Source organism: Gobio gobio, assembly GCF_949357685.1.
Source record: "Gobio gobio genome assembly, chromosome: 21".
Lineage (NCBI taxonomy): Eukaryota > Metazoa > Chordata > Actinopteri > Cypriniformes > Gobionidae > Gobio > Gobio gobio.
The window spans coordinates 43194532-43338710 of record NC_137117.1 but is presented as its reverse complement, the minus strand read 5'-3'; the positions used below and the strand labels follow the sequence as shown (position 1 = coordinate 43338710).

General features: G+C 38.0%; 6 protein-coding genes across 8 annotated transcripts in view; 1 reads left to right on the top strand and 5 right to left on the bottom strand.

Moving 5' to 3' along the window:
• Window positions 1–33851: 33851 nt before the first annotated feature.
• wnt7ab (wingless-type MMTV integration site family, member 7Ab) lies at window positions 33852–60920 on the bottom strand (the record flags this gene model as incomplete). Its single annotated transcript, XM_079802103.1, has 4 exons — window positions 33852–34334; window positions 52557–52828; window positions 59406–59632; window positions 60850–60920. The coding sequence occupies 4 exons, from the start codon at window positions 60918–60920 to the stop codon at window positions 33852–33854; spliced, it is 1053 nt and encodes a 350-aa protein (XP_079658229.1).
• A 6815-nt stretch (window positions 60921–67735) lies between these two features.
• fbxw12 (F-box and WD repeat domain containing 12) lies at window positions 67736–86550 on the top strand. The gene is made up of 10 exons (XM_079802297.1): window positions 67736–67874; window positions 69104–69141; window positions 70539–70712; window positions 75450–75567; window positions 76757–76963; window positions 77044–77208; window positions 83038–83248; window positions 83396–83574; window positions 83656–83786; window positions 85607–86550. Exons 1-10 carry the CDS (start codon window positions 67779–67781, stop codon window positions 85704–85706), a joined length of 1419 nt encoding a protein of 472 aa, XP_079658423.1. The 5' UTR covers window positions 67736–67778; the 3' UTR covers window positions 85707–86550.
• On the bottom strand, window positions 79324–98779 carry ptpdc1b (protein tyrosine phosphatase domain containing 1b). 2 transcript variants are annotated; one of them, XM_079802296.1, is made up of 11 exons: window positions 98553–98779; window positions 96745–96779; window positions 95348–95522; window positions 91308–91388; window positions 91093–91211; window positions 90800–90937; window positions 88302–89332; window positions 86653–86835; window positions 86470–86580; window positions 86303–86394; window positions 79324–83213 (listed from the first exon to the last, which is right to left on the bottom strand). In XM_079802296.1, exons 2-10 carry the CDS (start codon window positions 96752–96754, stop codon window positions 86308–86310), a joined length of 1935 nt encoding a protein of 644 aa, XP_079658422.1. In that variant the 5' UTR covers window positions 96755–96779; window positions 98553–98779; the 3' UTR covers window positions 79324–83213; window positions 86303–86307. The 2 variants fall into 2 exon arrangements, with proteins under 2 accessions (XP_079658422.1, XP_079658421.1); XM_079802295.1 differs by lacking the exon at window positions 79324–83213 and having other exon boundaries at window positions 85912–86394.
• Window positions 98780–99085: 306 nt separating this feature from the next.
• Window positions 99086–111411, bottom strand: adtrp1 (androgen dependent TFPI regulating protein 1). The gene is made up of 6 exons (XM_079802234.1): window positions 111172–111411; window positions 110933–111082; window positions 104326–104427; window positions 104044–104159; window positions 103805–103965; window positions 99086–100445 (listed from the first exon to the last, which is right to left on the bottom strand). The coding sequence occupies exons 1-6, from the start codon at window positions 111343–111345 to the stop codon at window positions 100420–100422; spliced, it is 729 nt and encodes a 242-aa protein (XP_079658360.1). The 5' UTR covers window positions 111346–111411; the 3' UTR covers window positions 99086–100419.
• A 10127-nt stretch (window positions 111412–121538) lies between these two features.
• On the bottom strand, window positions 121539–133947 carry mybl2a (v-myb avian myeloblastosis viral oncogene homolog-like 2a). Its single transcript, XM_079803119.1, has 7 exons — window positions 133891–133947; window positions 132099–132204; window positions 130941–131012; window positions 128936–129028; window positions 128418–128638; window positions 126923–127070; window positions 121539–124167 (listed from the first exon to the last, which is right to left on the bottom strand). Exons 2-7 carry the CDS (start codon window positions 132198–132200, stop codon window positions 122416–122418), a joined length of 2388 nt encoding a protein of 795 aa, XP_079659245.1. The 5' UTR covers window positions 132201–132204; window positions 133891–133947; the 3' UTR covers window positions 121539–122415.
• Window positions 133948–142000: 8053 nt separating this feature from the next.
• Window positions 142001–144179, bottom strand: part of sgk2a (serum/glucocorticoid regulated kinase 2a) — a 12644-nt gene continuing 10465 nt past the window's right edge. For both annotated transcript variants that reach the window (XM_079803118.1, XM_079803117.1), the window contains exon 13: window positions 142001–142818. In XM_079803118.1, coding sequence (XP_079659244.1) covers window positions 142657–142818 — 162 coding nt within the window. In that variant the 3' untranslated portion in view covers window positions 142001–142656. The remainder of the gene's footprint in view (window positions 142819–144179) is intronic.

Sequence of the window (144179 nt, the reverse complement as noted above, 5' to 3'; positions counted from 1 at the left end):
TATCTCTGAAAACAAAAGAAAGGTCTTTCAAGGGTCATATTTGTTAATGAGAGCTTCATATTGGGAGTGATTATCTGACAGGCTTCGAAGTGGCAGATGATGGAGGCGTGAACCAACCTGTTCATTTCACTCAGATCAATCAACAAAACACATTCAGCGTTTAATGACAAGCACTTGGAAAGTATATTTAAAGAGACCTTTTTCTCAACGTGTGCTGTAAAATCTAGAAATGTACTTTCAAAGATTAAAACATCCAACATAAATATATGAGCACAGTCTATTTCCAAATAGAAAACATATTTAGTTAAACTTTTAAATTCCAAACTCAAATATATGCAAATAAACAGTCAATTTACTATTTTTAAAGGGAATTATTCAGCCAAAAATAAAAATTTTGTCATCATTTACGGTCCGTGTACTTCTTCGTTCATTCGATATTATAGGAATGGTATTAAAAAACAAAAAACGTCTCCTTTTTCGTTTTTTAAACAAAACGAAAAACAAGAATCCAGCTTGATTTTTCGTTCAATAGTCAGCCGAAGATCAAATTGTTCCGTCATCAGTTCTTCCTCAGTACGCACAGCAGAATAATAGTCCTGCGCTGCTACGCATTCTTAACGCGTTTATTGCAGCTACATTTCATCTCTTTCTCATCAAACAACCAGACTAACGAATGGCTCGACGCAACCCGTACCGGGGCAGAACCTAGACAGCGCTTTCTTTTGTGTAGACCAGCGGCTTTAGTCCTGCAAAGTGCCAGGGGGTCCGCGAATTTGCTATATCATACAGTATTTTCCGTCACATTTTTTTATTATCGAGATTTTAGAAGTACAAAACAGAAATAAGACATTGTGGTACAAATCAGAGGCTATGCAATAACAATTAAAATATAGATTATCATGAAACACGCTGTGATTTATTCCAAAGTGACTTAAATAATGCATTTAACGTAAAATAATCTGAACTTTTAAAAGTAGGTTTGTCAAGTATTCGTTGTATTTTGGTTAATGTTGTGGTGTGCGCCAGAAGATGTTCAAGGAGGCCGAGACGTGCACTCAGCGCATCCCGATGTTTTCTTTATTTTTCAAAGGTATGACATATTGTAGTAATTTTGAATGTACACAAATAAAAGTATACATTTTACGATTATGATTATGATTCATCAGTAGCCTATGATGATAAATTAAGTTATTTCCTCTGCTGAGGAAAAAAATTCACGTTGGCGCCGGCGACTCACGTGTACATTATTATCAAAATAAAACTTCAGTAATAATGGTCAATAAAAACATTAAAAAAGATATTCTGCTTGGTCTTTTGTACAATGGTCAATGGTTGCAATTGATCTGTTGGGCAAGTAGAACGCACATAACCTATGTTGTTGTATTTTATTTACCTGTATTTTATACTAATTCTGACTGTAGTCGAATAATAAAATGCATGTTTTAACAACGATGCTCTTTCAACATGACACTCAGATGCGACTTATTTTCTGGCAAATAGCGACGGTCGATTATAAAAATCATAGGATGGAGGCAATGAATGCAATACGGTTTTTTTGTGCACACAGACACACATACAAAAAACATTGTGTTCATTTTAGCCTGAATAACTGTTAAAATATCCAATTAAACTTTACACTGCATTCAAATACTTTTTACAGCTAAAACTTCACTATAATGAGTAAAACAACAGAAATAACAAACTCTAAATTAACTCAGAGAGCTTGCAGCTGATGCGAAGTGTATGTGAATTTATATCTACACAGGAGAAAGCGCTGTCTAGGCTCTGCCCCAGGATGGGTTGTGTTGAGCCATTCGTTAGTCTGATTGTTTTATGAATAAAAGATGAAATGTAGCTGCAATAAACGCATTAAGAATCTGTAGAAGCGCAGGACTATTATTCTGCTGTGCGTACTGAGGAAGAACTGATGACGGAACAATTTGATCTTCGGCTGACCAATCAGCAGAAAGGGGCGAATAATTCCCGCCCACGTATAGAAATCTATTTCTAATATTCTAATATTCAAGCCGTTTATTAATTTTCCACCTCTGAACGAAAAATGAAAAATCAAGCTGAATTCTTGTTTTTCGTTTTGTTTAAAAAAACGAAAACACGAAATGGGAGCCGTTTTTTGTTTTTTAATACCCGTTTCTATAAGGAATATCGAATGAACGAAAAAGTACACGGACCAGGTCACTAACCCTTCAGTTGTTCTGTATGAAGTTCTTTCTTCTGCTGAACACAAAAGAAGATATTTTGAAGGAAGACTTCCATTTCAGACGCATTTCAAAATGGACTGTGAGAGAGAGATGGGAGAACGCGTATCCTGTTTTTTTGTTTTTTGTTTATTTAGTGAAAAGCACAACATTTAGTTTTATTGAGAGTGTACACAAATAAAAGTAGACACAATAAAGGGCACCTATTATGCAAAATCCACTTTTACATGATGTTTGAACATAAATGTTTGTTGACAGTGTGTGTAAACGATACACACACTGTCTCGTTAGACAGTGTGTGTAGCCGTCGAGGTATCGTTATACCTTATAACTATAAAAAAATCCACCCAGTATTTTTTTTTTTAATCCCCAAAAATCATAAGCAGTGTTTCAGAACAAGCTGTTCTCAGATTCTCTCACTGCAAAGGCCCGCCTGCAAGGTTTGACTGACACTGCCATTTTAACATAGACCCGCCCTGTGAGACCTGTATGCAATCGCCATGCACAGGACAGCTGTATATGCTACTCTTCTAAAGACGGGGCGGAGATATGCAGCTCATTTACATTTATAGCGGTACACACCAAAACAGCGCTTTTTATAGACAGGCCTCAAAATGACACATTTTGGGGACACCCAAGACCAATATGACATCTTGCAAAAAGGGGCTTAATAGGTGCTTTTTAATAGGTGCCTTTAAGCTTTGTCTGTACATATCTCTCATGTCTGTGAGACCAAAAATGACAGAGTATTTTAAGTTGTTGAAAAATCCAGCAAAACGCGATTTGGTCCGTTTACACTGAAACGCAACCCCGGAGTGCAGAGTTTTCAAAAGTTTTCGAGGTTCGATACACCAGCGTAGTGTAGACAACATGCGTAAACGTAGCAAAAGTTATGCGTTTTAAAACAAAAACGAACTAGAGTAAACTGGGCCTTATGCCGAGTTCATTTTGAAACTCGTCGGATCACTGCTCTTTTCACACTGCATGCACAGTAAATTCCCCGGTGTTGAATTAACACCGCTCGGTGTTCATATGGGAACCACCCGCAGGGTGTTAAAGTAACACTGAAGCAGTGTTAGAGTTAATAAGACACTTAAGTGATTAATTGAGTGGTGATTGTTTGATTATTGAAGACACCTGATGATAATGAGCAGAATCACTGAAGGAAAGAGAAACACAAGAACTACAACTGACTTCAGCCACAGCCTTAGATGAAATCAACTGAAGACATTAAATCTCTCTTATTACAAACCAGATTGACTTTATTTCTGACATCTACAGAAGTTCTTATTGAGAATTAACAGAGGTTTACAGGTTGATGTTGTATTGAAAATATTTATAATATAATAATATCAGTGTTTCCTTTATATGGGCCATATGCCAGAGTAATGTACCTCGATCTTCAAGCAGAAGGAACTGGATAAAATATTATGAATGATATCAATCCACAATCAGACTTACGCTGCAGCCTGGATCAGAACTGCACTGCAAAACCCAACAAGTTTAGCTAACTAATTTCATTTGAGGACAGCGATTACCTCAAACCATTTAGGTTTATAAAAAACAATAGTTATGAGTACTCTGCACTTATTTTAATCAAGTCCACTAAAAAAGGATATTTCTTAATATACAATTAAACTTTACACTGCATTCAAATACTTGATATAGCTGAACCTTCCCTATATTGAGTAAAACAGCTGAAATTACAAACTTTAAATGAACTCAGAGTGCTTGCAGTTACTGCTAGCTCACAATAGCACACACAAAGTCAAATCTAGTAAATTAAGCTAACTCATTAAATTTGAGGACTCTGATTACCTTAATTATTTTAATTTTAGAAAACAATAGTTATGAGTACTTTTAACTTATTTCAATTGAGTTCACTAAAATAAGACATTGCAATCAAGAAATTAAGTGATTAATTAAGTGATGATTGAGCATTAGTGATGAACACCTGATGGTAATGAGCAGAATTACAGAAGGAAAGAGAAACACTAGAACTACAACTGACTTAACTTAAGCTGAAACAGCTTTAGATGAAATAAGAGAAGATAAAATAAGACATTACATTTCTGAAGATCTCAGCAGAGGAGGATTAAACAGCCTAGAGAAAATTTGATTAGGTGATATTGGTATAATCATCATGTAGTAGCTTAAGTCACTGATCTCACTCAGAGTCTTATGCTCTGGTTATAATGGTATTGTGTTATTATTTTTTGTATTATTCATAATGGTGGCTGCACAATTTAACAATTCAAGTTCCAGCACTGTTGTGGTATTTGAATAATATGCAAGATTTTTAAATCATGTAGTGCTCAAAAGGTTTTAATCTATAGAATTACTTAGACACACACAGACATCAAGAATCTGCGTATGAATCTCAACAATGGTGACAATCAATGAAAAGCTTCATGCTGCAGTGCATGCTGGATACCACCGATCAAAACTCCCTCATGGGTCCACGCATGCATTGCGGCATGAATAAATTATGCATCTGAATTGTGACAAATTTTCTTTGATTCTTACTATTTGCTTTTACTTTTGCTGTGTTTGTGATGTTTTTGTAGCTTGTTTTATGTTCAAAGTTGATCTGTTTATCTGAAATTTTTTTTTGATTGTCACCATTGTTGAGATTCATACTCTGATTCTTGATGTCTGTGTGTGTCCGCAAAGTGTTGTCATTTAAAATATTAAGTGCATTAATTATATTTAAATCCTGCATATTGTTTGATTTCCACAACCATCCTGGATCTTGTGGTGTATGATACCATAGCTTCTATTATGAATAGTAAAAAAATTTAAATAACACAGAACCTCTATAACCAGAGCATTAGACTCTGAATGAGATCTGTGATTCAATCACTATATGACAATAATGTCATCAGAAAAAAACAACTGAAACCAGCTGATCACATTTTCTCTTGGCTTTTACAAATGTGCTTCATTAAAGCAGCCAGAGTAAGGCATGTTTTGTTTAGGGTCAAGATCCAAACAAAAGCAAACACTGAACACCATCATGGTGAATTCAAATGAAACTATTATTTTCAATATAACAGAAATGACAGAAATAAAGTCAGTCTGGTTAGTAATGTGTGAAGCTGGTAATGCTGTTTGTGGAGTTGTTTAATCCTCCTCTGCTGAGATCTTCAGAGATTGAATGTCTTCTTTTATCTTCAATTGATTTAATCTAAAGCTGTGGCTGAAGTCAGTTGTAGTTCTTGTGTTTCTCTTTCCTTCAGTGATTCTGCTCATTATCATCATCAGGTGTCACCATCAATACGCAATTATCACTTAATTAATCACTTAACAATACAAGTATTATCCAATTATCATGCCGGGAACTAGAAATGTTCTATAACTCAATTCAGTTTGAGTTCTGTTTCAGTCATTGTGTCCACACATCATTCTGTAATATTTGAGTGCAGTGAACTCATTTTTATTTAGTACATACAAGGTTTTACACTGTGGTTCGTTGGCCAGAAGAGAATTCTCCCAAGGTTTATTTCTCCATTCTGTCACTTGATGGAGTTTGGGTTCATTGCCACTGTTGCCTTGCTTAATTGAGGACACTTAATATTCACCATACTATTGATCTGGCTGCATTGTCACTATTGGACGAGAACTGAGCTGAGCTGGACGATGACATCGTCCGTAGTTATTGAACCAAATTGAGTCAACAACAGAAATGACCAAAACAAGTTTCTGACCAAGCAGTTTCTGGCCCCAATGACTTCTATAGGATTTTGTTTTTATACTATGGAAGTCAATGGGGACCATCAACTTTTTGGTTACCAATATTCTTCTAAATATTTTTCTTTATGTCCAACAGAAGATTGTCCAACAAATTTCCAATATCGCAGGATTTGGTTTAAGATTCGGCCGAATATTGGGCTTTTTGACGGAGTTTGGTTTCTGCCAAACCTTAGAATTTTTTTCCACCGAATCCGAACCCCTTGCACTACGCTGGTCGAACGTTATAACGCCGCCGTTTATTACGGGAAGGTGTTTACTAGGTGGACCATTCGAATGCAGTCGGCTGTGAGAAAGTGAAAATGGAACTTGTGAACAGAAAACGTGTTGTTTGACGATTCAAGTCGAGCTAAATGTTAAATTTGCAATGCCGATTTGTCCCGTGGTGGCAAGGACCCTAAACAATAGCTGCTGTTAAAACATTTGCATATGAAACATCCGAAAGAATATAAGTTGTGCATGAAGGAATCTACAGACCGCAGCCAAAATGCATCAACTTCAGGTACGGCAAAGGAAGGACAGTCATCCTGGCACAATGTTGCCTATTCTTTTTTCTTCTTTTTTTTAACAGTTAAAATAAAATTAAAAATACACTGCTGTGGACGTTGTTTATTTCATTAATGTGTTTACTGTGATAATGGACTGAGGATGGGAGTACACTGAAAAAACTGGTGTGTTGGATTTACATGATTTAATCATGTACATCGGTTCCACATGAATCAATTAAGTAAAACAAACATAGTTTACAAACAAGTAAATTTTAAGTAACCGTATTGAGTAGTCTCACAATGATTTTTATATGGCTCCCTAACATCAGTGGTGCACACATGGGCTTGAAACCCTATCTCGTTGATCAAAACACACAAGTTTACTTTTGTAAAAAAAAAAATTCTCTTGATTATTCTATAATGTTGTACTTTTATTATATTTGCCAGCATTAGCACATCATATACATGCAAAGTGCGAAGTATGAAATGCCATTTAATTACATGTTTTGAGTCAGTCCAAACCCTAAGCAATCGCTCCGCTCTTCTCCACTATGGTAACCCAGTGTAATTTAAATGTTCTAATAATTCCACCATAATTAAACATTAAACACTAATAAACAATATAAAGTCTCCCCCTTTTCTCATTTTGCCCAAAAACACATAAAATAACACTTAATTTCAACAATTTTTCTCTAGTCGTCAAGTCCCAAGCAAAGCATGCTGGGAACTACTGTTTCAGTAAAAATCATTTTCGAGTACTTAATTGGTTCACATTCACCCCAAATAATTTAATCTAGTAGATTGCAAATTTTAGAGAATTACATAAATCGAAAGCAATGAAATCATGTTTAGAAGATAAACACAAATTTGTTGCGTAGATCACAAATAATACGATTAAGTAAATTGGACAACATGTGTTTTCCTGTTTTTTCAGTGTAGGATTCAGTATTCGGTTTCGGATTCGGCAGAATCTTAACCAGTGGATTCGGTATTCGGCCGAACCCCAAAAATCTGGATTCGATGCATCCCTAATTGGAACATTGTAGAAATAAAAAGTAGCTAAAAAGCATTTATAAAGTATATATAGTTAAAAAAAAAAGTAACCTCAACTGTAGCTATATGAGAACATATTGTTTTAGAAAATAATAAGGAATGTTAAAAATAACCAGAATATTGTCATCGATGTGTAAAATATGGGATATTCCATGTCCTTTTCTGATTTATATGAAATCTTACGCACAAATATATATTCAAAGAAAACAACTTTCTTAACTAAGTGAGTTTTCGGCTGAAAGCTGAATAAGACTATAAAGTTCAATAGTTTGGTGGGTTGCCCAGCCCAACATTAGTGTCTCGTGTCCCTTAGACAATTGCCTGAAAAAGACAATGGTCTGCTGATGTTTCAGATGGTTCCTCTATAGGGGGCACCTGTGGTTAATTAATGTCTTTATGGCACTTCTCCTTTGCAGCATTTCCATTCAGATGCTGTCGGACTCCTCCCTGTCTTCACTGGCTTTCTGGATTCTTCTGTCTTTAATGTAATGGGAGATTCAGTCTTTACAAGGAGGGTTATGACACCAGTTACAGCACAAAATGCCAGTGTGCTACACTCAAAAAAATGATTCTTTAAACTTACTTAATTTAATTATGGACAGTGGTTCCACACAAGCAAATTGCTTTTTATTAACATTAATGGAATTTTTCTAATCTATGTAAACTCCTTGTGTTGGGACAACACGACTGAATGGGGAAGAATCTATGTGAAATAGTAATGTTGAACTAAATCAGTGGAATTGCTTCCCTATAAATAAAATCGGTTAAGTTAAATGAACATGCACACTCAAAAAAATAACTCATTGGACAAGCTCAATTTACCTGAGGGGAGGTTTTCCATCCAATAAATATGTGTAACCCCAACTCATAAAAAACGAATTCATACAATGAAATGTAATTGAGTTGGTTCAACTCAATTTTATCTAATAGTTTAATTGATATTTATATACGTTTAACATTACTTTTTTTTCTTGTCAAACTTAAATTTAAAAAAATAATTGGAAAACCAATTATAAGCAATTTAATTCATCATCATATACAATGTATATAATGAATATATAAGAAAAGAGGTTTGACATTAGCATAGATCACTGGCGCCACTCTTCAGCATAACGGTAACCACAAAATTAAAAAAACATTACAGAAACCTCTCTAAATGTCCAACATAACTGAACATTAAACACTAACATTACTAACAACATCATTCCCTTTACAGAAAAACATATAAAATAACACTTTAATCGCTAAATTTACTCTCCTAATGGAGTCCCTTGCAAAGCATGCTGGGAACTGCCCAGTTAGTTATGTCAACACAAATATTTAATGTAGTTTTAACACAACTGAATTAAGTAAACTTCAGTTTTAAATATATTAGGTTGATTGAACACAATTAAATTAAGTTGTGACAAAATTAGATATGTTTAAGTAAAGTGAACAGAATTTAAATGTGTCACATCTATGAAGGGCTTGAATCATTTTTTTGAGTGTACTTTCTTTTCCCAAGACACCCTCCACAATGGAAGATAGCAGTGCCGGTGTTCACTTTCCCCTCCGAGATGCAGCTTGAAAAGACTCCTTTGACACCTTCCCACATTCAATGACTGGCTAAAACCACTGACAGCTCCCTCAAATGGAAAAGATTGCTTCTGTGAGCCAGGAGAAACCCTGATAGAGCACAACAGAAGACAATACTCTCTACGAGTAAATTCGTCTCTGTCTGTCTCTGCCTTTGGACATTGTCGTCCAGCACAAACATCTCACTAACTTGAGCATTTAAGTTGTTAGTTAGTTAGTGTGAAACCGGTTGTCTGTGAGTTCAGGTTAATATTCATCAGTGCTGTATCACCAGGCTTTCTGTCTTTTTGGTGAGATACAAAGGCTTTTCTCTTTTTCCCATTATGTCTTTTGTCACATCAAATTTGACTCATTAACATTTCTATTCTTCAGAGACACTGAGCAGGACCTTTGACCTTACTCTGAACTCTTGCAAAAAGACGTCATTTATAAAGTCACTGAATAGAGGTTTTGAACGTTTGATCATTTGAACTTTTGATCATCACATTTAAATTTCTCAATTTCATTTTTTGGTCAATCTGTTATTGATCATACTTTATTAGGGTTTTATTCTAAAGTTTGGAACTGAGTTCCAAATCTCGACTGCGTGACTATTATCGCACAGCTCTATATAAAATAATTTACACATACACTATATTGCCAAAAGTATTGGGACACCCCTCCAAATCATTAAATTCAAGTGTTCCAATCACTTCCATGGCCACAGGTGTATAAATCAAGCATTAGGCATGCAGACGCTTCTACAAACATTTGTGAAAGAATGGGTCGCTCTCAGGAGCTCAGTGAACTCATGCATGGTACCGTGATAGGTTGCAATAAGTCCATTTGTGAAATTTCCTCACTACTAAATATTCCACGCTCAACTGTTAGTGGCTTTATAACAAAATGGAAGTAATTGGGAACAACAGCAACTCAGCCACAAAGTGATAGGCCAAAGTGAAAAAAAAAATGCAGGTCTCCAATTAAAAATATTTTTACATATATATATATACATATATATATATATATATATATATATATATATATATATATATATATATATATATATATATATATATATATATATATATATATATATATATATATATATATATATATATATATATATATATATATATATATATATATATATATATATATATATATTAAAAATATTTTTAATTGGAGACCTGCATTTTTTTTTCAGTATATATACATATATATATATATATATATATATATATATATATATATATATATTAGTGCTGTCAGTTAAACGCGTTATTAACGGCGTTAACGCAAACCTATTTTAACGGCGTCAATTTTTTTATCGCGAGATTAACGTTCTTTTTGGTCTAACAAACTTTGTAGTTTTTTCACATGCTGTTGCAACAACTAGTAACGTTAGAAAAACTACAACACCACTCCGGATGTAGCTAGACCGGAAACAAAACATCAGGCACGCTGCGGCTGCCCACACTTGTTTGGGCCATTAAAAGAGTAGACGTGGATGGCAGGCGTGAGACGCCGAAATGAGAAACGTATTAAGCCATGGTTTAACTCAGGGGTCTTCAACTAAAAGTGCTTGTCTTGAGCGCTGCTTTCTGCTCTGATGGTGCGTAGCCTACACACCAGACGCGAATGAAGCGTTTTGCGCGAGTGATTTAAGTCAATGCAAAGACGCAAATAGACATTCTGCGGCGCGGATTAAGCGGTGTGCATGTCGCGTCATTCGCGTCCGGTGTGAGCGCACCATCAGTCTCTTCTTCACTGCATGCTTGACCGCGCGTCTGGGTCTGAACGTAGTAACAGTGAGCATTGCAACGTTAACTGTTTCATTATGTCAAAAGGCTTCGCGGTCCGGATTCGGACCGGAGTCCACTAGTTGGCGACCCCTGGTTTAACTGCACTATAGGCGGAGTCCTAGTTTACCTTGCATGTGCACTTTGTAATTTTATTTTGTATCACCCTGTTTTGATCCCTTAGAAAGGGCTGTTGAAGGGGCTGTTTGTGCAACAAAGTATTTGTTTCACCCTTTTATTGATGGGCAGTGTTACATTGTGTGAGATTATTTGCTCCAAGTGAGAATGTTGGTGTGAAATCGAACACTAAAGTATGCCAATGTTGTTTTCAATAAAACAAACATTTGAACAAAGCAAGCCGATCCACTTTTCTATGTTGATAAGAGCATTAAAATAAGAAAAAATAATGGGACAAAAAGAAATCAAGGGACATTTAGAATAAATAAAAATGTGCGATTAATTGTGATTAATTGTGAGTTAACTATGACATTAATGCGATTAATCGCGATTAAATATTTTAATCGTTTGACAGCACTAATATATATATACTCTGAAAAAAAATGCAGGTCTCCAATTAAAAATATTCTAGTGACTGATCACATTAAATCTACATTTTCAGTTTAATTTATATATATATATATATATATATATATATATATATATATATATATATATATTGGAGTTTATATAGCTTAGTGATAGGCTATAAAGTCAAAAATCATATCCAACTTTATCAGCATACATAAAGGACACTCACATGATGCCTGATTTATCATTGTGAAATGTAAGTATATTATCGCCCAGTTCTTTATATAAAGTTTTATATTAGTACATCAGACTTTATCTGCATACACAGTACAGTACACTCACGCAGGACGATCTGCAAATTAGCAAATCTCAACTTCCTGATTGCATGTATCGTCAAAAAATGTAAACTAGCTCTAATCTGCTAGATGCGACTACATTATAAACATTAACATCATGAATTTATGTAAACCTGCTTTAAAACAATGTGCATTGTGAAAAGCACTATACAAATACATAGTTAATTACAAAACATAATTAATGAATGATTTTCCATAGCAGCTGGCCCTAGTCCTTCATTGAAATTGGTAACTCTTCCTTTCAAGCTCCACCAAACTTGTCATCCAGACGGCTCTGATTTACTAGACTGTAATTTTAACTGATCAGACTTACAACATTTTTAAAAAATCCCCAAAATGGCAAAGCCTTTGATTGGCGTAATGTTCAGAGTCTGACACAGAGCATCTATCAGACTGTAATGCTCTCCATAGCAGTGGAACGCTTTAAAGCATTCGAAGTACACATCAGGCATACAAAACCTTTAAACTTCAATGCAGTTTAAAACTTTTACCTTCAGACAAGCTTTTGTGTAGTAGCTTAATGCATTAAGTGTGCATGATTTAATTAAAATGGGAACGAATTAGTAAGACATGCTGACTTATTACTAAGCCGTGGGAATGCATTTTTAATTAATGGCCATAGTAATACATATTTTTCCTGCATGCATATGGGCCTCGTATGTGGTGAAGGATGCGCCCATGCGTATTTTAATTTTTAAAAAAGTTTTAAAAAATGTAACCTTTTTTTAATCTGTTTAATGAACTTTTACAATAATAACAGGATACAAACACAGGAGAATCATGAACAAATATTTTCCCACCCCCCAAAAAGTGCATTTAAACAAATTAAATAAAAACGAATAAATAATTAAACAAAAAAAAAAACTAAACAAAATAAATATTGACACAACAAAAAAAACACTCAATACATATTGTAATACTAAAAACGTCAAGCATGATGTCTCAAAAAACCATTAGTAAACCATTTTTCTTCATGGTTTCTTTAGATTTGAATAGATTTTGTGTTTTATTAACAATGTAACAAAACCCACAAACTCACATACAAATCTAAGAGTCAAACTGCCCAACTAAATGAAACACTGATCACCACAATGGTGACCAAATATTTTCAATAAAACCAACATCTAAAACTCTGTTAATTCTCATTAAGAGCTTCTATAGATATCTTTCAGGGTTGGAGTCAAACTCTGCAGGACATCGACACACTAGGACCGAACTTGCCTGCCAATGGTTTAATTGTACCCTAAGGACCAATTGTGTACCTTTAAAGGTACAGTTATACGTTTTGTTCTTCAAGGAACAAAATTGTACCACCACTGTACCTTTTTTTCTGAGAGTGTATGAAATGGATCAGACAAAAAACATTTACTGTATAAACAAGCTGTAGTTCACATCGTATCACATCACGCACTGAGAAAGATGCAACATAATGCCATAGGTCATCAATAATGAATTAGGTCCTCCAATTTCAGTACATTAAGCCATAGTATTATAGCCATGATTAACAGCAGTTGGCGCCATTTACTGCTGTGGTTAAAGGTGCAGTGTGTATTAGGGATGGGCATTTTTGTCAAATTCTCATTTCGATCATCGATAGGTCTCAAAACGAGTACTCGAATACTTGGGGGCGGGGCATGTGCAGGGGGCGGGGCATGTCCGTCATTGAGATAATGAAAACTGTTATGAAAATGGTTGTTGACAAATACAAATGTGACATGAAAACAGGTATATGAAAACATGAACATATAAAACAAAAAATAACTGCTAGATTATGATGCATAAAAGAAACATCTTTATAAAATGACCGTCTCAAATAACCAAGTCAATAATATCGAGCATTGCCTTTGAGCTGAAACTGAAATAACACCACCCTGCAGAGCTTGCTAGCTGGTTAATAAACTCAACCAAACGCACCCTATATCAGATTAATATGAAGATTATTATGAACCTATTAAAGGTGCGCACGTGCGCATTCACGTCCGTTTGGTTGATTTAAGTTGTAACTTAAATCAACCAAACGGACGTGAATGCGCACGTGAACTTCAGCGTGCTAGATTTTACAGGCTATGGTTTGAAACGGAACATTTTGAATGCGCTCTTCCCTTAACAACGCTGATACACGGACAACGAAAGCACACAGAAACAACATTTTATTAAAAACGTGTTTTCATTATAATGCTATGACAGATTGACTCTGCACATCATGCATTTAATTTTATTATTCATGATCGAAGACATCGCTGCGCGTTTTCGAACTCATAACGAAAATTATTTAAACTAACTTTAAATAAACTAGGTCTTCTGTTAAAAAATATGAGAACATTATAGCACTGCTGCATTACTAATATCACTGATTCTGAGAAAGAAATAGCCTATCTAAAAATAATATGACGTCTCTAAACCATAATGTCGAGCATTAATGCATTTGAGTAGCCTAGAAATCTAGACGCACAGAAAATTTATTTTTCCGCTAGTGTAGTCTAGCAACTCTCGGTAGACCTCAGAGCTGGAAAAACCAAACTCTGGTCAGGCCAATCACAGCGTGTGTAGCGTCGGTGGGCGGGGCTTAACATAATGACGGAGCGGAGTTGCGGAGGCATGCTACAGGTAAACAAAGAAGCTGACGATCAGCGTCTTTCAAATCGGTTTTGGCCGCTACTCTGGAAGACTTGGAGTTGAGACTTGAGGAAAGAACAAAGAACGGCACTGAAGTAATTCGTAAGAAAGGAAGATGCATTCGGAGTTGAATCTATCAACTAACGTTAACTCTGCGTCGTTTGGTTGTGGCGCAATCCAATCGCGTGCAGAGGGAATTTGACAGACAACCGTTTATTCCGCCCCTCGGATTGAGCCCTGTCAATGGTGAGTTTCCAGACCCAACATCTTGATGTGGGTCTGGCTTGTCAGGCTAGCATTTGCTCAAACAAGCTCAAACAAACACGTTTTGTATTAGATTAATCAGATATAGACAACATGAAAGTAATCTTACAACGTGCATCTGCAGAAAAGGACGCGAATGCGCACATGAACTTCACGCGCTAGTCTGAGTGTTCTCGTTAGTTTCTCTGTGGATTTCCTTTAACAGCTGATACACGGGGAACTAAGCACAGATCATTTACAGCTTTCTATTTCCATCGTGTTCTTATTATAATGCTATGTAGGTTATGACAGATTGGCGCTGCACATCTTGCACTAACCATTCAATGATCAGTGATTCCAGACATCACTGCAGTTCACGCCTCAGTTTCACCTTATTTCGCCGCGGTCTGGAGGCTGTATAACGCTAACCAATCAGACCTCAGGTACCGCGCAAAATGACGCAATAACCAATAAAAAATAGACAATTTTTTTTTTTAAAGTCAGGGCGATCATCGTTCTCATGATCGATGGTCGCTGTCACGTTCGAGTACTCGATTACTCGACCACTGTTGCCCATCCCTAGTGTGTAGTAGCCTATTTATGAGGATATCATAATGCTTAAAACAACCCAATCGCTGGGTTAAAACGACCCAATTGTATTTAACCCAGCATTTTTTAGAGTGTACATCACTGAAAAAATAAAAACCTTGGATCAACTTAAAAAAATTGAAGAAATCAATTACACAAAATATTTGACATTGACTCAAAGTAAATCATTTAAATTAGTTTAACCTGAAAAGTTTAAATCCACGCAACCACTTTGTAAAGGTTGATCGATCTAATTATTTTAGGTTGGAACAAAACAAAATTTTTTTTTGATTGTCACCATTGTTGAGATTCATACACTGATTCTTGATGTCCGTGTAAAGTTTCCATGAAAACGTTTTTTGCACAATTTTTATTTTTTCATCTGCGTGTTTTTTGATTACCCCAACTCTCCTGGATGTCGTGCTGTATAATCACATACTGTATAATCATATGGCTCTAATTATAAATACCATATAATTAATAACACATTACCTCTATAATCAGAGCATTGGACTCTGAATGGGCCCAGTGATTCTTGTCATTACAAATAACTAACAACATCCAAACCATTTTCTTTCCATAACAAAAATGTTTTATAAACACACAGAAAAAGCAGCCAGAGAAATACTAATGTTAATGATTTAAGGGTCAAGAGCCCAACTAAAACAAACACTCATCTCCATCACGGTGACTATTTTCATTAAAACAGATATGACAGAAATTCAGTTTAATGTCCCGCTGCCAATTTATATTGTATCCATGTAAAAAAAAATATTTCAACCATAAATATAAACTAAAACGTTTACTTTAAATGAAAAAACTAATAATTTTTTTTAAACGAGAAAATACACATTAAACGAACAACAGCAAAGTTAGACTTTTTTCAGTGCAGTTCAACTGTGACGGACGTTTTATTTTTAATTCTTCATGTCAGGTCAGAGAGCGGGATCTCCAACTCAAACAATGCGCATGTGCAAATCATGCTTAATCGAATAAAAATGCTCTGATCAAATTAATAAATTCAGTTTAATGTCCCGCTGCCGATTTATATTGCAACAATGAAAAAAAATGGATTCAACCATAAATATAAACTAAAACGTTTACTTTACATGAAAAAACTAATAATTTTAAGCTATTTCAATGAGAAAAAACACATTAAACGAACAACAGCAATGTTAGACTTTTTTCAGTGATGTTTTCAGTGGTGTATAAAGGCCTTACATAATGAAGCGTTATGTTTTTTATTGCCTTATAATGAGCCATTTCTATCTACACACACCACAGGTCCTCTTACAGGGAAGTCGCCATTTTGTGCCGCCATGTTTCTACGGTAGCCCTAAATGGACAAACTTCTCTACAGAGCTCTAGTCACTCTCTGCAGTCTCAGACGACCACATCTTTGTCCTGTGCTGGCCACCGTAGCTTCTCTATGGTCTTCGAAAGGGAGGGGTGAGCCGTGGGTGGAAGCAATTCACAACCTCACTGCTAGATGATGCTAAAATGTACACACTGCACCTTTAAAATTTTCTAAGCGCGATTTGATTTGACGGGAGTCACAAGACCTCCCTATTACTCTACCACATCTCAACATCCAACCAACAACCGATGCACAGAACCAAGTCCTCGCCCTACATTTTTATCTTTTTGTTGCACTAGGTTGTACGTCACAAAAGAAAAAAATCTGTCACCACTTCTGTTTCACTGCGACTTTAAACGTAATACAAAGGAAACTATGAGCGTATTATCATACCTGTAGAGCAAATTCCAAATTCAATTCAATGCACTTGAAAATGAGTTCCAGCAGGAATCATATCCATCTATCTCTGCAGATGTTTCTTACAGTGAGCTCCTCGTGGAAACACAGACGTGAGTGAGCCATGTCCTCCAGGCACTGTAACATACAGCCTCTCTCAGCTTTCACTCGTATACCTCTGCTCCTGTCTGGACCTGTCCTGAATGTATCATTGCAGAAAGCCATGAAATAATTTGAGATGATACTGCCAGTTTAAATGACTAAAGCATGCCATCATAGTCATTATGACATCAATCTTTCCTCTAACTCGCATTTACATCAAACAAAAAAGAGAGAGGCAGAAAAACTGGGGAGGGAATCAGTAAACATTCAGTTTATGGTGAAAACTAACATGACATACAGTAAGAACAAAAAAATACTGTTATGTAAATATGCATTTCACACTGATCTGTGGATGTTTTTCCACATGTTCTGCTAATTTGTCATAGCAGGACTAATACTTACATGGTGTCATGGATGATGGATTGAAATTGTAATCTACAAATGTGTATTCCTTAATGTACAATGTTTAATATTAACTAATAACACATATTTACTTTTTTCCAGAACTGCATAGTTTTTCAAAGTTATGTTGTATAGGACAGGGATCTTCAAGAAGAATATATCATTCCAACCCAGCTGATTTTCACAAGAATTAGTTTGTAATAATTGCACAATTGCAAATTATATAAAATTCAAAATGAAGCATGCACTGTAATCCCTGAAATTGTTTATTTAGGTACAATAAACATAAACTCCAACAGATTTGTTCAATTACTCCATGTTTTTCGTTTGTTGAACGATTTGCTTTTTTTCATTCTATTTAATTGTTTAAATTAAATGTACTTAACAGAGCCTATTTTAGTCTGTTGTCAATGCAACACAATACAAGGAAGATGCTGATTGGCTTTTTGAACTGAAGTCAGGCATGGATGCAGCTGCGCGCATTTTTATCAACGTTTGCTGGTGAGTAGGCCTTGTCACTTTACATTTTTGTCTCAAACAGCTAACACATTATTAATCCCTAATAAATTAGATGTATAACAGTTAGCCAGTAAAACTAGATGTAGGTTTAGGCTGTGTTTACACTCAAAATAATTTATTTCATGATACTGTTGACTTTATTTAAACAATTTCTTTTAATTCAACACTATTATATCAGGTTTCTGTTTCAAATTACATTTACGCATTTGGCAGAGGCTTTTATCCTAAGCAACTTACATTGCATTCAAGGTACACATTTGACATTTTGTCAATTCTTGCTTTTAGGAATCGAACCCATGACCTTGGCGTTCTTTTGCTAACGCCATGCTCTACGGTTTGAGCTATACACTGTAAAACCTAACAGTTGTATGTACTAAATAAAAATGAGTTCACTGCACTCAAACATTACCGAAAGTTGTGTGGACACAATGACTGAAACAGAACTCAAAATGAATGAGTTATAGAACATTTCTAGTTCCCAGCATGATAATTGGATAATAATTGTATTGTTAAGTGATTAATTAAGTGATGATTGAGCATTAATGATGAACACCTGATGATAATGAGCAGAATCACTGAAGGAAATAGAAACACAAGAACTACAACTGACTACAGCTTTAGATGAAATCAACTGAAGATAAAATAAGACATTAAATCTCTGAAGATCTCAGCAGAGGAGGATTAAACAACTCCACAAACAGCATTACCAGCTTCACACATTACTAACCAGACTAACTTTATTTGTCATTTCTGTTATATTGAAAATATTAGTTTTGTTTGAATTCACCATGATGGTGTTCAGTGTTTGCTTTAGTTGGGATTGACCCTTGACATAACATGTCTTGCTCTAGCTTATTTGACTGTGTTTACAAAGCACATTTGTTATGGTAATAAAAGCCAAAAGAAAATGTGATCAGCTGGTGTTGGTTGCTAATGATCTTATCGTCATGTAGTGACTAAATCACTGACCTCATTCAGAGTCTAATGCTCTGGGTATAGAGGTTTTGTTATATTATTGTATGTTATATTTATTATAATATTTTTGTATTATCCATAATAGAATCTATGTGATTTTACAGTACAAAATCCAGGATGGTTATGTGGTTATGAACAATATGCTGGATTGAAATAAATAAAATGAATGCACAAAAGGCTTTTAATCTACAACTATACTTAGACATCAAGAATCAGATTATGAATCTCAACAATGGTGACAATCAAAAAAAATATTCAGATAAAGATCAACTTTGAACATAAAACAAGCTACAAAAACATCACAAACAGCAAAAGTAAAAGCAAATAGTAAGAATCAAAGAAAATGTATAACAATTCAGATGCATAATTTAATCATGCCGCAATGCATGCTGGGACCCATGAGGGAGTTTTGATCAGTGGTACCCAGCATGCACTGCAGCATGAAGCTGTTCATTGATTGTCACCATTGTTGAGATGCATACGCAGATTCTTGATGTCTGTGTGTGTCTAAGTAATGCAATAGATTAAAACTTTTTGAGCACTACATGGTTTTGAAATCTTACATAATATTAAATTACCACAACAGTGCTGGATGTTGTGCTGTTTCATCATGTAGCCATTATTAATGATACAAAAATTAACAACACAATACCGCCATAACCAGAGCATACAACGTCATTATATAGCTAACATCACCTAATCATATTTTCTCTTCGTTTTCCTTATCATAACAAATGTGCTTTCTAAACACACATTTAAAGCAGCCAGGGTTAAAAACTAATGTTAAAGATTTAAGGGTCAAGAGCTCAACTAAAGCAAACACTCATCTCCATCATGGTAACTTTAATTAAACTATTATTTTCATTAAAACAGGAATGACAGAAATAAAGTCAGTCTAGTTAGTAATGTGTGAAGCTGGTAATGCTGTTTGTGGAGTTGTTTAATCCTCCTCTGCTGAGATCTTCAGAGATGTAATGTCTTCTTTTATCTTCTGTTATTTCATCTAAAGCTGTGGCTTAAGTCAGTTGTAGTTCTTGTGTTTCTCTTTTCCTTCTGTGATTCTGCTCATTATCATCAGGTGTTCATAATTAATGCCCAATCATCACTTAATTAATCACTTAATTACTCAACTGCAACATATATTAAGAATCATTTAAAAAAATGTATATTAGTGAACTCAACTTAAATGAGCTTAGAGTACTCATAACTGTTGGTTTTTAAACTCAAATTATTTGAGGTAATAAGTTTCCTCAAATGTAATGAGTTTGCTTAACTCATTGGGTTTTACTTTGTGTGTGCTATTGTGAGCTAGCAGTAACTAGCAAGCGCTCTGAGTTCATTTAAAGTTTGTAATTTCTGTTGTTTTACTCATTATAGGGAAGTTTTAGCTGTAAAAAGTATTTGAATGCAGTGTAAAGTTTAATTGGATATTAAGAAGTATCCTTGGTTTAGTCGACTCAATTAAAATAAGTTCAGAGTACTCATAACTACAGTTTTTCTTTACTTCAATTAAGTTTGTTAAACTCAATTTAATTGAGGTAATCAGTTTCCTCAAATTAAATCAGTTTGCTTAACTTGTTGGGTTTTACAGTGTAGGAAAGCCTGTGGCTTCCATCAAATTTGATTGCTTCATGTTTAATTGACTTGAAAGAGTTACTCTTTGACTTCACTTGAGATTTTCATTTTGAAATAACATGTTTAATCAAGTAACCCTCAAAATCCACACAACCACCTTATTTTTTTAGTAGCTTTAAAGGTTTATTTTTAATCTATGCAAAATCCTTGTGTTGTGACAACACAACTGCCGAGGAAGAATCTATGTAAAATAGTTACGTCCAACCAACTCAATTCAATAACTTTGCTGTAACTTAAACTTTACGTTTTCTGAGCAAGTTTTAGTGTAGTAAAAAATCTCCAAATATTTACCACTGAAGCAACATATGGACTCAATCAAACAGGACGTTTGCTTCCCATCATGCTTTGCAAAGGGGCTGAATTGGGAGTGTACACATAAACATAAATGAAACAGGTAAGATTTATGTAATTGCAGTAATAAACTGAATGTGATTCATATATGCCAGTCATAGGTAAATGGAACAGGTAAGATTTATGTAATAGCGCACAGAAAAACGCCAATGTTAAATGAACACTGCCTAATGTTCATGTGTGTGCTCACTACTGAGTTAAAGTACCATTGAAGCAGTGTTGAAGTTAATGAGAGAATGAAGTGATGATTGGGCATTAATGATGAACACCTGATGATAATGAGCAGAATCACTGAAGGAAAGAGAAACACAAGAACTACTGACTTCAGACACAGCCTTGAAATCAACTCTACAGCATGAGGTCCGGTACTGTTATGGTAATTGAAAAATATTCAAGATTTTAAAGTCTTATAGTACTTAAAAGGTTTAAATCTATGGCATTACTTGTACACACGCAGACATCAAGATCAGTGTATGAATCTCAACAATGGTGACAATGAAAAGCTTAATGCTGCAGTGCATGCTGGGTACCACCAATCAAAACTCCCCCATTGGTCCCAGCATGCATTGTGTCATGAATCAATTATGCATCTGAATTGTGACTAATTCTCTTTTATTCTTACAATTTGCTTTTAACTTTATGTTTAGAGTTGATCTGTTTATCTTAGTATTTCATTGATTGTCACCATGGTTGAGATTCATATGCTGATTTTTGATTCTAGATAGACATTTAAGGCACTAGATGATTACAATATCTTGCATATAATTTCATTACTACAACTATACTGGATCTCATGCGTTAGAATTCCATAGCTTCTAGTATGAATATAAAATTAATATCACATAATCTATATAACCAGAATATTATACTATGAGTGAGATCAGTGATTTGGGTTAATTACAAAATTAAATGCCAATATCACCTGAATATATTTTCTCTTTGACCATAATAAATGTGCTTCATAAACACTTAATTAATGAGTCAAGGGCCAAGAGCCCAACAAAAACGAATACTTATCTCCATCATGGTGACCTAAAATTTCAATACCACTGAATTAAAAACTGTTATTTCAATTAACTAAAAGTTTTTAATTAAATGCTGTTGAAATCTCAAATACATTAAACTGGAAATGTTTTGTTTTTTCATCAAGACAAAATTAACTTTTTTAGGGCAACAAGTTTCCATAATTTTTTAAAGTTCAATAAACCTGGGCTTACAGTGTGGGTAAAACACTCTTGTAAATAATATTTACCATCAGAGCATTGCCTGATGCCTGAAGCTTTTAATCATGTGATCATATATGCAACATGAATGAATCAAATGATCCAAAATGATCTATAATACCTTGATATATTCAAATCAGATATTTATTATCAACTCATGGAATACAGAGTCAGCCTCAATCATTTGCATACAGTATGATTTCTTTCTATGAACAGTGTATCTGATAAACAGTCATTGTTGAAGGAGAGAAATGAGCGTGTAGTGCCATAAATCCTACCTGATGAAGCCGAAGCCAAATGCGACTTCTGTGTATTGATATTTATGATCCTGAAGAGAATATACTGGAGCTAAACTGTCACAGGCCAGGGCCAATTTTTTTTTTTAATTCCTTACAGATTAGAGAATTATTATTTGTTCCTTTAGGATTCTTTTTTCATTTGTTTATGCCTTTAGCAGTACAGTATGTAGTATGAAGTAATCTGTGAGTTTTCCGCCCTTGTAGTTCAGAGTAGAAATTATTAAAATTAGTATTTATATTTAACCATAGTAGCTATAAATGCTACCAAATTTCATTTGTGAGCAAAAAGGCAAACAAGCCCTGTTTTTCTGTATATTAAAGCACGGTTGACACAGTAAACATGTCTTTAATTCAACAACAGTAATCTGGACTAGACGTCGTGCTGTTGTCACAACATTGTTGATCTGCACATGTGGTCATTAAGCCAGAGGACATGAAAGACATACAGCAGGTTCAAAGAGAAATATTCATCACCATTTGCCAGCACTAATAGCTTTGCTTCATAAGGATATCTATTCACAAAGATATCTAAAAGATATGGAGAACAGTGTGTGTTTATTGACTGATCACACAAGCTATTCAGCTTTTATACACTTTAATAAGTGGACATTTTATACTCTGTATTTATGCACATTTAGAGATTGTAAAAAGGGAAATGTGCTGTTGTTTTATCTGATGGACCCTTAAAGATTTTGTTGGCGTAGCAGATCATGCTAGATAAAATTTGTACTCTTCCCTTTCAGTCGGTCCTATTCGTCGTTACGTCAGAGTCATTCTGACGAATGGGGTCTCCCCTGAGAGCCCCAATCACCTTTGAGGTTACAAACCTTGGTTTGCGTAATTGGCATTGCGAGCTCCGCCCCGCTCTGTGGGTATGTAAGGAACAACACGAGAAATCTTGCATTTAAAGCTTTCGCTTCAGAGACGAGCATTTCGTTTGCTTGCAGTCAACAGAGTGTTTCTGAGAACGAGTCTTCAGAGTGTTGATTCAGTGGACATAGGTTCGAGCATCCTGCCATCAAGCCAGCGATTCCCCTGTGCGCTACAGCTCTCTGAAATAACTTCACCTTCAAAAAGAGTAAACACAGGTGTTTTGTGTCTTTTCAAGATGTCATTTCACCTGTGTGCTTCTGGGTGTGATCGGTATATACACTCTCAGAAAAAAAGGTACAGTGGAGGTACAATTTTGTTCCTTGGGGAACAAAACATATAACTGTACCTTTAAAGGTTCACAATTGGTCCTTAGGGTACAATTTCCCCTACGATTAACCATTAGCAGGCAAGTTCAGTCCTAGTGAGCCGATGTCCTGCAGAGTTTGGCTCCAACCCTGAAAGACATCTATAGAAGCTCTTATTGAGAATTAACAGAGGTTTAGATGTTGGTTTTATTTAAAATGTTTGGTCACCGTTATGATGATCGGTGTTTCATTTAGTTGGGCAGTGTAACTCTTGGCTTTTTTATTCGAATTTGTGGTCTTTATTACAGTGTTAACAAAACACATAATCTGTTCAAAAAAAAAAAAGCATAAATAAAAATTGTCATGAAGAAAAAAGCATTGAACTCATCACTGACTATAACTATTAATAAATTATATTCACCAACAATACTTTCTTGCCACAGATCAGGCATTCTGAATTTTGATTATTATATACATTCCAGGGGCAATAAAGTTGAGATGCACACAGATATCAAGAATCAGCATATCAATCTCAACAATGGTGACATACTTAATGCTGCAATGCATGCTGGGAGCAATGCGTTTTATACTGTGGTGGCTTAGTAGGGTTGGAGCTAAACTCTGCAGGACATCAGCTCTCTAGGACCGAACTTGCCTACCCCTGACTTAGAGGTACAAATATGTACCCTAAAGCAGGGTTCCTCAAATCTTACCCTGGAGGGCCAATGCACTGCAGAGTTTAGCTCCAACCCTAATCAAACACACCTGAACATGATAATCAATGTCTTCAGGTTCATTACAAAACTACAGGTAGGTGAGTTTGATTAGGGTTGGAGCAAAACTCTGCAGCGCATTGGCCCTCCAGGGTAAGATTTGAGGAACCCTGCCCTAAAGGGTACCACCCCAGTGACAAGCCATTGTACCTTAAAAGGCACTCTCTTTTTTTTGAGAGTGTACACAGTAAATTCCCCGGTGTTGAATTAACACCGCTCGGTGTTCATATGGGAACCACCCGCAGGGTGTTAAAGTAACACTGAAGCAGTGTTAGAGTTAATAAGATACTTAAGTGATTAATTGAGTGGTGATTGTTTGATTATTAAATACACCTGATGATAATGAGCAGAATCACTGAAGGAAAGAGAAACACAAGAACTACAACTGACTTCAGCCACAGCCTTAGATGAAATCAACTGAAGACATTAAATCTCTCTTATTACAAACCAGACTGACTTTATTTCTGACATCTACAGAAGTTCTTATTGAGAATTAACAGAGGTTTAGAGGTTGATGTTGTATTGAAAATATTTGGTCACCATTATGGTAATAAGTGTTTCCTTTTGTTGGGCAGTTTGACTCTTGGCTTTTGATGTCAGTTTGTGGTCTTTGTAACAGTGTTAACTCAAACACAAACATATAATTTGTTGCAAAAGAAGCCGTAAACAAAGATGGTGATATGATATATCTTTCAACATCATAGAGGAGATGGATTAGTAACACATAAAAAATAAACTTGTCAAATTGTTATTAGTAGATTTTCACCAGCAATCTTTGTTTGCCAGATATCAAATATTCTGAATTTTGTTATTCAAATACATTGTGAAGAAAAGCACTTCAGGCACACCCACACAAATATCAATAATCTGCATATTAATCTCAATGACGGTGACATGCTTCATGCTGCAATGCATGCTGGGATATATAATCATTGTAGTATAACACTCATGACTCCCAACATGCATTGCAGAATGTCACCATTGTTGAGATTCATATGATGATTCTTGATGTCTGTGTGCGCAAACAATCTATCTAGATCTACTTAGGCTGGTGGCCAGGGTGATCTGAGGGTGGCGGTATCAACCTCCTCAGGCCACACAACTCTTGCAGACGCTGTAAGCTGTGGAGCTTCCGGTTGAGATCGCTGGTCCCTCTCATCACATCACAGTATCTCATTCGGGGCTCCTTTAATATCTTCAATAATCTTGGCTTACCAGGTTCAAGGCCTGCCATGCCTCTTATTGGCACACACAACCAGTAGTGTGGCCTCCTCCTGAGAGCAGGCGCATGACGCCTCACTAACAGACATTTGTAGAGATCAGGGCTGGGCGACACCTAACACATTTGCGAGATTCTACAATCTCTGCATTGAGCCCGTGTCCTCCTGTATACTCGCCCCTTCGGGCCAGTAAGTTGGACCTGCTCTGTGTCATTCGCTTGCTGCGCCATTGCACTCCACGGACTGGATGCATGCGCTATTTTGCTCAGGTTTGTTCCCCAGATTCTTAACCCTGCACAGCAAAATCCTCAGTGTTAATTGAACACTGCTGGTGTTCATATGAGTCCACTATGAGTCCACACTCATAGTGGTAATGTGTGAAGCTGGTAATGCTGTTTGTGAAGTTGTTTAATCCTCCTCTGCTGAGAGCTTCAGAGATTTAATGTCTTCTTTTATCTTCAGTTGATTTCATCTAAGCCTGTGGCTGAAGTCAGTTGTAGTTCTTGTGTTTCTCTGTCCTTCAGTGATTTTTCTCATTATCATCAGGTGTTCATCACTAATGCTCAATCATCACTTAATTAATCACTTAGTTATCTCATTAACTTCAACACTGATGCAGTGTTACCTTTTAACACTCTGAGTGTGGACTCATAGTGGACTCATATGAACACCAGCAGTGTTCATTTAACACTGAGGATTTTGCTGTGTGGGTTCCTCCAGCACTGTTGATGTGTGCATGCCCTGTTGGTCAGCCCCTGTGTCAGGCTCGGTGCCTCCATGTGTTGTGATTTCCCCTCTGGGCAATCCCACGTGTGTATTTCCACAGTAAGCCTACCTCTGTAGCACGTGTCCTTCCCTTGGCAAGAATGGCACTCAGCGTACTCAATGGTACATCATTGGCTCGTTTTGTAACCACTCGAAGGTGATTGGGGCTCTCGGGCGGGACCACATTCGTCAGAAGGACTCTGACGTAACATGTCCTTTCCCCAGGGAATGAGGGTTACATACGTAACCTAGACATTTTATTTCATTTAGATCATCATTCACAAATGTCATTTAAATATAAACAAATATGAAAAGTAGTCATGTGCCTGATTTATGCATGGCATTCTCAATGTTAGCGTGGGGTTTGAAACACCCCCAAAGCATCAGAAGAGAAAATGGCATAATTCCTGAATATCTCTCGTGTGTTTTCCACATGCCGATTCATCAGACACACGAAGTTCACAGCAATCATTTCTCAGGTGGAGGGGTATATGAGGGACCACCATGCTCCACACAGCAAAAGAAAAAGTATATGGGACCGTACGATTAGTATGAATCCCAGAACATTTATGCATAATCTTCAAAGGCAATTGTTACTTAGGCTCACTCACAAATCCATTTCCCCATATCTCAAACAGTCTTGCGAAATACAGACCTGAAGGGAAGATTCTTTTTTTCTTTTTCTTTCTTTTTTTTTTTTTTTACAATATCAGCTTTGCTTGCCTGAGAGCTGCAACTTTACAAGTCTAATCTAAGCGTCTAGTAATGTTCCCTGTGGGGTTTATGAAGCTTTGAACCTTTTGGAAAGGTTACAGGCAAAGAAAAGCTGTCAAAAACAACCGTCCATATCGCATAACATAATATAGAGGTGAACCGCAGAGGTGCTGCTGGTGAAAACAGCTCCTCTGAAATCGCACTGGAGAAGTCAAACTCACACTTGTTCTTTGCACATGTATGAAAACCAGAGAAAGACTGCCTTGCAATTTGCAGAGCTCTTCTTAGGTGCATGTGCATGTCTCAACCAGATGAAAAACAAACGTATGACTGATGGAATTATGTGTTGGGTGATTTATAGACAGGCAGTGGGTGCAAAACACACGTTTCTCCAACCTCTTCACTACATGCTATTACTGCTGTTATTATTATCTTTAGACTACTGATAGTTTGTGGTTTTTACCCTCAATTTGAGTGAAAAATGGTGAGGTTAACATTGTCTGTATATAATCAACACGGATTGATCAAGCATTGCGGAAAAGCATATCTGTTTAAAAATTCAACTCTGTTTCTGTCCCTGCTAAAAAAACGGGTATGTTTTGAATGGGACGTTGGTTGCTGGTTTACATGGGAAGCGGGTAGACAAGCTAGAACCAGCTCAAACCATCGTAAACCAGCCTGGACCAATTCATGCTGGTTTACGCTGGATTTCAGCAGGGGTCCATGCGGTCCAATGATCAGAGCGTGATACCAAATAAACCTCACAGAACATTCTAGAATTTTTTGCTAGTTTCAGCCCGACATACTTATCATTTTCACGTCCTGTGCCACGTTGTTTAAATAGCAAATGCATTTGTGCCCATGCACAACACACGTACACTCTGCTTATTACACACACACAGGGACACACACATTTTTAAATATTACAAATAAAAGGATTACTCTCTGGAGAAGCGTTCAGTCTTTCCGCTCGCAAACACAAACATAAATAGTGAATCCGCCATGGTGCGAGTGCAACTGGCTTTTAAAGGGAATGGGGGATGAGACCAATGTCTCCATGTGTCAACATCCTAAGAGGTGACAAGATACCAGTCTACAGTCTGAGATTTCCCATTTCACATTTGATCAATGAGATTTGAACTATGCTATTCACATTCAGTTTATATTTCTATACTCTGATTGTACTGGATATTGACTTCTGAACCTTTTTTTGTGCATTAAAACAGCTTCCAATAAGACTGCCCTTCTGAAAATAAAATAGGCTATAAAATATAAAACAAAAAAAAGCCTTACTAATGCATATCCTACATCATACGGATTCAGCTCTGGCAGTGAAATGGAGATGTTTATGTACAAACACAGATGAGAATTTCATTGCATAAATTATAATTTACTACTCTTTGGCAAATGCATACCATAAAATAACAAACAGAAGCGAGTGTTTCAATTACACTATCTGTCTCTCTCTCTCTCTCTCTCTCTCTCTCTCTCTCTCTCTCTCTCTCTCTCTCTCTCTCTCTCTCTCTCTCTCTCCGTCTGTCTGTCTGTCTGTCTATCTATCTATCTGTCTGTCTGTCTGTCTCTGTCTGTCTGTTTGACTCTCTCTCTCTGTCTCTCTCTCTCTGTCTGTCTGTCTATCTATCTGTCTGTCTGTCTCTCTCTCTCTCTCTCTCTCTCTGTCTGTCTGTCTGTCTGTCTGACTCTTTCTGTCTGTCTGTCTGTCTCTCTCTCTGTCTCTCTCTGTCTGTCCGTCTGTCTGTCTGTCTGTCTGTCTCTCTCTGTCTATCTGTCTGTCTGTCTGTCTCTCTCTGTCTGTCTGACTCTCTCTCTTTGTCTCTCTCTCTCTGTCTGTCTGTCTGTCTGTCTCTCTCTGTCTGTCTGACTCTCTCTGTCTCTCTGTCTGTCTGTCTGTCTGTCTGTCTCTCTCTCTCTCTGTCTGTCTGTCTGTCTGTCTGTCTGTCTATCTATCTATCTATCTTAAAGTAATGCTGTGTACTGTCCTTCCTTCCTCTGTGTGTCTACATTTGTCTGTCTGTCTGTCTCTCTCTGTCTGTCTGACTCTCTCTCTCTGTCTGTCTGTCTCTCTCTGTCTGTCTGACTCTCTCTCTCTCTGTCTGTCTGTCTCTCTCTCTGTCTGTCTCTCTGTCTGTCTGTCTGTCTGTCTGTCTCTCTCTGTCTGTCTGACTCTCTCTCTCTCTGTCTGTCTGTCTGTCTCTCTCTGTCTGTCTGACTCTCTCTCTCTCTGTCTGTCTGTCTGTCTGTCTGTCTGTCTGTCTCTCTCTGTCTGACTCTCTCTCTCTCTGTCTCTCTGTCTGTCTGTCTGTCTGTCTGTCTGTCTGTCTGTCTGTCTGTCTCTCTGTCTGTCTGTCTGTCTGTCTGTCTGTCTGTCTGTCTGTCTGTCTATCTATCTATCTATCTATCTATCTATCTATCTATCTATCTATCTATCTATCTATCTTAAAGTAATGCTGTGTACTGTCCTTCCTTCCTCTGTGTGTCTACATTTGTCTGAATCTGAATTCTCTCAGCACTAATGGGCAAGCTGACTTACCCTGAGTGACTGGCTGACATTTTGCAGCAGGCAATGGAGTTGTTTAGCAACTAGTAGCAAAGGTCTGAATGAAAGAAATGTCAGAGTCATCAATCACCTGACAGCTCCAGCTCCAGCTCCGCCCACTTAAGCAAGTCATCACCATAACTCTCACTGCGCTCATCAATTACACGCGGAGCCCGGGATAACTGTCCAAAACTGAGCATTTGTGCATATCACTGTTGCGTAATGTTTATTTAGAGTGAATTCCTTAACAAGATGTTTCACACATGCTAAGACACATGAGGCACACTAACATTTTTACATATTCTCAAGGAAATGTGAGTGGTGTATGCCTTGCAGTCACTGAGGTTGTTGAGGGATACTTACCGGCCCAGATCAAAAGAGCTTAAACCCAATACTCTGAGTTTCTGTCTGTAATATTTATTACTCTATGGATCATGTCCTAATTTCTTTGCCCATTTTAACATCCATCATCACTTGAAAAGTAACAGCACACCTCTCTTTAACACACTAATGTCCAATACTATGGTTTTGTTCAAATCACTAAGCCTAAATAAGAGCAATCGTAACAGTGAGGCTTGCCTTTCAACACAATTAATAATATCACCATGTTTGCATGATTCGATCTAAGTTTGATTTTAATAATTATCATCCACATTCCAACATTGTCACTCACAAATTAAAAATGACTGCATAATGTGACTGGAATGCATTGATATTTCAGAAATTACAAAGTATAAATAAAACATTCATATAAAAATAGTATTTCACAAAATATACTCTCTTACCGATTTTTCAGTGTAAATTCTATGTCTGGATTTATCACTATACCAGTTACAAAAAAGCTTGTGGTCAGTAGTTTCTTAATATTACAGCAAATGTGATTATTCCAGACTAGCAGCATACAGGAAAACATTTCTCTAAGAAAAAAAAAATATTGCTTGTTGTCAAATAACAATGCATTATGTAAACTAAAAAAACTATTCTTTCAGATGAAAGCTCATTGTGTTTCTGAATAAATGCAACATTCATAAACATGCTGAGCTGCATTTAACCTCTATTTCTGCTCAAGAATTATAGTTATCAACATTTTTTAATAAATAAATAAAATCAGTTGTTTGGAAGAATTTAACAACAGAGCACAAAAATTATTGCTCACATTTTCAGCAACCTGGGTTCCAGAAGTAGTTTTCCCATTCATTTTCTTCAGTAAGGCATTCAGACTTATGAACCAAACCAACAGCTTCACAACATCACAAATCTTGATTCAAAGTAATGGGTATATTATATATATCTTACTTGCCTGCAAACCCGGAGGCTGCATTTTCAGGACCACATTTCTAGGACATTCCAAGCAAGGATTTAGTTGTTTAATTGATTAAGTTTAATTGATATATTGTCCTAACCGACCCCTAGCCCTAAACCTACCTGTTGGTAACCCTGTTGAAATATTTAAACTAATTTAAGTAATTAAGTTTAAAATGGCCATGCCTGCTGTTTTGATAAAAATAAGGTGGAAAAAGCTTGAATCTGGTCTCCTCTGTTGGAGTACAGTTGGCTAGATGGTGCTGTCACAAAAAACGAGGGTCCTAGAAATGCAGTCCTGAAACGGCTGCGGCCCTAAAAGTGCCGTTCTCAGAACGTCCCCACTGGTGTCAAAGATGTCGCCTAGACGGGCTTGATGTGGAGTTCTTTAAAGGTCCCGTTTTTCCTGATTTTTTGAAGCTTTGATTGTGTTTACAGTGTGCAATATAACATGTGGAGGTACAATTTTGTTCCTTGGGGAACAAAGCGTATAACTGCACCTTTAAAGGTTCACAATTGGCCCTTAGGGTACAATTTCCCCTACAATTAACCATTAGCAGGCAAGTTCGGTCCTAGTGAGCCGATGTCCTGCAGAGTTTGTCTCCAACCCTGAAAGACATCTATAGAAGCTCTTATTGAGAATTAACAGAGGTTTAGATGTTGGTTTTATTGAAAATATTTGGTCACCATTATGGTGATCAGTGTTTCTTTTAGTTGGGCAGTCTAACTCTTGGCTTTTTTTATTCGAGTATGTTACAGTGTTAACATAACACATAAGCTTTTCAAATCAAAAGAAGCCATAAATAAAAATTGTCATGAAGAAAATTGTACTGAATTCATCACTGACTATAACTATTAATATATTATATTCACCAACAATACTTTCTTGCCACAGATCAGGCATTCTGAATTTTGATTTTTAAATACATTCTAGGGGCAAAACAGTTTAGGTGCACACAGATATCAAGAATCAGCATATGAATCTCAACAATGGTGACATACTTAATGCTGCAATGCATGCTGGGAGCCATGAATTTTATATTGTGGTGGCTTAGTAGGGTTGGAGCTAAACTCTGCAGGACATCAGCTCTCTAGGACCGAACTTGCCTACCCCTGACTTATAGGTACAAATATGTACCCTTAAGGGTACCACCCCAGTGACAAGCCATTGTACCTTAAAAGTTACAATTTTGTACTCTTTTTTTTGAGAGTGTATCTGTATACCGCTGTTTTCACTGTCCTAAAAAACGGCTTGACGATTTCCTTATTCTAAGAAGTCCCTCCTTCAGAAATACGTAACGAGTTCTGATTGTGCCAGCGGTTCCCGTGTTGTGATTGGACAGCAGCTTAGCGTTACCGGAAAGGTCACGCCTCTTACCATAACGGGGAGATGCATGCGCTCTATGTTATTGTAAACATGTCTATATTACCGTAACAATTTGAGCCACAAAGGTGATTTGACTCCGGGATGAAAATAACAGCGTCTCTACTAATGCAACACTTCCTCTTCTCCACGTGGGAGAGCAACAAGACCACGCCCTCTTTGCTTCTCAAAGATGGATCAATACCAACTGGTTTGTCCAACTTCATATCCAGAACACGCAAGTACCGCAGTTTATAATGTGTGTTTGCAAATCGCCTTTCTGAACGGTCTAATGTGGCTAAAGCAACCATTGTCTCTTACTGCATTTACAGAGACCAGAGCTTGTTATTTTTATCCTGAAAATGCTAAGCCTGTACAATTCAGAAAATCACTTTTATTACTTCTTAAAAATAAAACTAATGACATAGCTCTGATCTCTGTGAATACAGTCAGAGACAATGGTAACTTTAGCCACATTAGCCGTGCTAACAAGCACATTCACAAAGGCAATTTGCGTACATTCACAATATATAACACGCATGCGTTACTTACATGTTCTGAATATGAAGTTGGACAAATAGTTGGTATTGATCCATCTTTGAGATGCAACTTTTGTGCAAATCCTGGGTTTTACTGACCCTCATTTGCAAAGCATCCCCATAGATTCACACAAACATGTTCTGTAGATGTGATGGAAGGACCTAAATAGGAGCAAAAAATATAATTTTATAGGTTATATAGGTTGGTCCTCTGAAAGTCCGGCTAACTTTATGGGAATGTAGAGAGACTGAGCACTGAACAAGATATGTTGCAGCACAGTCCCAAATGAAACGTCCCCATCTGATCAACAGGGAATCGTATGAGAATGTACTGTTGCGTCCCAAATGTCCTCTTTGTACCGTTGCTGTGTGACAATAGAATAACCAAAATGGAACGTCCCCCTAAATTCATATAAGGAACCTTGAACTGCAGCGCTTTCATAACCAAAAGAGGATGCCTCAATTTAGGAATATCCCAAATATTGTATAAAGGAACATTGTGAAAGGTTGTGAGAACGTCCCCTCCTACGTGGGACATCAACACTCATGGTAGGTCTGTCTTGAAACCTCATAAATTATCAGAGATGATGAATAGGAATTACTTCTGGAACCCTGCAGTTGTGCTCAATTGGAGTATTTGCTCCATAATTTTCACCGCATGCCTGCAAGACGTCCATGTCCCAGTAACTCCATTTGTAAAATCAATGTGCAGGTAGTTATCAGTTTTACAGCAAGAGAGCCTTATTTGAATCCAGATAGCAGGTAAAACTGCGTGGCATCAGAAGTAGAGCAACATACACTTTTCGGTTCCTTCTCACAACGAATTCTCCAGAGTTAAGGTTTGACAATCTTGATGATCATCTATTAAAGTGAAGGAAGCATGTCTAAAGGAAGGTCTTGTGCAAAAGAACAAATGCCACCTGATTGAGTCAATCTTTTAAGGTCAGGGTAAAAGAGCCTATAGGCAGAAGGTCAAACAGTCATTGCTCATTTACACGTGTACACCTCTGTCCTCTCACTGCAAGTGTTGCATTTGACGTAACAGCACCAAAAAAACTTGCAGTTGCACTGCCACACGCGTGAATACTGATGCGTGTTGTATCCTCGGCCGCAGCACATGAGGTCGCAGCCGTTGTGATGGTGCATCAGCGTCTTATTGCACACGCGCCCCTGGGTCCCAATGCTGCCGGTCACGGGATCCGCTTCGCAGTAGTTGGGCGATTTCTCGATGTACACCAGATCTGTGTCCATAGGTTTGCGGTACGAGTAGGGTTTTTTGATTTTGAGAAAAGTGGGTCGTTTGTGGCGCGTGGCTTTCACTGGCTCCACGTGGATAGCTTTGGTGTATTTCTCTTTGAGGATGTAGCCGAGCTCACGGAACTTGGGGAGGGTCATCCAGCAGGTCCTGGTGGTGCACGATCCAGACACACCATGACATTTACACTCCAGACGCATGTTCCGTTCTAGGACCTGGGGCGGGCACAGCATCAAGAGTATGAAAAATGAGTGCTTTAAATGCCTCATTACTCAATATGAATACACCACATATGTGACCCTGGACCACAAAGCCAGTCATAAGGGTACATTTTTTGAAATTGAGATTTATACATAAATTTTTGGTTTATACAACTATTTGAAAATCTGGAATCTGAGGGTGCAAAAAATCTAAATATTGTGAAAATCGCCTTTCCAAATTAAGTCCTTAGCAACTCATATTTCTAATAATAATACATTTTTTATATATTTACAGTAGGAAATTTACAAAATATCTTCATGGAACATGATCTTAATATCCTAATGATTTTTGGCATGAAAGAAAAATGGATAATTTTGACCCATACAATGTATTGTTGGCCATTGCCACAAATATACACAGCAAAGTCCCCAGTGTTAAATCAACACTGCTCAGAGTGTATTTGATCCCACTCTACAGAGTATTAAAGTAACACTGAAGCAGTGTTGAAGTTAATGAGATAATTAAGATATTAATTAAGTGATGATGGGTAATTAGTGATGAACACCTGATGATAATGAGCAGAATCATTGATGAAAAGAGAAACACAACAACTACAACTGAGTTCAGAGTTCACTGAGTTCACAACTGTCTTTGTAATAGTGTAATAACACATGCTTTGTTACGAAGGAAGTCAGACACAAAGCTGATTGGATGATGTAGTTTTCGTTGTAAAATAGGGTGATTCACTAACCTCATCATTAATCGGAACACGTAATTAATTATTAAAAAGTTAATGCCGCGGATCAGACATTCAGTATTGAAATTTTAAAAACATTACAGCAAATATATTTTAGACACAAACAGATATCAAGAATCAGCCTATGATTCTCAACAATGGTGACATAATTCATGTTAAATGAATTCATGCATAATTCATTAATTAATTTTATACTATGGTGGCTCCCTGAATGTGTTGCGACATAAAGCATGTCACCATTGTTGTAATTCATAGGCTGATTCTTGATGTCTGTGTATGATTAATACTTGTAGACCGAGTAAAACCGTGCTGAATCTTTTCTAGATTATAGACAATAAAACAAAGTTAATAGTATATTGCTCATACTTAGTTTTAAGATCAATTAAGCCACTACTCAAAGATCATATTCTTATCATCAAGCAGCCGACAGCATCTGATTGTGTTTCCTAGTGCTTTTCTTGCCATTGTAAACTCAGTTACAACAGCCAGAGAAAGATTAACATTAAAAAGTTGTCAAACTGCACAACTAAAGAAATCACTGATCACCATGATGGTGACATAAAAACCAAAACATTTTCAACACAAAATCAACAAAAAAACAACTCTGATAATTCTCAATTAGAGCTTCTGTAGATGTCTGACAGATGTAAAGTCAGTCTGGTTAGTAATGCGTGATGCTGGTAATGCTGTTTGTGGAGTTGTTTAATCCTCCTCTGCTGAGATCTTCAGAAATGTAATGTCTTTTTTATCTTCATTTGATTTCATCTAAGGCTGTGCCTGAAGTCAGTTGTAGTTCTTGTGTTTCTCTTTTCTTCAGTGATTCTGCTCATTATCATCAGGTGTTCATCACTAATGGCCAATCATTGCTTAATGAATCTCTTAATTATCTCATTAACTTTAACACTGCTTCAGTGTTATTTTACAGTTTTTCTCAGTCGCTTTGGTACATTTCTCAGATCAGAATTGAAATTCTCAAAACTACCTGTTCAATTCTCACATCATTGTGTCACTTGTGCACATCAAAAAAGCAGTTTCTCATTTCTTTGAACAAGTTGCAAATGCTTGTGTACATCCATGCAAATGATTACGTAAAATTTTCTGCTGTTTCCTACATTATCAGTTGCTTATGTCATGTTGATCAAAATGTATTATATTGGGTCTCTGTTGAATAGTCTCACCCCCCACAACATTTAGGCATTAGTTCATAGCATAAGTCTTTACATGCAAAATGGTTGAACAAGTTGTTGTAATATGTCAAGCATATTTCTATGCATTTCCGTTAGACGTTATTTCTACTTTTGTTTTTCAGTTTTTTTTCCTTTGTGCTATGCGGTGCTGTCTTTTTCTTGTTGCATCGCAATGACATGGTCTGTCAACAAATTACAGTACAAACAGTAAATGTGAATCTTGTCCAGTCTCTTACAATCAAACTCACACATACACTAAGGTGTAACCAACAATTTACAATAATTGTCATAAAAACTTTAGCCATAGTTTACATCCCTCCAGAGTACACTATTATATTGACAACATGACTAAGCAATTTGACTGTCTTATCCGTACACAATGATACAAGGACTTGTCATTCTGATGGCACTGACATGTTCATTGACACAGATATTTACTTTTGAGAGATGAACTAAGGATTTTGAGCAAGAGACTGGCTTTTGCAGGTAATCCATGGTGTTTTGCTATTTGTACGAATTGTTTTGAGAAATGCGCTTACTGTTTTGCAAATGTCGAGGATGATTCGAGAAATGTACCAAAGCGACTGAGAAAAACTGTAACTCTCTGTGGAGTGGGACCAAATACACTCTGAGCAGTGTTAATTTAACACTGGGGATTTTGCTGTGTACCCATGAGACGCATGACTGGTTTTGTGGTCCAGGATAACATATTATCAACACACTCAAATGATGTGTAATAAGTCATGAGTCATACAAATACAACATTGTATAAATTGCACAAAGTTGTAAGTAAGGGAAATTTGCGTGCTTGCAATATAATTTCACGTTGATGTTTTGTTTGAACTTCAGTATTCAGACAAGGTTTGCTTAAGCAGCTGACAAATCCTCAATATGAAAACATAAAGCTGTTCACAGTAAAATCCCCAGAGTTAAATTAACACTGCTCAGAGAACATTTGGTCCCACTCTACAGAGTGTTAAAGTAACACTGAATCAGTGTTAAAGTTAATGAGATAATTGAGAGATTAATTAAGTGATGATTGGCCATTAGTGATGAACACCTGATGATAATGAGTAGAATCACTGAAGGAAAGAGAAAAAGAAAAACACAAGAACTACGACTGACTATAAAAAAGACATTAAATCTCTGAAGATCTCAGCAGAGGAGGATTAAACAACTCCACAAACAGCATTACCAGCTTCACACATTACTAACCAGACTGACTTTATTTCTGTCAGACGTCTCTTATTGAGAATTAACAAATGTTTTGTTTGATTTTGTTGTGAAAATTGTTAGTTTTTAATGTGACCATCATGGTGATCAGTGTTTTCTTTAGTTGGGCAGTTTGATGACTTTTTAACATTAGTGTTTCTCTGGCTGCTGTAACTGAGTTTGCTATAGCAAGAGTAAACACAATCAGATGTTGTCGGCTGCTCGATGATGAGAATATGATCATTGTATAATGATTTAATTCATTGATTTTATGACTGAGTATGAGCAATATACTATTAAATTTTTTTATTGTGATTTTAGAAAAGATCCAACACTGTTTTAATCAGAAAAGCTGAATAAGTTTTGCAACCGATTGTACACTAATCACTTCTAACTCCTGCGAGATGAACTCACACACAGACATCAAGAATCTGCCTATGAATCTCAACAATGGTGACATGCTTCATGCCACAATGCATTCTGGGAGCCATAGATGAGTTTTGCGTGATGCACCCAGAATGCATTGTGGCATGAAGCATGTCACCATTGTTGAGATTCATAGGCAGATTCTTGATCTCTGTGTGTGAGTAAAACTTGCAGGAGTTAGAAGTGCTTATTGTGTGATGTGTTATTAAACCGCAGTACAAATCTTACGTAAAAATGTTTTGATAATTGTTTAGTTTCTCTGATGATAACATTGCTGGATCTTCTGCCCTAGAATCACAATGCTCCTATAATCAATGACTTTCAGGGGATCAGCAAATAAGGCACTATATGATGATAACAACTGTATCATAAACAACAAGCGTCAAGATTTTCTTGCCATTTTCACCGTAACGAACAGTTACAGCAGCCAGAGAAAAACTTATGTTGGCAAGTCAAGGGTCAAGAGCCCAATTAAAGCAAACACTAATCACAATAATGGTAACTTCAAACAACTTTAATTTTCAATAAAACATCAACATCTAAACCTCAATAAGAGCTTCTGTAGTCATCTGATAGAAATAAAGTCTGTCTGGTTAGTAATGTGTGAAGCTGGTAATGCTGTTTGTGGAGTTGTTTAATCCTCCTCTGCTGAGATCTTCAGAGATTTAATGTCTTTTTAATAGTCAGTCGTAGTTCTTGTGTTTTTCTTTTTCTCTTTCCTTCAGTGATTCTACTCATTATCATCAGGTGTTCACCACTAATGGTCAATTATCACTTAATTAATCTCTTAATTATCTCATTAACTTTAACACTGATTCAGTGTTACTTTAACACTCTGTAGAGTGGGACCAAATGTTCTCTGAGCAGTGTTAATTTAACTCTGGGGATTTTACTGTGTTGGTACACTTACACAAAACAAAGAACAAGAATTTGTTGCTCATGCAAACGTGTCCTGATTGTTTTTACCCCTTTACCATGTTGCTAGGGCTATGTAAAGAAAGCTGTGTGACCATTGAGTCCAAAATACCACATGTCGTTTTTTTTTATTAAATGAGTGCATCATCATTGGTATTTAAAGTGCACTTCTTCTGGTAACACTTATAATCCACTTTAGACATTCTACTAACTATAAGTAACATTGCAACTACATGTCACTAGCAGTCAAACTAGCGTAAACTCCACACTATAGAGACCTAGCTAGTTTGTAACTAAGTCTGTACTTTATTCAGTTGCACCATTTGTTCTTAAGGCAGAACGTAGCTAGAAGGTTGTAAAGTAATGCGTAGTCGCATAATGACGTTTACTCTCAATGATCCAATAGCAGCCTTCAGCACGTGAGAAGTTGTGTTGAAATGCTTTGAAGTTTATTCTTGATAATAACTTATTTTGCTTCACTTAATTACCAGAAAAATATGTTTCCATTTAAATATGATACTACTTAATCAGTAACATAATAGGTAGCAGCGAGCAATTTTGCGTTTTAAAAGACGTCTAATAGCCGTCCAAACACAGCCCTGACGTCTGGTCTAAAACAAGGCAAAATTAGAGCTGTGAAAATATAATAGATGTCTAACCATAGCCCAAGAATGAATGAATGAGGCATTTGAACGAATTACCGGTAACCTCATGCTTAACCTGTTGACTTTTTGACTTGACTTTCGCAGTTATTTTGGCAAAAACGACATGTAACCAAATTCAAGGTTATTTTGGCTGGTTATTTACTCATAGCCGGACTATCGGGTCTATAGTTACCCATGACTTGCTGGGTATAACATTCAACTGTATTTGAAATGAATAAGGATCAATAAATACTGATTACAAAAACAAACAAAAAATCATTTGACATACACAACATGGACAAGTTAGTGTTGAAGAGCGCCAACACAGTAATTGGATACACTTTATTTTGATAGTCCACTTTGGACATTCAACTAACTATAAGTAACTTTGCAACTACAATACATGTCAACTAACTCTCATTAATTTGCAACTACATGTCAACTAACTTTCTTTGTATTAGTAGACTGTTAGGTTAGGGTTATGGTTAGTTGTATACACAGATCAGGCATAACATTATGTCCGTCAAGGCATGGACTCCACTAGACTCCTGGAGGTGTGCTGTGGTATCTGGCAACAAATTTAAAGCAGCAGATCCTTTAAGTCCTGTAAGTTGTGAGGTGGGGCCTTCATGGATCGGACTTGTTTGTTCAGCACATCCCACACTGTAAAAAAATGAAGTTGAGCTAACTTAAAAAATAAGGCAACTTATCGCACTCAACTTTTAAAGTTATCTCAACTAATCCATTCCAGTTAAAATTAACTTAAACAATTTTGTTTATATAAAGAGTGCAAGGTAGTCTTTTGAACTTAAAACTTCTTGTAAAGGCAACTAAACAATATTTAGCAATGCACACAAGCCTTGTGTTTTCATCTTCATGTTTGTTTTTTTAAAGTTAACTTCACAATATGAACAACATTTGCCTTTTAAAAGCACACAGTTTACCCATTTCACTTAAGAAAATAAGTCGCAAAAGTTGCAATGCGAAGTCTAGATAGCTCAACACCTCAACACATCTCATGTCAACACAAATCTCAAACATGGTGATGATCAACATGTAGTTCAATAAAAATATGAACTCTGAACTATATGACTATGAAGCCCCATACGCAACAAACTGCAATGCACTGTATTCTGACACCAGCATTAACTTCTTGAGCAATTTGAGCTACAGTAGCTTGTCTGGTTGATCAGACCACACAATGAGCCTCGGCCGCCCATGACCCTGTCGCCAGTTCACCACTGTTCCTTCCTTGGAGCACTTTTGATAGATACTGACCACTGCAGACTGGGAACACAAGAGCTGCAGTTTTGGAGATGCTCTGACCTGGTCACAAATCACAATTTGGCTCTTGTCAAACTTGCTCAAATCCTTACGCTTGCTCATTTTTCCTGCTTCTAACACATCAACTTTGAGGACAAAATGTTCACTTGCTGCCTAATATATCCCACACACTAACAGGTGCCGTAATGAAGGGATAATCAGTGTTATTCACTTCACAGCGGTCATAATGTTATGCCTGATCGGTGTAATTTGACGTACTTCATATAGTCAGTAGAATGTCTTTTGAGGACCATCACAATAAAGTGTTATCAGATACTAAGCAGAAAGTCTACTAATACTCTAATGAGAGTTAGTTGACATGTAGTTGCAAAGTTACTTATCGTTAATAGAATACCTAAAGTGGACTATTGAAATAAAGCGCTAAGTATTTTTTTCGAATAATGTTCTTTCTCTTAAAATGTAAATGAATGTGACTGTCAACATTATCAGATATGTCTAAAGGATTGAAGTCTGTCAAGAAAAAAACGTATTGATGCAATTGAGTCGGTCTAAAACCATTACTCCTGGTCGGAGGCTTCCGTTAATACTTTGTTTATACATAGGGTTACATTTCAACCACTTTTAATGGTGCAACAGAAAAATATTTAATATTACGCAAGTAATTTAGTGCCCCTTTATGTCAAAACTAGGCTGAGTTGTAAGCTATACACAGCTGGTGCAACCGGCGCCTAACCTTGAGTCTCTACTAAAATGAGCTGATGACTTGAATCAGGTGTGTTTGATTAAGAAGAGTTTGTTGCCTCCATGGTTGGGAAACATAGGGGCTTTCGCATATATTACTGTTTTCCATGTTCGTAGAGTTAGTTTGTGGAGTAAGTATATAGGGCCAGATTTACTAAACAGCTAATTAGCATCAGAGTGCAATTCATTAAAAGCGCCGATGGGAGTGAACAATTCTGTGTGTGATCTACTGACCACGAGCAAATTAAAGCACACAGACGCCACCGGATCATTTCCATAATGACCAACACAATCTACCCATTAGCGTCTGGTTTAAGACGTGCTTTTTTGGGGCAGTAAATAAAGGCGCAAACACCAGTAAATTGAAACAACAGTTCCCGTTGGGGGAACTAAAATCCTAGAACTAAAATCGTTCCCAGTTCCTGCAGTGCAAACATGCCAAAATCCAGGTATACTTGCACCAATAGTTCTAGGAACTATGAAAAGATTCCTCCAGTGCGAAAGCCCCTACTGTCCTTTGGTCTTCTGTATGCTTGCACTGTACAAAAAATCCCTGTAAAATTTACGGTAAAAAAACGGCAGCTGTGGTTGCCAGAACTTTACCGTAAAAAATGCGGCAGTAACGTTTTAGGTTTTTAGGGACAGCACCATATAATTTAAAGGTTTATAATGTAATAATTACATTTAAAAAATGTTTTATTTAACAGTTCAAAATCGTATAATTTGATGGTTTATAATGTAATAATAACAGTTTAAAAAAAGTTATTTTACAGTTCAAAACCGTATAATTTTAAGATTTATAATTGTTTACACTGTAAACTATTTACGGTAAAAAAAATATAATTCATTAACTGATAAAATGTTAAATTACCAACCTATTGAAATACTAATATCTGTTATATATACGGACAACCACCAATCACAGTGGAGATGAGAATCACGTGATGAATCAAAGCTCATCACAAGCAGCTTTAAGAGAACAATACTAATATATAGAAGGTGCTCAGTGTCATTCACACAAACACTAAACACCATCATAGTAACACACATGAAATTTAAAAAATGCAATAAATATTAATTCAACAATGTACATAACTGAGTAGAAAAAACAAAGAAGAAACATAGTTATTGCAATGAAAATACATCAAATGCAAAGTGTCACGCAGGGAATTCTAGGAATGTCAATTTACGGGTTTTCACTGTAAATTACACAATGACTTGTTCTTTTTCACTTCCAAAAACTGTAAATTTAACGGTATTTTACTGTAAAATTAAATTAAATGTAAGGTTAGATCTATTACAGTTATTCACCGTATATAGTAAGGAAACTTTCTGTGTATAGTAAGGAAACCATTTAACTGTGTTTCACCGTAGCATTTTTACAGTAAAATACCGTTAAAATCACAATAATTTTTTACAGTGTGCAAAGGCATGTTTGCTATGGGTGTTCTTTGATGGCTGCTCAAAGAGTCCATTCTCAAATCATTCTGTTCTCAAAAACAGCTTGGGATCTTTCTTCAATGTCTAAGGGATTATTTTGCCCATTTTATCATGTAATTAATAGGTAAAAAGTATAAGGATTCTTTCATGTTCACAGGACAAATGTTAGTTTTAGTAGTAATATTTAAGGTTACTTGTTGAAATTACAAACCCTGTATGAGCAATAGCAAAAGTGAGGTAATCAGATATCTTCTCTATCCATGACTTCACATTCAACAAACGAATGCACAATAACTGTACTGTCATTGCACATAATGTTATTGTTCTCCACAACATACCAGGAATAACACCAGTCAAAATGGCCGTACTTATCGCACATCCTCTCAGCGACTAATGCCAAGACCTTTTGCTGTTCTTCAGAGATGGGCACCATGAGCCAATATCATTACATTAGCTGGCATAAATTAAGAATGGGAGGGGGGCATTCAAACAGAGCACTCTTTTAGTTTGCTCAAGACAAAACCTGCAGCTAGAATGATCCTGTAAGGCTAGTCAGTTCACTAAGAGGCAATTTAGCTTCTCAGATAAGACCGTATGAACGCAGCACTACAGAAAAGGCTGCTTCAACTAGATGCACAAAAGGGAATGAGGAGAAGTGTTGGTGCCATGAATTAGCTCTCTGTGACCAAAGGTGGAACAAGCTAGACAAGATGGAAGCTTCTTTACCCCTCATTAAACTTGACTGATTAGTCTCTCTTTGCCCGACAGAGCAAAGAAATAGGTCACCTAAAAAACGAAAATGCACTGTAAAACCCAACAAGTTAAGCTAACTCATTTAATTTGAGGAAACTGATTACCTCAATTAAATTGAGTTTAACAAACTTAATTGAAGTAAAGAAAACTGTAGTTATGAGTACTCTGAACTTATTTTAATTGAGTCCACTAAACCAAGGATATTTCTTAATATCCTATTAAAATGTACACTGCATTCAAATACTTTTTACAGCTAAAACTTCACTATAATGAGTAAAACAACAGACATAACGAACTCTAAATTAACTCAGAGAGCTTGCTAGTTACTTCTAGCTCACAATAGCACACACAAAGTCAAACCCAATGAGTTAAGCAAACTCATTACATTTGAGGAAACTTATTAAGTTTAAAAACCAACAGTTATGAGTACTCTAAGCTCATTCCAGTTAAGTACACTAATATAATTTTTTTTTAAATGATTCATAATATATGTTGCAGTTGAGTAATTAAGTGATTAATTAAGTGATGATTGATCATTAATTATGAACACCTGATGATAATGAGCAGAATCCCTGAAGGAAAGAGAAACACAAGAACTACAACTTTCCTAAGCCACAGCTTTAGATTAAATAACAGAAGATAAAAGAAGACATTAAATCTCTGAAGATCTCAGCAGAGGAGGATTAAACAACTCCACAAACAGCATTACCAGCTTCACACATTATTAACCAGACTAACTTTATTTCTGTCATTTCTGTTTTAATGAAAATAATAGTTTAATTGATGTCACCATGATGGAGATGAGTCTTTTCTTTAGTTGGGCTCTTGACCCTTAAACATTTATCTTAAAAAAAATTCTTTCCTCTGGCTGCTGCAACTTTGTGTTTAGAAAGCACATTTGTAATGGTAAGAAATGCCTAGAGAAAATGTGATTAAGTGATGTTGGTACAATCATGTGGTGGCTTAAGTCACTGACCTCACTCAGAGTCTTATGCTCTGGTTATAGCAGTATTGTGTTCTTAATATTTGTACGTGATTCAGCAGCACAATATATTTGAGTGCAGTGAACTCATTTTTTTTAGTACATACAACTGTTAGGTTTTACAGTGTATGATAAATGCAATTCTGTCGAACTGTATTTAACAGCATTGTCATTATTGATGTTTGGTCATGAGACATGCGAGAACCACTGATGTTTGATTTCACTGACGTCCGAACTGTGCCATATGCTTCAGAAGGCTTGTAATATATAGTGCATGCATCATAATGACTACTTCTGTGGTGCTTTATGGTCATTCTGGAGTTTTTTTGGTGAATAAAAGGGTATTTTAATAAAATTGCAAAACAAGATGCATGGTTATGACATGGGATTCAGCTATCAGCCCTTGTGAAAAAGAACATGTTTTCAGGCACTTAATTGTATGATATTTTGAGTTATTTATAGACTTTAGAGAGCAATTTAGTACATATATACAATATATACAAAATATGTTGGTAACACTTCACAATACGGGTGCACTAAAATGCATTAATGCATGCTTAACTAATGCACAGATAATCATGAGTTAATGTATGACTCATGAAGAACTAAACCATTTATTAATGATTACTGCATCAGCAACTAATGAATATTCTATATGATTCTTATATTAAGTAATATATTAATTGCTATTAATTAAATGTGTCCTCATTTATTAATTCCCTAATAATATTATATACTAATCATGTAAATTCATATGTTAATTACCACAATGGGTCAAAGCCATGCATTTCAACGTTCAGTTGTCTGCTTTGATAAATCATTAGCTAATGATTAATGCTGCCTTCAGGTGCCATCAGATTTATCATAATTACGAGTTTCCTAGGTAAAAATTTCACATGAACGCCCTCTGATGTCATGTTTACCACTGGGAAGTTCGGAAATAATTTTGATATCCGAATTCTCGGGATGGGTGTGCCTTAAACTTTAAACATGGTGGCGGGGAGATCTCTGCTGTGGCAGGTGTGGTTTCATTAGTTTTTCCCCCAAAACAGCTAGGTTGTCTTGTCTTGACATTAATCTAGTGCATATTTAGCTACATGTACGAGTAATCATTTGAAGCGTATTGTATGTTTGATACACAGCTAAAATAGCCTGCATTTGACTGAAATTACAGAATCGGCAGAAAGCGGACTATCTGGAATGTTTATATAGTTGCATGGGATACTACATATGATGTTGGTTTTAATAAGATTTTCACAATAAATAGGCAAGAATAACCTGAAGTCCACCATGATTCCTGTTCATTCAGACAACAAAGCACTTGAATGCAACCAGATAGCACGTGAAGGCAGCAAGCAGACAACTGGAAGTTGAAATGCATGGCTTTGACCCATTGTAATTAACATATGAATTTACATAATTAGTTAATATAATGTTATTAGGGAATTAATACATTATGACACATTTAATTAATAGCAATTCATATGTTACTTAATCTGTTAATCATATTGAATGTTCATTAGTTGCTGATGCAGTAATCACTAATAAATGGTTTAGTTCTTCATGAGTCATACATTAACTCATGATTATCTGTGCATTAGTTAAGCATGAATTAATGCATATCAGTGGGTTTTGTGAAGTGTTACCGATATATTTAACATTAAATATAACATAAAATAACTAGTGCTGGGCAAATTAACTCCTTAACACGGGTGATTAATTTTTTCGCTTTAACGCATTAAAAATATTTAACACAATTATCGTTTTTATATACATTTTTGCCTACACTGTAATGCTGTAAAAAAACGGCGAAATTTTGACAGTAAAATGCTGTGTTCCATTAAAACAGTAATATACCGTAGAAAACAATGCATTCTGGGTAATATTTGTAATTTTCGAGAAAATAGCCAACAGGAATATACCGTGAATTAACAGTGCTCAAAGTCGACACTCAGAGGCTGTGCTCCAAATCACACCCTATAACCTCATTCACTATTCCCTACACTAGTTTACTGATAGTGAGCGAAAATAAGTCAGTGAATTCAAACACCTGATGAACACCTGCTGTTATCAACGAAGGAAAGAGATACATGAACAGAAAAAAGTTGCTTTCATCAACTGAAGATAAAAGAAGACATTAAATCTCTGAAGATCTCAGCAGAGGAGGATTAAACAACTCCACAAACAGCATTACCAGCTTCACACATTACTAACCAGACTGACTTTATTTCTGTCAGACGTCTACAGAACTTATTTTGACGTTACCATTATGCTGATTAGTGTTTGCTTTAGTTGTGCTCTTGAACCATGACATAATAACATTAGTTTTCTTCTATAGCTGCTCAAACTGTGTGTTTTAAATACATTTGTTATAGCATGCAAAGCCAAAAGAAAATGTAAACAGATGATGTTGATTATTTATAAATGGTCTGATTCACTGAGCTCCTTCACAATCTAATCTATATAGATTAAGTTTTATTTTATGGTAACCCAATAATTTACAGCATAAGTTCCATTAGTGTTGCAACAACTAGATAATTTTAAGGACAGGAAAAAAGCTTGTGGTCTAAACATTTTGAATATCAGAGTCATTCAGACTCAAATAGACATCAAGAATCGGCGTATGAATCTCAACAATGGTAACAATCAAAAGCTTCATTCTGCAATGCATGCTGGGTACAGGCATTGTGCAAAAATCATCCATGACTCCCAGCATGCATTGCGGCATGAATAAATTATGCTGATGAATAGCCTGGTTATTTTCTTTAATTCTTAATATTTACCTTTATTTTTGGTGTTGTTTTTGTGTTGACTTTTGGTAGTGTTTTGTGATGTTCAGAGTTGATCTGTTCATCTTTTTTTTTGACTGTCACCATTGTTGAGATTCATATGCGGATTCTTCATGTCTATGTGAGTCTAAACGGCACTATAGTACAAACCATTTATGTATTTCATGAGTTAAAAATCCTCCATAACTGATTCTTAATAACAGTTTGATATTATCTATAACTGTCGCAGTTTTGGTAATGAAAAATAAGGGTAACATGAGATGTATATATTATAAAAAAGGTTTTGTTTAGGGAATAGACACTGAATGAGATGAACGAACCAAACATTTCATTATGTTTATGTCACAATCAATAACACCTGATCACAAGTGTTTTGCTACAACAAATGTGTATAAGAAACACACAGTTATAGAAGCCTAAGAAAAACTATTGTTACATAGTCAAGGGTCAAGAGCCCAACTGAAGCAAACACTAATCACCATAATGGTGACCAAACATTTTCAATTAAACATCAAAAGTTAATTTGATCTGTTAATTTTCTATAAGAGCTTCTGTAGATGTCTGACAGAAATAAATTAAATCTGGTTAGTAATAAGTGAAGCTGGTAATGCTGTTTGTGGAGTTGTTTAATCCTCCTCTGCTTTAATGTCTTCTTTTATTTTCAGTTGATTTCATCTAAGGCTGTGGCTGAAGTCAGTTGTACTTCTCTTTCCTTGAGTGGTTCTGCTTGTTAACAGCAGGTGCTCATCACTAATCTCGATTATCACTTAATTAATATCTTAATTATCTCATTAACTTCAACAATGCTTCAATTACTCTAACACTCTTTAGTGTGGACACATAAGTGTTCATTTAAAACTGAAGATTTTGCTGTGGGGTTTAAAGGGTTAAAGGAATTAGATGAAAATTAACGGTAAACAACTGTAAATTAATTTACGGAAAAGTACTGTAAAAAAACAGCAGTTTACTGGCAACCAGAGCTGCCAGTAGATTACCGTAAAATCAAAGAAAAAACAGTAATATACTGTAAAACGTAACAGTCAGATTTACCAGATGAATCAAGATATTTTCACTGAAATAGTAGTGAAAGTTAATAGAAAAAAGTTGTGCAAAGTCTGTAACTGATAAGGAGAGTAAATATTAAAATGAACTGTTTCTATGTGTTGTTGCACAAGATGATATAGAAGAGATCTTTTAGTTTAATTAATTCGTTTTGTGGGTCACCATTGTGCTGGAGAGTATAGCCTGTGCTTCAGTCCAGGATGAGCAGAGAAACACTAAATAAAGCATCAGGCAGCATTTCATCAAAGTCAGTGACTGTGTCTGCTAATGCAGTTATGAGCTGTTTGTTGAGTAATTTATCACATACATGTGTGCTATTGCTAGCGATGAACTGTAAAAATTGAAGTTAAAGTCATCTACTTTCACTACTACACATTACGTGTTTGCAGTTTATATTAAGAAATGTTCCTTTTCAGTGGACTCAAATCAAATGTTTACAGTACAAACACCATATGAATGCTAGTTTTAAAATGAGAACTGTTTGAAGCAATCAGTTTTTCAAATGAAAAGAGTTACCTTTCATGGTATTATTACGGTAACATACTGTAAAAAAGGAGAGCTGTAAATTAACAGTATATTGCTGGCAACCACAGCTGCCAGTAGATTACCGTTATTTTACAGCACAATTTTTTACAGTGTAGCGTTACATTATATGATCACATTCTTATTCATGTAAATGCTTTTAAACCATCTAAGCGCGATAAAACGTGCTGTATGTCAGTGTCCTGTCTGTGTGTCTGCGTCTCAATCAGATCCCTATAGTTCACCAGTCTCGTGCACACATCGAGTTCTCTTTCGCTCTTGAACAAACAATAACAACAACAGAGAATGTTGCCAAAATGCCAGTTTTGTTGAGTATTCTCATAATAGGAGTCTTAAATGAGTTAAATAACGTCATAAATGAACGTGAGAAAATGAGATGCGAGTCACAGTGCGTCAGATCCGCGTCATGTTCGGCAGCGGCCGATCTTAAAGTGATAATGTCTGTAATTAATGTTCATCAAAGAACAAAGATTACAGAGAAAATATGATATTTAATGTATTATTTATGCAGTTAAGAATGGTGTTTGATAACCTTCCACAGGCCTGTATATAAATATAACATTTATTATAATGATTTTATTTAAAGATTATTTTAAGTTCACTTAAATTAAAAGTTGTTTTTCAAAGCCTAATAAATAATAAATAGCTTTCATTTATACTGTAATGTAATGTCATTAATGTTTCATAGAGACATTAGTATCAGTGATACTGGCCTTCATTCATAAAAAGATGCCATTACAACACATTTTTAAAATATGCTGAAATCTACATTCATCTGGATAGTAACTGAAATTATTACAATATCAAAATATTAAAAACTTACAAAATATTAAAAACTTGCAATTAATTACAGATTAATTACAGAAAACAATGCGATTAATTCGTTAATTTTGTTTTATCGATTCGCAGCCCTAAAAATAACACTTTACAGTTAAAATTATAATCAAGCACAATACCTGTGCTTTAGTATGTCAGTCAACAACACATCACACAAGTGTACTTTGTTAAAGAAATACAAAAGATTATTAAAACATAATGGTTTAAATGTCCTTTAAGTCAAGTCAAGACAACTTTATTTATATAATGCTTTTTACAATGCAGATTGTTTCAAAGCAGTTTCACAGTGTTAAACAGGAAAATAATGCAAGAGAATTTGATTCGGAGGTACAGCCAGGTACATATTAGTACCTAAAAAGAACAAAAGTTTACCTTTTGAAAAGGTACCACCCCAGTGACAGCTTTTGTACCTTTTTCTCTGAGAGTGTACATGTACAGTTTTTATAAATATACTCTAAGATTTGAAAAGTGCACATTCAATACAATTAAGCACACTTTACCCCTCAAGGGACTGTATCCCTTATTCCACATCAAAGACAACCTACAAATGTCTGAACACTATATGTGGAAAAAAGCACAGCCTCTAAATGCAGGTGAAAGTGAAAAAGCCTTTTAGGAACTTCTGAGCATTGAAAGTTGAGACAAAAACACACCATCAAAGATGAAGCGTTCCCATCAAAGGTAGAGATAGGGGATACTGGTGTACGCCAATGTCTATTTAACTGAGCAGAAAATGGGAGTGGTTTTGTACAGAGCTCGGTGTGTTGGAGCTCATCTGATTTGTAATCAAACTCTAGCACTTATACTGCTCTTACCCCTAAAAGCTTCCTATTATCGCTGTGCCAGTTGAGTCTTGGCTTTGCTGCCGGATTGTTGACGGCTGCAAACCGCAGTGCCATAGTTACTGAATCCTTCCCTGTACTTGACTTTCACTTGATCCATTCAGTGTAACCAAAACATCACTTCTCTGATAGATAATACCTCTTAAAGGAATAATTCACCCAAAAATGAAAATTCGGTCATTTACTCACCCTCATGCCATTCAAAACCCGTATGTAGCTCTCGCATGTCTGTCACATATCCTCTTTTTCAAACTTGACACGACAAGGCATGACCAAACGTCATGCGTCTCGTAGATGAACATGCCACATCAAGATTAAATATGAATAAACGATGAGATTTGAGCTGCAGTGGATCCAAATCTTTTTTTAAATTTTGGTCTGCACAAGCCGTATATACAACTTTTATGATACTTTACGATTGTGTTTTCATCAACATCTTAACCTCAAACATCTTAACCTTGACATTAACACTGATTTAACATTATTTCGATGGTGGCTTGCTATCTGCTGTATGCTTTTGGTGAATGGAAAAGAACGGTGTGAACTCCTTTTGTGCTCCACTGCAAAACACAAGCGTGAGTGAATGATGGCAAACTGGTGAACTGGTGGCTAATTTGTACAATCTGAATTCGCCCCAAAGACGGTTCCTACTTTTTAATCTAAAAATCCTACCTTTTCATCAAATTCACATCATACGAATCATACCAAATTGCCACCTACACAGTAAAATCCCCAGTGTTAAATGAACACTGCTCAGAGCACATATGGTCCCACTCTACAGTGTTAAAGTAACACTGAATCAGTGTTAAAGTTAATGAGATAATTAAAAGATTAATTAAGTGATTATTGACCATTAGTGATAACACCTGATGATAATGATCAGAATCACAGAAGAAAAGAGAAAAAAGAAAAACACAAGAACTACGACTGACTATTAAAAAGACATTAAATATCTGAAGATCTCAGCAGAGGAGGATTAAACAACTCCACAAACAGGCACTTAAAACGTCGTTACAAAGTCCATCTCACCACAGTGACTCTACAATAATTTTACGAAGCGCCGACAATAGTTTTTGTGCACAAAAAAAATCTAAATAACACCTTTATCCAACTTGTTCTTGTCTTCCGTGTGTGTCTCCACGACGCATGCGCGAGAATATGACGTAGATCCGGCGTTCGGACACATGACCCAGAAGAGATTTGTTGACAAGCAGAGGAAGACGCGGGTATCTCAGCTGCTCTACATTGATCGTGCTTTAGGTCTCGGCGTAGTTCTCAAAATGGGACTAAAGTGTGCATTTCATGGATTCCCGAACCCCGGCGCTACGTCATATTCTCGCGCATGCGTCGTGGAGGCACACACGGAAGACAAGAACAAGTTGGATAAAGGTGTTATTTTGATTTTTTTTTGCACACAAAAACTATTGTCGTCGCATCGTAAAATTATTGTAGCGTCACTGTGGTGAGATGGACTTTGTAACGACGTTTTAAGAGCCTTTTATGGGTCTTGTGAGTGTGAATGTACTGAATGCCAATGGAGGCCTATCTGAAGCCTTTCTCAGCATCAGCTTTACACTAAAATATCTTCATTTGTGTCTGAATATGAACGGAGGTCTGACGGGTGTCGAACGACATGAGGGTGAGTAATTAATGACAGAATTTTCATTTTTGGGTGAACTAACCCTTTAAGCTTGGTTTATTATGGTTTCCCCATTCAAAGTAATAGGAGCTGTACTGGCATGACTGAAACAGCTGCCTAAGAGGCATTTCAAAGATGGCCGCCGAGTGAAATGACGCCTTAAAGGGACTTTGAAATACATACCTTTCTTCCTACTTCGTTGTTATGCAGATTCATAAGCGTCCTGGCACTGTGTTTTATCTCTCTAGCATCCATAAAAACTTTGGAGAATCCCAGGCCGTAGTGGATGTCCGCCGAGCAGCCGCCCCATTTCCAGCCGTTGGCGTGGCCGTGGAAGCCCTGTTTGTCCTTATCGCAGCTGCAGGCGCTGAGGTTTCCCCGTGTGCAGGCGGCTGTGATGGCATGGGCCACGCCTGCCGCGATGATGGCGTACGTGAACGCAGCCTCTTTACTGCCTGTCCACAGAGGAGAGAGACACAACACAGACTTTATGACATTATATTTACTGCACTCAAAAAAATAGCACATTGGTTGAACATGATTTAAAGGGTTAGTTCACCCAAAAATGAAAATTCTGTCATTAATTACTCACCCTCATGTCGTTCGACACCCGTCAGACCTCCGTTCATCTTCAGACACAAATGAAGATATTTTAGTGTAAAGCTGAGGCTGAGAAAGGCCTCCATTGGCTCAATGCACGGCTCACTCTCAAAACCCTTAAAAGGCACTAAAGACGTCGTTACAAAGTCCATCTCACTACAGTGGTTCTACAATAACTTTATGAAGCGATGAGAATAGTTTTTGTGCGCAAAAAAACCCTAAATAACGACTTATATAGTGATGACGATTTCAAAAAACGGCCTCATGAAGCTTCGAAGCGTTATGAATCAGTGAGTCGAATCATGATTCGGATCGCGTGTCAAACCGCCAAACTGCTGAATCGACTCACTGATTCATAATGCTTCGAAGCTTCATGATGCCGTGTTTTGAAATCGTCATCACTACATAAGTCGTTATTTAGGGTTTTTTTGCGCATAAAAACTATTCTCGCCGATTCATAAAGTTATTGTAGAACCACTGTAGTGAGATGGACTTTGTAACGACGTCTTTAGTGCCTTTTAAGGGTCTTGAGAGTGAACCGTGCCATTGTGTCAATGGAGGCCTTTCAGAGCCATCAGATTAACACTAAAATATCTTAATTTCTGTTCCGAAGATGAACGGAGGTCTGACGGGTGTCGAACGACATGAGGGTGAGGAATTAATGACAGAATTTTAATTTTTGGGTGAACTAACCCTTTAATCGTGGACAGTGGTTCCACGTGATTACACCACATTATCTTAACAACAATAGATGATGTTCAACCAGCTTGAAATATTTGTGTTCATTTAACATGAACAGATAACATTCACTAAACATGATTTAAATACTTATTTTTAACTTGAATTAATGTTTTTTATTGAACTTCAATTAATCATGCTAACTTATATTGAATTCTTGATGTTAAACCGATATGTTTACATCACTTCCAATGAATCCCATTTAGTCAAGTTAGTACTATGTTATAAATGAATGATTATCACCCATTTTCCCCATAATTCAATGATGACTACAGTGTCAGCAAATACACTCAAAACAATTACTCTTTGAATGAACATAATAAAATCATGGAAAGTATTTCCACATGATTAACTTACTTTATATTGTAAACATGAGTTTAATATATTTAGCAGGTCCTCACCCCAAGCACACGCTCTACACTTCACCACAATGGTAACCTCCAAAAACACTATCATAACACAAACTTTTAAACACCAACATAACAAAACATTACGCATTAAAAAGTCTCTCCGTTTTCTCATCTTGTTAAAAATGCATCAAATTGCACTTTATTTAAACATTTACTCTCCGAATTCAGCCCCTTTGCAAAGCATGATGGGAAGTGAAAGTCTTATTTCTTTGGGTTACTTGATTAAAACATGTTATTTCAAAATGAAAACTTTATGTTTAACCAACGAGTGACAGTTTTAAGTCAGTTTAACATGACATAATCATGTTGAAATGAAAAATAGCCAAAATGGCATTAATTCAACATGAATTGTTCAGGTAAAGTGAACAAAACTGAAAAATGTTTTTTTTGAGTGTGTACATTACAACAATCACAGTTTTCTTTATAGATAAGCGTTGAACAGTTGGCTATACTATACTACAGACTGGCCAGGAATCAAATATCGGCAATGATGTCTAATTTAATGTGGTTAAAAGCTTAAAAACTATTGATTTTGAATAAGTGAAGGGGTGACTTTCAGATTTATCAAACCATGTGCACAGTGCATAGGTATGTGTAAAACAGTTTGGTTATGTGCAGACAATTAAGTAGTGAGTGTAATAAGTGTGAGTGTGTGTGTTTTTTTTGAAAAATACTCTTATATAGGTAGTATTTTGATTGTATCACAGACAGAGAACATTAAATACATTTAATTAGGCAAAATACGAATGAGCTCAAAAGGGGAAAAAACGAATGATCGACTTCAAGAAAGGAATGAACTTCCGAACATCTATTTCCTGAGGTTATCACTCATCTCTTCTCCATAAATCATTGACAAACACTGCAGTATTTGCATAATCGGCAGATGTATAACCATTAACTCGAATTGTAAATTAGAGCTGTCATCCAAGATAATGTGATAAATGAATGAATGTATAGTCAAAAATGTAAAAATGTATTGTTTTTATTCATGTTTTACACTGATCAGGTAAAGTGAATAACACTGATGATCTCTTCATCACCTGTTAGTGTGTGGGATATATTAGACAGCAAGTGAACATTTTGTCCTCAAAGTTGATGTGTTAGAAGCCGGAAAAATGGGCAAGCATAAGGATTTGAGTGAGTTTGACAAGGGCCAAATTGTGACGGCTAGAAGACTGGGTCAGAGCATCTCCAAAACTGCAGCTCTTATAGGGTGTTCCCGGTCTGAAGTGGTCAGTCTCTATCAAAAGTGCTTCAAGGAACAGTGGAGAACCGGCCACAGGGTCATGGGCGGCCGAGGCTCATTGATGCACATAGGGAGTGAAGGCTGGCCCGTGAGGTCCGATCAAACAGACGAGCTGTCGATTAAATTGCTCAAAAAATTGCACATGCTAAATTTGCACTGGTCATAATGTTGTGCCTGGTCGGTGTATATCTGAGCTCTCACAGACCCCATACAGAAATAATGTAACTTTTTCATCTGTGACTTTTGAAGCTACTTAAGTTATAACTGCAAACTTATATATTTTTGTCCATGTCATTATTACATACACTTAATATTCAACAATATTATTGATCTGACAGAACTGAACTGAGCTGGACAATGACATCAGTGTTTTCTCCAGAGCTGCTGTAGATACATGAACTAATTTAATAATTGATGATCTTTACAACGGAACTGAATCAACACTGAACTGACTTCAGCTGAACAATGACACTATTTTCTATCAGAGCTGCTGTGCAACCGAAATGAACTCACCAGTGAATCATTTTCCTGTTGTCACTGTAAAGCTGCTTTGAAACAAACTCTATTTTATGAACCACAATATAAATAAAGGTGACTTGACTTGATTTCGTTCACAGGGTCTTTAAATGGAAGTGCTCATGAACTATTATAACTGATCCAGTAGTTGTGCCATATTATTAAGCAGGTTGGATTGGCAAAGTAAGAGTCCATTTGTCTCAGGTGACATCTTTTCATGCTCTGTAATTTACACCTGTGGAAAAACTCTTCAGGCTGCAAATACCAACCCAAACACTGATACATGCAGAAAAAATGTAAATACCAATCTCACAAGGCAGCTTTCAGTTTGGAAAAGGGGCTCAGAGGCTGTTACTGTTTTCTAAACCTCCTTGGACCCACGAATAGACTTTTGTCCACTGTAGTGGACGTTATATTTTAGGGAATTTCTCTGACATCATACATGTCACATGTCTCAGTCTGGATGTCCTGTACAGAGCACATTCGGGGCTTTGCAGAGATACCAAATGTTTGGAGGTTTCACCAGGACAACAACAACTTCTTGGTCTTTAAAAATGGCTGACATTAATGTTTAGCACTCTTGTGGAAATATGATCATTATTAATTACAATTTAAATCGGATTAATTTTCAAATTGTTTGTTATAAATCAACATCTCAGGAAAATGTTATGGGGTTTCTGATCAAAATATGACTTTCTTTTACAAAACAGGTCTTTGATAAAATCATAAATGACCACTGTAGTGGACGCCAGGACTTAAATCATGTTTATCATGAATTGTGGAGACATAACAAGTGAATAGGGAAAGAAATTACATATCAATATTCCTATGAAATATTAGATATGATTATGAAAATGTTGCCAATTATTACTCCCATTATTACACATCTATTTTCATTACAAGTTGCACCAAGAACACATTAATATGCAAATTAGATGCAGTGTATACACAGTAAAATCCCCAGAGTTAAATTAACACTGCTCAGAGCACATATAGTCCCACTCTACAGAGTGTTAAAGTAACACTGAATCAGTGTTAAAGTTAATGAGATAATTAAGAGATTAATTAAGTGATAATTGACCATTAGTGGTGAACACCTGATGATAATGAGTAGAATCACTGAAGGAAAGAGAAAAAGAAAAACACAAGAACTACGACTGACTATTAAAAAGACATTGAATCTCTGAAGATCTCAGCAGAGGAGGATTAAACAACTCCACAAACAGCATTACCAGCTTCACACATTACTAACCAGACAGACTTTATTTCTATCAGACGACTACAGAAGCTCTTATTGAGGTTTAGATGTTGATGTTTTATTGAAAATTAAAGTTGTTTGAAGTTACCATTATTGTGATTAGTGTTTGCTTTAATTGGGCTCTTGACCCTTGACTTGCTAACATAAGTTTTTCTCTGGCTGCTGTAACTGTTTGTTACGGTGAAAATGGCAAGAAAATCTTGACACTTGTTGTTTATGATACAGTTGTTATCATCATATAGTGCCTTATTTGCTGATCCCCTGAAAGTCATTGATTATAGGAGCATTGTGATTCTAGGGTAGAAAATCCAGCAATGTTATCATCAGAGAAACTAAACAATTATCAAAATTTTTTTACATAAGATTTGTACTGCGGTTTACTAACACATCACACAATAAGCACTTCTAACTCCTGCGAGTTTTACTCACACATAGACATCAAGAATCAGCCTATGAATCTCAACAATGGTGACATGCCACAATGCATTCTGGGTGCATCACGCAAAACTCATCTATGGCTCCCAGAATGCATTGTGGCATGAAGCATGTCACCATTGTTGAGATTCATAGGCAGATTCTTGATGTCTGTGTGTGAGTTCATCTCGCAGGAGTTAGAAGTGATTAGTGTACAATCGGTTGCAAAACTTATTCAGCTTTTCTGATTAAAACAGTGTTGGCTCTTCTCTAAAATCACAATAAAAAAAGTTAATAGGATATTGCTCATACTCAGTCGTAAAATCAATGAATTAAATCATTATACAATGATCATATTCTCGACATCGAGCAGCCGACAGCATCTGATTGTGTTTACTCTTGCTTTTCTTGCCATAACAAACTCAGTTACAGCAGCCAGAGAAACACTAACGTTAAAACGTCATCAAACTGCCCAACTAAAGAAAACACTGATCACCATGATCACATTAAAAACTAACAATTTTCACAACAGAATCAAACAAAAAATCTGTTAATTCTCAATAAGAGACGTCTGACAGAAATAAAGTCAGTCTGGTTAGTAATGTGTGAAGCTGGTAATGCTGTTTGTGGAGTTGTTTAATCCTCCTCTGCTGAGATCTTCAGAGATTTAATGTCTTTTTTATAGTCAGTCGTAGTTCTTGTGTTTTTCTTTTTCTCTTTCATTCAGTGATTCTACTCATTATCATCAGGTGTTCATCACTAATGGCCAATCATCACTTAATTAATCTCTCAATTATCTCATTAACTTTAACACTGATTCAGTGTTACTTTAACACTCTGTAGAGTGGGACCAAATGTTCTCTGAGCAGTGTTAATTTAACTCTGGGGATTTTACTGTGTAGATAGATGCATTGTATTGAATGGGAAAATCCAAGGCCAGTTTACTCTCATATTGCATAAAGTAAAATGGTATATCAATGCATTCCGTTATATCTTTCATAACATAGTTCAGAATCATATTTAAACAAAGTTTGTTTAAAAAAAATCCTGAAACCTAAAAATGTATTGGTGAATTAAAAATAAATCCCATTGTTTTTGCCTATACATGCAATTTCATGTCATTTTATTTTTTAAACAACTTAGTCCTGGTGTCAACAGAGGACATATCATAACATATGAATAAAATATCATTTTTCAAAAACGTTTTTTTTTTTCCATTTGTTTCTTATCCTCTAAACAATGTAATGACAATGAAAAATACTAAATTCAAAACACTTTTTTTTTCTGGGTCCCAGGAGGATATATATAAAGGTCCTGACAAGAAGCAAGTCGCCCTTCTGTCCAAGGAGAACCACATAACTTCTAGTTCTTTACAAAACCATCTGTGCTGGTGCTTCAGAGTGCCCAGGAATTGTTTTAATCTACAAAAAAGGTACAATAAATAAAAAAAGCCCCTCCAAGAATACCCCTCCAAAAAGGTTCTCTATTAGAAGAGCCATTTATGTGATTGGATCTTTATTGAAGCATTATAGCCTATTCCCATCTTTAATGATTGATGCGTTGCAGCGCATGAATATGACCGCAGGTAAGAAACATGAATGCGCGGATATAGCCTATATCTCATCTGCCAGACATTTCAGGCATGTGGAGGGAAATCTTAACTTCAACCGGTCGATCTTTATAACGTAGCCAATGAACTGTGACTAGTAAAGGAGGTAACTGTTTTACCCCAAATTAAACAACCTGTATAATCCGTAACCACATTGGTAAACACTTCCCTGCCCTCCTATCTTTAGCGGCTCTATGCGCGACATTTCCCTCAAAGACACATGAGAAGAGTTCCGACATACCCACTTTCAACTCTTTTCCGAAGACGGTCCTCTCGCCGAGCGCGGAGCAGTTCCAGCGGCCGTGTTTGAACTGAAACTGGCACTCGTTGATGCCCATCTGGGCACCTTCTCCGATCACGATGATCGCGTCCGGCCGACTCTGACAGATGATCCGCTGCCTGGGCGCCAATCCGGGGATCTTGTTGCATATGATGCTCGCTCCCAGTGCCAGTACGGTGGAGAATCCCCTATAAATGATCAGAGAAGAGCGCCAATCAAACATATTTAAATGCATGCCCAATATAGGATGCAAAACGGGGCGAGCAGTAGGCTAGGTACACTCTAAAATCCAACAGTGATTCTGACTAACACTTTAGTCTTAACTCAATTGAAAAAATCTAGTGATCTACTATTCACATATTCCTTGTTTATTCAGAAAAAACAAGTTAAGATTAATTGATTGGTTTGAGTGCCAAAAAAAAAAACTTACCATTATGGTGATAAGTGTTCACTTTGGTTGAGCACTTGGAACATTTACATCATTAAAAATCTCTTTCGGATGTAACAAGAAATCAGTTATTTGGTTTCAAAGGAAGAGAAGTAATAAATAGGCTGCTTTTAAAATTTGACATAGCTTCTAACTATAGTTAATGAGTCAGAAATTAAGATCATCTTTTGAAATGAACTTATGTAATATTTCCCTTTGTCATATAACGAGCATTTACAATTGTATTGCTAAGACTTACGTCATAAACACCTGTGGAACTTTTAAATGAGTTGATATATATATATTTGTAACAATATCTTGCAGCTGATCATGCTTGAGTCACACACACACTTCAACATTCAGCATCAAAACACAACAATGGTAACATCTATGGTAGTTAAACTAAGTCAAGAGTAAGCCTATATTAAAAGATCAAGTTCTCTCTACAGTTTTTAGCCACTAGAACTCTTGTGTAAGTGAACTATACAAATTCAGCATTTGTTAGCACAACATAGCCTACTATTCCTATTTCACTTTACTTGGTTTTTTTTAAGGCAATCGGTTTGCATGCTTTTTTCAAGTAAGTCTAACTAATTGGATTTTACAGTGAAATTGCAGTTGTGCAGAACTACAGTTGTTATATAGGATACAAAAACTGCGCCTGCACGAGCACTGGACACCTCACGCGCAAGCGCGCGCATCGAAGGCGTCCGGTGGTGGTCCATTGGAGCTTCCCAAAGAGCCATGCGAAATGCGCAAAATATCCTGTAATGTCTTTGGAAAGCATCATTATTTAAATGGTTTAAATTCCAAAAAAAGTGAATTTTCCACTGAATAAAAACTTTAAAATATCCCGATGAGACTTAAAATTCACTTCGGATGGAACTGGAAAAGTAGAACTTAAAGATAGACACCAAACAGAATTGCCTATTCTAGCAACATTATGGTATGATATGCTGTCATATTGCATCAGCTCACCCCATTTTCAAGTAGATTATTCCGAGACAAAGGAGACAGTGAAATATCCAACGCCGTGTTTTTCTGCTCATGGTGGTCCTGTTCTCGTTTTCGCTCAAAAGCAACGAGAAACTGGAATAGCCAGTCTATTAGCAAATCAAGTCAGTTTGCAATAATTTTCCAACAAGGATACTTTTGCCCGCGCGTGTAGATTCACCTTCAAGGTGTCTCCAGGTTGTGTTGAGCGCGCATAGCGGCACAGGGCGAGCAGATGTGGGCGATCTGAGCCCTTCATCCTCCTACTGTACCTTATATATCTGGGCGTGTTCTCACGGGCCTTTGAGCCCACCCATGCACTCTCATATGCATTACAGATAGCTATATGCTCTTATTCAGTTCCATAAATCCTATCGTTAATGAAACAAACCACTTGACACATAGCAAATAATCAATAAACACAAAATACATTTTTAGCATTACTCAACATGCACACATCTTCTGATCTTACTGTATAGGCCTATTGCTTTATTTTTTAATTCATTTCGTTTTTTTATCTTACTTATTTAAATGTTATTTACATGTTATAAACTGATCACGCATAACATTATGACCTATAATGTGTTGGTCCCCCTTTTGCATCCAAAACAGCCCTGACCCATCGGCATGGCCTCCACTAGACCCCTGAATGTGTGCTGTGGAATGTGGCACCAAGATGTTAGCAGCAGATCCTTTAAGTCCTGTAAGTTGCGAGGTGGGGCCTCCATGGATCGGACTTGTTTGTTCAGCACATCCCACAGATGCTCGATTGGATTGAGATCTGGGGAATTTGGAGGCCGAGTCAACGCCTCAAACTCGTGCTCCTCAAACCATTCCTGAAGCATTTGTGCTTTGTTTGTGGCAGGAGCATTATCTGCTGAAAGAGCCACAGCCACCAGGGAATACCGTTTCAACTTTGAGGACAAAATGTTCACTTGCTGCCTAATATATCCCACCCACTAACAGGTGATGAAGAGATAATCAGTGTTATTCACTTCACCTGTCAGTGTGTTATGCCTGATCTGTGTATATAAACCCAGAGCTCCTGGAGTTAAAACTGGCAGTTGTCAGATGTGTTTTGATGTGGTTTATGAGTGTTGAAGTCACACTAGACTGCAGGTGCTTCAGTAATGGCTGCAGACTTCAGAAAAGGCATTAATGTCTGTCCGCCCATTCTCTACACACTCGAGCAAGGCAAATGATCCCAAAATTTTAAATGTGCAGCATTTTGCTTAGCAGTATTGTTCATCAATTCAAGAAAACATTAACATCTTTTGCAATCACTCCCCCTACAGGCATCATCAGTTCATTGACAGTTCAGTTCATTGAAGGCAATACATCTGAAGTGCGAGTAGATTTGAACTTATCTATGTTTTAAGAAGGTTTATTTTCTTAAATGTGGTAAATTCAACTCATTTGACTATATCTTGCTTCAGTTCATGTCAGATCAAAAACTCAGTGCCCTATTCATACGAGCTTTAAAACTTTATTATGATCAAATAGTTTAGTTAAAAAAACACTCATCGCACATGTGATAAATGTTTGTCAAAGGAAAACTTTCTTCCTATATTTTCCCAATCCTCTCAGGCTGGTTCCTCACCTCAGATTCAGAGTTTCTTTCCGGATGGGCATATCAAGACAAGATGCCTGTTCATTACTGGACTCTGTTCAAGCGCATGACTGACTTGAAGGTCACTACAGTAATGGTGTGATGATGGAAACCTTTTTTTTTTTTAACTGAACAAAGATTACAGGGGATACATATATCACAAAAAACACAGGATGAGCACTGGAGGAGCAAGGCAATAAAGTACATTTGCAAACAAGATACAGTAAACAGAGATAGAAGAAAAAGCTATTCACAAACCATCTAAAGCAGAAGAAATTGAACATACAATAAATAAATAAAAAACATAGAAATCATGAAACTTAAAAATAGTTAGAAAATAGTCACCTTCAGGAAATCTTAAGGTAACTCTTATAATGAAACTATAATTTTTTTTTAATCATCAGAGCAGTTTTAGCGGCTTTGTGGTGATGGAAACCTGCAAACCGTGGTCAAAGATTTCTCTAATATTGACACTCTTCTAAAATATTACATTTTACTCTGCATTCAGAAAGTACTATTAAATAAAAGTACAAGAAAATAACTAATAGCCTTCTTTCTGAAGGCATGGTATTCACATGCTCACTCAGTTGGTATCTTTATTATTTGCCAACTTATAAAGGTTCAGTTGTGTCATACAGGTATAACTTTGATGTACAATTCTGACTGTAGACCATTTTTTTTGCGTTCTCTTTTTTTAAATTTTTTTTTAATTTTTATTCAGTTTTCAAAGAAACAAATATACAATGACATTTAACATCAAACAAAAAACAAACAGAAATTGAAATTGGGGGAGGATACGCACAACAGATCTTACATTGTACAAGGTAAAACATTACATTTTGCAAATTACTTTTTCCAGTATGAGAGATGTTTTAATACATTTCTTATTTCTAGTAATTAAATTCAGTGAGTCATGCATTTTTTAAATATCTTTACAGAAAAACTTAAATGCAGGTTTTATAGACATTACTTTAGCTTTATGAATATGAAACTTCCCAAGAAGAATAATTAACTTCAATGTGTTATCAATAACATCAGATCCAGTATTACAGTCTAAGAAATTCTGACTGTAGACCTATTTTAATATATCTAATTAACTAATTACATTTTAAATCTGAAGAAATGCATTACTCTCATCATAATTACAACACCGTCAAATACTTGTCACGAGACAACCTGATATGTTGAGAAGGAAAAGGGTCTAGCAGAGGATGGTTTCGATCCATCGACCTCTGGGTTATGGGCCCAGCACGCTTCCGCTGCGCCACTCTGCTGTCTCACAGCCAAGGGGGATTCTGTTGAATATAATGTCAGTCTAAACATCCTGCTTAGCCGCTTTAATGCTTTGAGCACGGCACATATTAGTGGCATTTCACCTCTCAAATTAAACGGGCTTTATGACTTTTCCTCTGCAATCTGTCCGTGGTGGATTGGCGCATTCTACTTCATCCAGCGCACTGTCGACTCGAGCCGCAACACCTGCTCACGCCGGTAGGTGGAGCTGTTGTCAGACAATTACATTTTTCAATTTAAAGTACTTGGCATGATTGTTTACACAATATTGCCAAAGCATACACAGGTAATGACAAGAAAACTAAATATACCACTGATTCTTGAGATAAGACAAAACATGTCCCACACTCAAAAGCCCTATTTATGTTAAAAAGTAAGAATGTCAACACAATACAAATACTTAAAAAGTTACATCTAAGGAGAATTTGTATACTCATGACATCTATTGCTTATACTTTTAAATAATTTATTTAGTATTATTTTAAAAGCACACTCTATACTTGGAAACGTGTGTAATTTAACGTGTCCTCAGCATGAGGTCACAATGTAAAACTGCCAAGGTGTTTAAAATTAGGCTACATTAAAAGGCGGAGATCTTTCAGATATCAAACAATATAACAAGTAAATATTGAATTATATTTTCCATTAAAAAATTGCTATAAAAGTTGTGTCCTCACTTTGCATCAACTCGATTTTTTATAATTCTGAACAAATCAAGCAGTGTCATGGGCAGCTTTAACTCCGAGGAGCATTTGCTAACACATAGTCCTGGAAGTTAAAGATTTTTAAATATTTTGAACAAACAATATTGAAGTCTCTGCGGTCACAGCCTTAACATGTGAACTCCGTCATCGCAGTGTAATAGTTTCTGTAAATAGTTGTGGGATAAATCTTGCCATTTTGATATGTTTATTAAGGCAGCTACAACTGAGGAAAAACACTAAATTACTCCACTACAACACGTGGTTAAGGTGGAAAAACATTCAATTTTGTCAACTCCGCCAGGTTTTATATCTGATGGTTGACATAAGTGCTCTCAAAAAGTCTGTTTAATGTGATTTAATAAGGTTTTTGCATTTGTGGAATTCTTCTAATGCTGTTTCATGATTCAATTTACATATACATTTGGCCTCAGCTCAACCTTTGTCAACTCCGTCAGTATTTTACAACGTCAGGTGAAGGTTTTTGTTAATTTTGAAAGAAATGTCTTATTCTTTGTTTCAATGTATTGTGTAAAAATGTTACAACATCAATGGAACTACATGATGATAAGTCTTAATTACCTAAGAACATTGTGGTGATATGTGTTTAATATTAAAAGGAGGGAGGAGAATTAAGGAATTTAAAAACTGGGTTGCTCATAATAGAGCAAAAACAAAAACAAAATAAACAGAGAATGTATTTTATTTAGATCCTTTACTGAAAACCAGTATTACATAATTTAAGATTTTACATTGTTTTTGGATAGATTAAATTAAATTAGCATGCTTTAAAGTGTGTCTGACGGAGTTGACACAAATTAAATTATGGACTGAATAAGAAAAAAAACTTTTCCCTTACATGCTTCATTATCTGAGACCTTTGTCTACAAAAAACACTTTTTTTTTATGTTTTGTCCCTTATCTCAAGAATCAGTGATACAATATTGCAATAACAACGATAAACAGTATTAACATAACGTGCTAGGTAGGCTAATGAATACAAATAAAACAAATAAAATAATCATAAGATTATTTATTATAAGACTTTTATCTAGACCAGGGGTTTTCAAACTGGGGTCCTCCAGAAGGTCAAGACAAAACAAAAATGGATAAAGTCAACCAAACATTCGAACTGTTTCATTTCTAAACGTTTCTCTCCTTTCTTGCCGTATACATACTTGTCCAGAATTGTATGCTTTGTATCTTTCCAGTGAGTTTTTTCTCACTATAGTCCCCTTTATCTTGCTCACTGGGACGTGAGCTGCTTACACACATTACTGTTTTTCTCGATTGTTTACACACATTTTCTGAAAGCATGCCTCATATTCTCAGAACTCTACACACAAATCCAAAAACACACATACAATGGGCAAAACCCCTCAATACTCCTGCAAAATGAAACTTTACATTCAAAACAATGTTATTTCTTTTCAAAATGGAAATTTGTTTTCAAATGACACACACAAACCATCATATGAATAGACATTTATAAGAACCAGTTGAACACTGATGTGCTCAATGTAAAACACTAATGAATGGAAAACACTTCTTCTCCTTTCATCATAATGACTTAGGTCTTTTTTGGTTGAGTGTTACACTTACAACAGACAGTACATACATACGTGTGTTGTAAAATATTTGAGAATATTGTTTTCATACTCAGAACACACAAATACACGGTAACAAATATATTTAATTTTTCCCACAAAAACAATGTACACAGTGTAAACCCCAACCATCACAAAGTTGAACAAACAGTGGTCAAACATACACAACAACAGAAGAATTTACTGTACAGTTACAGTAAAAAAAAAAAAAGATTTAACTATGCTGCATCTCTTCGGTTTCTCACCTGTTGCCCTTTTATGCTAAAGCTCTGATTGCTAATTGTAAAACTGTGTGACGGGTGTTTGCCCTTGTGAAGAGTCAGTGTGTGTGTGTGTTTGAATGGCAGTGTTTTCCTTGTGAAAACAAGAGATTTTCTGCATGAAAACTGTGCCAAATGCAGAGAATTGTGTGTAGTGTTTTGACAAAAGTGTGTTTTAGAACTGCAATTTGAGTGTAAAGCAGGAATTGTGCTTGTAGTTTAGCAGAATTGGTTCAGGGGGTTTGTGCATGAGTTACATGTTGTGGTCATTGTGTCTCAAGGACCATTATTTGTGTGTAAATAATTGTGAAAAACTGTACCATTTGTAAATTGCTTATACAAATAATTTTTAATTGAAAATGTTCCTCTTCAGGATTATACATCCAACATTAAGTAGCCTAGAGACAATTTAAATTTGGATTTTTTTTCATACGTAAAATATAGATGGATTTTAGGAAAGTCCCTTATAAAAGATTCATTATATTTGGAGGTCCTTTGGCATCATAAAGTTTGGAAACCTTCTAGCTTCACAATCAGTGACTAAATACGTTTATAGTTTTATGGGACATTGAATAATACAATTAGGACCGGGGGATCCGTCGTACATTAAAGACACACGTTTGAGAAGTTAAAACAGACACTAGCAGAGGATGGTTTCGATCCATCGACCTCTGGGTTATGGGCCCAGCACGCTTCCGCTGCGCCACTCTGCTCCGGAGACGCGCGAGGCATGATGGCAACTCACTCGCTTTATTATTATTATTATTATTTATTTATTTATTTTATTGACAAAAAACAGCAAAATACAAAACTCTCGTAGGGGAAAGAGAATATACACATACATGTAATTACAAATGTTGTCAAAATACAAAAGTTAATAACTAAACAGAAAACAACCACAAAACAAAGGGGCTATTTAAAAACACAAATCAATGGCAAAAGGCTAAATATAATAACGTTAACATTTGGAGCGGCACACACAAAGGGAGATTATTCACAACAATAGTTTCCTCTCACTCGGTTTATTCTCATTCAAAGGCGTTGTTCTGCTGCTTCTGTGCAGAAATTAAGAACGACTGAATTGGCTGATACAATTACGCTGATGTGATACATCCATATCTCATTTAACACAGCCTTTTAAAGCCATTTTAAGAAGCGAGGAAATAAAATGCCGGCCGATTTATCATATTACACAAACTATGCATAGTTTTGAAAATGTGAACTGACTATTGCAATTAATGCTTAACATTGAAACTGCATTATCTCTTCGAAATAATTCATGAAACAGGTTGCGATTTGAGGAGCGTGCACTATTTTCAGCTCCATTCGTTTGCGCTTATCTCAAGGCCACGCCCACAACAAGGGACATATCATGAATATTCATGTGACTCCACCCACTGGAACAGTCTTTAACAGGAACACAACACAGGCTGCGGCTGTAGAAATGGAGATGTGTCAAAGTTTACCGCTGGACTGTCTGATCAGTGTTTTCTCTCTTCTTCAAGAGGAAGATTTAATCAGAGCATCCACAATCTGTAAGGTGAGCGACACAGAAAACGACATCCATGTGTAAAGCGACACCAGCGAGAGGCTTTATTATTCTGGACACTCCTTACTTTTGTTTTCATCAGAAAGAGATCGATTATTATCCCTTGCTATTGAGACTGGACGCTCTTTTGTCATTTCATATATGTAGCCTATATATATTTCACACACATACATGAACTGTCGCCTGAATATAGTGATGGGCAGACCGAAGCTTCGTGAAACTGAAAGTTGATGAAGCAAATGTGTTGTGACCGAAGCGTCGAAACAATCCGACACCGTCTCCATGGCGACCCCTGCTGGTCAGAATAGTGTAAATGCAACAAACTCAGGCCAAACATGCATAAAAACAAATGCATTTTTACAAATCTAGTTTTATTGACAGTACAATTTTGCAAATGCAATTAACTAATCATCTAATACAATTAAATATTAAGTGTCTCTATGTTTTTTTATCAATTGTCACGGTTTGTTTTGTTTGTTCCATGGCTCAGATTATCAGGCCAATACGAGACTATACTTATTCCGGTAACACTTTACAATAAGGTTCGTTAGTTAACATTAGTTAATTACATTAGTTAACATAAACGGATAATTAACTGCAATTTTAAAGCATAATATCTTTGTTAATGTAAATTTCAACATTTACTAATGCGTTATTAAAATCTTGTTAACATTAGTTGTGAACTAACATGAACAAACCATGAACAGCTGGATTTGTATTAACTAACGTTAACAAATATTAACTAATGCTAAACAGAGGTGTTGTTCAAGGTTAGTCCATGTTAACTAATACAACCTTATTATAAAGTGGTATACCATTATTCCTTTTAATTAGACTAATGTCTAATTAAAACGTCTACAAATGTATAAAACTGATCAGAGATCAAGCACACAATGAATAGTACAATATGATAATTATTTATAAGTAAAAAATATTTCCCTACCCCCCAGGTAACTAATCAAATAAGCAAATGTGTGAGCAAATGATCTCATTGAAACACAAAACATGCAATTTAAAAAATTCTGTTTTTAATCATAAGAAGAAGACATAGCCTACCAAATACTGTGAATGTACACATTTCAATTTTGCACTGAAATTGTGATGCTGGTTAAATACTTTGTGAAATTATAATGACATTAAAATAAAAAAAGAGCTAAATAGAAGCAATTTCACTTGTTGCCAGACCTTATGGACCTCCCTGTGTATAACCGTTTCTGTAGGAATGGAACTATGCTGCGGAGACACCATGGTTGTGGAGGTAAGTCACTAAAAGTGTTGTTAAACATTGCTTAAACCCAAAAAATTACAATAATTATCTGTACTGTACTATATAAGGGTCATTCCTGGGATTCTGTGCCTTTTGTGTCCCCAGTAAAGGTCATGATCTTACTGCCTCATATTGATCAATATCCATTTTAAAGCTGCCTTAGTCAAAAATAACACCATTTGAACTCTAAACATATTGAAGTTGATTAAAAAATTATTTAAAATATATTAAATGTTGACCATACAGTCAAACCAAAAATGATTCAGACACCAGATCACTAGTGTGTGCAGGACACTATAGTTCATTTCTATAAGCAACAATAAAGTAAACTGAGACATATTATACCCAAACGTTCTTCATACAGTGACTACCAGTAAAATTGATAAACATTTGGGCCCAAAATGATGTAGACACTTTGACCTGAGCATGTTCTGCTGAAGTGTTTTTTCTTTAATTGCTAATGCGACCTTTGACACAACAGACTGAACAAAATGAAGCATTGCTTGGTCATTGGTTGACCTAAATTTGTATTATCTAATTGTGTAGTTAAATTTAACAGCTGATTGTAACCCATTGCATCCCTTTCTATCAAAGTTATCAAGATGAATTTGTTCTGACACAGTTTAACTCTGAGTTCTTGTCATATTTTATTACAATTTTTCTAAACTATAGCGAATAAACTGATAATGTGAGAAAATGTTGAAGGTGTCTGAATAAATTTTGGTTTGACTGTACCATTTGTCCCATGTCCCCAGGCTTGTGTATCCCATTTTATGATAAATACAACAAAGAAAAACAATATTTTTTTACATTGTTTGGTATATCAGTAATGATTCTCTCTAATGCATCTATTTCAGTTATTACATTTATTTTAACAATTACAATAAAGGTTTTTAACATGTCCCTCAAGTTATTGTCCACTGTTGTTATCTTGACCAAAAATGAATGCAGTGCTTGAAAAATGTGATGTTGTTTCCATCAAGAGGTGCATCAATTTTTGGTCAAGATCTTGTATGCAAGAGTCCAGCACTCTGTAAAGTCTCCTCCAGCACATCCCGAAAGACTTTCAATGTATTTAAGGTCCAATTCATGTGTGAAAATGATTGACATTGAATATCTTGAGCGACTTTTTGGCAGGGCAGTGTATTTTTTGGTCCCTGACAGGGTGGACATTTTTGACCATTGATTTTGTTTAATAAATGATTAGATTTATGTATCCGAGCTTGACCAAAAATGTTAAAATGTTTTACAGTTTGATTTTCTAAATTTGATGATGTCCAGAAGGCACCGAATACCTGGAATTACCCATAAAAAGCGTTTATCTTAGGAAGTTTATATCTTGTGGTTTAAACCACATTTAAGACACTTAAGAAGAAATCCTTGTGCAGGAGACTGTGTCTGCGGAGATGGAGTTTCTGCAATGTTTCCCAGCTTCTCTCAGACACGGGGACACACTCATGGAAAGCCTATTACCTGCGTCGTTCTCACCTAGAGATGAAAATGAAAACCGGCAGGTCATATGCAGACTACACGTGCAACAGCCTACGAGGCCATAAAGGCAAGTGATCTCATCCAAGCAAACATATAGCTGTAATAATGCCAATGCAAATCACATCAAGGTCTATTTTAAATGTAAATGAAATGAATTGATTTTTTCTAGAATGTACATTTCCTGAAGAAAATGTGAGTGGTGCTTGCCGTGGCAAAAAAATCCACTCGGATGCTACTGTGATGCAAAAAAGCCAAGCAACATGTCTGTATGATGTTCTGGGGCTGAGATATAGGTCTTGGTAAACGGTTGCTAGGGTACTCTGTTTGGTTGCTATGGAGTGGCTTGACAGCATCCAGTGATGATACTCCAAAGGCTGCTTGTCAGTATGAATGACATAAACCAACCCCCATGTCTCTATGATGTTCTGATGCAGAGAGATAGGTCTTGGTAAACGGTTGCTAGGGTACTCTGTTTGGTTGCTATGGAGTGGCTTGGCAGCATCCGATGTTGATACTGCTTGTCAGTATGAATGATATAAACCAACCCCCATGTCTCTATGATGTTCTGATGCAGAGAGATAGGTCTTGGTAAACGGTTGCTAGGGTACTCTATTTGGTTGCTATGGAGTGGCTTGGCAGCATCCAAAAAATTTAAAATGAAATTTAAATGTAAATTTTAAATGCCCTTCAGGGGATTTTATCAGCAACATTGGCTATATTTACACGCAACCAACAAATCTGTTAGTAAAGTAAATCAGATAGGAAGGGGTGGTGTAGAAATAATAACTGTAAATGCTTGAATCCAGCTGTTTTCTCAATTGTGCACATGCACAGTTGTGTATGTTTACATAAATTTGACAGCTCACAAACATTTCTTTCTATCTTCTGTCTTAGGAACTGTTCAGTGGAGGAGACTAAATATTTGCTCAAATCTGACATATATGTCGGCTGTCGTTTTAGATATGTCATCAATGCAAGAACAATTACACTCACTGTAGCTCCGGCGACATTCTGCTGACTGGGCAGTTTTTTGTTTTTCAGAATACATGTAATGCACATGTAGATGAATATGTGAATCGGATTGGGTTCATTTGGATTGACGAAAATCAGTGCATGTTAGATTAGATTCAACTTTATTGTCATTACACAAGTACAAGTACAAGGCAACGAAATGCAGTTTAGGTCTAACCAGAAGTGCAATAGCAGCAAGTGCAGGATATACAACGTTTGCATAAGTGCAGGACATGGATATGTACTGAGTATATATAAATATGTCTATAAATAGAGAGATGGTTATTACTATAAACAGAATTTACAGGTGAATATGTACAGTGAATAATATACAGATGGTTAATACTATAAACAGAATTTACAGGTGGATATGTACTATGAATATAATATAATATACAGATGGCTATTACTATAAACAGAATTTTACAGATAGAGGTATACAATGATATGTTAGGCTAAAATTAGGAATATGGCAGTGGATTAAGGTAGTGCAATAAATTATGGACAGAAGCTATCCGAAAAAAAGTGTAAAGTGCAGTGGAAGTGATTGCATATTACAGTTAGAAGTACGGTGCAAAATACAAATGTAAACAGTAGGTACTGTAAATAACAGTCGGCAGTGCAAATGAGCATAATCCAGTTACGGTGTGGTAGTGCAAGATGAATAAGTAAACAGTTGTTACTGTAATAAAGAGTCGGTAGTGCAAATAACAAAGTGAAGGTGGATGTGAGGTAGGAGAGTTATCAGTATATGAGGGGAGTGGATCAGCGGGGGTTTGAGTTCAATAAAGAGACAGCTCTGGGGAAAAAACTGTTCTTAAGTCTGCTGGTCCTGGTCCGGTGGATCCTGAAACGCCTGCCGGAGGGCAGGAGAGAAAACAGTCTGTGGGCTGGGTGAGAGGAGTCCTTGAGGATGCTGCGAGCTCGATGCAGACAGCGTTTCCTCTGGATGTGCTCGATGGCAGGCAGTGGAGTCCCTGTGATGCGCTGGGCAGTTTTCACCACCCGCTGCAGTGCCTTGCGCTCCGCAACAGAGCAGCTCCCATACCACACTGCAACACAGTTGGTCAGGATGCTTTCTATTGCGCAGCGATAGAAGTTCACCAGGATGGCCGAGGAGAGCTGATTCTTCCTCAGTGTCCTCAGGAAGAAGAGGCGCTGGTGAGCCTTCTTGACCAGGCTGGAGGTGTTGGTCGTCCACGACATGTCCGCTGAGATGTGGATCCCCAGGAACTTGAAACTGGAGACACGTTCAACAGCCATTCCATTGATGTGGATGGTGTCGTGTGTGCCTCTTGGCTCCTTCCTGAAGTCCACGATGAGCTCCTTCGTTTTGGTGGTGTTGAGGAGCAGGTTATTTTCGGTGCACCATGTGGCCAGGTGCTGGATCTCCTCCCTGTAGGCAGTCTCATCGTTGTTGCTGATGAGCCCAATCACCGTTGTGTCGTCCGCAAACTTGACGATAGAATTAGATCCATACACAGGCTTGCAGTCGGAGGTGAAGAGGGAGTAGAGAAACGGACTTAGCACACAGCCCTGTGGTACACCAGTGTTGAGTGTGATGGATGTGGAGCAGGTGGATCCTGAACGAACATTCTGGGGTCTGTCAGTTAGGAAGTCCAAAATCCAGTTGCACATTGAGGTATTGATGCCCAGGTCTCCAAGTTTGGCTATTAACTTGGTTGGGATGACAGTGTTGAATGCTGAGCTGAAGTCAACAAACAGCATGCGTGCATAAGTGTTCTTATTGTCCAGGTGAGTGAGCACAGAGTGCAGTGCCATGGAAACGGCATCCTCTGTGCTCCTATTGCTGCGGTAGGCAAACTGGTGTGAGTCCAATGTGGATGGTATAGAGTCTTTTAGGTGTTCCAGGACCAGCCGCTCAAAGCACTTCATGACGATGGGTGTGAGTGCTACAGGGCGGTAGTCGTTAGGGCACCTCGGGTTAGAGTGTTTTGGCACTGGCACAATGGACGTGCGTTTGAAGCATGAAGGTACAGCTGCTTGGGCAAGAGACAGGTTGAAAATGTCTGTAAAAACCTCAGCGAGCTGCTCCGCACATGCCCTGAGAACACGACCAGGGATGTTGTCTGGTCCAGCAGCCTTGTGCGCGCTGATCCGGCTCAGTGACTTGCAGACATCTGTGGAGGAGAGTGTGATTGGTGGGTCAGCTGAGGGTTTGAGCTTGGTGGCAGTTTCTCTGTTGTCTCTTTCAAAGCGAGCATAAAAGTGATTTAGCTCGTTCAGGAAGTTGACATCAGTGGCTGCGGGGGTGGAGTGGGGGGGTTTGTAATCACTGATGGCCTGGATGCCCTGCCACATGCGTCGAGGGTCAGAGTTGGAAAAGTGACCCTCTATCTTTAGCTTGTAGCAGTGCTTGGCCTTTTTGATGCCCCTCTTCAGGTTAGCTCTGGATGCGCTGTAGGCTTGTGCATCTCCTGATCTGAAGGCAGAATTGCGTGACTTCAGCAGGAGTCGCACTTCCCTGTTCATCCATGGCTTCTGATTTGGGTATGTGGTGATCTGTTTCTGGGTTGTAACACTGTCAATGGTGGTATTGATATGATCCAATACAGAGGAGGTGTAGGAGTCAATGTCCGTGTGAGCGCCACTGGTGGCTTGAGAAGCAAACACACTCCAGTCTGTGTGTAGAAACCTTTCCTGGAGTGTGGAATCAACCCCCGCAGGCCACACCTTGATGGTCTTTACTGATGGCTTCACACGGTTGATGAGGGGTGAATATTTGGGGATGAGGAACAAAGAGATGTGGTCTGACTGTCCCAGGTGGGGGAGGGGTGTCGCAACGTAAGCACCAGCCATGTTTGTGTAAACATGGTCTAAGGTTTTGTTTCCTCTGGTGTGGCAGGAAACATGCTGGTGAAACTTGGGTAGCACTGACTTTAAGTTTGAATGATTAAAGTCACCTGCAACAATAAAAGCAGCTTCCGGGTGATCAGTCTGTTGTTTACTGATGGCTGCATGAAGTTCTTTCATAGCAAGCTTGGCATCAGCATCCGGGGGAATATAGGCTGCAGTTATAATGGTGGAAGTGAACTCTCGCGGCAGATAAAACGGTCTACATTTAACCATGAGAAACTCGAGGTTAGCTGAACAATGACTCCCAACAATAGCAGAGTTTGTGCACCAGGCTTTGTTAATGTAAATGCACAATCCACCACCTCTGGTCTTACCGGAGCCATCTAATGTTCTATCCGCCCGGAGTGTGTGGCATCCCGCTAGCTCAATAGCGGTGTCCGGTATTCCGCCGTTTAGCCAGGTTTCCGTGAAGATTAGGACGTTACAGTTCAAAAGTTTCTTACTGTGTGTGATGCTGAGTCGAATCTCCTCCATTTTGTTCACTAGCGACCGTACATTGGCAAGGAAAATACTGGGTAAAGAGAGCCGATGTGGGGTAAGCTTTAGCTTTAGCCTTAGCTTAGCTCTCAGACCACCGCGTATTCCCCGCCTTTGTTTACGATCTCGGCGCCGCCTGCGAGCACTTCCGCCCGGCCGGGCAGAGTGCATAGCCTCGGGTGTTCTAGCGATCTCAGGAAGGAGTCGAAGATTGTCCATAAAACTGTCGGAAATTCGCAAACCAATATCCAAAATCTCACCACGGGTGTACGATGTTAAGGCACAACTATTCTGAACGAACAGACCCGAGATGAGCAGGAAAAATACCGCAAAATTGCAGAATCTGGAGAGACCCAGAGCCTCGCGAACTACTCGCGCCGCCATCTTGGATCAAACGTGAACGTACTTGAAGAGTTATTTGGTCATTCTGATTCCGTAGGCAGGATTGTTGGTTTTGCATACCTGACGGGAAACGATGGCTGCTCAGATGTGTGGAAGAGCACACCAGTTGTTTGCAGTGCATCGACAGATGGCACAGTCAAAGCGTGGGACATTCACAAGGTATTACAGGCTTTCTCATTCATGTGGTGGATACATAATTAAAGTTTACTGGTGTGTATCAATGGCACTGGCATATTTTAAGATGCGTGCACGTTTCTTTCAGTTAAAACAGCTCAAACATGCATTTTAGTCTGGGACTATCTTAAAGGGTTAGTTCACCCAAAAATGAAAATTCTGTCATTAATTCCTCACCCTCATGTCGTTGGACACCCGTCAGACCTCCGTTCATCTTCAGACACAAATGAAGATATTTTAGTGTTAATCTGATGGCTCTGAAAGGCCATTCCATTGGCTCAATGCACGGTTCACTCTCAAGACCCTTAAAAGGCACTAAAGACGTCGTTACAAAGTCCATCTCACTACAGTGGTTCTACAATAACTTTATGAATCGGCGAGAATAGTTTTTGTGCGCAAAAAAACCCTAAATAACGACTTATATAGTGATGACGATTTCAAAACACGGCATCATGAAGCTTCGAAGCGTTATGAATCAGTGAGTCGATTCAGCAGTTTGGCTGATTCATGAATCATGATTCGACTCGCTGATTCATAACGCTTCGAAGCTTCATGAGGCCGTGTTTTGAAATCGTCATCACTATATAAGTCGTTATTTAGGCTTTTTTTTCGCACAAAAACTATTCTCGCTGATTCATAAAGTTATTGTAGAGCCACTGTAGTGAGATGGACTTTGTAATGACGTCTTTAGTGCCTTTTAAGGGTCTTGAGAGTGAACCGTGCATTGAGCCAATGGAGGCCTTTCAGAGCCATCAGATTTACACTAAAATATCTTCATTTGTGTCTGAAGATGAACGGAGGTCTGACGGGTGTCCAACGACATGAGGGTGAGGAATTAATGACAGAATTTTCATTTTTGGGTGAACTAACCCTTTAAGCCTTGTCTGTGAAACCAGGGGTAAATTTACCCAACCAAGCAAGACTCAAACTCCATCATGTGACAGAAAATGAAGAAAAAACCTAATTCTGATTGGAATATTATTTAATTAAAAAAAATATATATTTTTATACATTTCACCATTTTACATGGCAGGGTGACTGTACGTTATCTCTTATTTATAATGCATAAAGAAACTGAAGACATTTTGTGCTATGACAATTTTTTATGATAATTAAGCACATCCAAAATCAAGTTTGACAGATTTTGATTCACGTATAATGTAATTTGATGCAGGGTGTTAATTTATGGTCAAGTCCTGCCCAAAGCCCCATGAAGGACATCACAGTTGATCCGGTGCAGTCTGTGGTCATCACGTCTGACAGCACAGGAACCATCAAAACCTGGAAGGGTGCATCCGGAGAGGAGGTGTCCTCCTTCCTGTCTGGGTTCTCTGAGACCACACTACTGTCATTCAACCACAAAGACAGCTCTTTTCTCATGGTAGGCTATCATTTATAGACTTCTGAATGTGTAGCTAAAATGAATATGTAGTATTTCAAGTGAAAAACTTTCATTTTTAGGTGGGAACTATTCTAGGGTCTCTGCTCGTCCTGACTTGCCCTGCACTGTGTGAAGTGTCGAGGCACATGGTGTGCGATTCCTTCAGGCTAAACCTCCTCCTCTCATCACCAGATAAAAAATGGATACTCGCTGCCTCCAAAGAGAATTTTAACTCGAGCCCTAAGGTAAGCCAAATCCAAAATTCAGTTCAGATTAGAAAGGGTTCCAGAAATAAAACCCCAAAATCTCCATATATATATATATACACCGATCAGGCATAACATTATGACTTAATATTGTGTTGGTCCCCCTTTTGCTGCCGAAACAGCCCTAACCGGTCGAGGCATAGACTCCACTAGACCCCTTATATCCCACTTATATCATATGTGAGCATTTCTTTATAAAGACAACTTAGGTACTCTTACCTAAAGGATTATTAGGAACACCTGTTCAATTACTCATTAATGCAATTATCTAATCAACCAATCACATGGCAGTTGCTTCAATGCATTTAGGGGTGTGGTCCTGGTCAAGACAATCTCCTGAACTCCACACTGAATGTCAGAATGGGAAAGAAAGGTGATTTAAGCCATTTTGAGCGTGGCATGGTTGTTGGTGCCAGACGGGCCGGTCTGAGTATTTCACAATCTGCTCAGTTACTGGGATTTTCACGCACAACCATTTCTAGTGTTTACAAAGAATGGTGTGAAAAGGGAAAATCATCCAGAATGCGGCAGTCCTGTGTAGGGCTGTCACTTTTTATTCGATATTCGAATATGCATTCGAACATGACGTGAAATATCCGTAATCGAACTATAAATAAACTATCCGGTTTTTAAAGTGCCATGCAGAGTCCTGCACGGGTGCAGGTACCCGCGAATATTGCTGAAAAACGGGTGAAAAACATCCCAACTGTGTCGGATACGGGAGCAGGTCGGACAAGGGAGAACACGGGTCTTAAAGGGTTAGTTCACCCAAAAATGAAAATTCTTTCATTAATTACTTACCCTCATGTCGTTCGACACCCGTCAGACCTCCGTTCATCTTCAGACACAAATGAAGATATTTTAGTGTAAATCTGATGGCTCTGAAAGGCCTCCATTGGCTCAATGCACGGTTCACTCTCAAGACCCTTAAAAGGCACTAAAGACATCGTTACAAAGTCCATCTCACTACAGTGGATCTACAATAACTTTATGAATCGGAGAGAATAGTTTTTGTGTGCAAAAAAACCCCTAAATAACGACTTATATAGTGATGACGATTTCAAAACACGGCCTCATGAAGCTTCGAAGCGTTATGAATCAGTGAGTCGAATCATGATTCGGATCGCGTCTCAAACTGCTGAAATTTGGCGATTCAAACTGCTGAGTCGACTCACTGATTCATAACGCTTCGAAGCTTCATGAGGCCGTGTTTTGAAATCGTCATCACTATATAAGTCGTTATTTACGTTTTTTTTGCGCACAAAAACTATTCTCGCCGATTCATAAAGTTATTGTAGAGCCACTGTAGTGAGATGGACTTTGTAACGACGTCTTTAGTACCTTTTAAGGGTCTTGAGAGTGAACCGTGCATTGAGCCAATGGAGGCCTTTCAGAGCCATCAGATTTACACTAAAATATCTTCATTTGTGTTCTGAAGATGAACGGAGGTCTGACGGGTGTCGAACGACATGAGGGTGAGGAATTAATGACAGAATTTTCATTTTTGGGTGAACTAACCCTTTAACACGGGTTTTAAACAGTCACGTGCAAACGAATAAATATAAAAAATATATGCATGTACAGTGCCGCCGCTCCCATTACGCGCATCATGCGCTGCGCGTCGGGCACCAAGTGCTGAGGGGGGCTCCACAAGAAAATGCTCTCTCCACCTGTATTTCAAGATGATAAAGTAATTTCAAATCCATATTAGTTTATTTGTGCCTGCGCAGCGCGCGCGCGCCCTCCCAGGAGAATCACAACAGCACCAAGTGCTGTTGTGCTTGTTGCGCGCGATCTGCCTGCACTCGTCGAGATGGATCCTGAGGAGTTGAAGAAAAAAATAGCCGCAAATGTGGAAGTTCATCGCTGAGGAAGCATACACATAACTGTGGTAACAAACCAAGCACTCGCAGTTCTATCGAACAGTATTTTTGTTATGTTTCCTGAGTTTGGTCTCTTAATAACACTGTCTTAGTACATTAAGCCACGTTAAGCCTTTTCTTATAACCTAATGGTTTTCTATGGGAGAAAAACGCTTAACGTGGAATTAAACGCGTTGCGTTCATATTCTGGGCTCATCTTTTTTTTTTTATACATAGTATACGTTATTAGGGGCCAAGCACCGAAGGTGCAGGCACCTATTGTAATCGTTAGATTTCTTATTATTATTATTATTCCGCCACGAAGTCTATGGCAGCCCATAGAACCGCTTGCGGGAAAGTTGTGAAATTTGGCACACAGATAGAGGACAGTCCCAGCATTAACCACACCAATTTTGGAATCTCTAAAACAATCCCTCTAGCGCCACCACCTGTCCAAAATTTGACTAATGTTTTTGCTAATAACTTTTGAACCATAAGGGCTAGAAACAAAATTCTTTTTTCCTCTGATTCCTTGGCTCAAGCCAATTCGATTGCACCATATGACGTCATTTTCCGTCATAATAATTTTCCCGCCATGTTTAATTAACCGAAAAACCTACTTTTGCGAACTCCTCCTAGGCCGTTGCTCCGATTTGCACGAAAATTGAACCAGGTCATCTTCAGACTCTGCTGACAAAAGCGTATTAGACTCAAGATGATTAGTCAAACTGTTATTGAACAACGCTCGAATTAAATCGACATAGTGCACGCAAAAATGAAAGTCAGGCTTTATCTCCGAAACACTTTAGCATATTCTAACCAAACTTGGTGTGTGTTATGCCAACCATGACCCGAGGCTGCCTGCAGCGTTTCGGCGCAGTGCCACCTAGTGGTCCAGAGATACAGAAATTTGATATTTTTGATTATAACTTAAGAACGCTTTAGCCAAATATCACAAAACTGGTCTCTTTACAGTCGGGGCATCACGCCGAGTCAAACCATACCCAATTTTCCCATATCAACCATTTTGGGCGTCGGCCATTTTGAATTTTGTCAGAAAGTGCTATGTTTTACAAACGCATTGGCGTATCATTACGAAACTTGGTGTGTGTCTTCGTCACCAAGCCTTGAAAGTACACAAAAAGTTTCAAGGCAGCGCCACCTTGTGGACAAAAGTTACAGTGAATTTTCCAATAATGCTATTAACTTTTGATTAAATTTGACTATTGTCATAAAAATGGTTTTACTAGATTCCTTGGGTCATGCCAAAAACATAGATTCCAATTTTGCCATATTTGGCCAAACATTCTGTTCGCCATTTTGATTTCCTTCAGAAACCTACTTTTTCGAACTCCTCCTAGACTATTTGCCTGATTTTCACCAAAATCGAATCGTAACATCTTCAGACTATTACAGCAAAAAGTTATTAATTTCGTGTCAACAGACAAAACCGTTTTCATATACTGCAGCGACAAAGTTGAGCCATGATGCCAAAATGACTCTTGAGGCTGTATCTCTGCAATGCTTTGATATAATGACACCAAACTTTGCCGTTGTCATCGTCATCTCACTCTGACCACACCACATCAATTTCGTTACTGCGCCACCTATTGGTCAAAAGTGACAAACCATTAAATCATATTATTAGTGACTGTATATATGATTTTTCAGCCATTAATGCCTAAAATCATCTTAAAATGCCTTTAATTGCTCATTGTTGCAGTTGGTCTCACCCTCCCAGCCGTGTTGGCATGTTATATTGGCTTATTTGCGCTTGGCCCCGTTAATGGCTGCTCGCAGCTATATTTAGTATTATGTTTACTGAGTTTGGTCTCTTAATAACAGTGTCTTAGTACATTAAGCCACGTTAAGCGTTTTAGAATGTCCCGACTGAAGTTGTCCTTGTGTTAATGGTCGTGTAATAACTTCTGTATGCTGGCAATAAACATTTTTGTAAGTGTTTCTGTAATGTGATATGCTAAACTGATTTTATTGCGCTCGTAGATATTCAAATACATTGCTTGATATTTGATATTCGTTCGAATTAGATTTTTCTAAAAAATGACAGCCCTAGTCCTGTGGGCGAAAATGCCTTGTTGATGCTAGAGGTCAGAGGAGAATGGGCCGACTGATTCAAGCTGATAGAAGAGCAACTTTGACTGAAATAACCACTCGTTACAACCGAGGTCTGCAGCAAAGCATTTGTGAAGCCACAACCTTGAGGCGGATGGGCTACAACAGCAGAAGACCCCACCGGGTACCACTCATCTCCACTACAAATAGGAAAAAGAGGCTACAATTTGCACAAGCTCACCAAAATTGGACAGTTGAAGACTGGAAAAATGTTGCCTGGTCTGATGAGTCTGGATTTCTGTTGAGACATTCAGATTGTAGAGTCAGAATTTGGCGTAAACAGAATGAGAACATGGATCCATCATGCCTTGTTACCACTGTGCAGGCTGGTGGTGGTGGTGTAATGGTGTGGGGGATGTTTTCTTGGCACACTTTAGGCCCCTTAGTGCCAATTGGGCATCGTTTAAATGCCACGGCCTACCTGAGCATTGTTTCTGACCATGTCCATCCCTTTATGACCACCATGTCCCCATCCTCTGATGGCTACTTCCAGCAGGATAATGCACCGTCACAAAGCTCCAATCATTTCAAATTGGTTTCTTGAACATGACAAAGAGTTCACTGAACTAAAATGGCCCCCACAGTCACCAGATCTCCATCAACTGCAAGATGCTCTCCTATCAATATGGGCCAACATTTCTAAATGTTGTCTTTCAGCACCTTGTTGAATCAATGCCACGTAGAATTAAGGCAGTTCTGAAGGAGAAAGGGGGTCAAACACAGTATTAGTGTGTGTTCCTAATAATCCTTTAGGTGAGTGTATCTATATATATACTATACTTTCTGAATAATTACTGAATAATTAAATTACTGAATAATTAAAATGGTTTAAATGGGTAAATCTTCTACAAATATCTATTTATTTTTCATTTTCTTTTCTGACACACTTCAGTTCTTGTTAAAACACACTACATGTGCATCTTGTGTGCATTTTGAGCACCTTTTGTGTGAAATCATATTTATTTTGTCCATTAAAAGTGTGCTTTTACTTTAATTGAGCGTCAGCAGCGCAGCAAAAATAGGCTCGGCGCCGAAAGCCCCGCTTCACTGCTGCTCACGCGCTGCTCCTGCTCCCGGTGTGAATGCACTCATTGATTAACGCGCTGCTCACGCGCATTTTTCCAGCTTCTAAATCATCAACTTTGAGGACAAAATGTGCCTAATATATCCCACCAACTAACAGGAGCCATGATAAAGAGATAATCAGTGTAATTCACTTCACCTATGAAGTTATGCCTGATCGATGTATATATCGGAAGTGCTTAAATGCAACTCATTTCCAGGTTTAGGCTGTAAAAAAGATGGATGACGCCCCTTCACTATCTTCCATTGAAGAAAAGTGAAGCCGGCAAAGCCTTTATATGGCACTGACATCTTGCGCTGATTTGGGACCTAAGTCTGCGCAGTAGGAAGTAGAGCCGCGATATCAAGGCCCACACTCCCGCAGAATCTGTTAGTACAGTTTACTGCAGAACAACTCATTGTGTTGGTGTGAAATAAAAAGTAATGGAAATGTAGAAATTAAAGCTAAAGCTCCAATCTCCTCCCGAAAATCATGAAAAAAGTCTGTTGGTGCCTCATTGACAACTTTGCTCATAGAAGATGTCAATCATGACGCCACATCCCCGTTTTTATAGCATCAAATAACTAACAAAAAAACGTTTGGCTTCACTTTTCAGGACGTGTGCGGCACGCTTGGTTTTAGCCTACAAAAATACATCATCCCTGCAGCACAACAGCATTATAAACACCCCATTTGAAAAGCATGTTTAAATTTGTTTGGAAACTAATGACATCTGGTGTGTTTGGGGAGGTTTTCTACAGTGAGAGCGCGTGTTATCCTGCTGAAGATGAGGACAGTCTGTGTCATAGTCTGCCAGTCACTGGCTGCTTTGCCGCTGTCTTCCTCCCGTCTCATCCGGCACGGCTCGCACTGATCCAATCTGACGGCCTCTTCAGAAACAAAACACTCACAGTCTTTGACCTGACCTTAAAGGAATCCAAATACAAAAAAGAACCACAAGGTCAGCCATAGAAATCTAGCTGGAGGTTTAATTAATTCTATATTTTTATTTGCAATCTTCATGTACCTCCAAATTACAATTGTATTACTTTGTAAAAAAAGTGCAATAATATTGACTGATATAGTATGTCTTGCCATCCCAATTTAGCTCAGGAAGTTGCATCTTTTGGGGTTGAACTGAGCCATAGCTCAGACGTCATTCTTGAGGCGAGAGGGAGCAGCGCTCTTCTAGTTGCAGACGGAAACCATCTGAAGGTCTACACATTTAAAGGAGATCTTGTAGCTAGTTTTGAAGACCATTTACAGCCAATCACTGGTCTTTGTGTGGTAAGCTCTTTAAAAATTCTTATCAAAACTTTCCCTGTGAATAGTCTCACTTATAAAGCATGAATTGTGCTGATCTTGCAGGACAGTTTTAGGGTGGTGACAGCATCTCGTGACCTATCTCTCAGAGTACTGACCTGGAGAAATGATCCTGAACATGGGCTTACCCTTGAGAGCCAGTATCACTTGCTCGGAGGCTCCTTGACAAGGTCCAGGTACAGCATTATCGCCCATATGGGCGAGTGATGTTTTGACAGGTACACTATATTGCCAAAAGTATTGGGACATCCCTCCAAATCATTGAATTCAGGTGATCACTTTCATGGCCACAGGTGTATAAAATCAAGCATTAGGCCTGCAGATGCTTCTACACACATTTGTGAAAGAATGGGTCGCTCTCAGGAGCTCAGAGAACTCAAGCATGGTACCGTGATAGGTTGCCATTTGTGCAATAAGTCCATTCGTGAAATTTCCTCACTACTAAATATTCCACAGTCAACTGTTAGTGGCTTTATAACAAAGTGGAAGCAATTGGGAACAACAGCAACTCAGCCTTGAAGGCCACGGAAAATCACAGAGCGGGGTCAGCGCATGCTGAGGGTCACAGTGCACAGAAGTCGCCAACTTTCTGCAGAATCAATAGCCTGACACCTGACCTTTACCTAAGTGGACTAAGTGGACCCAACTTTGTGGGAACAGTTTGGAGATGGCCCCATCCTGTTCCAACATGACTGCGCACCAGTGTTCAAACCAAGGTCCATAAAGACTCCTAAACCTTGTGGAAAGCCTTCCCAGAAGAGTTGAAGCGTTATAGCTGCTAAGGATGGGCCAACTCCACATTAAACCCTAAGGTTTAATGGTGCGTTCACACCGGATGCGATTCGCGCGAGTGATTTACATGTTAAGTCGATGCAGAGACGTGAAATGGCATTCTGCGGCGCGATTCGCACGATTGAGGCGGCGAGATTCGCGCGATTGAGGCGAAGGACGCGAATTGAGCGTTTTGAATGCGCGAATCGCTCAAGTTGAAAAATCTAAACTTTGGCGGATATTTCGCGCCGCGTTAACCAATCAGGAGCTTGCTCTAGTAGTGACAACAATGAGGAGAAAATCTGTATATTAATATCTGGTTCAGACAATACGATTATCACTGTGATAACATTAAATGACATGAAACACAACCCAGTCTCTTTTTGTTAAATTTCAAGTTTATGTATGATCAATAATACAAAAGTATAAGTAATGTATAACAAGCTATACATGAAATAAAGCAAACAATTCAGTCAAACATTCAAAGTCAGTGCTAGTAGGCTAACGTTACAACTGCAACATACAGTTATAGCCTAAAAATATAAAGTAATGAAACTTCACCTCAGCCTAATGCCATCAGCCTAAACGATTTGCCAGGGAACAAATTATAGATCCATCAGACCAAAGATCGGCCGTTACAAGACGAATTATAGCTCGAGACGCCACAGAGACATCAGAGCCAGCGGCAGACGGCAGAAGGACTGGCTGAGGAAAGGTTGCCCTCGCCGGGGTTAATGAGCGCTGAGCGCCGCTGGAGCTCACAGCTCCGACAACGGCAGATAAAATGTTCAAATAGGCACTCTTTATATAAATAAACCACAGATTTGAGCTTTAAACAACTACATTATCGACTGAAAAAGTCTTAAAACTACGTTTTGTCACACATTAACAGTAGATTTTAACAAAAAAAGACATGTAAACACAGCCCATGTCAGCCATTTCTCAACGAGACGAGCCGCTGGCGGAAGCCCCGCCCATGAGGCGAATTCGCGTCTGTTGTGCAGTGAATGTCACGCGCGATTCACGCGAGTAAACTCAAAATGTACAAGCGTCCACCTTCGCGCGATTAGCGTGAATTATTCGCACGAATCGCGTCCGGTGTGAACGCCACATAAGAATGAGATGTCATTAAAGTTCATGTGCATGTAGAGGCAGGTGTCCCAAAACTTGGCAATATAGTGTATTTTGTAAATGGACTTTTATTCTTCTTTTTTTCTATTTCCAGAGGATTCACCAACGTCGCCTGTGATTATTCGAGTATTGTGGCCTCTGTGGAGTCATTGGATGGGAAGGATGTTTTGAAGGCTTACACCTTTGATTTCTGAAACCACCTAATGTATTCAGATCTTTTGCACTCACTGACCAGATCCATGTTTAGCATGATAGTGCCAAAGATGCTCTTACATTAAATGAGACAATAAAAACTAATATATCAAAACTGTTAAAAGGGGTTAATTGTTTGTCTTTGCAATAAGGTAATATTCACACCTTCGCCTTTACATTCAGGTAAAATGAAGACAGTTTTCATTTCTAGTTCAGTCTACTTATTTTATTACAAATAACTGTACAAACATGGTACAAAAATGAGAGGTTTCAGTTGCAATGCTTTTCAAGTATTAACACCATGGCACATAATATACAGAGTGTAATTTTCTACATATAAGATGCATTTTTCAGCTTTAACAAATGGGAACAGTATAATTTAGTCTGTGAATTACAGTGTGCATGACCTCATGTATTCTTCATCTGAACTGAGACCCGAGGAACAAGCAAAGACTTTAATAATGACTCTCCCATGACACTGCTTTTCAGTCCTGTTCCAAGCTTCACTGATTAATGAGAACTGATGTGAGGAGCTTTTCCTCAAAGATATAAATTAATATTCTCTTTGTAGTTAAGGTGTTCAGTTGGGTATTGTTACCTTTGTTACACCTCAAACTCGCTCATGGCAGCCGACCTCAAATGATGCAGAGCAAGCTTCAAGACACTCTTCCCGCCATCTGTGTTATTCATCTGAAGAAAGAACCAAGGTCAATACAAGTATGCATGCAAGCATTTAGGGCATATCTTTAGAATGACAGACAGTACCTTTGTGAAAGCTTTTGCTGCTCGCTCCAGAAAAGCGCTCTCCACTTCCTCGGGTATTGTAAATAAATGAGCAAAACAGTCCAGAATACACGTCACTGTTTCTCTTGAAGCCTGAAGTTGGAAACAAGAATGGATTTAGTTCATGGAGTTCCACTTAGAGTTATGCATCTCTTGTTATCGTACCCTATCTAGGCTGCTGAGGACAGTCGCGGGGTCCTGACTGCTCTCTTCTAGCGTGTGAACATCATGAGCTGAGATGATTGGTTCTTTGAGCTGCTCCAGCCAGGACCACAAGATTCCAGACAGAATAAACGGGTCTTTTTCCAAACACAGTCGCTCCCATGCACCCTGGCGATTGAGATCGGTCTGCAGAAAAGATTGAACATATGTACTAATCTTGCATTCAGAAAACTAAGGTTTGCTATATGATGCGAATAGATTGTTGTTTAGCCAGATAAGGCAACAGATAAAGAAAGCTGCCTTTCTTCAGCAGGACACTGAGGATGGATGGGGGGATGCAGGCAGACTAAGGGCGTTTTCACCTTGTTTGGTCCGGATTTTCGGACTTTTCAGTTTGGTCCGAATCAAAATTGCAGGTGTGAAACCTCCCCCGTACCACGGTCCGGACCAAACAGACGAAATTTGCTCCGACGAAAAGAGGTCGTCTCGGTCCGGATCAAACTGGACAAAGGTTCGGTTCGTTTCTAGTGTGAAAGCATTTTCTGTATGGTTCGGACTTTCAGACCATTTACAGGAAGTTTATGTTTAAATATTATAATGGTATTTTTAAATTCAATCTAGGCCTCATTGATTATGAAAAGTGAAAATATGCGCATTATGTCAGAAGACAGAAAGTCAGAAATAATTTTGAACGAAAATTTGTATGATTTTGCTTAGCCTGTTAACTGTCACTGGGCCACCGGTGGGCCCATTTGCCACTGCATGTTTAAAACAATTATATCCTATATTTATCCTGAGTTAATGTTGACAAACTATGTATCATTCGAAAGATTACGAACTCAAGATTCATCCTGTGAAAAAAGTTTTGAAATCGGCTTTTGCGTTACCATGGAAACAGTACTCTAAATTCTTCTAGCGGCTCCTCCCCTAGTGGGCGTCGTCATGTTTCATTTTACAACATTTATTTTAAAAAACTTTATTATAAAAACCTTTTCTAATCTTGACAAAACACATTGTCGGAAAGGTCTGAGTCTCACGGTTCTATATCCGCCCACTTTTTGTGATATTTGGACAAAAATATATACATTTGTTACAGGAGATTGTGTAAAAAAAATCTATGGAATTTCAATGACACCCGGTGGCTATTTGTGGTACAGCACCTAAACAAAATCTCATGGGAACTTCAATTTTTGTGATATCAACTTCAAATTTGGAACACAGACATTTGTCTTTTATGTGATAGTAATTTTAGAGTACAAATTATTTTGTAACATATATATTTTACATAAAATATTTAGTACAGTACATTTGCTTTACAGTAAATTTAAACTTCCATAACTTTTTCATACTTTTTCAACTCGGGCGTCAGACGCGAATTCGCTTCAAACGCGTGAATGCACAAAAGCACTATTTGCGTGTAACGCGCGTGTCGCGCAAGACGCTCAATTCGCGCCATTCGCACCAACTGGACGCGCGATTGAGGCGGATTCGCGTCCTTCGCACCGCGCGAAACGCGCCTTCCGCGCCGCGAGACCTCCAGACGCGCGTCAACGCACCTTTCAATTGACTTAATATTGAAATCACTCGCGCCAGACACTCTATTCGCGTTTGGTGTGAACGCAGCATTAGTTCATCAGTACAAGCACCTATACCTGCCAAGTAGCCACTTTCTGAATGTGTTCCTTCTCTCCGTCCTTCTCAAGGTCCACCGCAAGGGACTGAGCCACCAGGAGGCGACGCGACTCCAGAGACAACTCGGACTGGACTGTGATCACAGGCACCTCCGAATGGTCTTTTTCATTCAAAGTTTTAGTCTCGTCAAGGTCAGAACTTTGCTTGTGGTCTTTCTTCCAGAATGACAGTATTTTTGTGATGTTTGTGGAGTTTCTCTCTTCTGAAACGCCCATAGATTGGCTTCGCTGCAAGACAGACTGCCTCCTGTTTCTGAGCAGTTGAGATCCTTCTGTCTGGTCCATCAGTGTTTTCAGCTCCCATATATTGCTGGTTGAGCTGTAGACAGGATTGTCCTTACACGCCCCTAGAGAAGGAGGGACGTAGTTCTGGCAAAGTCCCAGCTGATTGCTGATGGTAGATGAGTGGATACAGGCTAAAACACCGAGAGGGTTATCTGAGAGGTTTAAAGATGCAGCTAACCTCCGGAGGTCAGACTCACTGTAGCTAAGGCTCTTACGGACGTAGTGAAGAGGTTGAGAGTTGTCTCGATTGGGTAGACCTGGAAGACGTGGCCTGATCATAGTCATCCCATTTCCCATAATCTCTCTGTTTAACTGATTCGTTTCATTAAACGTTTTCTCTACCACAGGTGTGACGTCAGGAACTTCGACAATGTCCTCCTCAATAACCTGACGGTTCTTTACGATGTCCAGCAGAAGTCTGCAGATGAGGGGAACGAGCTTTGGCACGTATCTCAGCTGCCGAGCCTCGTATCCGTGCAGTATATGTTTCTGCCGCATTAAATATTGTGAAAGAGTGACAGACGGTGCTCTAGGCTCAGCGTTAGCAAACAAGTTCCTTAGGGGAACGAGGAACTGAGCGAACTGCCTGACGCATTGGAGCTGCCCTCTAGTCTGGATCGAGTTTGGTCGCTTGCCTCGGACTAACAGAATGGCTTGATCCGCTGTCATCTGTGTGGTGAACAAGAAGAAACAGGCCAGCAACACACCTATGACAAAAACGTGGAAAAAGAGTTAATATCCAGCTAGCGTACATATCACAACATTGCATTTTGTTTGAGGCTAGGTTGTTGCAGTACCATTTTTTACTTTCTACGAAACAAAATATTGTTGACGTTTTTGAAGTTAAAATAAAGGGTTAGTTCACCCAAAAATGAAAATTCTGTCATTAATTCCTCACCCTCATGTCGTTCGACACCCGTCAGACCTCCGTTCATCTTCAGAACACAAATGAAGATATTTTAGTGTAAAGCTGATGCTGAGAAAGGCTTCAGATAGGCCTCCATTGGCATTCAGTACATTCACACTCACAAGACCCATAAAAGGCTCTTAAAACGTCGTTACAAAGTCCATCTCACCACAGTGACTCTACAATAATTTTACAATGCGACGACTAGTTTTTGTGCGCCAAAAAAAATCGAAATAACGCCTTTATTCAACCTCTTCTTGTCTTCCGTGTGTGCCTCCACGACGCATGCGCGAGAATATGACGCAGATCCGGCGTTCAGGAATCCATGAAATACACACTTTAACCCCATTTTGAGCACTACGCCGAGACCTAAAGCACGATTAATGTAGAATTCAACAGCTTAGACACGCGCGTCTTCCTCTGCTTGTAAACAAATCTCTTCTGGGTCATCTGTCCGAGCGCCGGATCTGCGTCATATTCTCGCGCATGCGTCGTGGAGACACACACGGAAGACAAGAACAAGTTGGATAAAGGTGTTATTTCGATTTTTTTTGCGCACAAAAACTGTTGTCGTCGCATCGTAAAATTATTGTAGAGCCACTGTGGTGAGATGGACTTTGTAACGATGTTTTAAGTGCCTTTTATGGGTCTTGTGAGTGTGAATGTACTGAATGTCAATGGAGGCCTATCTGAAGCATTTCTCAGCATCAGCTTTACACTAAAATATCTTCATTTGTGTTCAGAAGATGAACGGAGGTCTGACGGGTGTCAAACTACATGAGGGTGAGGAATTAATGACAGAATTTTCATTTTTGGGTGAACGAACCCTTTAAAATAGTCCCTTTATTTTAAGTTGTCCTTCTTACAGTGTAATTATACATTTAAGTACTGATGTTTATGAACTAAATGTACTTACTATAGGGTTAGGTGCATGTACTCATGCACAATTTATAGTCATTACTATAGTAACTACATGTAATATGTATAACAAGGACACTGTAAAAAATAAAGCGCTACCAAATATTCTTACTTTGTTAAAAGATCTTGCTGGGTAGTGCTTACGTAGATGTTTGTGCTACTTTATTACCGAGACAATCCCTCTGGAGTTACCTGAGGTTTAGTGTCTTGCTTGAGGACTCAATAATGATAGCTTATGGCTGCCAGCCACCTTTCAGCGTCTTAAGCCTATAAGCCACATCACCCAAAAAAGAATGCCACCACTGCTCCACTTTCATCAAAAGAGTCAACATACAAAACAGAACTGTACCTGTTCTGCCAAGCCCCGCATGACAGTGAACAGCCATTTTGCCTTCTTGAATGGCAAAAGACATGACTTTCACCATATCCAAGATTGACGTGAGAGACGCCACACCATAGTCATTCCATCTAAAGTTGTAGAAATATACTACAATAGAGCAACAAGAGTACCTTTACAACCTGAAGGCACAAGAACAACCACAGCTACTATGTTATTACTTCATTACTTTAAGAAGATTCTTTAACCTCTTTATGTCACATTGCACAGGAAAGCTCATTTTGGCAGAATTAAATGTTACTCACTGCCAGCTTCCATGAACGTCTCTGGTCGGTAAGTAAAGCCACTCTCGGGATCTAGCGGGTTACCACAGCTGGCATGTTCGCCAGGGCATTGGAGGTTAATGACGGTCTTCAAACCACATCTTAACACGACAACACATTGACTTACAAGAGTGTACCAAACACATAACCCAGAACCAGTTTTCTAAGGCACTTCTGGTTGAGATTGTTAGTTTTACCTCAAAAACTGGTCTATTATGTCGAATTTTTCAATAATTTCAGTGGAAGGGCGGGCCATGGCGAGCAGATTATCAGTGATCCTAGAAAAAGAGATCATGAATTAACAACTAATCTATTAAAACAGTTTATCATCACATCTTGAAGCTGAAATTTTTGGCATGTAAAATCAAATATAAACAAGCGTTTAATTATAGATCGACTTTCATTATTTTAGCAATTCTGTTTGGCTTATAATAAGGAAAAATGAACAAGAGATCTCAGCACAACATATAGAGAAGGTTCACAGTCAGACACCCAAAGGGCCCTATTTTACAGATCTAAAGTGCATGGTCCGAATCCACTATTGCTAGTTTAAAAATGGAAAATGGTCGGGTTCCTGGCACATTGTCCAAAATGGTTGTCCCTAGGGCTGCTCGATTATGGAAAAAAATCATAATCACGATTATTTTGGTCAATATTGAAATCACGATTATGTAACACGATTATTTCACATGACTTTGGGAATGTGTTGCATTTATTAAAAAGACACCTTTCAACAATTCAATTGAAATTGTAACATTTGTTGTACTTTTTGAACTATTAAAATAAATCATATAACATTCAAATCAAAGTATAAAAGTATTCAAGTAAAAATGATAACCACAAATAAATAAGATCAACAATATGTCCCTAGTCTCTTAATGAGTCATGGGTGTGTTTTGGGGCGTAACGTGCAATAAACCAATCAGAGTCTCATCTCCCATTCCCTTTAAAAGCCAGTCGCATTCACACCATGGCGGAGTCACTATTTACATGCGAGCAGAAAGACTGAACGCTTCTTCAGAGAGGAATCCTTTTATTTTTTAATATTTAAAATGTTTGTGTGCTGTGTGTTTAAAATTGTACCACGTTGTGCACCAGCCTATAGGCTCATATTACTAACACACCCTTTAAAGAGCACCTATTATGGCATTTAAAATGTTCCAAATATTGTTTTAGAAGTCCCCAACAACAGCTTTGCATGCATGCAATGACAAAAAAGACTTTAGTTTTCTTATAATATGCATTTATTTTGACCTGTTTTGACAGCGATTCTCAAATGATTCCTTTAGTGATTCACTTTTCAAAACCCCGCCTTTACGTGACGCTAATCTGCGCTGATTGGTCCGATGACCCAGTCAGTTGTGATTGGTAGAGTCTGTGCAGATATTTTCGGAAACGGAACGCCCATCAAAGTCTTATAGTGACAGTAATTTGTTAATATGTGTCAGGAGTTATGAATCAAAATAAACAGATGTAGCCTAATCATGAGCGATTGAGTCTCTTATGTGTTGTTTTCAGCTCATCCTGGCAGCCAGAGGGCGCTCTGAGCACATGTAGTCCATATATGGTACAGACAGACGAAGAAGAACCATGTGCCATAATAGAAGTCCATAATAAAAGCTTCCTGAGATCGCGAAACATGCAAATAGAGACATTTGAAGACTAATAAACACACAATCGCGACGATATATGGTTTGTCTTCAAATGCTCATCCTTGGGCAGATGAGAAGTTTGCTTTTGAGTCGCACTTCAGAACACAGCGTCTCGTCTCCATGATGTTTTCTAGTTTTCACTGGCGTCTCGTCTCCATGATGTTTTCTAGTTTTCACTGGCGTCTCGTCTCCATGATGTTTTCTAGTTTTCACTGGCGTCTCGTCTCCATGATGTTTTCTAGTTTTCACTGGCGTCTCGTCTTCATGATGTTTTCTAGTTTTCTCTGGCGTCTCGTCTCCATGATGATGTTTTCTAGTTTTCACTGGCGTCTCGTCTCCATGATGATGTTTTCTAGTTTTCACTGGCGTCTCGTCTCCATGATGTTTTCTAGTTTTCACTGGCGTCTCGTCTCCGTGATGTTTTCTAGTTTTCTCTGGCGTCTCGTCTCCATGATGTTTTCTAGTTTTCACTGGCGTCTCGTCTCCGTGATGTTTTCTAGTTTTCTCTGGCGTCTCGTCTCCATGATGTTTTCTAGTTTTCACTGGCGTCTCGTCTCCGTGATGTTTTCTAGTTTTCTCTGGCGTCTCGTCTCCATGATGTTTTCTAGTTTTCACTGGCGTCTCGTCTCCGTGATGTTTTCTAGTTTTCACTGGCGTCTCGTCTCCATGATGTTTTCTAGTTTTCACTGGCGTCTCGTCTCCATGATGTTTTCTAGTTTTCACTGGCGTCTCGTCTCCATGATGTTTTCTAGTTTTCTCTGGCGTCTCGTCTCCATGATGTTTTCTAGTTTTCTCTGGCGTCTCGTCTCCATGATGATGTTTTCTAGTTTTCACTGGCGTCTCGTCTCCATGATGTTTTCTAGTTTTCACTGGCGTCTCGTCTCCATGATGTTTTCTAGTTTTCACTGGCGTCTCGTCTCCATGATGTTTTCTAGTTTTCTCTGGCGTCTCGTCTCCATGATGTTTTCTAGTTTTCACTGGCGTCTCGTCTCCATGATGTTTTCTAGTTTTCACTGGCGTCTCGTCTCCATGATGTTTTCTAGTTTTCACTGGCGTCTCGTCTCCATGATGTTTTCTAGTTTTCACTGGCGTCTCGTCTCCATGATGTTTTCTAGTTTTCACTGGCGTCTCGTCTCCATGATGTTTTCTAGTTTTCACTAGCGTCTCGTCTCCATGATGTTTTCTAGTTTTCTCTGGCGTCTCGTCTCCATGATGTTTTCTAGTTTTCACTGGCGTCTCGTCTCCATGATGTTTTCTAGTTTTCACTGGCGTCTCGTCTCCATGATGTTTTCTAGTTTTCACTGGCGTCTCGTCTCCGTGATGTTTTCTAGTTTTCTCTGGCGTCTCGTCTCCATGATGTTTTCTAGTTTTCACTGGCGTCTCGTCTCCATGATGTTTTCTAGTTTTCACTGGCGTCTCGTCTCCATGATGTTTTCTAGTTTTCACTGGCGTCTCGTCTCCATGATGTTTTCTAGTTTTCACTGGCGTCTCGTCTCCATGATGTTTTCTAGTTTTCACTGGCGTCTCGTCTCCGTGATGTTTTCTAGTTTTCTCTGGCGTCTCGTCTCCATGATGTTTTCTAGTTTTCACTGGCGTCTCGTCTCCATGATGTTTTCTAGTTTTCACTGGCGTCTCGTCTCCATGATGTTTTCTAGTTTTCACTGGCGTCTCGTCTCCATGATGTTTTCTAGTTTTCACTGGCGTCTCGTCTTCATGATGTTTTCTAGTTTTCACTGGCGTCTCGTCTTCATGTTTTCTAGTGTTCACTGGCGTCTCGTCTCCATGATGATGTTTTCTAGTTTTCACTGGCGTCTCGTCTCCATGATGTTTTCTAGTGTTCACTGGCGTCTCGTCTCCATGATATTTTCTAGTTTTCACTGGCGTCTCGTCTCCATGATGTTTTCTAGTTTTCACTGGCGTCTCGTCTCCATGATGTTTTCTAGTGTTCACTGGCGTCTCGTCTTCATGATGTTTTCTAGTTTTCACTGGCGTCTCGTCTTCATGATGTTTTCTAGTTTTCACTGGCGTCTCGTCTCCATGATGTTTTCTAGTTTTCACTGGCGTCTCGTCTCCATGATGTTTTCTAGTTTTCACTAGCGTCTCGTCTCCATGATGTTTTCTAGTTTTCACTGGCGTCTTGGAGCAATAAGTGGGCGTATCATATTCAAATAACTTGACAAGTTGACGTCATCTAGTCAGAGAAAAAGCTTCGGTCTTCTAACGATTCTTAAAAATGACTCAGAGTCGACTCTTACTTTTGAAAGAAAATAACTATATATACGTTGCACTGTAATATTTCAAACTTTGCAGGATGTTTTTGTTCACTTAGATCTATGTTACACACTACATGAAAGGTAAATTTAAAAACTCCATGATAGGTGCTCTTTAAATAACACAAAAATACTGTGGCATTTACTTTAGAACAGGTTTTTGTTGGTTAATGGCGCAGCCGTTTTTAGTTTTCGGGCTAAAACTAGCAAAAAATTCTTGCATCGCCTGGCGTCACATTGCACAGGGTGTATGATAGGGCCCAAAGGCTGTATATTTGAAGACCACTAAATTGATGGGTGTAACATGCAGTGTACCAAGATGAGTAGATTCCTCTGATGGCCTGACTGTCCTCACTCCAGTGCGAGGGATCCTCATACTTGCAGGCCTGCCCTCCACATCCCATAGAGCACTGCATGTGGCAGGGAATTACATAACGCAGCGCCTCTCCAACCATTGTGTATTTTGCTCTGGGAACCCTGGAACCCGTCACTTTAAAAGACAATCATAATATAGAGTCGAATCACTTCGTATTGGGGAATCACTGTCTGAAATCAATTTCTTTAAAGGGTTAGTTCCCCCAAAAATGAAAATTCTGTCATTAATTCCTCACCCTCATGTCGTTCGACACCCGTCAGACCTCCGTTCATCTTCAGACACAAATGAAGATATTTTAGTGTAAAGCTGATGCTGAGAAAGGCTTCAGATAGGCCTCCATTGGCATTCAGTACATTCACACTCACAAGACCCATAAAAGGCACTTAAAACGTCGTTACAAAGTCCATCTCACCACAGTGACTCTACAATAACTTTACGATGCGACGACAATAGTTTTTGTGCGCAAAAAAATCGAAATAACGCCTTTATTCAACCTCTTCTTGTCTTCCGTGTGTGTCTCCACGACGCATGCGCGAGAATATGACGCAGATCCGGCGTTCGGGAATCCATGAAATGCTCACTTTAACCCCATTTTGAGAACTACGCCGAGACCTAAAGCACGATCAATGTAGAATTCAACAGCTTAGACATGCGCGTCTTCCTCTGCTTGTAAACAAATCTCTTCTGGGTCATGTGTCCGAACGCCGGATCTGCGTCATATGCTCGCGCATGCGTCGTGGAGGCACACACGGAAGACAAGAACAAGTTGGATAAAGGTGTTATTTTGATTTTTTTTGCTCACAAAAATTATTGTCGTCGCATCGTAAAATTATTGTAGAGTCACTGTGGTGAGATGGACTTTGTAACGACGTTTTAAGAGCCTTTTATGGGTCTTGTGAGTGTGAATGTACTGAAAACCAATGGAGGCCTATCTGAAGCATTTCTCAGCATCAGCTTTACACTAAAATATCTTCATTTGTGTCTGAAGATGAACAGAGGTCTGACGGGTGTCGAACGACATGAGGGTGAGGAATTAATGACAGAATTTTCATTTTTGGGTGAACTAACCCTTTAAGAGTCTACTCAGGTGAGCAAAATCCATTCGCCAACTGATGAGATTGGCTGAGTTCTGCCATATGGATGTCTAGAAGATGCAGAAATCCTTGTTGTTTTATTGATTACAGCAAGAAATCAAAATGCCTTTAAAAAGGTAAGATGATGGTTCTTGTAAAGTTGGACTCTAAAAGAACACAGTGTAACATTGTTCTGATGGTTACTACTTGACTATTAAAACAAAAGATTTACACTGTGGCTGTAACTTTTTCTCATTGCTTACCAAAGTCCATGATACTCCCTCCTCCATGGCAAAATCTGTTCGGGCACAGGAAGAACCAGTTAGCACTACAGCTCACGAAGAAGTCATTTCAGAACCGTGGCAAACAAATAATACATATTTATATCTTTTAAGCTCAGACTGGTGTTCAAACGTATGGGGTTGGTAAGAATCTCTTCTGTTCACCAAGGGTACATTTATTAGATAAAAAATACAGTTTTCTATCTGAATATTTGTAAAATGTTATTTATTCCAGTGATGGCAATAGCATCATTACTCCAGTCTTCAGTGTCACATGATCCTTCAGAAATCATTCTATGATGATTTGCTGCTCAAAACATTTTCTGAATATTATCAGTATTGAACATGTGTGCTGCATAAATTTTGTGGCAACTCTACTTTCCCCCCTAGGATTCTTACAAACAATTTCCAATTCAAATAAATGTTTTTAAAGGGTTAGTTCACCCAAAAATGAAACGTCTGTCATTAATTACTTACCCTCATGTCGTTGGACACCCGTCAGACGTTCATCTTCAGACACAAATGAAGATATTTTAGTGTAAATCTGATGCTCTGAAAGGCCTCCATTGGCTCAATGCACGGTTCACTCTCAAGACCCTTAAAAGGCACTAAAGACGTCGTTACAAAGTCCATCTCACTACAGTGGCTCTACAATAACTTTATGAATCGGCGAGAATAGTTTTTGTGCGCAAAAAAACCCTAAATAACGACTTATATAGTGATGACGATTTCAAAACACGGCCTCATGAAGCTTCGAAGCGTTATGAATCAGTGAGTCGATTCAGCAGTTTGAATCGCCAAATTTCAGCAGTTTGACACACGATCCGAATCATCATTCGGCTCATTGATTCATAACGCTTCGAAGCTTCATGAGGCCGTGTTTTGAAATCGTCATCACTACATAAGTCGTTATTTAGGGGTTTTTTGCGCACAAAAACTATTCTCGCCGATTCATAAAGTTATTGTAGAACCACTGTAGTGAGATGGACTTTGTAACGACGTCTTTAGTGCCTTTTAAGGGTCTTGAGAGTGAACCGTGCATTGAGCCAATGGAGGCCTTTTAGAGCATCAGATTTACACTAAAATATCTTCATTTGTGTCTGAAGATGAACGGAGGTCTGACGGGTGTCGAACGACATGAGGGTGAGGAATTAATGACAGAATTTACATTTTTGGGTGAACTAACCCTTTAAGTTTGTCTTTACTGTCACTTGTGATCAATTTAATGTTCTTGCTGAATAAAAGTATTAATTTATTTTCTTAAAAAAATAAAAATCTTAGTTTTATGCTACCTCTGTTTGATTTTAGATTATAGTCCCCGAATCACAAGTCTTACGATCTTTTGCATTGTGACAATCAGGACAATTAAGCAGTTTTTCCTCCTCAGTTCTCATTAGTGTAATGTGAAAATGACATATTTTACTCATCATGGTATTTTATAATGTTGCATTAAATTGATGTTGATTTAAATAAAAAAAATTTCGACATTGCAATAATGTTTACTATAAAAAACCCTAAAAAGTTAAATATCTGGATGCAGTAAATTTGGGATGGTAGTGTGCCATGAAAAGTCACAATGCACAAAATCAGGAAATCATCCTTCTTTATGTAAAATAGGATGAAAGACGAAATCCACGGGAGTTCCAGGCTTTTCAACTGGTCAAAATGCATTTACATTTTAATAAATTCACCTTTTATTTTCCCTGTACAAAGTGTTCAGAGACATTCAAGAAAATGAATCTTTTGCCATCATGTGAATCTCCTCTAAAGAACGAGTTGTGATTACTCACCCAAACACTGCTAGAGAAAATGAACGGTTCGCTCTCTTCGATCCATTGAATCCTCAGCCGGTTTGACAACTTGATGCTAGAGTAAAAAGCAAATATCACTTTATCATTTGTTTTGCAGAATCTTCTTCACTGTGCGAAACGTATGGATCCATCCAGATACGCTGTACATCCTGGTCATTTTGAAACGGCAAGCGTTTGGTTGGAGGTAAAGTCAATACTGCAGTCACACCAGGCCAAAGAGTGAATAAAGCAGCTATTTGAGACTCAGCCAAGGTTTAGCAACTAATCCACTTACTCCTGAAATAGGCCATTTCTCTTGCCACTGACCTCACACTGCTTCTAACTGCAGTTGTTTCAACTCTTATTTTATGATTTTATTCCAGAAAGAAAATGAGGGGGAAACAATTTCCTTCTATGATCGATCCGAATCCCTGCAAAAGCGTCAAATAACTTCTCCTTTTTTCAATTTTGGTGTAGAATAACACCGCATTGAGCCAGACCAACATACTGCAAACATTCAGTTTCTTTTTGTTCACGGCTTTTAATTCAACCATAAGAGGTCAATACAGCTCGTACTGAACCCAGTAACAGAAAATGAGGTGAGGCTCTCAAAGCTTTGCAAACTGATCGACTTACAGCAAATCTGATTAAAGAAGAGTCTCTTAAGTAGGAAGTTAACAAACAGCTGACGCACTGCTTCACATTTTCATCAGCATCACGAGCCAAACCCATTCATATTTAAAGACACCAAGCCACTTTAACTAAAAGAATAGCTCTTTATTATAGTTTTTATTGTTTATGAATGAAGGACATGGATGACATAAACAATCATACATTGTGCACAGCAGCAACGTTGACCCTGATTGGCCCTCTTAGGGATATCATCACACAGTTTCCACATTTCAACGCAGGAATCATATTTGCTTGTAAACATCAGAAAACGTCCATTCTGTTTCGGGTGTTTCTACAACTTTTGTTTTTGATTAATGCAAACGAGATAAGATCACACGCATATTAAAATGCAAAAACCCCAGCATAAAACACTGTAATGACAATGAAACACTACTCTGCTTTATAACAAGGTGACAAAACAATTAAAATGTCAGATTCCATGAACTTAGCGAAAGACAGGGCTCAAAGATGTAACTGAAAGCAGAGCCATTTCTGTGGATGTGAATGAAATGCACCTTACAGCGAGGAGGCAGATTACTTGGGTTTACTTGCTTCCAATAAAGTCCATCATCAAACTCTCTGTAAAGCCGGAAAATCACATTAAGGGCTTCACTGGTGAGATTACCTGAGTTCATGCAGGATGACGTGTCATTCAAGAAGCCCTCAAACTCAGCTCATGAATAATCTAGAAATGAGTTTATTCAATGAATAAAACGCCTCATATTGCGGTCATTAGATGCACAGTTTGACACTAACTGCCTGGAAATTAAACCAATATTAACAGGACAATTGGTCCGCAACTCAGGCTGAGAAGGGAAAAGTGCTCATTACTAACTGTCCCTTAACATTGAACAACAGCATTCTGGGATATTACAGTCTTAAATTCTCAAATAAAAGAAAATTATTAAAAAAAATACAGCATTTTAATTTGTAAGTGCAGCTGATTTTCATTAGCATCACAAAATTAAATCAAAAGAAAAAAAAAAACTATTAGTGTATACCTTGTGTTGAGTGTATACAGAAATGCATGCATTAGTGTCCTGGTTTCTTTCTGTATGCATGCTGGGGCGAATTAAGCCCCTCTTGTATAAAACACAAGCAATGACACTTCATCTGTTGCGTCCTTCCCTGGAAAATGTTTCGTTTGGCTGGTATTGAGACCTACATGCTTAATGTGGATTCCAGTAGATGACCTTTACTTCTTTTTCTTCTTCGGATTCCCTTATAGAGGAAAATTACAGTCAGTATGGATCATAATAACAACATACAAGTCTGCCACACTCTGTGATGACAAAAAATATATTTAGCTAAATATTCAGGTTTAGTTTAAAAAAAAAAAAATTATTTCCTGATTATTTACTCACCCCAGGCCATCCAAGACCTACAGGACTTCCTTTCTTCAGCCGAAGAGAATTAAGGAAAACATTTCAGGTTATTTCTCCATCTAATGCATGTGAACGGGATCACCGTAGTTCATTTTTGACTGTCCAAAAGGAGCTTTAAAGGGCTTCACAAGACCCCAGCCGACAAATGAGGGTCTTCTCTAGCGCACAATCAGTCATTTCCACAAGGTTTAGGAGTGTGTTTATGGGCATTTTTGACCAGTCTCCGCTCTAATTCATCCCAAAGCTGTTCTATCAGGTTGAGGTCAGGACTCTGTGCAGGCCAGTCAAGTTCCTCCACACCAAACTCGCTCATCCATGTCTTTATGGACCGACGCTTTGTGCACTGGTCAGTCATGTTGGGACAGGAAGGGGCCGTCCCCAAACTGTTCCCACAAAGTTGGGAGCATGAAATTGTCCAAAATGTCTTGGTAATGAAGCATTAAGAGTTCCTTTCACTGGAACTAAGGGGCCAAGCCCAACCCCTGAAAAACAACCCCCACACCATAATCCCTCCTCCACCAAACTTTACACTTGGCACAATGCAGTCAGGCAAGTACCGTTCTCCTGGCAGCCGCCAAACCCAGACTCGTCCATCGGATCGCCAGACAGAGAAGCGTGATTGCTCACTCCAGAGAACACGTCTCATAAAGGCCTTCTGAAGCGAAATGGTGCGTTTGTGTAAGAAAAATATCCATATTTAAAACTTTATAGACTAAAATAGTCTATAAGTCGAGTTACGGCGAAAGAGTAACATTGACGAACGCAGAAGCGCAGAGGATAGAGCAAAACAAACCACCGGTCATGAATTAGAGTCTAAAATTAGACTTTTTAAAGAGTTGATATTAAAGAGGATTTCGATAAGAGAAGAGGGGCTTGAGTTTGTCCACGAGAGGCATCAAAGCTTGCGATGCGCCTGTACATCGCGTCAGGGGAAACTCTTTCGCCGTAAATCGACTGCTGACCACCGGAAGCGAGTTATTTTAGTCTATAAAGTTTTAAATATGGATATTTTTCTTACACAAACCCATCACTTCGCTTCAGAAGGCCTTTATCAACCCCCCCGGAGCCACAAGGAACAGTTATATGATGGATAGATGCACTTTTATGTATATATCCAGATTAATGTTCATATTCTCCAAGTGAGATTTTTTTTTAAACTTTATTTGTTGGATTTTTTGTTATTCCAAGTGAGATTTTATGTGAATTCCAAAAGGACTGATGTACCTGAGTCTGGCTTCATACAGACGAGAAAGACTTTCGTTAGCTTTTAGCTTTACTGCATAGTAAATACTGCATATAGAGATGGTCCTCTTGCTTTTGTATACAAGCTCAGAATTGGAGAGGTCCTAAAAGCTCCTAGGGCAAGTCTCAATCCTGTGTGATGTATTGTGTCCAGCAGTTTGACGTATGACTTCCTGGCAGATCCATTAACTATACAATACTCCCATAGTACATTTTTGATCGAACAAGTGTCCTTTAAAGTCTCAAGAGTACTTCACAATCTGCACCCCATTTAATCCTTGCTAGCACTTTTATCATATCCATTGCTTTAAAACATCAATTTCGCAGTGTTTTTATATGAGGAATAAAATACATTTTGTTATCAAAATTAAGTCCAAGGAATTTTGTCTCTTTTATGACTGTTAAAGGTTCTTTTTCCAAGTGCAAAAGACAAAAGTGCATAAATACGGTTTTTGATTTAGAAAATTTAAAGACCAGTCATACATTTTATTTATACACATTTGTATTTGTCTCAATTATGTTCATATGTTTGCCTTTATAACAAATACACACATCATCTACATATAAACTACGGAATATATATTAGATCCCATAACACCTACAATACTATTAATTTTAATACTTAGAAGTGTTACTGAAAGTATACTTCCTTGAGGCACTCCTGAGTCAAGCGTCTTGCGCATTGCAAAGCTGGACCAAGGCGAACATTTATAGTTAAAAAGTATATATATATTTTTTTAAAGAAAATGACTGATTGTGTGCTAGAGACCCTTATTTGTGGGGTCATCATGTGGAGCCCTTTACGGCTCCTTTTGGACAGTCAGAAATGAACTACATTCACTCGCATTAGATGGAGAAAATCCTGGAATGTTTTAGTCTAAAACCTTAATTTCTCTTCGGTTGAAGAAAGAAAGTCATGCATAGCTGGGGATGAGTAAATCAGGAAATTTTCATTGTGTGGGTGAACTATGCCTTTAAAGGGTTAGTTCACCCAAAAAATGAAAATTCTGTCATTAATTCCTCACCCTCATGTCGTTCGACACCCGTCAGACCTCCGTTCATCTTCAGACACAAATGAAGATATTTTAGTGTAAAGCTGAGGCTGAGAAAGGCTTCAGATAGGCCTCCATTGGCATTCAGTACATTTACACTCACAAGACCCATAAAAGGCACTTAAAACATTGTTACAAAGTCCATCTCACCACAGTGGCTCTACAATAATTTTACGATGCGACGACAATAGTTTTTGTGCGCAAAAAAAATCAAAATAACACCTTTATCCAACTTGTTCTTGTCTTCCGTGTGTGTCTCCACGACGCATGCGCGAGAATATGACGTATCGGTGGCGTTCGGGAAATCCATGAAATGCACACTTTAGCCCGTTTTGAGAACTACACCGAGACCTAAAGCACGATCAATGTAGAATTCAACAGCTGAGACACGCGCGTCTTCCTCTGCTTGTAAACAAATCTCTTCTGGGTCATGTGTCCGAACGCCGGATCTGCGTCATATTCTCGCGCATGCGTCGTGGAGACACACACGGAAGACAAGAACAAGTTGGATAAAGGTGTTATTTTGATTTTTTTTTGCGCACAAAAACTATTGTCGTCGCATCGTAAAATGATTGTAGAGTCACTGTGGTGAGATGGACTTTGTAATGACGTTTTAAGTGCCTTTTATGGGTCTTGTGAGTGTAAATGTACTGAATGCCAATGGAGGCCTATCTGAAGCCTTTCTCAGCATCAGCTTTACACTAAAATATCTTCATTTGTGTCTGAAGATGAACGGAGGTCTGACGGGTGTCATGAGGGTGAGTAATTAATGACAGAATTTTAATTTTTGGGTGAACTAACCCTTTAAGCACAGCAGTAGCTTTTAAAATGATTCCAAGTTAACGTTAATCTTAAATCTCATCGCTTTTTAAAAGAGCTCAATCTAATGGCAGTTTCTCACCTGTGGTCCTCCACATCATGAGGTTGAGCTTCTCTCCTAACAGGTAAAGAGGAGCCATGCTGAGGGACGCGGCACCCAGGAAAAGACACAAACCCACGGGACTTAAGTGAGCCATGATCGGGTACACCCAAACCCCTGAAGCATGGCGCACCCACAGCACCCTGTGACATAAGCATACAAAGACATGAATGGTGGTTTGGGAATAAGAGACATAAAAAGATCTGTGTGAGCGAGATTACCATGACAAATACAGGACAGCGAATAAAGCCAGAGCGGAAATCCCTTTTGTGCGACTGGGATATTTGTGATTCTGAAGGAACATCTGAACCAGCAGCAAAGGCATGATCACTGTGTGCTGGAGGAAAACACAAATCATCCGTCAACAAAACCAATCCGGAAAGACTACAAACTGTATTTCCATACGGCATTAAATGAGATCTATACTGAGGCTGTGCACATACCCCTAATCAAGGGTCAATTAATACTGCAATATATGATATTTGATTAAATAATGTTCTCACCATTGCATGATTCAACCAGATGGGAATGATATCATCTAATATTTTGGGATACACCAGCTCTCGGTTGTAAGTGTAGAGAGTCCAGAAGGAAGCAAACACAAACTGCAAGCAAAGAAGATCGAGAAATTCATAGTTAACATTAGTAGTTGAACAATAAAATACAAAACACTGATATCTAAGGAGCAGGCTGTCCATTATCCAATAGAAAGTATACAAACGAGAGGAATCATTTTTGCACTATTTAATCAATATTCACTTTAAAAATGAATAAAAGACAATATGCATTTAAGCATATTGCCCTGCTTGGCATACTACACTTCACACTATACTAGACCATTTCAAACAACAATCTTCAAGTTCTTCTATTACTATTGATATTTTAAGAGCTCATATTGAGAAGCATGACATATTTGTACCATGCATGAAATACCGTTTTAAAAATACATTCCATCGGATTATTGGTGAAAAAAAACTGAAATTGTACATTTATAAATAACATAATTTGTGTTGGTCATGTTATTTGTCAGTCATTCACATACTATAAAACACTTTCAAAATGGGGGGGGGGACTTTTAAAAGTTTTAATATTCATATAAACACCCAGTTAAATGTTTGGTTACACTTTATTTTAAGGTGTCATTGTTACTGTGTACGTATATATTTAAGTTCTGAGTAATATTAATCAACTTAGGGTTTGGTTTGGGATTAGTTGCATGTAATTATGCATAATTTACTGATATTACTATGGTAAGTACATGTAACGTATGTAACAAGGACACTGTAAAATAAAGTGTTTTTTATTATTATATTATAATATTAACAGTATGTATTTGTTCATACTGTTTGGTCATACAAAAAAATACATCTAGTCATGCTCGAATGTCTCTGCATTATTTAAAATAATTTAATAAATCAGCAAAAAATGAAAAACGACATTTACTCAAAGAAAATAGCCTGTGTACTCTCTTCCGCATAATTAAAGTGGAAAAAGAACTGACATTTTCAGTAAATAACGACTTGCTGCTTACAGTATGGCTTTATAAGACATTAAATATATGTTAACATACTTTTTTTCAGCGTTTCGGATCTTGACAGCCCCAGTTCTTCTTCACTTGAGCTATTCTGAACAGTGGCCAGCTACACTTCAAAAACCCATCTTGTGTTCTGTGGAAGCAACTCTTTCTACAGTTTCCCATACACTGATTTATTTGTGTTGCCCCGCCGCAATATCAATATCGACCACCACAAACAGATTTCAGTGATTCCCATTCATTAACTAGACTGTGGCGGAAATATATTTATCTTCTCATAATAACATAAAAGCTCTTTAATGTGGTGTTTTGCACTATTGCTGTCAAACAAACTAAAATGGAAAGCTCGATAAGGCTTTGTGTCCTTCCAAATTGCAAAAGTCTGTTTGCGCTGCGTAAAGAGAAGTACACGCTTCGTTTTAGTAGTTATCCGCCAAAATAAAAGCTCAAATGCAGTTTCTTTCCAAATAAAAGCTCGAATATTACAAATATATTTAAAAGCTTTATTTAAAAGCCAAATAAAATGTTTATCTATTTCAAGTAGAGAAATGATGACTAGTTTCATTTATTTTTCAGTGCAATATATGGCTAATACTGTTATAGGATTAATATTATAACTATTATTATTATTATGTACTGTAATGTAGACTGAGATACATATCACTATGAGAGGGTTGAGTTCAGGTACATAGACCACAAGTCAATGCATAGACGTTTCTTTGTTCAATTTGCACACTGAATATGGGTTGGAGCTCTTAATTTTTAACTCTCAAAGTGCACCAGATTCATGAATTTAACATTAAAATGCACAGAAATGTCTTCGGGGGCGGGGGATGTGTGCATGCCCACTATAGGGACCGAGGTTAGCCCACCACAGATTCACCAAAATCCTGTGGGAAACACTGTTTTAGGTGAAATACTATTCTGTAAAGCAGTGGTTTTTTTATACCAAGTACCAAATATTTGGCTCTCCGAGTACCACCATAATGACCAACTTTAAAATACAGTAGCGTAGCAGGCCTAACAATTCAGCTACAGCTCTGCACAGTTCAAAAATAAGGCAGTTTACTCCTAATAAGAATATAAGAGTGTTTATTTAAAATGAAACAAATCTGATATTATTGAAATCGTATATATCTGTTATTTAACAGTTAAGATTGTTCTTTAATGCCGCCAGCAGAAGACACGAGACGGGTTTAAATCACGGGAACTTTATAACACCGCGTTATAAATGATGCAATTGGCATAATTCACTTTTCAGAAGTTCTATTACGAAACAGGTGAAGACTGAGAGGAAGAACCTGAATGTTCAGAAATTATTATTTCAAGAAATACTGCATATTTGTCTCCTGTTCTAGGAGGTAGGGCTGTTTGTTCAGCTCTGTGTTTTTCTGAATGTATGAATGTGTTACTTCATCTATTTGTCTGCATTTTTTTTTAACTATGCTGTTGCTTTATAGCTGTTTAATGCAGTGTGTTCATTGTCATACTCCAAAACTATTTTTTTTTTATTTACAGTCCCATACGCAACAAACTGAGATGCTCTGTGTATTCTGACACCCTTCTATCAGAACCAGCATTAACTTCTTGACCAATTTGAGCTCCAGTAGATCCTCCGTTTGATTGGACCAGTCTTCGCGCCCCGCGTGCATCAATGAGCCCATGAGCCCGTCGCCGGTTCACCACTGGTCCTTCCTTGGGCCACTTTTGATAGAGACTAACATCAAGAGCTGCAGTTTGAGATGCTCTGTCGTCTAGCCAACACAATCTGGCCCTTGTCAAACTCACTCAAATCCTTACGTTTGTCCATTTTTCCTGCTTCTAACACATCAACTTTGAGGACAAAATGTTCACTTGCTGCCTAATATATCCCACCCACTAACAGGTGATGAAGAGATAATCAGTGTTATTCACTTCACCGGTCATAATGTTATGCCTGATCGGTGTATACACTGTATTAATGAAACAAGACAACATATTTTGTACCAAATACTCTGAACCCTAGTAGATTTACACAAACTGAGAAAGAATTGCCTTAGTGTAAGGCCTAGTATTTATTGCCAAACACAACAGAACTACTGTATATATTCACAGGAGCAGATTTAAACTCAAGTTTCAACAAAAGCTTTTTGACGTGACATGGCATCGTCACTGTCAAACAAGAAAAAAATGAATATTGTCATCTTTTAAAAAGCATTTTTTACTCTATATTTGTCACCTACCCAAGGGAACAACTAGAAACGATTTAGGAGTAACAAAAGAGACTGTGGAAAAATAAAAACAATGCCAGCAAGAATGCAAGCGGTTATCAAGGCCCAAGGACACCAATATATATATATGTGTGTGTGTGTGTGTGTGTGTGTGTGTGTGTGTGTGTGTGTGCGCGCATGTATGTATGTATGTATAATATATATATATATAAAAATCATTTTTTGGTTATTATGTGAATAAAGACTATTTAGTTGTTTCAGTTTTTTGTTAGCCTAACAAATGAAAATAAAATGTTTAGTTTTAAACACGTTTTTGACAGATTCCTAAAATAGTTGTTTTCTCTTTATGACAGGTGGTCTAATAAATTTGCTTAGCACTAATATTTGTGACCCTGGAGCACAAATCCAGTCCTGCGTCTCACGGGTATATTTGTGGCAATAGCCAATAAGACATAGAACGGGTCAAAATTATCCATTTTTCTTTTATGCCAAAAATCATTAGGATATTAATATCATGTTCCATGAAGATATTTCGTAAATTTCCTACTGTAAATATATCAAAAATGTATTATTATTAGTAATATGCATGGCTAAGGACTTCATTTGGACAACTTTAAAGGAATTTTTTAGATTTTTTTGCACCCTCAGATTCCATATTTTCAAATAGTTGTATCTCGGTCTCCTAACAAACCATACATCAATGGAAATCTAATTAACCAGCTCAATTTCAATTGGTTTTGTGGTCCACGTGACGTGTGTGTGTGTGTGTGTTTCATGCATGGTGTCCACATTTGGGGACAGTTCATTTAACTCCATTTAGGGTTCATTAATCTCGATAATTCTCTCCAAACCACTTGAGGGCAGTGTCAGTAGATTGACAGCAATATTTTAACAATGGCTACTGTCTTGTAACCCAAATATTCATTGCTTGATGACATCATTAATCCAAGATGGCTGACAGCGATAGCCATGTGCCAAATGCCCCAGGCATATCTGTGAAAAACTTTTACATATGGAGGTCAATTGAGCTAAAAAAAATATATTAGTATGTACAGTAAAGTATGATGAATATGTTAGTATTTTAAAAACTAAAATTTAGAGTAAAATGTAGTTTTTATACATGTGGACGTCATGCAACAGTGGAGTCAGATTGCATAAAGTCTGATTTCTGTAACCTGCTAGTATATCTGTTCTGTTTTTGCAAAAATGTTTTGAATTGTCTTACACTGTAATAAAACAGACATTTAACAAATATATCAACATAAATAACCATTAAAAGTGACATATTATGGCATTAAATGGCAACTTTACACATACACACCGATACAAATATGCATTTTGCCTACCAAACAGGGACAGCACAGGTCAAGCACTCAGTTCAGAATAACAGAGAATATCCCAGAGGACAGTGTGTGTGTGTGTGTGTGTGTGTGTGTGACAGTGACCGCACTGATGAGGAGTGTGTGCCAGCAAAGCCCAGCCCATATTGCTATTAGGTTTCCACATATATGTAACTAGCATTATAGTTCCTACACTCTGTGTTTTATCGTTGTTATATTGTAATATTAATGTTTTAAATATATGAGCTGTTATGCATAGCATAAAATGACAGAATAAAAGCACAATATTCCATATTGTCATCTGTGGCTTTTTGTCCCATTTTACGCCTTTGTTGCACATACGTGGACAGTTAAATAATATTTAAATAAATCTGAATTTTGTAAAAATTAAAATGGATTTCAATTTTAGCATCATATTACAGTCATAAAAAAATCTTTAAAAAATCTAGATAATGTTTTCCATAATTCATGCATGAAAGGGTTAAAGGGTTAATTCACCCAAAAATGAAAATTCTGTCATTAATTCCTCACCCTCATGTCGTTGGACACCCGTCAGACCTCCGTTCATCTTCAGACACAAATGAAGATATTTTAGTGTAAAGCTGATGCTCTGAAAGGCCTCCATTGGCTCAATGCACGGTTCACTCTCAAGACCCTTAAAAGGCACTAAAGACGTCGTTACAAAGTCCATCTCACTACAGTGGTTCTACAATAACTTTATGAATCGGCGAGAATAGTTTTTGTTAGTGTGCGCAAAAAAACCCTAAATAACGACTTATATAGTGATGACGATTTCAAAACACGGCCTCATGAAGCTTCGAAGCGTTATGAATCAGTGAGTCGATTCAGCAGTTTGAATCGCCAAATTTCAGCAGTTTGGCGGTTTGACACGCGATCAGAATCATGAATCGACTCACTGATTCATAACGCTTCGAAGCTTCATGAGGCCGTGTTTTGAAATCGTCATCACCAGTGTTGGGGGAAACGCATTACAAGTAACTTGAGTTACGTAATAATATTACTTTTTCAAGTAACTAGTAAAGTAACGCATTACTTTTCAAATTTACAACAAAATATCTGAGTTACTTTTTCACATTTATTTGACTGACAGCTCTCCTGCCTCCATGTTGTGAAAAATAAGTGGAAAGGCGTTGTGTGTAAACATGATGGTTATTGTAGTTCTATACTAACTCGCACAATAAAGATTTTGTACTCCTCAAAATGAATAAAATCAGTCAAATGCAAAATCAGAGTACTCAAACCTCAAATATATAAATGTTAAATAGAACAAATATTTTTATGCATTTAATCTACCTTTATTGACCAATGTCGTGCTGCTGACCTTTGATGATTCAGTTAAGCCATGAGCAAAAATTACTAGATTTTTTGTTTTTATTGGTAAAACGTTTTTCTCCTGCGTCCTATTCTTCTATTATCCAGAATGGCAGAACATTTATACCTCAGCCTGAGGCCTATTATTTCAATTTTGGTATGAAGAGGTCTTTACATTAGCACAAAAAAGGACTTTTTTTGCTATTAAAAAACAAAACTAAAAAGCAAGCCCAGCCCAGGTGAGAAAAAGCAACGCAAAAGTAACGTAACGCATTACTTTTCTTAAAAAGTAACTAAGTAACTCAATTAGTTACTTTTTAAGGGAGTAACGCAATATTGTAATGCATTACTTTTCAAAGTAACTTTCCCCAACACTGGTCATCACTATATAAGTCGTTATTTAGGGTTTTTTTGCGCACAAAAACTATTCTCGCCGATTCATAAAGTTATTGTAGAGCCACTGTAGTGAGATGGACTTTGTAACGACGTCTTTAGTGCCTTTTAAGGGTCTTGAGAGTGAACCGTGCATTGAGCCAATGGAGGCCTTTCAGAGCATCAGATTTACACTAAAATATCTTCATTTGTGTCTGAAGATGAACGGAGGTCTGACTGGTGTCGAACGACATGAGGGTGAGGAATTAATGACAGAATTTTCATTTTTGGGTGAACTAACCCTTTAAGGGACTTTACTCACAGTGCCGACAGGAAACGCCAGAACAGTGAAGTAAAAGTCTCTGGCTTTAGTGAGGGTCAGAGGAGTCCCGCTCCGAGTCTGTTTCACCGGCACTGCGGTGTGTATCACATCCACTAACACACACAACCCGAAAAACACCGCCTGCAGAACCTGCCAGAAGCAAACACACAGGTGTGACATGAACACTCATAACCGACAGCAGTGACATTGGCGGATTCAGAGAGAACTGAAGCTCCTACCAGATCAATGAAGGTCAGGTACTTCCAGCGGCCGCCGTACGAGCGAACCCCCGGGTGTCTGTCCGAGGTCTGCAGAGACACGTTACTCCAGATAGTGAATAAATACCAGCTGAAAATAAGCAGATGAACCAGCAGGCACATCTTTGGTCCTGTTCTTGTGGCGATGGCAGCCATGGTCGTCGCCTTCTTCTTCTTCTTGGGATTTTAGCGGCAGCCGGAATGATGCACTACTGCCATCCTCTGGAGTTAGACAGTCAGAGGGATAGTTCACATTCAGATGAAGATTAGCCCATCATTTACTCACTAGGGCTGGGTATCTATTCAGATGTTCCGATTCTATTCAACTCAATGAATATAGACTTAATTCAAATAGCCTACTATATCTATAAAAAAGAACAGTGAACATGAGTTTACAAGTGAGTAATTAAAAAGAAATTAAGAGCCACAAACCTGTATATTAAAGTCTTTTTATTAGGCCTACATTAAAACAGAACCCATCTCTAGTGTTGGGGAAAGTTACTTTGAAAAGTAATGCATTACAATATTGCGTTACTCCCTTAAAAAGTAACTAATTGAGTTACTTAGTTACTTTTTAAGAAAAGTAATGCGTTACGTTACTTTTGCGTTACTTTTTCTCACCTGGGCTGGGCTTGCTTTTTTGTTTTGTTTTTTAATAGCAAAAAAAGTCATTTTTTGTGCAAATGTAAAGACCTCTTCATACCAAAATTGAAATAATAAGCCTGAGGCTGAGGTAAAAATGTGCTGCCATTCTGGATAATGGAAGAATAGGACGCAGGAGAAAAACGTTTTACCAATAAAAACAAAAAATCGAGTAATTTTTGCTCATGGCTTAACTGAATCATCAAAGGTCAGCAGCACGACATTGGTCAATAAAGGTAGATTAAATGCATAAAAATATTAGTTTTATTTAACATTTATATATTTGAGGTTTGAGTACTCTGATTTTGCATTTGACTGAATTTATTAATTTTGAGGAGAACAGAATCTTTATTGTGCAAGTGAGATGAGTAAATGCTCACATTTAGTCTAGAACTACAATAACCCTCATGTTCACACACACACACACACACACACACACACACACACACACACACACACACACACACACACACACACACACACACACACACACACACACACACACACACGCCTCTGCACTTATTTTTCTCAACATGGGGACAGGAGAGCTGTCAGTCAAATTAATGTGAAAAAGTAACTCAGATATTTTGCTGTAAATTTGAAAAGTAATGCGTTACTTTACTAGTTACTTGGAAAAAGTAATATTATTACGTAACTCAAGTTACTTGTAATGCGTTTCCCCCAACACTGCCCATCTCTATATTTCAAATGCATACAATTATGTTAAATACAATACAATTTTGTGTTTATGGATATTTTGATACACTTATTCTAAAACATAAAAATGATGTTGGATGATTTTCAGCAATTTTCAGTAAAGGACGACCGTCATTCAGACTCTGTCTGTTTTCCTCCAGGGGCGTCTGAGCTTTGATTTGAGCCCCGGATGATGCATTATATTTCGTCACAATCTCTGTTATTTGCGTGCCTTCCTTAGATGCGACTGCCATTCGATTTTATCTTAACGACAAGCATATATGCAGAGGTGGACAGTAACGAAGTACATTTACTTGAGTACTGTACTTAAGTAAACTTTTTGAGTATCTGTACTTTACTGAAGTATTATTTTTTAGGGAAACTTTTACTTTAACTTCTCTACATTTGAAAGACAAATATTGTACTTTTTACTCCACTACATTTCTATCAAGGTCTTCGAAGTCAAAAGTTATTTCTGTAGCAGCTTTGCAAGTCAGTGGATGAATTTTTTTTCTTCTTTAAATTTTTTTTTTGTTTTTTTTTTTGCAAAATGTAAATGTCTGGGAGAAAGAGAAGCATTGACATATGGATGAATCTGAAAAAGCATGATGAAAGAGCTCAGTTCAGTTAGTTTTTTGTGCCTCTGAGATGCCAGAGCTCGAGTACTGAATAGAGCTTTCTTTTGTGTTTTTTTCGCACTTAAACAGACCATAACTTGGAAATTTTGGAAAATATTCACGTAAACAAAGTTTATTATGTCTTAAGTGAACGTAAACAGTTGGGGGAATATCGGATGTGTATCAGTGTGTAGGATTTGTGCATTCTGCCTTAAAGTGACAGCAGCTTTGTAAAAAGCTTTGTAACTTAAGTATTTAAATTAGTTCAAGATGGTCGTATGGAGCATCACTAATGGCATAGCGTGCATTTATACAACAATAATAAAACAATGCATTGACATAAAAAAGGAAATTTACTTTTGATACTTAAGTACTTTTAAAAGCAAGTACTTCTGTACTTTTACTTAAGTAAAAATAGTTTTTAACAACTTTCACTTGTAACAGAGCAATATTTGACCAGTAGTACTTTTACTTTCACTCGAGTAATGGAGTTGTGTACTTTGTCCACCTCTGCATATTTGCGATACCGGGCAGGATCGACTGGAAACTCCCGGGGAAAAAACGATTCTTGGCCTTGAGAAGACCACATTTTAAAAAACGATTAATCGAAAAATCTAATTTTTTTTTTGCCCAGCCCTATTACTCTCCCTCAACTCCTCCTAGGTGTATATGACATTCTTCTATCAGACAAATACAATCAGAGTTATATTAAAAACATTTCCTGGCTCTTCCAATCTTAATAGTGACAGTGAATTTCAGCCCAAAAAAGCACATCCATCCATTATAAAAGCTCAGGGTTTAATAAAGGCCTTCTGAAGCGAAGAGATGGGTTTGTGTGAGAAAAATATCCATATTAAAAACTTTATAAAGTAAAATATCAAGCTTCTGCCAGACCACCTTCTCTATTCAACTTGCGTAAAAGGCTAGATATTTTACTTTGATAAATATGGATATTTTTCCTCACACAAACCCATGGATTCGCTTCAGAAGGCCTTTATTAACTTTATTATTTATGGAGCACTTTTATAATGGATGGATGTGCTTTTTTGGGCTTCAGAGTTTGGGCTGCCATTATAAAGCTTGGATTAGCCAGGACATTTATAATGTAACTGGTTGTATTTGTCTGAAAGAAGAAAGTCCTACACTTAGGATGGATTGAGGGTGAGTAACTCATGGAGTAATTTTCATTTCTGGGTGAACTATCACTTTAACTCCTCTACAAAGCAGCTTGTGTTTTTATTAGGAAGCAGCTCAGGGATATTCGTTCATTACTCCACATCCTGTTATTTCTATTTTTCCCCATCATGTCCTTTCTCTCCTCTTCATATTTCATGCAAATAAACAAGCAGTTCTTTCTTCTGATATTTGACAATGGTCACAAAAGATGCTTCCCTTTAAACTGTATATCATTCAATTTATTCTGCCCTTTTCTCATGATTGTCACTAGCCTGGTTAAAACCAGACCATCATCTAAATTTGCCGGAAGTTGTCTGGGTTTTCCCAGGCTAGATTGTCGCCTCTTTCCTGGTTTATCCCTTGCTTTCCACAATGCCAACTGAACATAGATGGTTATATTTCAATCCCCTTTCCCACTGTTGCTGCCACTCTTTAATCATTCCTGCTTATACAATCCTTTCTTCTGATATTGTCTAAGATTTCTCTCTCTCTTAGGCTTGTTTGGCTACTTTAGCTGCTCCTTCATTGCCCATTGATCAGCTTCCAAATACATACAATCTCAGTCCCTCGTTTCTTTATTCTTGAGTGTATTGTCATAACTCCATAAAATAACTGCTGATGATTTCTGGCGAAACCCATTTTGAGACTACATAAATCAATTAATGTAGCCGTTTCCTGGTTAAAAAAACAGTCCTTTCAAATAGTCGGAAAGAAGGTGAACTTGAAGTGTTAAAAATACAGTGAACAACTTTAGGATAAATTGGATTGAAACAAATCCCAATTCTATATGGGTTTTTTTTTAAAATCCCAAATCATATCTTTATTAAAATATAACTACCTAATAATGTTATCAGCTGGGGCTGGCTCTTCTTGCTTGGAAGTTGTTACACCCACAATTTTTCACCACATAAAACCTTAACAGGAATATAATATGGATTCTTAAAATATTTGATAAATCTGGTAATTTTTTGTCTTATAAGGAATTTATGTCTATCATTACTATTTAAAGAATATAATGCAGTGCTTAAAGCGATTCTAATTAGATGGAATAAGAATATTTAACAAAAAAATATATATAATAAGCATTCAACAAATTCTTCAGAATAAAACATATAACGTTCCTAAAGGCAAATCTCTTATTGCGTTTAACTGGAAGCCTGGCTGTTTCCTCACAAGTATTGCATTCCCAATAAGACTAACGTTTATTTTAAGATCTTACATAAAATATATCATGTGAACGATACTGTGCAAAATATATATGGATGTTGACAGTTATTGCTCCTTTGTGGGAATAAGAATGAAACACTGATCAATACATTTTTCCAATGTGAAAAAACTCAAAACTTTTGGAATAATTTGTAAACAATAACATATATAGGTAAGCGCCTTGATTCTTCCAAATCCTTTCAGTAAATTTTAATATAAATATATATATATATAGTTACTATAAAGGTACAATTAATTACATTGTTATTTTTTTATATTTTGTTTGGAAAAAAATCCTCTAACTCAGTCGACTCGTTCACATTTCTTAAATGAAATTGACATTTTTCAAATCTTAGGTTCATTAAAAACCAGAAAAGTGTGAGATTCTTGAACTATTATGATGATATTTCTGGTAATGCCACTCATGATGCTTCCTCTGTAAGTGTGTATGCTATCTTTTTCTCTTGTGTTTGTGAATGAATATTGTATACGGATATTTGATGTAATTTCATTCCTGTGGAGGTTATTTCTGTTCTGTCCTTTATGTATGTTTATTGTTTGATACATTATAATAATAAACACAATCTTTATTTTGTATTTTAAATAGAAGAATCTGTTGTATATTAATTTGTTTGTTGGTATTTGTTTGTATGTATAATAATAATTAAATATACATTTTTCCTTAATATCTTTCTAGTTCATTGTTGCAATATACACCTTTCCATTTGAATTCCACTTTATTCCCATATTTGTCTGCCTAATGTCACTCAAGACATATAAATTGAGGATTAATTCATATACGAATCTAGCTCTGTGTGCTTTGATTTATGTTTTCATGTATTCATTTTTTCAGTTTTGAATGTCATATGGCAATTGTGAAACACGGAACACCTCACTTGTGTAATTTTATGGTGAAATTTGTTATTTTTCGTGTTAAAAGGTGTATTTTGAACAAAAACAATGTAATGTGGCTTTAATTCAGCACGCTCTGCTTACACATCCAGTGTTAAACAGGCCTGATTAAGTTCAGTGAAGAGAGGGAACGTGTACATGTGGAGAACAGGCGACTTAAAAGTAGCATTTGGTATCAATACTTTTTGTGAGGATTAAAGGCGCAGTGAGCGATTTCTGAGAAACGCTGTTGAAAGTTGATTGGACAGATCAGCACAACACACTTGTAGCCAATCAGCAGTAGGGGGCGTGTCCACTCATGATGGGGGAGGAGAGTGAGCCAATCAGCAGTAGGGGCGTGTCCACTCATGATGGGGGAGAGTGAGCCAATCAGCAGTAGGGGCGTGTCCACTCATGATGAGGGAGGAGAGTGAGCCAATCAGCAGTAGGGGCGTGTCCACTCATGATGGGGGAGGAGAGTGAGCCAATCAGCAGTAGGGGCGTGTCCACTCATGATGAGGGAGGAGAGTGAGCCAATCAGCAGTAGGGGGCGTGTCCACTCATGATGGGGGAGGAGAGTGAGCCAATCAGCAGTAGGGGGCGTGTCCACTCATGATGAGGGAGGAGAGTGAGCCAATCAGCAGTAGGGGGCGTGTCCACTCATGATGGGGGAGGAGAGTGAGCCAATCAGCAGTAGGGGCGTGTCCACTCATGATGGGGGAGGAGAGTGAGCCAATCAGCAGTAGGGGGCGTGTCCACTCATGATGGGGGAGGAGAGTGAGCCAATCAGCAGTAGGGGGCGTGTCCACTCATGATGGGGGAGGAGAGTGAGCCAATCAGCAGTAGGGGGCGTGTCCACTCATGATGGGGGAGGAGAGTGAGCCAATCAGCAGTAGGGGCGTGTCCACTCATGATGGGGGAGGAGAGTGAGCCAATCAGCAGTAGGGGCGTGTCCACTCATGATGGGGGAGGAGAGTGAGCCAATCAGCAGTAGGGGGCGTGTCCACTCATGATGGGGGAGGAGAGTGAGCCAATCAGCAGTAGGGGGCGTGTCCACTCATGATGGGGGAGGAGAGTGAGCCAATCAGCAGTAGGGGCGTGTCCACTCATGATGGGGGAGGAGAGTGAGCCAATCAGCAGTAGGGGCGTGTCCACTCATGATGGGGGAGGAGAGTGAGCCAATCAGCAGTAGGGGCGTGTCCACTCATGATGGGGGAGGACAGTGAGCCAATCAGCAGTAGGGGCGTGTCCACTCATGATGGGGGAGGAGAGTGAGCCAATCAGCAGTAGGGGCGTGTCCACTCATGATGGGGGAGGAGAGTGAGCCAATCAGCAGTAGGGGGCGTGTCCACTCATGATGAGGGAGGAGAGTGAGCCAATCAGCAGTAGGGGCGTGTCCACTCATGATGAGGGAGGAGAGTGAGCCAATCAGCAGTAGGGGCGTGTCCACTCATGATGAGGGAGGAGAGTGAGCCAATCAGCAGTAGGGGCGTGTCCACTCATGATGGGGGAGGAGAGTGAGCCAATCAGCAGTAGGGGGCGTGTCCACTCATGATGGGGGAGGAGAGTGAGCCAATCAGCAGTAGGGGGCGTGTCCACTCATGATGGGGGAGGAGAGTGAGCCAATCAGCAGTAGGGGCGTGTCCACTCATGATGGGGGAGGAGAGTGAGCCAATCAGCAGTAGGGGCGTGTCCACTCATGATGGGGAGGAGAGTGAGCCAATCAGGAGTAGGGGCGTGTCCACTCATGATGGGGAGGAGAGTGAGCCAATCAGCAGTAGGGGCGTGTCCACTCATGATGGGGGAGGAGAGTGAGCCAATCAGCAGTAGGGGCGTGTCCACTCATGATGGGGGAGGAGAGTGAGCCAATCAGCAGTAGGGGCGTGTCCACTCATGATGGGGGAGGAGAGTGAGCCAATCAGCAGTAGGGGCGTGTCCACTCATGATGGGGGAGGAGAGTGAGCCAATCAGCAGTAGGGGGCGTGTCCACTCATGATGGGGGAGGAGAGTGAGCCAATCAGCAGTAGGGGGCGTGTCCACTCATGGGGGAGGAGAGTGAGCCAATCAGCAGTAGGGGGCGTGTCCACTCATGATGGGGGAGGAGAGTGAGCCAATCAGCAGTAGGGGGCGTGTCCACTCATGATGGGGGAGGAGAGTGAGCCAATCAGCAGTAGGGGCGTGTCCACTCATGATGGGGAGGAGAGTGAGCCAATCAGCAGTAGGGGCGTGTCCACTCATGATGGGGGAGGAGAGTGAGCCAATCAGCAGTAGGGGGCGTGTCCACTCATGATGGGGAGGAGAGTGAGCCAATCAGCAGTAGGGGGCGTGTCCACTCATGATGGGGGAGGAGAGTGAGCAATCAGCAGTAGGGGGCGTGTCCACTCATGATGGGGGAGGAGAGTGAGCCAATCAGCAGTAGGGGCGTGTCCACTCATGATGGGGGAGGAGAGTGAGCCAATCAGCAGTAGGGGCGTGTCCACTCATGATGGGGGAGGACAGTGAGCCAATCAGCAGTAGGGGCGTGTCCACTCATGATGGGGGAGGAGAGTGAGCCAATCAGCAGTAGGGGCGTGTCCACTCATGATGGGGGAGGAGAGTGAGCCAATCAGCAGTAGGGGGCGTGTCCACTCATGATGAGGGGAGGAGAGTGAGCCAATCAGCAGTAGGGGCGTGTCCACTCATGATGAGGGAGGAGAGTGAGCCAATCAGCAGTAGGGGCGTGTCCACTCATGATGAGGGAGGAGAGTGAGCCAATCAGCAGTAGGGGGCGTGTCCACTCATGATGAGGGAGGAGAGTGAGCCAATCAGCAGTAGGGGCGTGTCCACTCATGATGGGGAGGAGAGTGAGCCAATCAGCAGTAGGGGGCGTGTCCACTCATGATGGGGGAGGACAGTGAGCCAATCAGCAGTAGGGGCGTGTCCACTCATGATGGGGGAGGAGAGTGAGCCAATCAGCAGTAGGGGCGTGTCCACTCATGATGGGGGAGGAGAGTGAGCCAATCAGCAGTAGGGGGCGTGTCCACTCATGATGAGGGAGGAGAGTGAGCCAATCAGCAGTAGGGGCGTGTCCACTCATGATGAGGGAGGAGAGTGAGCCAATCAGCAGTAGGGGCGTGTCCACTCATGATGAGGGAGGAGAGTGAGCCAATCAGCAGTAGGGGCGTGTCCACTCATGATGAGGGAGGAGAGTGAGCCAATCAGCAGTAGGGGGCGTGTCCACTCATGATGAGGGAGGAGAGTGAGCCAATCAGCAGTAGGGGCGTGTCCACTCATGATGAGGGAGGAGAGTGAGCCAATCAGCAGTAGGGGCGTGTCCACTCATGATGAGGGAGGAGAGTGAGCCAATCAGCAGTAGGGGGCGTGTCCACTCATGATGGGGGAGGAGAGTGAGCCAATCAGGAGTAGGGGCGTGTCCACTCATGATGGGGGAGGAGAGTGAGCCAATCAGCAGTAGGGGGCGTGTCCACTCATGATGGGGGAGGAGAGTGAGCCAATCAGCAGTAGGGGCGTGTCCACTCATGATGGGGGAGGAGAGTGAGCCAATCAGCAGTAGGGGCGTGTCCACTCATGATGGGGGAGGAGAGTGAGCCAATCAGCAGTAGGGGCGTGTCCACTCATGATGAGGGAGGAGAGTGAGCCAATCAGCAGTAGGGGCGTGTCCACTCATGATGGGGGAGGAGAGTGAGCCAATCAGCAGTAGGGGCGTGTCCACTCATGATGGGGGAGGAGAGTGAGCCAATCAGCAGTAGGGGGCGTGTCCACTCATGATGGGGGAGGAGAGTGAGCCAATCAGCAGTAGGGGCGTGTCCACTCATGATGAGGGAGGAGAGTGAGCCAATCAGCAGTAGGGGCGTGTCCACTCATGATGGGGGAGAGTGAGCCAATCAGCAGTAGGGGCGTGTCCACTCATGATGAGGGAGGAGAGTGAGCCAATCAGCAGTAGGGGCGTGTCCACTCATGATGGGGGAGGAGAGTGAGCCAATCAGCAGTAGGGGCGTGTCCACTCATGATGAGGGAGGAGAGTGAGCCAATCAGCAGTAGGGGCGTGTCCACTCATGATGAGGGAGGAGAGTGAGCCAATCAGCAGTAGGGGCGTGTCCACTCATGATGGGGGAGAGTGAGCCAATCAGCAGTAGGGGCGTGTCCACTCATGATGGGGGAGGAGAGTGAGCCAATCAGCAGTAGGGGCGTGTCCACTCATGATGAGGGAGGAGAGTGAGCCAATCAGCAGTAGGGGCGTGTCCACTCATGATGGGGGAGAGTGAGCCAATCAGCAGTAGGGGCGTGTCCACTCATGATGAGGGAGGAGAGTGAGCCAATCAGCAGTAGGGGCGTGTCCACTCATGATGGGGGAGGAGAGTGAGCCAATCAGCAGTAGGGGGCGTGTCCACTCATGATGGGGGAGGAGAGTGAGCCAATCAGCAGTAGGGGGCGTGTCCACTCATGATGGGGGAGGAGAGTGAGCCAATCAGCAGACCAGAGCGGGACTGAAAACAGACGCCGAGGTGGCACCGTTTCTGCTCCATATAAAATCATATATATATGATTTTGCTGTTTCACAGAACCAAAGATATGCTGTTGTTATAATGATAGCTAAAGTAACAGGGCAGCTTTAAGAGTCATTTTTTGTCTGGAGCTGCTGGCAAAGAACAACCAACTCCTGCTTGTATTTACTCTTGTGTACAGTTTTCAGTTTTTGTTCTTGCTTTATTTTGCTTTGCTTCAGCTGATAAAGACACATCCACTGTCGCATTGCATGTTTGTGCAGTTGTGGGGGCGGAGCAATGAAGGGAGGGGTGTGTTTGTTTGTCAGAAATCACTTACTGCAACTTTAACCAAATGTTCACACTTATTTCCGAACAACGTGTGTCTTAAGACAATCACATTACTGACAGAATCATTAAGAGGCAGCCAGACAAAGCGACAAAGTGTCCGATGTGGGTCTAGCACATCACGCACATTGGTGCCCCAAAGAGGAGGATGCAATTCTGAAAGTGTCTGATAGGCAGGTCATATATAAAAAGATGATCCCTCATTCAGAATTATGTGAAACTAACTATTTGAGAAACCAACGACAACAATTTGACAAACTAAATAGTTCTAGATGTCAAAAGTTTCAAGATCATTCAAGTTTCAGGTTTATTGTCAGTGGCATGCTCATGAAAAGTCAACTGAATTAAAAAAACAAAAAGTACATACAAGTTATATATCTAAATATCTTTCCCGGTTCCTTTAAAGGGTTAGTTCACCCAAAAATGTAAATTCTGTCATTAATTCCTCACCCTCATGTCGTTGGACACCCGTCAGACCTCCGTTCATCTTCAGACACAAATGAAGATATTTTAGTGTAAATCTGATGCTCTGAAAGGCCTCCATTGGCTCAATGCACGGTTCACTCTCAAGACCCTTAAAAGGCACTAAAGACGTCGTTACAAAGTCCATCTCACTACAGTGGCTCTACAATAACTTTATGAATCGGCGAGAATAGTTTTTGTGCGCAAAAAACCCCTAAATAACGACTTATATAGTGATGACGATTTCAAAACACGGCCTCATGAAGCTTCGAAGCGTTATGAATCAGTGAGTCGATTCAGCAGTTTGACACGCGATCCGACTCATGAATCGACTCACTGATTCATAACGCTTCGAAGCTTCATGAGGCCGTGTTTTGAAATCGTCATCACTATATAAGTCGTTATTTAGGGGTTTTTTTGCGCACAAAAACTATTCTCGCCGATTCATAAAGTTATTGTAGAGCCGCTGTAGTGAGATGGACTTTGTAACGACGTCTTTAGTGCCTTTTAAGGGTCTTGAGAGTGAACCGTGCATTGAGCCAATGGAGGCCTTTCAGAGCCATCAGCTTTACACTAAAATATCTTCATTTGTGTCTGAAGATGAACGGAGGTCTGACGGGTGTCCAACGACATGAGGGTGAGGAATTAATGACAGAATTTACATTTTTGGGTGAACTAACCCTTTAAGGCAAAAAGCTCAGTATTTACTCCATTGAATTTCTGCTATCCTTCTTTAGACACTCTCGGTACAACAGAAGTCGTTCTGTGGTGTGCTGCGGTAGCCTGCTTCTTCGGGCCCGTACGATACAGGAAGCTGAAGGAAATAGTCTTTTAAATCCCCCTGAAGATGCCGGGACAGCCAACAATTTGCGGCAAATGCTTCGTAGGCGAGGGAAGCGGGTAGCTTCTTTCCAGAAGGTTGGAACGGAAACATCTTCCTCAGACAAAAGCTCTGATAAATACTGATGCAGCTCAGTAGACTGCACATCAACATGTTCTGGTCTATCTGTTGCAGTTTCGCTCAATGCTGATTTTACAACTAAAGAGGCACGGTATTTGGAAGGTATAAACAGTGTGCTGCTCTTGAATTTCTCTTTTTCATTGTCAAAGGGTTGAAGCTTGATTCGTGGGTCCAGAACTGTGGCCAGTATCAAATCCCTTCGCAGAACAAGAGGTTGGAAGTAAGAACGCAGACCGGAACGGAGAGACGAGCAGAAAAGGCTGAACCTTGTGCCCTTGGCCTCAAGTGTTTTATCAAGTCCAATGACGGTTGGAATGATGAGGGACGAGGTGACACCATCTTCCTGAAGTACCTGGACCGCCTCTTCAAAAGGCTCCAGTAAGCCAACAAAGTCCACCACTTGATCCCGTGTTACACGAACCACTGGTGGACAAACATGGCAGCTTTTTTCCTCGGTGTGGGCTTGGTTCACAAGGGTCATCACCAAGTCCCACACTGATTCTTGCATTATTTCACGGATGAGGGTGATTGTGGAGTTCCAGGTGTAGCTGCTTGTGTTGTAAGTACCAGATAGTGAGAGCTTACACTTCTTCGTAAGAACCTCAAGCCAGTAGGCGCTGCGGCGAAAAAAAGACACCACACCCTGTACCTCAAATAGTATACGCTCAGCAACTCTGGACTTCTTCATCGCTTCCTTCATTACACAATGCAGTAGGGTAGTAATACAATCCAGATGTTTGCTGGATGATATTTCAGCTATAGAGAAATCATCTATAGTGACCTGATCATCAAGAAAACTCAATAATTCATCTTCATCTGGATCGTTCTTCTGTGCAGAATACATGACCTTGTAGTCAGAGAACAGATCATGTGTAGCAATAGTGTTCTTGGCCTCATGGATGATACTGTAACCAATGTTATGAGGGAAAAGCCCATAGCTTAGAAGAACTGATTCGATTTCTGCTCCAATCTTTGTTGTTAACTGTTTACACTCCAAATGGCGAAAAGCCACAGTCTGCCTGTGAATGTTCCAGTCGTCATCAACAAAGTGCAACTGAACAGCAAGAAGTGGTTCTGTGTGTTCACTAGCCCAAATATCAGCAGTGATGTGAACAACATTATGACCTCCACTCAAAGATACAGAGTTGCTGAGCTGTTGGATCAGCTGTGGCTTGATGGTTTTCTCCACGGCATTATACAGGTGTGAAGCTATCGTGCGCTGTGAGAGCTGTGGGTATTGAGGGCCCATTGAAGTCATGAACTTACGAAACCCAGAACCTTCAGTAAAGTTTAGCGGTAGCATGTCCTCCGCAATCATTTGCAAAACATCCCCTACAAATGCTTTATGTTGCGAATCCACAATGGAAGGACTTCTGGAGATAGAGGGTGAAGCTGAACATGGATAGAGGGGTGGACTGTTGGCCTTCAGGTTTGTTTCTAAAGCTGTCCTGTTCTGCTCTTTCACCTTGGGCAATGGCTCCATTGTACTTTTCAACTGTGGATTGAAAACAAAGATTAAAATGACATGTCAAGTCAAGTCAACTTTATTTATATAGTGCTTTTAACAATGTAGATTGTTTCAAAGCAGCTTTACAGTGTTAAACAGGAAAATAATGCAGCATAATTTTATTCAGCTGTATCGCCATTCTGGAAAAACATGTGTAGGAAAACACATTTACTTCTAACTTATCCCAATTACAATAGCAGCTTTTCCACCGTTCCATCGTTGCTAATGCAAGAGCAGGGCTCGACATTAAGCCTGTTCACGTGCTTAATCTGTCATTCACTTGTCCGAGTAAAAAATGTGCTTGTTCGGAATTTTTTTAATTTTTTTGTGTTGTAAATAAAATTTATTCTGAAGCAATATTCTCACCAGTGTTCAATCAGCTTTGACGTATTTAAATCTGCATATTTGTGATATTTGTACCTTTTATAAGGGGCATTTTCCCCCTAATATTATTAAATATAGGCTATGCTTCAGCTTTCCTTTTATATTCTTAAATTTGATCAATACATTTAATTAGAAGAACACACTAATAGGGCTGTTACCAATCAAATTAAATAATTTACACTGAAAAATTACAACAGCATTAAATAATGTTATGAGATTGTTTTAAATATTTTTTGCATATACAAATAAGAAATGTTGGAAAGAATGTTTAAACATGGATCTAAACTGCCAGTAGGTGGCGGCAGGTCTTAAAGGGTTAGTTCACCCAAAAATGTAAATTCTGTCATTAATTCCTCACCCTCATGTCGTTCGACACCCGTCAGACCTCCGTTCATCTTCAGACACAAATTAAGATATTTTAGTGTAAATCTGATGGCTCTGAAAGGCCTCCATTGGCCTCAAGAAGCTTCGAAGCGTTATGAATCAATGAGTCGAATCAGCAGTTTGAATCGCCAAATTTCAGCAGTTTGACACGCGATCCGAATCATGTAAAAAAAAAATCAAAATAACACCTTTATCCAACTTGTTCTTGTCTTCCGTGTGTGCCTCCACGACGCATGCGCGAGAATATGAGCAGATCCGGCGTTCGGACACATGACCCAGAAGCGATTTGTTTACAAGCAGAGGAAGACGCGCGTATCTAAGCTGTTGAATTCTACATTGATCGTGCTTTAGGTCTCGCGTAGTTCTCAAAATGGGGCTTAAGTTTGTATTTCATGGATTCCCGAACGCAGGATTTGCGTCATATTCTCGCGCATGCGTCGTGGAGGCACACACGGAAGACAATAACAAGTTGGATAAAGGTGTTTTTTTTTTTTTTTTTTTGCGCACAAAAACTATTGTCGTCGCATCGTAAAATTATTGTAGAGTCACTGTGGTGAGATGGACTTTATAACAACGTTTTAAGAGCCTTTTATGGGTCTTGTGAGTGTGAATGTACTGAATGCCAATGGAGGCCTATCTGAAGCCTTTCTCAGCATCAGATTTACACTAAAATATCTTCATTTGTGTTCTGAAGATGAACGGAGGTCTGACGGGTGTCGAACGACATGAGGGTGAGGAATTAATGACAGAATTTTCATTTTTGGGTGAACTAACCCTTTAATGAGTGAATCATTTAGTAAATCAACTTCTCCCAGAAAAGCGTTAATGTCGAGCCCTGAAGAGTTTACATTTTATTATTATACAACTAAAATACAATTTCCAAAGAGGAAAAATGTCCAATTTTACAAAATCCAATGAGGAAAGAGGCTGGTGTACAAGAGCGAGCGAGTTTTAACGAGAGATTCAGTTTGCAGCTCTTATTCCTGCTTTTAACATTTATTTCGCACTAGTTTTAGTTTTCTTTATTTATAAATCATTACTTAATTAAAACATCGAAATATAGAGATAATGTTGAATACATGAATTTTCCAATTAAATGAAAAGATATGGACAAGTTAATTGTTAGGTATTAAAAATATGCAAAATTATTGATCAAATCACCTGTACATGTACCTTTTTAAAAATCAATTTGAAGGCTTTTAAGACATGCACATATTATATTTAACATATATAATCGCTGCCGTAATAACGGCCCAATTCAAATGTTTACGTGCTTTTCTTCTTTTTATTTTTTGAGCGGTGATGAAATATTGCTCTTGTAAATACTTGCCAGAGTTTCAGTAATGAAACTGTTCTTGAAAACTCAGAGATGTGGATTGGGACGGCAATTCACTTACCACACAAAACCTTGGTGATTGTCTAAAACCGTAGGTAATTCGGTCAGGGATTTTTACGCAGGTGGTGGGAGAAAAACACTGATTCTGGATTCAGACGGCAATAAAATCACAAATTATGAAAATACCTTACGACCCCACAAGAAACAATAACCATCCAAATAGGGCTTTTGACAGTAGATGGCGCTTATGGAACAGCAGAAATATATTGAAATAGATTCCTCCCGTAATGCTGTTTTGTTCTGGCTTTGGCAGTGCATGAAGGCCAATTTTTGTTATAGCACCATGCTACTCTAACAAAATGCCGTTCATGCTTAATTCAAGCACTTTCAAGGACCTATGTTTGTTTTCAAGTACTTTCCAGGCCTTGAATCCATGTGTCTGAAATTCAAGAAGCGTGGGAACCCTGATATGTTGACAGGCAGGTTAGACATCCTATTATTGCATTCGGACCGAATGTAGAATATAGACAGAACAGCCAACATTTCTGACTAAACTAACAAAAATTAAACATTTTGCACAATGTAGTGCTAAACAAACTGGATATTTACACAACAATACAAGGTAAAGATATAAAATACCTTTTCATGACTTGTGGAAGCAGATGTTTCTTTTTGTGTCAGGCAGATTCCAAGATCACTCAAATCAACATCCTCCATCTTGTAGGTGCCCTTGTCCATTTTACGCTTTAAGGTTGAATACCAATGGTTCTTTATGGAATTATCAGTCCTATCAAACAGTACCAAATGCTGATCAGTTTCTGTGCCTTACCAATAGGAAACTAAACTGAGTACAATGCCTAAAATTATAACAGTAATTACAAATAAAGCTAAAATAGATGACAATACAATAAGACTATGTAACACCATCTATAACAATACAGATACACACACCGATGAGGCATAACATTATCCCACAGATGCTCGATTGGATTGAGATCTGGGGAATTTGGAGGTCAAGTCAACGCCTCAAACTCGTTGTTGTGCTCCTCAAACCATTCCTGAACCATCTTTGCTTTGTGGCAGGCGCATTATCTGCTGAAAGAGCCACAGCCACCAGGGAATAACGTTTCCATGAAAGGATGAACATGGTCTGCAACAATGCTTAGTTTCCTCACCCCCATGTCATCCAAGATGTCCATGTCTTTCTTTATGCAGTCGAAAAGAAATTAAGGTTTTTGATGAAAACATTCCAGGATTTTTCTCCATATAATGGACTTCAATGGGCTCCAAACGGTTCAAATGACAGTTTCAGTGCAGCTTCAAAAGGTTTTAAACGACACCAGATGATGAATAAGGGTCTTATCTAGCAAAACAAATCAGTTTCTGTCAGATATATCGATCGTAGATGCCTCATTCCACTGATCCGTGCAAACGCTAATGAGGCATCCACGTATACATCTATGACCACGCTCGTATTTTGACCTCACTTAGCGGAAGTTATGGCGGAGCTCAGAGATGATCACGTTCGTCTGATAAGAGGTAAAATAATAGCATAAATACTGCTCGGTTTGACCCTTATTCATCATCTGGTGTCGTTTAAAGCCCTTTGAAGCTGCACTGAAACTGTCATTTGAACCGTTTGGAGCCCATTGAAGTCCATTATATGGAGAAAAATCCTGGAATGTTTTCATCAAAAACCTTAATTTCTTTTCGACTTTAGAAAGAAAGACATGGACATCTTGGATGACATGGGGGTGAGGAAAATATCAGCAAAAGTTTATTTAAAAGTGAACTAATCTTTTAACTTCTTGAGCAATTTGAGCTACAGTAGCTCGTCTGTTTGATCAGACCACACAATGAGCCTCGGCCGCCCATGACCCTGTGGCCGGTTCTCCACTGGTCCTTCCTTGGAGAATCCTTACATTTGCCAATTTTTCCTGCTTCTAACACATCAACTTTGAGGACTAAATGTTCACTTGCTCCCTAATATATCCCACCCACTAACAGGTGATGAAGAGATAATCAGTGTTATTCACTTCGCCTGTCAGTGGTCATAATGCTATGTCTGATCGGTGTATATTTAACAATAAGAACTATTTAAAAAATCTACAAATTTCTTTCAACTCTAAATTACCTTCCAGGGAGAAACTTTGCAATTTGTGCCCAACGAGATCCCAGAACACAGTGGCATTTTATGATTAGAAGATCCTCCTCTGTTGTCCAGGGCGTCTTAATCACAGAAGGGTCCAGATGATTATGCCACCGCTCTCTGCACTGTTTGCCCCGTCGACCTTTTAGGTGCTTTGCAATTGTGCTCCACTTCTTGTCACCATACAAAGACACCAGCTCAATGAGCTATAGAGAGAAAAGACAACACAGTTAGACAAGATGTTCCGTTTTCTAAATTAATGCCTTCAAGACAAAATTTCTTAGAAAAGAATGAGGATATATGGATATAACCACATGCTTGATATGCCCACTTCGTTGCAAAGCTGCATGCAGTCCATGCATTTTGTGCAATGGTGTGGTTGTCTGATAACACAGACGCAAACTGTGCCACTCAATTGATGCATAAAATGTAAATATTCAAACCATGCTCTTTTGTCCAGCCCTGACACTTTAAGTCTAATAAATACACCAAATAATGCTCACCCTTTCATCTTCTTCTTTGGTCCAGGTTCCTTTAATGAGCTCTGGGTCTAAGACAACCGTGAATCTGTTTTTACATTCCTGTACAGAGCGCCCCTGCAATAATACAGAATATCATAGATCCTACAATTTCTCAAATATGTACAACCACAAATATCCACATAATAGGGGTGTGCGATATTCAAATATATATATATATCTCGATTTTTTCTGGGATTTTATCGACAACGACAATTAGACGATATTTTGCTGAGTGTGTTATTGTGTTGTTACCTTGCAGGTTTAGGACTGCAGTGGTCAGCTGACTCCTAAAGTTTTTGATATTCTTCATATTCAGTTCACAGCAGTGACAGAAATAATCTTTTCCAATGTTTAAATTGATTTTTACCTATCATGGGAATTTTACCTTTATACATTTATTTTTTAAACCTATGTATATGCATGCGTCATCTTTTGTGACACAAATTTTATCAAATTTAATTACAATAATAAGACACAATTTGGCTGTTATCAATCAAGTTAAATAAGTATCAACCTAATAAATTTTTTCAGTGTAGAGGAAACACATAAGCTGCACCTGAAGCGACATTAGATCATTTACACTGTTTAATGCAGCTCAGAGGTGACAAATCAATAACCTACAGTTTCTGAGGTCTCCTTACTAAAAGGATACTTGTTAAAAATAAATTAATGTTAATAAAGTTCTTTTTTTAAATAACAGTATATTAAAAGCGCTGAAAATAACAATAATAAAGTCAGTAGTTTTTCACCCCAGACAGATGCAGTTGTAACCTAAATATTTTATTTTGGGATTTAATGTTTGTTGACATGAAGTGGGGGTGGCATGGCATCAGCTGATGCTGTATTTAGCTTCAGATAAAAACATTCACTGTTATTTTAGAGCTCCTTGGATTATTTTTCATCATCCATTTCATACAATTTTATTACAGATTAATAAACTGTATGTAAAAGTATTTAATTTACAAGTGTCATGCTTGTGCTTTGACATCATTACTGCTTTATTTATTTCAGAAAAAGAAGTAACTTCTATTTATTTGTGTATTCTACTTCTCATTTTATTACTGTAACAACAGCGCCTCCACTAAATAGGCTATATTTAACATTCTCCCGGTCGGGCACTAGGACCTGGAGGAGCTTCAGCTGCTGTGGAGGCTGCTGCGCGCGCTAGAGAGTGGGGAGACGCCATTGGGCTTGTTTTGGGCTAGTTTTGTTGTGAAAACCTGGCAATCCTGAGTTGATTCACAAATTCAAGGCAGCATTTAAAAACTGACAATATAAATCACCAAACATGCAAAGCATTTGCTTGTTTTCACTTGATCTTATCGCTATAGCAGTCCTTGCACACGCGAGTTATTGCAGGCGCATATCAACACGTTATCATATCGGCATCATTTCTTCATATCGGCCGATGCCGATTTGTATATTTTAAGCGTTTATCGGCCGATTCCGATGTCGTGCCGATAATATCGTGCATCCCTAACAGCGACCATTGTAAGATCGAAAGCGCACATGAAGTGTGCCATTTGGGACAGGGCCTATGTGTTGCTCAGAGACGCAATTACAGTGCGCTGTCTTTGTTTTGAACTATTTTCGTGGGTGAAATGGAGCAAAAACAGCCAATATGGTGTCTAAAATGAAAGTCACATAATATTAACTTGTTAATTGAATTTGTATAAAATCAATATCACATTTGTTATCATGCTGATACCTGGAGAAACACTGCACTCTTCGTGTGATATTTATTAACTATATGAAATGATAGCAAAACACGCAGTGAAAGCGTGCACTGTAAATGCACACCTGCGCTAGTCTAATCTACATGACTACATCACATAGTGTATGCATGCACTCTCTGGGTGTGTGTGAGGAATATACTCGATAATGTCACATCGTTAAAACAACAATTACAATATTATCTCAGACGATGTACATCGCACACCCCTACCACATAAACATTTCAAGATTTATGAATTGACAGATCACTTACAGGTAGATAGCCTGCAATCAATTCCCACTCATCCCTTCCAAACCTCCCCACAAGGGACGCAAGACTTTCGTCCTGAAAGTTAGCCACAAAACAGACCAGAAAAAGTTTATTTGACTTTTGAGCATGTTTGTATACAAGAAACCTACCAAGAACAAGTCATGTTTTGGTCATATTGTACACTACTATAAGCTACTGAAAGGTTTGTCAGCGCCCTCTACTGTACAGGTGTGAATCTGCATTTCCTTTAGCCTTATGCTGCGTTCACACCAAACGCGATTAGAGCGCCAAAATCGCGTCTAGTTGGACGCTTGAACATTTTGAATCTATTCGCGCGTCCACAGTGAATTGGACACGCGTATAAATTGAGCGTTTTAAGCGAAATAGACGCGCGATCAAGGCGCTCCAGGAGAAATATGTCATAAAACACCACTCTTTGCCTCTTTTCATTTTCATTACAAATATATATTAAACATTAGCGAACTGGACGCGTGAATGAGGCGGAATCACTTCCATCACGCTGCGCGAAACACGTCTATCGCGCCGCAGGATCTCCAGACGCGCGTCAACGCGCCTTTCAATTGACTTAACATGTAATTCACTCGCGCTAGACGCTCTATTCGCGTTCGGTGTGAACACAGCATTAGGCTTATTCCTTTCACTTCTTTTTTGTTATTAGCTTTTTTTTAACTTTGTTAATAAAAACAAACAAGCAAGCTCAGCCCAGATGAGAAAAAGTAATGCAAAAGTAACAGAACACATTATTTTCCATGAAAAGTAACTAAATAACGCAATGTTACTTTTTTTTAATGGATGCGATATTGTAATGCATTACTTTTAAAAGTAACTTTCCCCAACACTGGTTACAGGAAGAGTTTACATGACTTAATTAAAAACATCCAATATTAATTCAATTCAATACTATATTTGTCCCCAAGTGGCAATTAACAAGGCCACGTAGAGTAACACACAACCGCTATGCATAATAACAGAGATTGGCATGTTATTTTCCCTAGCCATAATATATCTTAAAATTCACCCAAAAACTAGCTTCACTGTCTAGCATCAAATACATGTGGGAACCATGTACAATGAATTAATTCAAGTAAGTGATGCATTACCTTATTAATGCTTTGAAAGCACCTCAGTGCTTTAGCTCACCTCTTTTGAAGTCCATTTGCTCTTCAGTCGCTCAATATCTTCATCAATATCAGACTCAAGATCAGTCGCACACTTAGGGTTCAGACTTACCATCGCTTCCATTACACTACAAAAACAGAGATGAGAATCAGCATCACCAAATAGCTTTCTGCTTCCAGCTGTATTTTTGTTGTAATGTTTGAATTTGTCCAATTCAAGTGCTAAATTTGAACTTAGGTTGCAAACAGGATGCAGAATTGCAAATAAATATTCCTACATGCAAAACATGAGCTGAACTGTGAATGTGGAGCGGCATTCGTTGCTTTCAACTCTGCAGGACGGTATAGAATATGGACCCTTTTACAGGGTGTGATGACGCTTTTCCACAATTATTGCAAATCTAGTAACTAGGGATGCACGATATTATCAGCACGACATCGGAATCGGCCGATAAACGCTTAAAATATAAAAATCGGCATCGGCCGATATGAAAAAATGATGCCGATATGCCTTGCCGATATGATAACGTGTTGATATGCGCCTGCAATAACTCGTGTGCAAGGACTGCTATAGCGATAAGATCAAGTGAAAACAAGCAAATGCTTTGCATTTATGGTGATTTATATTGTCAGTTTTTAAATGCTGCCTTGAATTTGTGAATCAACGCAGGATTGCCAGGTTTTCACAACAAAACTAGCCCAAAACAAGCCCAATGGCGTCTCCCCACTCTCTAGCGCGCGCAGCAGCCTCCACAGCAGCTGAAGCTCCTCCAGGTCCTAGTGCCCGACCGGGAGAATGTTATATAGCCTATTTAGTGGAGGCGCTGTTGTTACAGTAAGAAAATGAGAAGTAGAATACACAAATAAATAGAAGTTACTTCTTTTTCTGAAATAAATAAAGCAGTAATGATGTCAAAGCACAAGCATGACACTTGTAAATTAAATACTTTTACATACAGTTTATTAATCTGTAATAAAATTTTATGAAATGGATGATGAAAAATAATCCAAGGAGCTCTAAAATAACAGTGAATGTTTTTATCTGAAGCTAAATACAGCATCAGCTGATGCCATGCCACCCCCACTTCATGTCAACAAACATTACATCCCAAAATAAAATATTTAGGTTACAACTGCATCTGTCTGGGGTGAAAAATTACTGACTTTATTATTGTTATTTTCAGCGCTTTTAATATACTGTTATTTTAAAAAAGAACTTCATTAACATTAATTTATTTTTAACAAATATCCTTTTAGTAAGGAGACCTCAGAAATCTGAAACCAGAATGGAAAAAAAACTTTTTTTTTGCTCAAAATGGTGGTTTCCAAACAAATGGAAAAAATAAACATATCGGTATCGAAATCGGCCAGAATGAGTTGAAAAATATCAGCATATCGGCAAAAATCCAATATCGTGCATCCCTACTAGTAACGTTTTCATTTTCTTTCTTTTTTGGTGAACATTTATGTTACAGCTTTACTTTGTGTTTTAGATGTAATGAAAAATGTGTGAATAATCTAGTTTAAAACAGCACTAAAAGAAAGTTTACATAAAAATATAACATGCCTACCCACTATCTATCTACCTTTTGTATTTATTGCATAGCATATTGTATGTTCAGGGATGACAGACATGCTATTTATGACTGGATGTAACTTTTGAAACTTTGGGGTAAAAGTGGCTCTCCTATTGATTTTGTCCTATCAGTGTGGCTTTCCTGAAAAAAATAGCGAAGACCACTAGTGTAAAGGCACAGAAAGACACAATTAATTCAACAGAGGTATAAGTTAAACAAAGAGAACATGCAACATACCTTACTTTCTCTTTTAAACAGCTGCACTTTTAAAGGATGGCTCAAATGAATCGCCAGACAAGTTTACTGAACCTAAAATTGTGAAAGAATCACTTTAGTACAATAAATACAACTTTCCTTCACTTATTTAACACCAGATTTGTGCAGAGTCAATCTGTCAAAGCATTATAATGAGAACAGGATTTAATAAAATGTTGTTTCTGTGTGCTTTCGTTGTCCGTGTATCAGCGTTGTTAAGGGAAGAGCGCATTCAAAATGTTCTGTTTCAAACCATAGCCTGTAAAATCTAGCACGCTGAAGTTCACGTGCGCATTCACGTCCGTTTGGTTGATTTATGTCGTAATAGGTTCATAATAATCTTCATATTAATATTGATATATGGTGCGTTTGGTTGAGTTTATTAACCAGCTAGCAAGCTCTGCAGGGTGGTGTTATTTCACAGTTTCAGCTCAAAGGCAATGCTCGATATTATTGACTTGGTTATTACTGACAGTTATTTTATAAAGATGTTTGTTTTTCAAAGACATTTATGCATCATAATCTAGCAGTTATTTTTTGTTTTATATGTTCATGTTTTCATATACCTGTTTTCATGTCACGTTTGTATTTGTCAACAACCATTTTCATAACAGTATTTTCATTATCTCAATGACGGACATGCCCCGCCTCCTGCACATGCCCCGCCCCCTGCACATGCCCCGCCCCTTGCACATGCCCCGCCCCCTGCACATGCCCCGGCCCTTGCACATGTTCCGCCCCCTGCACATGCCCCGCCCCCGAGTACACAAGTACTCGTTTTTGAGACCTATCGATGATCAAAATGAGAAATTGACAAAAATGCCCATCCCTAACGTATATGCCGTAAAGCAGTCGAATTTTGTAGTTCTTTTTGTTCTCGGGTTACTACCCGAAACCCGAAGTTTAAAAGTACGATTAAAAACGATACAGACCCCGTCAGGCTATGGCAGACGTGTCATTCAACCTATTGTAAGTCGACGTATCATCACAAGAGGTTTGAAAATATATTATAAAGGTAGAAAAGTTACCTAGTGCTGCTTTAAGTTCTGTCGAATGAGATTTAAGAGCAGAAAAACACAGAGTGCTGTTAGATGCTGAAGTGTGAGACACTTGATCAATACGAACCTTTATTTATTTGTATTAAACATGTTGATCACTATTCTGTCATTTTTCATTGTCAGTCATTTTACTGTATGTTATAAACATGTTTATGCCCAAAAAAACGCTTAATTAATATTCAAGGTAAGCCTAGTTGACTGTCATTTTCCTCTACTGTGTGTAGGGATGAAACGGTATGGAAATTTAACATCCTGATTATAGTGACCCAAATTATCACGGTTATCAATATTATCACGGTTTTGTTCAAGTTTTATATTTGAAAATCAACAAACAAACTAAAGCACTTTTTTAAGCAAGATTCTGTGGGATTTCCTTCCTTATAATGGCCGTCGTCAATAGCAACGCATAAATAACAATAATTTCTCGTAAATATATTCTCAAGCAATATTCTCATCAGTGTTCAGCAATGATGCATTTAAATCTAGCATGTTTTGTGTAAGAGCCCAAACAGTATCCTAGTGAAATAAAGCATATCTATATTTCCATATGATTTGACAGTTTATTTTATTAAATATCAAAATGTGTGCATCATACCTGACACCTAGATGATCACTTTACAGTCAGTTTTATGACTGTCATTCTCTTCAAATGCTATTGAAGTTTCAAACGTGTAACGTTACCAATGCTGTGTGTAACTTTAGAGACGGTCCCTAAATTCACCAACTTTATGCCGGTTAAATCAGATGCTGTGGTTCTGCTGGGTTTGTTTGAAACTATTTTCGCTGCTGAAATAGAATAAAAACAGTCAACCTCTGTATGATGAGTGAATCTCTTGCGTACATCACACACACATCTGCTTTAAGTGTAGATTTCAGCGCGTGAGAGCGGCGCGCGCTCTGAACAAAACTCCGGCTAATCTGAACGCCTCTGATTATGAGATATTGCATTCATAAACTCAATATAAACACGTGTGAGTGGTTATAATGCGCAACGGGATTATAACAGATGGCTTTTGAGAAGACTATAATAAGTTCAACAGCCAGAGTGGCTAGTGTGCAGCCGAAATAACGTTACACCCGCAAACCCGTTTATACGATATTACTAACCGTCACTAAATTTTATCGTGAGACCGGTAATCGTTTCATCCCTAACTGTGTGCATCACTGTTTAAGATGAATTCAATATTTAACATTGTTAACGTTACATTCATTTAAGGCATGTAAGTTACCGAGCATTCATTCTACTCAAGAAGGCTGGAATAAAAGCACCAGCGCACACAAACGATAATTTACATTTTTTGTCAAATTCATTTAGAATTGTAAACTCAACAGGTATAAAATATGATCAGTAAGAGAAAGACACTGCCAATGAGGACGAGCACTGGACTGCTGCAGGATAGTGGGGAGATATATTTATTATTCAGAATGCACAGGAAATATATTTATAGGAACATTTCAGCGCAAGGTGGTAAAGAGTTCTGCCGTGGCAGCTCGTATGGGTCAACGTTTCTGATATAAGCCAGCTTCTCTAAATACCTCAGCTTGGCGCTGGTAGTAAGTTTCTCCCTGTAAGAGACCCCTTTTTCACATTTCTTCTAAGTTTTCTCGTAATTTCTCTGCTTAAACGCCGCGATGTTAATTCCTCGAGCCGTCTTTCCTGCTCTGATCTCTGTATCGCTCTTGCAATGTTGCCCCTGGCAACCGATTAGAGCCCGACCGATATTATCGGCCGATATTAGACATTTTCCAAATTATCGGTATTGGCATTTATGATGGCCGATAAATGAATGTTTAAAATAAACGGACGAAACACCGCTCAACCACATTATGAGTGTTGGCGTTTCATAGTTTGTCCACCAGAGGGCGCTCTACAAAAAATAATCACTAAGTAGTAGATTTTAGAAGGCAGGCACCAAATGATGTTTGAAAATGGTTTGTTGTAGCTTGATGGATAGAATTAAAAGAGTGCATGTAAAGGGATAAGCAAGTTGACATTGTAATTATAAGGTAGCTCATATTTATACTGTAAATAGTTTATATTTTGCTGTTGTTGTTATTTATCAGAACTTAACTGAATATTTTTTTTCCAGTCTTGCTCAAAGTTATATTTATGAAGCTTACCACATCTATTAATACTGGTAACTTGTTTGGTTTTTGTTATTGTGTTTTCGTCCAAACAACTTTAAGTTTCATATCATATCTTATATATCAGAACTTTACTATATTTTTATGTTCATCTGTTCTGTTGTTACAATAAAACAAACAAGTTTATTTTTAAACTGCATTATCATATTATTTTAGAGAGGCTGAGGGATCATGAATAACTACAAATAACTAAGGGAAATCTGTTTACATTTTTTTTACGTGTTTCTGTTATTTTAATACATATCGGCTGATATATCGGATTTTTAAATCACCAAATATTTGTATCGGTATCGGCCTTAAAAATCCTTTATCGGTCGGGCTCTACAACCGATAGCGTGGGATCCCAAAATGGTGGACGGGCTCAGACTCCGCCCAATTCGTCACGCGACAGCAAGCGACCATGACGCATCTCATCATTCTCAATTTTTTGCACTCTTTCAGACTATTTAATAAATGCATTTATGCACAATAAATAGTATTCATTTCATAGTATCCTGCTTTTGGCCGATAATAAATAGTATTTATTGTGTTTTGTATGCATGTAGGGAGTGAAATAGCAAAAATTACAGTATTTAAAAAGTGTTTAAACAGTTTGTTCAGTTCAGTGCTTTTGTTATAATCGTCAAAAACAGTAATAAAACAATACATATCGGTTCTATCAGTTATCGGGAAAATAATTGGTATCGGTTATGAAAAATCAGTATCGGTTGATCTGTAATTACACCTGTGACTCGATGTGTGCATTAACGTGTGTGAAATAACTGCTAATTACATTGCTTATTTCTACCTCTTATATTGGGCACTGTTGACATTCAAAATTATGTTATTTTTTCCGATGGTTAAAGTCATCAATTATTTTTATAATATGAATTTCTTGATAGTATTTAACGTTTTGACAGTTTCCCACCTGGACGGTTTATATTTGCAAATACTCTTTAATGTATTTTCCCTGTATTCATCCGTTTTCCTGGGAAATTTATTTTTTTATTATTTCGTCATCGTTATTATGTTTTAAGGAGATCAAAATAGTGCTTAACCTTGATTGGTATGGCAATACAATTCTATCACATTATTTTGTCAGTTTAAGTTTTGTGCGGGTTTTCTTGGAGTTGGCTGGTTTTGGGCTGGAAAATGTCGACCCAATCTGGCAACACTGGCTGTTGATAGTTGCGATACTTCGACGGTCACCATCTCGATTCTTCTCGCCGCGTTGCATTGTGGGCACGACCACGACCGTTAGTGAACATACTGCATATTATACACCTCGAAGATGTGTAGTAGTTATTAAGGCAAACGGTTTAGGAAAGAAAATTGTTATAGGAAAACACTACAAAACACCTTGTGCACTTTATAGGTGATAGTGAGCGATCTCAGAATGCAACTTGATGATTAGCATTTCTGGCTAACGTTATTTCAGAAGTAAACGAACCACCAACTGCCCTGGGAAAAACCGTTACCATTAAACTGAAGTAGCTTAGGTGTTTTAGTTACGAGTAATTTAACATTAATCTACTAACAAGATCTCTCCTAGTTGTTTTCGTATATTTCAGACACTAAGAGGACCAAACTTCGACAGTTGGCTCAACGGCTAACACACAAGCACTTCTGCTGCTCTGAGCATCGGTCAGTTGACGGACATAACGTTCACTTACTTCATTGAGTCTTTTGTTTGGATACAGTGGAGAACATTTACAGCCATTTTAAAGCAACTCTTTTTAACTGTTGTTTTTCTTTCTTACCCACACGCTTGCCCGGACATATCTTCGCTGTTTTGCCAGAAGTTTCTTAACTCCAGAGTTAATTCAGGAGTCGATATGTGTGATTGTCATGAATAATGATCTCCAGACTGTGTGTGTGTCGTTGGTTTGCCGCCTCGCCTCCTCCAACTGCTGCTGCAGAGCCCGCGCGCGCGGCTTCTGTGTTGCTCCGCGTCATGTCTGCGCGCACTATTGCGCAGAACACACACACACACACACACACACACACACACACACACACACACACACACACACACACACACACACACACACACACACACACACACACACACACACACACACACACACACACACACACACACACACACACACACACACACACACACACACACACACACACACACACACACACACACACACACACACACACACACACACACACACACACACACACACACACACGGGGCTTTTCTCCCACTGCAGCCATGGAATACCAAAGCTGACACAATTATACATAAATAAATATACGAAGAAAAAAAATATATATACATACATAAATATATAAAGAAATAAAAAAACACCTAAACAAAAATAAACGGGTATTTATACATTTATTTCCTTATTTATGTATAATTTGTATTTTCACCCATTATTTATTTTTTCATTTATTTATTTATTTATTTCCACATTTATTTATGTATATTTCTATGTATTTCTACATTTATTTATTTGTATTTATTTCCACATTTATTTATTTTTACATTTATTTATTTTCACATTTATTTATTTATACATTTATTTATGTACATTTGTATTTATGTCTACATTTATTTATTTTCACATTTATTTATGTACATTTGTATTTATGTCTACATTTATTTATGACTACATTCATTTATTTATTCCCACATTTATTTATTTCCACATTTATTTATGACTACATTTATTTATTTTCACATTTATTTATGTACATTTGTATTTATGTCTACATTTAGTTATTTTCACATTTATTTATTTATACATTTATTTATTTTCACATTTATTTATGTACATTTGTATTTATGTCTACATTTAGTTATTTTCACATTTATTTATTTTCACATTTATTTATGTACATTTGTATTTATGTCTACATTTATTTATGACTACATTTATTTATTTATTCCCACATTTATTTATTTTTACATTTATTTATTTTCACATTTATTTATTTATACATTTATTTATTTTCACATTTATTTATATACATTTGTATTTATGTCTACATTTATTTATGACTACATTTATTTATTTATTCCCACATTTATTTATTTTTACACTTATTTATTTTCACATTTATTTATTTATACATTTATTTATTTTCACATTTATTTATATACATTTGTATTTATGTCTACATTTATTTATGACTACATTTATTTATTTATTCCCACATTTATTTATTTTTACACTTATTTATTTCCACATTTATTTATTTTTACATTTATTTATTTTCACATTTATTTATTTATACATTTATTTATTTTCACATTTATTTATATACATTTGTATTTATGTCTACATTTATTTATGACTACATTTATTTATTTATTCCCACATTTATTTATTTTTACACTTATTTATTTTTACATTTATTTATTTTCACATTTATTTATGTACATTTGTATTTATGTCTACATTTATTTATTTTCACATTTATTTATTTATACATTTATTTATTTTCACATTTATTTATGTACATTTGTATTTATGTCTACATTTATTTGTGACTACATTTATTTATTTATTCCCACATTTATTTATTTTCACATTTATTTATTTTCACATTTATTTATTTTCACATTTATTTATTTTTACATTTATTTATTTTCACATTTATTTATTTTCACATTTATTTATTTTCACATTTATTTATTTTTACATTTATTTATTTTCACATTTATTTATTTATACATTTATTTATTTTCACATTTATTTATGTACATTTGTATTTATGTCTACATTTATTTATTTTTACATTTATTTATTTTCACATTTATTTATTTTTACATTTATTTATTTATACATTTATTTATTTTCACATTTATTTATATACATTTGTATTTATGTCTACATTTATTTATGACTACATTTATTTATTTTCACATTTATTTATTTATAGTTTTATTTATTTTATTAATTTCCTGACAGAGAGTTATGTTGTATTATCAGCTATTATTCTGCAAATGTTTTCAGTCACAAAAATATAGTATATAATTCACAATCAGCGGATGAATGTATTCTGCCAGCAGAAGTGTGCTCGAGCACTAAACTCTGGAACGTGGATATGGAAAGTCAGTATGGTCCATTTATTTTAAATAATGTGATGTTTTCTATATCAGTAATTGATAGGAGATGAGTTCTGTATGCATACTGCATTGTGACCAGAGTTATTATTATTTGTGGTTGATGTTTTTGGTCTACTTCTCATCTGCTAGGTCACAGGAACAGATGCTAAACTATTATTCGTTAATAAGTACGGGAAACCAAAATACACACTGCTATTACGCCTTATATCAGCCCCTAAACTGTAAGCCATAAATTACCAGTATTTTCTTCGCAAAAAAAAATCATAATAGCGCTATATGTGACCACATGTGAAGGTCTTCTGTGAGTTACATATAAAATACACACCAATCAGGCATAGCATTACGACCACTGACAGCTGAAGTGAATAACACTGATTATCTCTTCATCACCTGTTAGTGGGTGGGATATATTAGGGAGCAAGTGAACATTTTGTCCTCAAAGTTGATGTGTTAAGCTGAAAAATGGGCAAGCGTAAGGATTTGAGCGAGTGTTCCAGGTCTGCAGGTATCTCATAATATTATGCCTGATCGGTGTATATTATTCATCTAATAATAGTTTCTAATAATCTTAAAGCCAAAAACAATTCCTAAAACCTGTTTCTGGTTGTTTACTGTCTACACAGCTTGTGAACGGGTTCACTATAAAATCATGCAAATAGTTAATTTAGTAGTTTAATGCCAGTTAACATAAGTGGAATAAATGTTACCATTGAAATAAGTGGATAAGCTCTGCTCAATGCAGTTGAATTAAATAGTGTGTGTGAATGAAATGTCATGCCTGAATTCATTGCTGCTTTGTCATATGGAAACAAAAAAGTTATTTATATGTACTTTTTCCCACAAATCTGACACAGATTAAGGGAACCTTTAGCAAAGAATTTATTAAACCTTACACAAAAACATGTAACAATATTAGCAGTATATCTGTATAGACACAATGAGGAAAAATATATTCTGTATATTTTGTCAGTGGTATTACATTTCTTAAGACATGTTAAGCATTATGATTTTATAAAGCACAGTCATATATCGTTCACATTTATTATGGATCACACATAATATAGATTTGATTGTGACATTTTTACTAACAGCAGAAAAGCAAGTTTTGCACAAAGCTGTTTTTTTTCCACGCTCGGTTCAGTAATCAGATAAAGAATATTAGATGAGGACCCGCAGATCCACAATCCCTAAGAGACGAGCAAGACCAGAAATCTAGACTTTTACAGATTTTGCAACTAGCTGCTTTTCCAACAAATACATCTCCCGCAATGTCCTTACACAACGAACATGAGACGAGTGCAATGCACACTGATGAAATATTCCATTTTATTACGAATGCAAAATGAGCAAAACTCAACCGCTGTGTTTCCTGCGTCGCAGCTTTTACCCTGATTACAGTCCAGTGTTTTTCCAGTGAAACGCCCTGCATGCGCTCTCAATGACCTGAAGGCGAGTGAAGCCTTCATCGGTCAGCATGCCTCAGAGGAAGCCATCTCCTTCAGAGATATATGAGAAGCCGTTGAAGGCATTGGAGCTGCTGGTGGCGAGGCTGGGCGTGGGCTCTGGCGTTCGTCCCACTGAGTTGGGCACCATCTCTCTGGTGAACTCTGGGTCAATGTGCTGAAGGTCCGCAGGGCCTCTCTGGAGAAACACATTTCTTTATACACAAATCGCCTTTAGTGCCAGACTGAACAGAACTGAATATAATGTAACAATCAGGGCCGTGCAGAGAGTTCTTCAGGGGCAGGGGCTCAAATGTAAAAAAGGGGCAATAAATATATATATCCTTATGCTCATCAAGCCTGCATTTATTTAATCAAAAATACAGAAAAAACAGTAGCCTAATATTGTGAAATATTATAACATTATGTTCTTTTTAACTTTTTATTAATCCAACAATCTTGAAAAGAGTATCACAGTTTCCATCAATGACATTAACCTTTAACTGTCACCCCCCTTTTTGAGAATACACATGAAAATGCACTATACAAACTTAAAGGGCTGTAATTCAAGAATGCTTTGGAATATAGACCAAAGTTTGGTCTCGTTTTAAAGACGACATTCTGCAGATTATTGCTGAAGTGAAAGCAATTCAAAATATGAAAGTATGAAATAGTTATGGAAGTTTAAATTTACTGTAAATGAAAAATACTGTACTAAATATTTTTTATTTCATATAAAATATATATTTTACAAAAAAGAATTTACTCTAAAATTACTATAAAATCAAAGCCATATGTCTAACCAATTTGTGTTCCAAATTTGAAGTTGATATCACAAAAATTGAAGTCCCCATGAGATTTTGTTTAGGGTGCTGTACCAAAAATAGCCACCGGGTGTCATTCAAATTCCATTTATTGTTGTTTTGATGCATTTTCCTGTAAATTTCTGTCCAAATATTACTTCCATCACAAAACAGTCACCAAATATGGACCCTTGAGACTCAGACCTTTCCGACAATATGCGTTTTGTCAAGATTGGAAAAGATTTTGAATATAAAGTAGTTAAAATAATTGTTGTAATATGAAACATGACAGCGCCCACTAGGGGAGGAGCCCACTAGAATAATTTAGAGTAACGTTTCCATGACAACACAATGTCCGATTTCAAAACGGTTTTCACAGGATGAATTTTGAGTTTGTAAGCTTTCAAATGATACCTAATTTGTGATAATTACTTAAATATATGATATGAAAAAAGGCGATCAAAAAAAGAGCACCAGGCGTCCCACCTGTGGGACGGTGACAGTTAAGGGGTTTTAAATCCTCATATTAGAATGATTTCTGAATGATCATGTGACACTGAAGAGTGGAGTAATGATGCCGAAAATCCAGCTGTGATCACAGGAATATATTATATTTTAAATTATTTTAAAATAGAAAACCATTATTTTAATAATATTTCACAATATTGCTGTTTTTAATCAAATAAATGCAGGCTTGATGAACATAAGAGACTTCTTTCATAATGCTGCATAATATTCAAAACTGGTAACGTTAATA

Excerpts from the sequence above, each read along its gene's own strand:
- fbxw12 (XM_079802297.1), top strand. The coding sequence starts at position 67,779 with ATGGAGATGTGTCAAAGTTTACCGCTGGACTGTCTGATCAGTGTTTTC. Across the intron at positions 77,209-83,037 it reads ATTTTAACTCGAGCCCTAAG|GTTTTCTACAGTGAGAGCGC; the intron begins GTAAGCCAAATC and ends GTGTTTGGGGAG. Across the intron at positions 83,249-83,395 it reads ATACAAAAAAGAACCACAAG|CTCAGGAAGTTGCATCTTTT; the intron begins GTCAGCCATAGA and ends ATCCCAATTTAG.
- mybl2a (XM_079803119.1), bottom strand. The coding sequence starts at position 132,200 with ATGGAAGCGATGGTAAGTCTGAACCCTAAGTGTGCGACTGATCTTGAG. Across the intron at positions 129,029-130,940 it reads TGATTGCAGGCTATCTACCT|GGGCGCTCTGTACAGGAATG; the intron begins GTAAGTGATCTG and ends GTATTATTGCAG. Across the intron at positions 128,639-128,935 it reads CCAAAGAAGAAGATGAAAGG|CTCATTGAGCTGGTGTCTTT; the intron begins GTGAGCATTATT and ends TTCTCTCTATAG.
- ptpdc1b (XM_079802296.1), bottom strand. Across the intron at positions 89,333-90,799 it reads TGCGGGGCTTGGCAGAACAG|GTGTGTTGCTGGCCTGTTTC; the intron begins GTACAGTTCTGT and ends TTTTTGTCATAG. Across the intron at positions 86,395-86,469 it reads CAGCAAAAGCTTTCACAAAG|ATGAATAACACAGATGGCGG; the intron begins GTACTGTCTGTC and ends TTCTTTCTTCAG.
- adtrp1 (XM_079802234.1), bottom strand. The coding sequence starts at position 111,345 with ATGGCTGCCATCGCCACAAGAACAGGACCAAAGATGTGCCTGCTGGTT. Across the intron at positions 111,083-111,171 it reads ACCTGACCTTCATTGATCTG|GTTCTGCAGGCGGTGTTTTT; the intron begins GTAGGAGCTTCA and ends TGCTTCTGGCAG. Across the intron at positions 103,966-104,043 it reads GCTGTCCTGTATTTGTCATG|GGTGCTGTGGGTGCGCCATG; the intron begins GTAATCTCGCTC and ends CTTATGTCACAG.